The sequence below is a fragment of the Coregonus lavaretus genome (genome assembly GCF_964263955.1).
Source record: "Coregonus lavaretus genome assembly, chromosome: 2".
Taxonomy (NCBI): Eukaryota; Metazoa; Chordata; class Actinopteri; order Salmoniformes; family Salmonidae; genus Coregonus; species Coregonus lavaretus.
In genome coordinates, this window is record NC_139989.1 from 36960960 (window position 1) to 37105138 (window position 144179).

General features: G+C 44.7%; 1 protein-coding gene and 1 pseudogene across 2 annotated transcripts in view; both read right to left on the minus strand.

Annotated features, from left to right (window-relative positions):
• Positions 1 to 6674, minus strand: part of LOC311104520 (WAS/WASL-interacting protein family member 2-like) — a 12975-nt pseudogene extending 6301 nt beyond the window's left edge. Inside the window, exons 1-7 of the transcript XR_014615219.1 lie at positions 6510 to 6674; positions 5588 to 5707; positions 4544 to 4676; positions 4170 to 4292; positions 2541 to 3227; positions 1916 to 2105; positions 126 to 227 (exon numbers count right to left, since the gene is read on the minus strand). The product of XR_014615219.1 is annotated as a WAS/WASL-interacting protein family member 2-like (transcript). The remainder of the gene's footprint in view (positions 1 to 125; positions 228 to 1915; positions 2106 to 2540; positions 3228 to 4169; positions 4293 to 4543; positions 4677 to 5587; positions 5708 to 6509) is intronic.
• Positions 6675 to 12620: 5946 nt separating this feature from the next.
• Positions 12621 to 114045, minus strand: LOC311103212 (junction plakoglobin-like). Its single transcript, XM_084144755.1, has 16 exons — positions 113953 to 114045; positions 59791 to 59845; positions 59266 to 59430; positions 53434 to 53687; positions 49497 to 49735; positions 47964 to 48165; positions 47241 to 47385; positions 46998 to 47101; positions 43719 to 44057; positions 22916 to 23068; positions 21029 to 21148; positions 20727 to 20877; positions 16316 to 16437; positions 15534 to 15576; positions 13569 to 13718; positions 12621 to 13326 (listed from the first exon to the last, which is right to left on the minus strand). Exons 2-15 carry the CDS (start codon positions 59804 to 59806, stop codon positions 13582 to 13584), a joined length of 2190 nt encoding a protein of 729 aa, XP_084000881.1. The 5' UTR covers positions 59807 to 59845; positions 113953 to 114045; the 3' UTR covers positions 12621 to 13326; positions 13569 to 13581.
• Positions 114046 to 144179: the final 30134 nt, after the last annotated feature.

The following is a 144179-nucleotide window of genomic DNA, read 5'->3' on the forward strand; positions in this document are numbered from 1 at the left end:
ACTCAAATATTTACAAAAATGTGGAGGGGTGTACTCACTTTTGTGATGTGTGTGTATATATATATATATATACACACACACACACACATACATATGTTTGGTCACACTGATAAGTGAGCCCTCACCTCTGTTGGCTTTGCTGGGGTAGATCTTGGTGAAGTGCCGGTACTCCTCTGGAGCAGGGAAGTCATCCAGAGAGTGGAACGAATACTTGGACTCAAAGTCATCTGTAAGGAGAGAAGGTTAGGAAGATGACAGTTCAGGCACACAGGTCAGGGGTGGTGGTCAAGGCCATTGACGGTCAAGTGGGAGGAGAGGACAGAAAGAACAGTAGGGAAGTGATTGGAGTTTTTCAATCCTCTTTTGTATTGATCCAATTGTTCCAGCCGAAGGAGCCATGGATCAAGTGCTCTGAAGCACTATAGATTCATCAGTTTTCACACACAAAACAAAAAATGTATAATAAATATATATTAGTACCGGTCAAAAGATTGGACACACCCACTCATTCAAGGGTTTTTCTTAATTTTTACTACTTTCTACATTGTAGAACAATAGTAAAGACATCAAAACTATGAAATAACATATAGAATCATGTAGTAACCAAAGAAAGTGTTAAATCAAAATATAATTTTAGATTCTTCAAAGTAGCCACCCTTTGCCTTGATGACAGCTTTGCACACGCTTGGCATTCTCTCAACCAGCTTCAAGAGGTAGTCACCTGGAATGCTTTTCCAACAGTCTTGAAGGAGTTCCCACATATGCTGAGCACTTGTTGGCTGCTTTTTCTTCAGGCCACAGTCCAACTCATCCCAAACCATCTCAATTGGGTTGAGATCGGGTGATTGTGGAGGCCAGGTCATCTGATGCAGCACTCCATCGCTCTCCTTCTTGGTCAAACCTGGAGGTGTGTTGGGTCATTGTCTTGTTGAAAAACAAATGATAGTCCCACTAAGCGCAAACCAGATGGGATGGCATATCGGTGCAGAATGCTGTGGTAGCCATGCTGGTTAAGTGTGCCTTGAATTCTAATTAAAATCAGGGTCACCAGCAAAGCACCCCCACACCATCACACCTCCTCCTCCATGCTTCATGGTGGGAACCACACGTGGAGATCCGTTCATCTACTCTACGTCTCACAAAGACACGCCGGTTGGAACCAAAAATCTCAAATTTGGACTCATCAGACCAAAGGACAGATTTCCACGGTCTAATGTCCATTGCTCGTGTTTCTTGGCCCAAGCAAGCCTCTTCTTATTGGAGTCCTTTAGTAGTGGTTTCTTTGCAGCAATTCAACCATGAAGGCCTGATTCACGCAGTCTCCTCTGAACAGTTGATATTGAGGTGTGTCTGTTACTTGAACTCTGAAGCATTTATTTGGGCTGCAATCTGAGGTGCAGTTACTAATGAACTTATCCTCTGCAGCAGAGGTAACTCTGGGTCTTCCTTTCCTGTAGCGGTCCTCATGAGAGCCAGTTTCATCATAGTGCTTGATGGTTTTTGTGACTGCAATTGAAGAAACTTGAAAAGTTCTTATTTTTATTTATTTTTTTACACTTTTTTGGTTACTACATGATTCCATGTGTTATTTCATAGTTTTGACGTCTTCACCATTATTCTACAATGTAGAAAATAAAGAAAAACCCTTGTGTCCAAACGTTTGACTGGTACTATATATAACAAATTAAATAAAAATACGGTCAGTTTACCGTTTACCCAACTCAAATCGATTTGACCAACTCAGATGTACAGTTTTCCCTTCTCTTTTACAGATTCAATACTTACTTGGACTGCAACATTTTATAGAATCCAAAAGACTCCCAAGTAGATTGACTAACAAAATGAGAGTTGGTTGTTAATGTAGAGGGAAACTGAATTTGAGGTCAGGTGATACAGTTTGGGGAAGAAGACTCACCTATGAAGGAGCGGGAAATGGAGGTGTGTCCATTGCGGATAGGTGGGGGAGGGGGCGGGGGTCCGGCAGGGGTACGGGAGGGAGGAGGAGGGGGCTTGCCACGGCTCTGAGGGGCTACCTCTGTAGGGGGGTGGTGGAGGGGGGGCATCCCGACCACTGTTTCGTTGAGTCGACCCAGGCGGGGGTGGAGCTGTACAGACAAACGGTCATTAAGGAATAATAAAGAGAGCTGCAACACTGGCTAACACTCACAATACAGACAAACAGGAACACACTGTAGGCCTGTCATGACACGTCACCTTCCTGACTGTAGCGCCACGCCTTGCCACAGGACTTTTTCTACACTGATTACATTTCTACACTTATAAATAATCATCTCTCCTCGCTTGCCTCACATTATGACATGTGATTGACAAGAGGAGATGATAAAAAAAATTAAGGGGGTGTGACAGACACAGCAAGAATGTGACCGAATTGTGTGACTGAACAATGCATAACACAAACAGCAGAAAGCATTTTAGTTTAGTTTTTTCTTCTTCAGAACTTAATGGACTTGAAATGGAACTGACCCTAACCCAGCTCCATTACAGGTAGAGGAACAAGGAGAGCACTAGTAGGAACATACCTGCTCCTCTGCCGGGGGGCTCGCGGACTGGAGGGGGTGGGCGTCCGCCCGGCGGGGAGGGGGAGGGCGGCGGGGGTGGAGCTTGCCCACGGGTTGGAGTGTGTCCAGGTCCGGGCGACGGGTTCTTGCTGAGGGAGTTGTGTCTCTGAGGTAGCTCCGGGGCGGCTTCGTTAACCGGGCTGGAGGGGCCGTTGGTCATGGGCTGGCGGTACGGGGGAGGAGGTGGACCCAGAGAGGAGGAAGAGGAGGATGCCGAGGAGCCCCCTGACGTCGGGGGCCGGCGGTTGTTGTTGGGAGAAGGGGGCGGAGGAGGGGCGCTGTTGCGGACCGGCACCGGGGAAAGCCCCCTCTGTCCTGGCGTGGGAGGGAGGGGCTTCTCCCGGTTGTAGGAGGGGGCAGGTGGTGCCACCTTCTGAGTTGGGGCAGGGGGTGCGTTGCCCCTGCGAGAGAAAGGGGGAGGTGGTGGAGGGGCGGAGGAGCTGTGCTTCATGCCACTGTTAGGGCTGCCTCCGCTGAGGGGGCGGGACAGGTCGGGGAGGGAGGGCCTCTGGGAGCGGGAGTGCTCCGGGGGAGAGGCCTGCTGGGCTGAGCAGTCTGTGTTGTCCTGGCGAACAGGGGGTCCGGGGGGACGAGGAGCAGCGGGGCGCGTGCCAGGAGGCGTCAAGGCTGACCTGCCAACCGAACCATCTGCACAAAAAAATTACAATCACGTCATCAGCAATTTATATGAAGATTCATTTATACATGGACAGAGAAACATGAGGACATTTCTCAGCACAGAAATGTATCATTAGGTTGTTTTATTAATCATAATTCATGTTTGAATATTTTCTCCCTGACAGATGGTAAGACTAACGCAGACGTGCAGGTTAGGGAACACATTATTGTGAATCAGCAAATCTCCTTCAGCCGTGCCTGTGTCAGATCTATTACAGCCCTGCCCAATGACAACACTGAAACCTGACGGGCTGCCCTACCTACGCAGTCAAAGACCAGTGCTAATTTTTCACCTATTGCAATAGCGCCTTGACGAAGAAGCTTACTCCCAAACTTGTCAGCAATAAATATAATTGAAGGGAATTAAATTCCAGTTTTAAACCTGCTTTTTCAATATCAGTGTTACGAACCCCGTGGCTTTAAAAGTCTAGGCTGGATGGAGAAGAGGCCCGTAAGAAAACCTTGTCTAAACACCCCTTTTCCCAAGCACAAACAAAAAACATAGGTCCAATATGGACTAGACAGCAAACATGTGAGTACACCAAAAATAACACACCACAGTATCCATACTCAGAGAAAAATAGTATCTGTCAGAAAACACAACTGACTGTCTTTAAAACCAGGGGATGTGTGATGTGATATGGTAATGAAAACCAGAAACAGGTGGTGCAATACGGAGGAGTGTAATCAGCAGACGAACGGATGTCGGACAGGTGGGACACCCCAACGACCACCAATCAGGAAAACAAGGGACACCTGTGATTAGGGCTGAAGGAGAGGAAAAACAAATACAGGATACCTATATCCGTAACAATCAGTTTGACAGACCACTCCTTCAGCAGCCCAGATTTCTGGGTGGAATCTTTGTTAGTGACACCATTACTATTAACAGTTAAGATATTAAATACTTGCCTCCGACTGGTCGTAATTTAGGCACACCTGCCTGGAAAAGACCTCCCATTGGCTGAATGGACCCTGATGAGCCTCCTCCACCTCCATTACTACTACCACCACCACCACCACCTCCTTTAGGCTCTGGACAGGCAAGAAAACAAGGTTAAATGACATACATTACAATAGTAACCTATTATATGTATAATTACCCTTATGATCTCCCATTTCACTCCTGTGAAATAAACCTTGACCCCCAGTGAGTGTGCTCCATGCACTACCCTAGCCTCATCGGTTCTGTCCTTACTTCCATCCAATCAGATCAGTTAGTAAAACACTACCAGAATAGTAGATCTGAGACACAAGGGTGAACCTTAGTGGGGCTGTGGCCTTACTTTCTAAGATGGGTGCGCTCCTGTCATTGACCACGCCGACCTTCTTCAGCTTGGCCCCTTTGTGGATGTCACCGAGCAGGGCTCCTCTGCCTTTGGCCTCATCTCGGTTCAGCTTGGGTGGGGTGGTGTTGGCCTGCGAGGGGAAGAGAGAGCGCTTGTCCTCTAGTTAGCTCAACACAGCACACTTAACGGTACAGTAGATCTGGTTTGATACAACAGGATGCGTGAGATTACAAGCAGCATTAGTTCAGGTGCTTTGGACAAATCACGATTTCACAGGCGTCTTTCCAATTTGGGATGGGGAGGGGACATTTGGGCCATAGACATGCCAGTAACTAACCGAGATTATACATAACCTGACAGGTAACAGCTTGCAGAAAGCCTTGTCACAGTTGGTGCAAGGGAATTAGCCAGGTAGAAGGTGTTCTTGATAGGGGCTATAGCACAATTAATTTGAATAAGATTTATATTTTGTGAGTCCTTTACATCAAGTAATTAATTAGTTGTCCATTGCATAAATCCATAGCATTATGCAGCCCTGTCTGCAGAGGCCTGGTCGGTCCACTGCTCATTATGTGAATTACTTCATGTGTAAAAAATTTGAGGATGATTACTTGAGCGAGCAGCGTTAATCACTTGAATAAACCAGAAGCGCTCTGGTCACGTCCCGAATGGCACCCTATTCCTTATATAGTGCACTACTTTTGACCAGAGTGCACTATAAGGGAATAGGGTGCCATTTGAGACACAGCCTCTGGTTGGGCTTGGCAGGGAGAGGATAGCACATACTATCACAGGCCACGAGGAGAGCTTATTTCAGTAGTGTGCTCTCTGCACAAGGTGAAACAAATTCAGCTTCACAATACCAGTGCATATAAATCCCTTTGAAAAAGGGACCTACGAGCTGTCAAGCTGGTTGAACAACTAATTCATATGAGCTAACCTGGAGCTAGGCCTACTGATATGGTTCTCAGATCCACACAATTGCACAGGGAACACATTTTGTATCCAGGTGACACCTTGCATGCTAGAATAAGTTCTTACTTGGCTGAAGGTAGGGGGTGGAGGGGGGGCACAGGGGGGTGGGGGGATCGGCATCCTGACCCACTCAACAAGTCTTGTGGATGGCCTGGGGTCTCAGATACACAAAAACTCAGTCACCACCTGTAACAACGCAGAAAAACATGTTTCAGAGTCATCTAGAGATAATGTTATCTAGCATGAATTTGTCAACTAGCACAGTTAGCTAGGTAGAAGTGGTTCCCTTCGATTTGATTGCTTCCCTTGCAATAAAATAGATATGTTTTTAAAACCACGTAGCTAGTTAGCGTGCCATCTAATACATTTAAACATGCTTGGCTCATGTGACATTGTTATTGATGACGTCTTCACTTCGTTAGCAAGTGTGCCTATCTAACTAGCTAGCAGAGAGCTAACGTTGGGTCAGTGTTGCTGTGGAATGTAAACTAGCTGACTGTAGATCGCTGTAAATCATCCAATAGGGTGAAATCTCAAAATAAATCTGGTCATCGGTAGCTAGGTCAGATAAACCAATAGTTAGCATAACAATTAACTTAGTTGACTAACGTTATGCAGCAAACTGACAAACTAACGTTAGCTTGTTAAGCAATTAGCATACAAACTTAAAGCCATTGTGGCGGCCCTGCAAAATAATAACTAGTTAGCTCCATACACAACAGCTCAACTAGCTAGCTATCTTGAAATAAAGCATGGTTATGATACATCCTTACCAAACGTAAAGTTAACTATGAATCTCAGCTATAGCATACATGGCTCGAGTTCATCATGGCTATCATGTTTGGCTAATGTTAATGGATGTCATGTTAGCTAACTACAGGATCTGAAGCGAGCTAGCAAGCTGGGTTAGCCTGCCAGTGTAGGCATCATTTGCAAGTTAGCTTAATTAGGCTAACTGCTAGCTAGATTGCTTCAGAATGCAACTTACTTGAGTTTCTTAGCAGCCCATTCGTTTGATATTTGACGTTTTAACTCATATTTGTTTCTTCGTTCTCGGTAGTTCATCTCAAGTGTATTATAAGTTTCAAGCTATCCATTGATATTTCACTCCTGAATTCACGTCCCTTCACTTGCAGCAGAGATTTCCTGAAGCAGTGAAGATGGAAGTGTGCAGACAGAAAATGTACACTGCCACTGCAGTGTCCCAGAGATGGAATATTAGAGGCCTCTAGTGGCCAAAAGGCAATTTTAGCATGGGCAGCGCCATTGAGGGCTTCCACCATTTTAAAGTAGTCAAATTAGTCAACTGGGTGGGGATTCCTATGAATGTTGTTGTCAGATATAAAGCTGAGTCCTCTACCTATCTCTATGTTCCATAGCCACAACCAAGAAAACAGTCTGAGCCCTGTACCACAGTTTGAGTCATAATACCCATAAAACCTAGCGGTCAAACAGGGAAATGGATCCAATTGTTTTTTCTCCATTCATTTTTCCCCATAGGTTTTTTTTAGAAACACTTAAAATAAGGGATGAAGTTTTGTGTAGGCTTTCCCTGGCGTGACGTTTTGATAACCGTGTAAATCTCTCTAGGACAAGGTGACTTATCAATATATTCGCATGTATTTACACCCCAAAAAGGAAATGCTAATTAGCTGCTAATGTGGCTATCATAAAAAACGACAAATGCCATGATGATCTGGACGAGACTGCCGAATCGAGGAAAAGGTCAGATTCTCTGGATTAACTATCTAATGGTAGATAAATGTCGTAATTAATAAATTGGCAACATTTCTATAATTGGACAATTCTGTGAACTGTCTTGTGCAAGTTTTAAATTGACACAATACATGTTAGCAAAGGTGTCAGCTAGAGATGCAGGGATTTGTAGTCTACTTTGATACTAATTAGCATTATCGAATCTGAGAGTACATAGAGCCGAAAATATTGATAAAAGTCACCTTGTTTGAGAGAGATTTATATGGTTATCAAAATGTCAGGCCATGGTAAGCCTACATGAAACACAGCCCTTATTTTAAGTGTTTCTAAAATCCCCTATGGGAAAAATTTATGGTGGATAAATGATTGGAATAATTTCCCTGTTTGACCGCTAGGTTGATGGGTATTATGACACCTCCACTGGTAAACTGCCTGAGTAGGACATCTTCATTTATCCACGATCTTTGAGTGTACATCAAAATGGAGGAAGGCTAGAAGAACTTCTCTGTAATGGTATCACATGATGCTATTATACATTCTTATGACTGCAACAATCATTCTGTGAAAATCTTGTTCCTCAATGCAAGGTCACAGGAGGATTGGAAGAAACTACACCATACATCATCTAAGCATCTGCATTATGTGTAACTACAACACTATCTTTAATTAGCAAGAGGGCAACTTCTAGTTGTAGCTAGCTTCATATTCTGGGGTGCACTGCAGACTTTTTCCTTCAATTTCATGCTTTCCAAATAGTAAACGAGTCAGGTGTGAGATGGAAACGTCAGACACCCTGCCCAGCTGTGAATTAACACAACAACCACTTGGTGGCAGTAGGCCTATACTGTATGAAGTCGGGACACACGCGCACACACACTGACTGCCTCCTTTCTCTTATGTTGTCCCAGAAACCCTATCCCTATAATCAATGCTGAATCTCTACAGTGGCGATTTCAGCATCTAAATCTTGGTAATAAAACAAGTGGGATGCATGCCAGCAAAGCCACTACACTACATAACACAACACTAAACAATACATTAATTGCACTATAACGGTGACAAACGGTACCCACAAACTGGTAGGGCCTACATAAAGCTGTCCCAACAGCAGTCCCAACAGCTTACCAATGCTACACCTGGCTATCAGCGGAGCCTTGTCTGGCAGCGAAATAGTTAATTCAGCCTCATTTACTGCCTTTAAAAAAACATAGCTGACATGCCTGACTTGCTTAAACAAATGTGGATTCTAATGACAATTTAGATGTACAAACTATGGCATAAGGGGATGACAAGCGGATAAGAGGCAATCCGTAATTTCGATTAAGACATTAACGAGCGAGCTAGGACGGATGTAGTCAATATAACTATTTGTTTAGCACTTTTGAAATGTACAGCGACAGAATTCCGAGCATGGGCTGTTCTTACAGTGTTCTCCCTGTACACCAAGTCAGAACTGTAGGATAAAAAATAAAGGGGGCATATAAGCAGACAATGAAAGCTCTTACAATATTTGATTACATTTCTCTAAAACAGGTTACAGGCTACATGTGCACCACCAAGTCAGAACAGTAGGCAACATTTAAGAGGGGTAAATAGACCAAATTATTAGGGTGAGGCACATGGGCTACTAAACATCTTACTACACAACATACACTTAGTATTACTTTCTTAGCTACAGAATACATATCTCCCTGGCATATTACATCATTTATGCAGCAGCATACAATAGATGTTTTGACTCACCTTGTTGTGCTGTGCTCATTTGAACATGAAGGTGGCACTGCGGTCCTTCGTGGGCAAATTTTGTCATCAAAGAAAGAGAAAGAGGCCGGATTTACAATTCTGAGTTGGATGACCGTTCAAAACGTATTTTCCCAGTCGGAGCTCGTTTATTCCCGACTTCCCAGTTGTCTTGAACTCACTGGAAGTCACGTTTTTAGCAGTTCCGAGTTAACAGTTGTTTTGAGCACGGCACAAATCATGCTTCATTGACAGCATGGCCAATGTTGAATGTTTATCATTTTAAACTTGGAAAAGAGCCCCTTAATCCCAGATTTGGTACCACACAGTCACTCCACTGAATATCAGGCTAGTGATTGCTTTGCAATGCTTGCAGTTCGCCACCGATTCCTTCCAAACCACTTGAATTTGCGATTTCCAACATGTAGTGTAATGTTTATGTCCAATGGCCGATGAGCACCAATACGTTTTATCTATATTTTCTCTTCATAATTTCTCTTCATATGACAAGGATTAAAAAGGATTTATCAGTAGATTGTCGACTTGATTCATGATGATGACTGCTAGCTAAGAATTTGAATGTATGATGTTGACATGATCAGTCCAATCAAAGCTACTGATTTTATCTGTGGCCAATGACCTTGAGCCTTCTTGGAAGGGCACTTCTAATGTAACTATGGCAGCACCCAAGGGGCTTGAATTTTCTAGGTCTACCCTTAGACTTCACGGTGACCTAGTGTCCCCATGTGTGACAGAACACTGAGCCAATCATGGCGCAACGCTCTGTATTTTCTGCTGGCTTGCCCCACCACCACAGAAAGCACTGAGCTAGGCTGAAACACCTGCATTTTGGAGATGCCTTACTCAAGAAAACAAAAAGAGACCATGTTTGTATGCGGCTTTATTAACTCGATGTATGTTTTTTTTTACATTCTTTGCAAACTGATATGTGACACGTAATTATGCCAAAAAAACAGGCAAGCCCAAATTATTTATCAATTTTTGCTAGAAATGTGCGGCTCAAAACAGTCTGCCCCACCTGCCCTGAATGACGGGCCGCCACTGAATCTCTACCTTCTCTTTATACACTTTACTTCACACTTCTCTCTTTGTTATGATTCTCACTTTTGTAGCATGTGTGACACACAGTAATGCCAGTTACAGTGGAGCCCTAACCCGGATCCGATTCAATGTCGCCATTTCAAGCTATGGGTGAGTTTATCTGGTATGATCTCCCTCCGTTACATGCACCGATGAATAGGGGTTAGTTATCAGTATATTTATCATAAGCTTTCGGTTGTTATTACTCTTTGAAACCCGAATGTGGTACTGAGAGGGCAGATGTCCTGCCTCTTGGGTGCGCTGTGAGACAGAGTTTACTTTGGATTCTTCACCACCAGCATGCCGTGGTTTTTATAGGCTGGAGTTTCGGCCTGGCTTGACTGACAATGAGTGAACGCAATAATGATCTCGGGGCTAAATAAGATCCAATTAGACATAAAAATACACAGGAGACAGGCTAGTTAATATAGTTTGTTTTATTCGAAAAAAAGTTTCAAACTAAAAATGTTCTGTAAAAATGCATATTCATAGTGTTAATTTCCCCTCCATTCATATGGTACACTCATCTCTTATCAACATCATCCTTTAATCATCCCTCGTTTCTCTTTGCCTTTTCTATCGTTTGGAAGGTAGGAATGTGCAGCGGGGTCGGTATAGCACACACACTACAAACAACAGGATCCCCATGACTGCTTCCCCCCACACAACCCCCACCCAATCAAAATAGAAAACAAACAGAAAGCTATATGATTATCATCGTCACAAAATAAATCTCTTTGGCATACAACCCCTGCCTATACCTCAGAAAAACCTCCCCCCCCCCCCCCCCCAACCCCCCAAACATCAAGACATAAAAAAACACCTCTTCCATAACAACGCACATACTTTGTGGAAACGTCAGTTGTAGTAGCTGTTAAAGGGTGTGGGCCTGCCCGACATTACGTTTTGGATCATACACACGTTTTATGTTGAAGCACAATGTATTAGTCCATGATGCATATGTACAGTGGGGAAAAAAAGTATTTGGTCAGCCACCAATTGTGCAAGTTCTCCCACTTAAAAAGATGAGAGAGGCCTGTAATTTTCATCATAGGTACACGTCAACTATGACAGACAAAATGAGAAAAAAAAATCCAGAAAATCACATTGTAGGATTTTTTATGAATTTATTTGCAAATTATGGTGGAAAATAAGTATTTGGTCAATAACAAAAGTTTCTCAATACTTTGTTATATACCCTTTGTTGGCAATGACACAGGTCAAACATTTTCTGTAAGTCTTCACAAGGTTTTCACACACTGTTGCTGGTATTTTGGCCCATTCCTCCATGCAGATCTCCTCTAGAGCAGTGACGTTTTGGGGCTGTCGCTGGGCAACACAGACTTTCAACTCCCTCCAAAGATTTTCTATGGGGTTGAGATCAGGAGACTGGCTAGGCCACTCCAGGACCTTGAAATGCTTCTTACGAAGCCACTCCTTCATTGCCCGGGCGGTGTGTTTGGGATCATTGTCATGCTGAAAGACCCAGCCACGTTTCATCTTCAATGCCCTTGCTGATGGAAGGAGGTTTTCACTCAAAATCTCACGATACATGGCCCCATTCATTCGTTCCTTTACACGGATCAGTCGTCCTGGTCCCTTTGCAGAAAAACAGCCCCAAAGCATGATGTTTCCACCCCCATACTTCACAGTAGGTATGGTGTTCTTTGGATGCAACTCAGCATTCTTTGTCCTCCAAACACGACGAGTTGAGTTTTTACCAAAAAGTTCTATTTTGGTTTCATCTGACCATATGACATTCTCCCAATCCTCTTCTGGATCATCCAAATGCACTCTAGCAAACTTCTGACAGCCCTGGACATGTACTGGCTTAAGCAGGCGGACACGTCTTGCACTGCAGGATTTGAGTCCCTGGCGGCGTAGTGTGTTACTGATGGTAGGCTTTGTTACTTTGGTCCCAGCTCTCTGCAGGTCATTCACTAGGTCCCCCCGTGTGGTTCTGGGATTTTTGCTCACCGTTCTTGTGATCATTTTGACCCCACAGGGTGAGATCTTGCGTGGAGCCCCAGATCGAGGGAGATTATCAGTGGTCTTGTATGTCTTCCATTTCCTAATAATTGCTCCCACAGTTGATTTCTTCAAACCAAGCTGCTTACCTATTGCAGATTCAGTCTTCCCAGCCTGGTGCAGGTCTACAATTTTGTTTCTGGTGTCCTTTGTCAGCTCTTTGGTCTTGGCCATAGTGGAGTTTGGAGTGTGACTGTTTGAGGTTGTGGACAGGTGTCTTTTATACTGATAACAAGTTCAAACAGATGCCATTAATACAGGTAACGAGTGGAGGACAGAGGAGCCTCTTAAAAAAGAAGTTACAAGTCTGTGAGAGCCAGAAATCTTGCTTGTTTGTAGATGACCAAATACTTATTTTCCCCTATAATTTGCAAATAAATTCATAAAAAATCCTACAATGTGATTTTCTGGAATTTTTTTTCTCAATTTGTCTTTCATAGTTGACGTGTACCTATGATGAAAATTACAGGCCTCTCTCATCTTTTTAAGTGGGAGAACTTGCACAAATAGTGGCTGACTAAATACTTTTTTTCCCCACTGTATACTGTGTCGGTTGAGTGTCTGTAACTGTATGTGATCAAGACCGGTCCACAGGAACAGAGGAGAACCAACCGCACCAGCTGAAGTTGTAGTTTAGTGTGCTTGGGAGACCACTCGACTGGGAGAGAGTGATTGTGGACACACCTTCAGGGAAGAGGGTGCTTGTCTTGGACCCTCAAACCCAGCAGTAGTCTGGATCATGGACTGGACTGGGGTTATAGACAGTTATAGGCAGCACATGGACCGCTGCTGTTCCAAATAGCCACCGGTCTCATAACGTGACGAACAGGACTTCTTGTTGTCTGAACTCAATGTTACTGGTTATGGTTGAGGATTACTGTATGTGGCTCTGCATACCACCATGCAAATTATACACATGAAAAAATATAAAAAATAAAATGTGCACTGTAAATATGCAAGGAAACGTCTAAAACCAACACAGCATCTAAAAGTTAAAGTTCAATTTCCCTCCACAATAACTGTAACAAAGCAACTTTTCACTTTGAGGAACACAAAATTGTTGTTATTGTTTTTTTCTTTTCGTTTTCTTGTGTTTTCTGACAACAGCCCCTGATTGCCCAATGTCTCCCCATGAAATAGGAGTTTCCCTTTGTGGTGGAATCCTCGTTCAGCTGTCCCTCCTTGGTGTTCATGCCAATTTCACTCCTTCCATTTTGTGCCTTCAATGGAAGAGGCAGTTATTTAGACATAATCCATGTTTCATGTGGTCTTAAAATGTTGCAATTATGGTATGTTGTTGTTCATGTAATTTACTATGTAACTACAGAGCTGAGCTGTCTGTGTTTTACAGCCATTCTGGGCGTCTGTGTGTATGTGTGTGCTGGGGAAAGTATGTTCTGAGTCTGTGCATTAGAGGCGCTCTGTGTAGCTAGGTGTGTGTGTATGCGTCTACATCACTGACCTGGCCCTGTGTGTTAGAGGGGCTCTGGGTAGGCCTGTCGGGGATCGTAGGCCATCTCAGGCATGTACTGCTCATGCATCTCTGCTTCCAGTGGCATCCCGTCCATGGCCAGGTCAGAGTAGCCGTAGGGGGGGTAGGCTCCATCCAGCTCTGACGGAAGGAGAGAGAGAGAGAGATGAGAGGAAGGGATAGCGAGAGGGGGAGAGAGAGAGAACGAGAGAGCGAGACAAATATAGAATACCCAGGCAAACAGAGAGGCAAGCTCATTTGGTGTATTGACACTGACAGACAGACAGTGTGCAAGCATCCACATTATTAGTCAGGCAGTCAGAAATGAGCTTTACTCCCATCAGCAGACCTTTTCCTGTGACTGATGGAAAGAAGAACAGGAATAATAATCTCTTCACCTTCACCTCTATTCTATTCCATTAATGCTATTTCATACCCTGTTTAATAATGTGAGCACTGCAATATGGATTAAGCGTCAGCAGTGAAAGGACACACAGTGCTCTGGAAGGATGGTGACTAATGTACCACACACACACACATTAGGGGATATATGAGGAATAGAGTTCAGAATTATAATTAAAGATATTGAGATGAGGATTCACTGTTGTAAGTATGCAGAGAGAGGGATGGATGAGATGAGAGGAAGACCGAGTGGAGATTCACAACTAGGACATATGACAGAGACCTAAGATTAGCTAGAGAAAGATGCTGTATGAGTGCAAAGAGATAAAGTAGTGACCGATAGAGCTAGGGAAAAAACCTGAAAGATAAATTCACCAGATCGAGAGAGTGCCAGTGTTTTCGATTGAGGAGAAGTGTTACGCAATCACAGGAAGGAGGGAGGGAGCATTAGCCGAGCAGTGGAAAAGAGAGAGTGGGTGTCAACTCAGCAGTGTGTGTGTGAGAGACGGAGCAAGAGAGAGAGCGGGATAGAGTGCAGGAGATCGCTTGACGATGATAGATGGCCAGTTAATGAAAATGTAAATGACATGGAAATGTGACCAGAGTGGAAATGGATAGATACCTCTGTGAATCTAATGCCATCCCCGCTGACAGCCTATAGTGCACCCCTCCTCCCCCCCCTTATCACCCGCCCCCTCTCCAGGGCATGGCGGGAGCAGACACATCAGAGAGAAACACACACAGACATGAACGCACATGAATGCACGCGCGCACACACACTCTCTGCAGTGCGGCCAGGGGGCCGAGGGCATTATATAAACTGCTGGGGTCCCCCACACTCCCTGGGGTCTGATGGACTGCTGAGGGGAAAATGACAATACCTCCTGCTTTCTATAGATAGGTCTCTTGTTGTCCTCCTCTTCTCTGATGCCCACTACTGTGTGTGTGTGTGTCTGTGTGTATATGAAACGCAATTATTATTATTATTTTTTCTTCAATCATGTTTGAGTATGTGTTTCCATGTAATTTGTGTGAAACCAATCAAGTGGCACTTAACCTCAATGGGGTCCGACTCCGGTGTGTGTGTGTGTGTGTCAATCCATCTCTGCCTCTCTCTCTTCTGGTCTGTCGATCTATCTCTCTCTTGCCTTTTTTTGTGAAATGCAGTAGTGTAATGTAAGATGTTCATTACAGTAGTATAATTAAGCATTAAGGCTCAAGGAGGTGTGGTATATGGCTGGTATACCATGGTGAAGGGCTGTTCTTACACACGACGCAACGCGGAGTGCCTGGATACAGCCCTTAGCCGTGGTATATTGGCCATATACCACAAACCCATGAGGTGCCTTATTGCTATTATAAACTGGTTACCAACGTAATTAGACCAGTAAATAGTATTATTTTGTTATACCCGTGGTATACGTTCTGATATACCACGGCTTTCATCCAATCAGCATTCAGGGCTCGAACCACATGGTTTATAATCTAGCATATTATACAACAGTGGTGTACATTGGTGTATTTTACTGTAGGATAGGACTGGTCCACACTCACCATCCGCCAAGTATGCAGCTTGCATGGGTACAGCATTGTGGGCCTGGAGAGAAAGAGACAGATTGAGAAATATTCATGTAAATATATACCATTCTTACTTCAAACTTTTACCGATCCCCTACTAAAAAACAACAGAGGAAGACGTTGCCTTTACACCTGGTGCCAAGAACGCTCAGTCAGGAAATCTATCCCTTTGGAGTTCGATACTTCCTCATGGCGGATGTAGTGTAAACAGTAGACCTGTCTGCTTTGGGCCTCCATGTCTCCGCTCCCCTTGACAACCTGATGAGTCAGCAGGTTCCCGGCTCGATGTGATTGATTAACACCTGGGCCAGATCTGCCACTAATCCAATCGGTGAGTCTGGATGGCTGTAATTATCCAATGAGCTTTGGGAGCCTGTGGCGATGTGTGGTATCAGAGATACTTAGCGCATTAGGCATGCAGGTTTTGAAATCATGTACAAACACTAGATAGAGTTAGTTGTTGGGGATTCATTCTTATGGTAATGCAAGCGTGGAAGGTAAACATACAGATTGATTACTGAGTGGTATCGATTGTCTAGTGGTGTGGTGTGTATTTGGATTTTGCTACAGTTCTTCCCTGAAGCAATGACTGATCGGAGAAATATTGGATTGGTTTAAAGCAATCCAAGGGCGGAAGCCAGTCAAGCCCCTATAGACAGCTGAGATGAACCGTAAAGGTGTTCAAACAGGGCCAGCCACTACTGATCCTTGTACTGATCGCTCCCAGGCTATAGGCGGCATCAGAGACAGAGGCTTACCATCTCCCAGGCCGCAGGGTCGTGTTTGAACAGTGAGTGGGTGAGCTCCACGGACACACGCTTCCTGTAGTCAGAACTCTTGTCCTCCGAGATACGGAAGAGAACGGCTGCCGCATAGGTGGCTGTGAGGGAGAGGTGGGGGGAGAGGGAGTGGGGGAAAGAGGGAGAGGTGGGGGGAGAGACATGGAAAGAGGGAGTGGGGGAAAGAGAGGGTGGGCGGGGGTGAGAGAGGGAGGGAGAGAAGAAGGAAGAGCTATCAAGAGGTTGTTTGTCATTGCCTCTACGCTATGACAGTTATGATGAGTACCCAAAATGCTAATCGGGTACATAGGACAACATTGAGAACACGCGATGGTCAGAGAGAGGTGGGAGGCAGAGATATAGAGAGATTTAAAGAGACAGAGTCATGTTTGATTAGTCAGCACACATTATTAAAAGGAGATGGAGAGAGCCCAGGGAGAGATAAAGAGGTCATATTTGTTTGTAAGCGGTCTGTGTGCATATGCTTGTGAGAGAGAGAGAGAGAGAGAGAGAGAGAGAGAGAGAGAGAGAAAATAAAGTGTGGTTGATGGTGTTTGTTTGTGAAGACTTGTGTGTACACAAATCCAAAAGGATTCTTCAGCTGTCCCCATAGGAGAACCCTTTTTGGTTCTAGGTAGAACCCTTTTTGGTTCCAGGTAGAACCTAGTACCAAAAAGGGTTCTACAAAGGTTTCTCCTATGGGGACAGCCGAAGAACCCTTTTAGGTTCTAGATAGCAAAAAAAAAATCTAAGCGCGTAGGAGAGTCACGTGTGTGTCTATTTGTATTTATATGGGACTGTTTTGAAAGCCCAAGTGTTTGTTTAAAGAAGAGACATATGATTGTTTGTTGAAAGCCAAAGTGTTTGTTTAAAGAAGAGAGCTACAGTGGGGGGAAAAAGTATTTAGTCAGCCACTAATTGTGCAAGTTCTCCCACTTAAAAAGATGAGAGAGGCCTGTAATATTCATCATAGGTACACGTCAACTATGACAGACAAACTGTGGGAAAAAAATCCAGAAAATCACATTGTAGGATTTTTAATGAATTTATTTGCAAATTATGGTGGAAAATAAGTATTTGGTCAATAACAAAAGTTTCTCAATACTTTGTTATATACCCTTTGTTGGCAATGACACAGGTCAAACGTTTTCTGTAAGTCTTCACAAGGTTTTCATACACTGTTGCTGGTATTTTGGCCCATTCCTCCATGCAGATCTCCTCTAGAGCAGTGAAGTTTTGGGGCTGTCGCTGGGCAACACAGACTTTCAACTCCCTCCAAAGATTTTCTATGGGGTTGAGATCTGGAGACTGGCTAGGCCACTCCAGGACCTTGAAATGCTTCTTACGAAGCCACTCCTTCGTTGCCCGGGCGGTGTGTTTGGGATCATTGTCATGCTGAAAGACCCAGCCACGTTTCATCTTCAATGCCCTTGCTGATGGAAGGAGGTTTTCACTCAAAATCTCACGATACATGGCCCCATTCATTCTTTCCTTTACACGGATCAGTCGTCCTGGTCCCTTTGCAGAAAAACTGCCCCAAAGCATGATGTTTCCACCCCCATGCTTCACAGTAGGTATGGTGTTCTTTGGATGCAACTCAGCATTCTTTGTCCTCCAAACACGACGAGTTGAGTTTTTACCAAAAAGTTATATTTTGGTTTCATCTGACCATATGACATTCTCCCAATCCTCTTCTGGATCATCCAAATGCACTCTAGCAAACTTCAGACAGGCCTGGGCATGTACTGGCTTAAGCAGGGGGACACGTCTGGCACTGCAGGATTTGAGTCCCTGGCGGCGTAGTGTGTTACTGATGGTAGGCTTTGTTACTTTGGTCCCAGCTCTCTGCAGGTCATTCACTAGGTCCCCCCGTGTGGTTCTGGGATTTTTGCTCACCGTTCTTGTGATCATTTTGACCCCACGGGGTGAGATCTTGCGTGGAGCCCCAGATCGAGGGAGATTATCAGTGGTCTTGTATGTCTTCCATTTCCTAATAATTGCTCCCACAGTTGATTTCTTCAAACCACGCTGCTTACCTATTGCAGATTCAGTCTTCCCAGCCTGGTGCAGGTCTACAATTTTGTTTCTGGTGTCCTTTGACAGCTCTTTGGTCTTGGCCATAGTGGAGTTTGGAGTGTGACTGTTTGAGGTTGTGGACAGGTGTCTTTTATACTGATAACAAGTTCAAACAGGTGTCATTAATACAGGTAACGAGTGGAGGACAGAGGAGCCTCTTAAAGAAGAAGTTACAGGTCTGTGAGAGCCAGAAATCTTGCTTGTTTGTAGGTGATCAAATACTTATTTTCCACCATAATTTGCAAATAAATGTCACGCCCTGGCTCTGGGGACTATGTTATGTTGAGCCAGGGTGTGTAATTCTATGTTTGATTTTCTATGTTGGGCTGAGTGACTCCCAATCAGAGGCAACGAGTGTCAGCTGGGTGTCTCTGATTGGGAGCCATATTTAACTGTCTGTCTTTCACTTTGTGTTTGTAGTTTCTTGTTCATTTCGGTTTGTGTTAAACTGTAGACGTCACGTTATCGTTTATTGTTTTGATCGTGTGATCAGTAAATAAAGGATATGTTCACCTTCAACGCTGCGCCTTGGTCCTCATCTCTAACCAACGATCGTGACAGAAGAAACCACCATAACAGGACCAAGCAGCATGAAGAAGAGAGAGGATGGACTTGGGAGCAGTTGAGTAGGAGTCTCGACTGGGCCAAGCCAAGAGAAGAGGAGAGAGGTCGGAGTTTGGAGCAGTGGGGTGAGAGTCTGGCGAGAATGATGGAGGCCTGGCCCACGGGGAGGAGAGACCCCCAGAAATTTTTTAGGGGGGGGCTCACGACGTCGGGGCAGCAGGAGGCCGCTATGGAGCGGTCCAGCGGGGTTGCAGAGGAGGCCGCCAGGTTACGGGGGCCACTGGTAGAAGAGGGGATGGAGGGTGTAGAGGCACGGCGAGAGGTACTGGCGTGTGTTGCCAGTCCGGTCCGGCCCGTTCCAGATCCCGGTGTAGAGCCAGTGGTGTGTGTCCCCAGTACGGTCCGGTCTATTCCTGCTCCCCGCACCAAACCTACGGTGCGCGTCGCCAGCCCAGTCCGGCCCATCCAAGCTTCCCGCACCAAGCCAGTGGTGTGCGTCGTCAGTCCGGCACGGCCCGTGCCTGCTCTCCGCACCAAGTCTATGGTGCGTTTCGTCAGCCCTGTCCGGCCCGTTCCTGCTCTCCGCACCAAGTCTGTGGTGCGCGTCGCAAGCCCAGTCCGGCTCATCCAAGCTTCCCGCACCAAGCCAGTGGTGTGCGTCGTCAGTCCGGCACGGCCCGTGCCTGCTCTCCGCACCAAGTCTATGGTGCGTTTCGTCAGCCCTGTCCGGCCCGTTCCTGCTCTCCGCACCAAGTCTGTGGTGCGCGTCGCCAGCCCAGTCTGGCCCATCCAAGCTTCCCGCACCAAGCCAGTGGTGTGCGTCGTCAGTCCGGCACGGCCCGTGCCTGCTCTCCGCACCAAGTCTATGGTGCGTTTCGTCAGCCCTGTCCGGCCCGTTCCTGCTCTCCGCGCCAAGTCTGTGGTGCGCGTCGCCAGCCCGGTCCGGCCCGTCCAAGCTCCCCGCACCGGGTCAGTGGTGCGCGTCGTCAGCCCGGTCCGGCTCATTCCTGCTCCCCGCACCAAGTCAGGGGTGCGCTTCGTCAGCCCGGTCCGGCCCGTTCCTCCTCCACGCATCAAGCCAGGGGTGTGCGTCGTCAGTCCAGCACAACCCGTGCCTGGGTCATGTCTGGAGCCGGATCCGCCGCCGAGGCGGAGTGCCCACCCGGTCCCTCCCCTGTTGTGGTTGTTTGGCGCGGCCGGAGTCCGCGCCTTTGGGGGGGGGTACTGTCACGCCCTGGCTCTGGGGACTATGTTATGTTGAGCCAGGGTGTGTAATTCTATGTTTGATTTTCTATGTTGGGCTGAGTGACTCCCAATCAGAGGCAACGAGTGTCAGCTGGGTGTCTCTGATTGGGAGCCATATTTAACTGTCTGTCTTTCACTTTGTGTTTGTGGTTTCTTGTTCATTTCGGTTTGTGTTAAACTGTAGACGTCACGTTATCGTTTATTGTTTTGATCGTGTGATCAGTAAATAAAGGATATGTTCACCTTCAACGCTGCGCCTTGGTCCTCATCTCTAACCAACGATCGTGACAATAAATTCATTAAAAATCCTACAATGTGATTTTCTGGAAAAAAAATTCTCAATTTGTCTGTCATAGTTGATGTGTACCTATGATGAAAATTACAGGCCTCTCTCATCTTTTTAAGTGGGAGAACTTGCACAATTGGTGGCTGACTAAATACTTTTTTCCCCCCACTGTATATAAAATCCACTAAAGCATAAACTGCTGTCTATGAAGAGACTGACCGATGCCCTCGTTGCTGGAGTGCAGCAGCTCCATGAGTGGGGCAGAGGCTCCCTCTGCGTCGATCATCTCCGCAGACTGCTTGTCCAGGGCCAGCTCACACAGCACCCCCGCAGACACACGCTTCACGTTCTCCACGTACGAGTACAACAACTACAGACAGACGGAGAGAGGGATGGAGAGCTCAGAGTTACACACACATCTGCTCAAATACACCAAAACTCACAAGTACACACACTCACTTTATCTCTCTCACACAAGTGCATACAGCACCAACTGAGAGTTTGGTGTATTAGACATGAACCTGTACAAAGAGTGGGATGGTCTGCATGCTGGCGATCTCTCCCCTGTTGACGGGGTCTCTGGCCAGGATGTGCAGGGCTCCTGTACAGCCCTCCACTATCTCCTCCATACGAACACCATCCTGGGAGGAGTGGGGAAGAGTTAGGAAGTGTGTGTGTGGAGTACGTGTGACTTTGTGAAATCCTCTGTGGGATGATACATTGATGTATGGGTTTGTTTTGATCATTTGGTAACATTCTGTGTGTGTGTATATTTGATTTACTTCATGTAAGCTGGTCTGACAAGCTTAGCTATACAACAGCTGGGCGCCATTCACTTTGACACTCAGAGAGCACTGTATCCCAAATCACGTTTGGGCAAGTTCCCAATGGCTTCAAAACCCCATAAAATGAGTAATAGACTTGAGAGAGTGTCGTGTGTGTGTGTGTGTGTGTGTGTGTGTGTGTGTGTGCGTATGCGTGTGCGTGTGTGTGTATGGATCCCGCCTCATGTTTAAGCAAACCATTTACAGACAACGAGCAAGAGGAATGGGCCTGGTGTGCTTGGTAATCATTTTTGGCTTGCCGGAAAAAGCTGACAGGTGAAAACAGAAACAGGTGGAAGTATATGTCTGCAACCTTCTGCTGAGACTCAGTGGAAAAATTCCCTGGTCGTCTCTCACAAACTTAGCATACATTTCTTATTTTCCCTCAAACCACTGCTTTCTGTCTGTACTTGTGAGTATTGTTGTGCAGCTCAGAGTTCAAAGTGGGCCAGTGGACTGAAATGGATCTCTGTCACTGGGTCTCCCTATAGGCCAACTGGCCTACATTGGGTTGGAGAGGTCTGGGATGGGGCGTGTGCTGGAGCTGGGGCATGGTGGTGACAACTGGACTATCCTGCTGGGACCCTGAGTGGCACATTGCACCCCTTTACTGAGTCTGAAATACAACCTACTCATTTTACAGTGTGAGGAACTGTTTCAAACACAGAGAATGCAGTCTTGGAATCTTTGTGATTTGATGTGCAAAGAGTGTTGAAAGAATGTTGCTTTGAGTGCTTCAGTGTATTTGAATTCTGTACAATTTGGCTGAGGTGATAGTGTGGTATGGCTAGCATGTAATGGAGTGGATTCATCTGTGGTATGTGTGTTGCAAAGGAGGTGACTCACTCTGTATAAGTGTTGTGACTTGCATATTTGTGATGAAGGTCAGTGGTGGAAAAAGTACAAAATGTTCATACTTGAGTAAAAGTAAAGATACCTTAATAGAAAATGACTCAAGTAAAAGTGAAAGTCACCCAGTAAAATACTACTTGAGTAAAAGTCAAAAAGTATTTGGTTTTAAATATACTTAAGTATCAAAACTAAATGTAATTGCTCAATTATACTTAAGTATCAAAAGTAAAAGTATAAGTAATTTCAAATTCCTTATATTAAGCAAACCAGATCGCACGATTTTCTTGTTTTTATTTATATATGGATAGCCAGCGGCACACTCCAACACTCAGACATAATTTACAAACAAAGCATTTGTGTTTAGTGAGTCCGCCAGATCAGAGGCAGTAGGGATGACCAGGGATGTTCTCTTGATAAGTGCGTGAATTGGACCATTTTCCTGTCCTGCTAAGCATTCAAAATGTAACGAGTACTTTTGAGTGTCAGGGAAAATGTATGGAGTAAAAAGTACATTATATTTTTTAGGAATGCAGTGAAGTAAAAGTTGTCAAAAATATAAATAGTAAAGTAAACTACAGATACCCCACAAAACAATTTAAATAGTACTTTAAAGTATTTTTACTTAAGTACTTTACACCACTGATGAAGGTGTCATACTTCTATAATTATGGATGATGACAGTGTCATTCCTGTGATAGTGAGTCTTTTGTGTTGAATGGTGTCGTGACTGACCTGGTACGTCTGCTGAGAACTGGAGGCGTGTCTCTGGGTGTCCTGGTGAGCCTTCAGCAGCAGGTTGACCAATCGGGGGATGGCTCCAGCATCCCTCAGTGGGGCCTGATTGACTGGACACAGCGCCAGGTTACGGATCAGACCAACCGTGGCCTATGGGAAAGAGAGGGGCGGGTTGAACGTAGCTGTATGGAAAAAGCACCAATATAATCTCCGTTACTGCTACAATACCCAGCGCACAAATATATGATATACTGCATGATTATGAGAGTGCATGTATGAAAGCATACAGTACACCTCTATTAAGGACTTGGCACTGCAGTGTGGCGCTCATGTGAAAGAACGCATACGTACCCTAAGGTATACACCTATATGTGCAACTGTGCAAGTGATGCAAGCTGCAGCAATGTAACTGCAATCACATTTAACAGAACGTGAGCTGCCACCTCCTGAAATGATGGTCTGGCTCACCATAACCCTGCCCTGTCCTCTGATGTTTCCTCTCATTTCCCATACCCCGACCCCTAGCCCCAACATGGGCCAATAACATTTTATATACAGTTGAAGTCGGAGGTTTACATACGATTAGGTTGGAGTAATTTAAAACTCGTTTTCAACCACTCCACAAATTTCTTGTTAACAAACTATAGTTTTGGCAAGTCGGTTAGGACATCTACTTTGTGCATGACACAAGTAATTTTTCCAACAATTGTTTACGGACAGATTATTTCACTTATAATTCACTGTATCACAATTCCAGTGGGTCAGACGTTTACATACACTAAGTTGACTGTGCCTTTAAACAGCTTGGGAAATTCCAGAAAATGATGTCATGGCTTTAGAAGCTTCTGATAGGCTAATTGAGTGAATTGGAGGTGTACCTGTGGATGTATTTCAAGGCCTACCTTCAAACTCAGTGCCTCTTTGCTTGACATCATGGGAAAATCAAAAGAAATCAGCCAAGACCTCAGAATAAAAATTGTAGACCTCCACAAGTCTGGTTCATCCTTGGGAGCAATTTCCAAAAGCCTGAAGGTACCACATTCATCTGTACAAACAATAGTACGCAAGTATAAACACCATGGGACCACGCAGACGTCATACTGCTCAGGAAGGAGACACGTTCTGTCTCCTAGAGATGAACGTACTTTGGTGCGAAAAGTGCAATTTAAATTCCAGAACAACAGCAAAGGACCTTGTGAAGATGCTGGAGGAAATAGGTACAAAAATATCTATATCCACAGTAAAACAAGTCCTATATCGACATAACCTTAAAGGCCGCTCAGCAAGGAAGAAGCCACTGCTCCAAAACCGCCATAAAAAAGCCAGACTACGGTTTGCAACTGCACATACAGTGGGGAAAAAAAGTATTTAGTCAGCCACCAATTGTGCAAGTTCTCCCACTTAAAAAGATGAGAGAGGCCTGTAATTTTCATCATAGGTATACGTCAACTATGACAGACAAAATGAGAAAAAGAAATCCAGAAAATCACATTGTAGGATTTTTTATGAATTTATTAGCAAATTATGGTGGAAAAAAAGTATTTGGTCAATAACAAAAGTTTCTCAATACTTTGTTATATACCCTTTGTTGGCAATGACACAGGTCAAACGTTTTCTGTAAGTCTTCACAAGGTTTTCACACACTGTTGCTGGTATTTTGGCCCATTCCTCCATGCGGATCTCCTCTAGAGCAGTGATGTTTTGGGGCTGTCGCTGGGCAACACGGACTTTCAACTCCCTCCAAAGAATTCTATGGGGTTGAGATCTGGAGACTGGCTAGGCCACTCCAGGACCTTGAAATGCTTCTTACGAAGCCACTCCTTCGTTGCCCGGGCGGTGTGTTTGGGATCATTGTCATGCTGAAAGACCCAGCCACGTTTCATCTTCAATGCCCTTGATGATGGAAGGAGGTTTTCACTCAAAATCTCATGATGCATGGCCCCATTCATTCTTTCCTTTACACGGATCAGTCGTCCTGGTCCCTTTGCAGAAAAACAGCCCCAAAGCATGATGTTTCCTCCCCCATGCTTCACAGTAGGTATGATGTTCTTTGGATGCAACTCAGCATTCTTTGTCCTCCAAACACGCGAGTTGAGTTTTTACCAAAAAGTTCTATTTTGGTTTCATCTGACCATATGACATTCTCCCAATCCTCTTCTGGATCATCCAAATGCACTCTAGCAAACTTCAGACGGGCCTGGACATGTACTGGCTTAAGCAGGGGGACACGTCTGGCACTGCAGGATTTGAGTCCCTGGCGGCGTAGTGTGTTACTGATGGTAGGCTTTGTTACTTTGGTCCCAGCTCTCTGCAGGTCATTCACTAGGTCCCCCCGTGTGGTTCTGGGATTTTTGCTCACCGTTCTTGTGATCATTTTGACCCCACGGGGTGAGATCTTGCGTGGAGCCCCAGATCGAGGAAGATTATCAGTGGTCTTGTATGTCTTCCATTTCCTAATAATTGCTCCCACAGTTGATTTCTTCAAACCAAGCTGCTTACCTATTGCAGATTCAGTCTTCCCAGCCTGGTGCAGGTCTACAATTTTGTTTCTGGTGTCCTTTGACAGCTCTTTGGTCTTGGCCATAGTGGAGTTTGGAGTGTGACTGTTTGAGGTTGTGGACAGGTGTCTTTTATACTGATAACAAGTTCAAACAGGTGCCATTAATACAGGTAACGAGTGGAGGACAGAGTTGCCTCTTAAAGAAGTTGTTACAGGTCTGTCAGAGCCAGAAATCTTGCTTGTTTGTAGGTGACCAAATACTTATTTTCCACCATAATTTGCAAATAAATTCATTACAAATCCTACAATGTGATTTTCTGGATTTTTTTTCCTCAATTTGTCTGTCATAGTTGACGTGTACCTATGATGAAAATTACAGGCCTCTCTCATCTTTTTAAGTGGGAGAACTTGCACAATTGGTGGCTGACTAAATACTTTTTTTCCCCACTGTACTTTTTGGAGAAATGTCCTCTGGTCTGATTAAACAAAAATAGAACTGTTTGGCCATAATGACCATCATTATGTTTGGAGGAAAAAGGGGGTCGCTTGTAAGCCAAAGAACACCATCCCAACCGTGAAGCATGGGGGTGGCAGCATCATGCTGTGGGGGTGCTTTGCTGCAGGAGGGACTGGTGCACTTCACAAAATAGATGGCATCATGAGGGAGGAAAATTATGTGGATATATTGAAGCAACATCTCAAGACATCAGTCAGGAAGTTAAAGCTTGGTCGCAAATGGGTCTTCCAAATGGACAATGACCCCAAGCATACTTCCAAAGTTGTGGCAAAATGGCTTAAGGACAACAAAGTCAAGGTATTGGAGTGGCCATCACAAAACCCTGACCTCAATCCTATAGAACATTTGTGGGCAGAACTGAAAAAGCGTGTGCGAGCAAGGAGGCCTACAAACCTGACTCAGTTACACCAGCTCTGTCAGGAGGAATGGGCCAACATTCACCCAACTTATTGTGGGAAGCTTGTGGAAGGCTACCCAAAACGTTTGACCCAAGTTAAACAATTTAAAGGCAATGCTACCAAATACTAATTGAGTGTATGTAAACTTCTGACCCACTGGGAATGTGATGAAAGAAATAAAAGCTTAAATAAATAATTCTCTACTATTATTCTGACATTTCACATTCTAAAAATAAAGTGGTGATCCTAACTGACCTAAGACAGGGAATTCTTACTAGGATTAAATGTCAGGAATTGTGAAAAACTGAGTTTAAATGTATTTGGCTAAAGTGTATGTAACCTTCCGACTTCAACTGTAAAGTCCCCTTTAAAAACCTCATAATTAATTTCACATCATTAAAAAACAATATCCCCTTTATTAAAAGAGCTCCGGCTGGATTGAGAATCATCCAGGCGTGTGCTGTGATGGAGATCTGGTTGCCTAATCCTCCACACACATGCGCGCGTGCGCACACACACACACACACACACACACATACGTGTTTATAGACAATATCAGGACTTATGACAAAAATGTGACATATTGGGACATGCCTTTCCCAAGGTCCAAGAGACCTGGGAATCAGAATAGTTTGGTCCCATGATTCTAGGAATACATCCATCTGTTGAGATTTTGTCTAGGGCTATATTTTGTTCAGACCTGATTTTAATAGTATATATGAGGACTTTTTCGGGTTCATGTGACATATAAGGCCCATAGCAACAGCAGCCCATAGATACACACTGATTTTCAGGTTTATGTGACTTATGAAGAACCTGTAAATAGGGTCTGTATTTGAACGTGGTTCCGGTTACATGTTGAAATGTCTGCATAAGAATCATAGGTGTACAATACTTAACTAAAGCTTTTAAAAAAATATTATAATAATCATGCTCACCAGATAGGTAACCTTCAACAGAAATGCCTATCCATGTTCACATAGCTCATAAATATAATATATTCTCAGTCTACTGTTTAAGTCGTATTATTGTTATTTATAACAATACATTTGCAGTCAATATTCATGTAAAAAAAGAGGGAACACTTTATGCCTTACCTTTATTGAGTGCCAGCGAAAATATGCAAATTAACAAATCAATTGAACACCCAGAATAGACCACCTACACTTTGCCTCCTTCCCTGCTATGCACAAGGCAGTAGAAATGGCATGTTTGAAATGAATGAGAAACTCTCTATTAAAGCATCCAGCTTCTATGAAACATGACAGTGTACATTCAGCTAACCTGTCTAAATAACATAGGGATTTACATCATAGTTACATAGTGCAAGTTACCATACACAAGGCCTGTTACAAGCACCCATTGAAATGGTAATAGTTTAACAGTAATTTAAACACCTTGCCACATTCAACATCTTGTGGTTAAGAACAAAGTGCTTCTGAAAACTTAGGAACAATAACAATCCCTTTAAGTACTGTTTATCTCTTTTCCCTGTCAATGAGAGCAGAGTATTAACATATATCATCAACTGTTATCCCAAAAAAATGTGACCATAAGTAGCAAACATATGCTCATTAATAGCCCTCAATTATACATAAACATACAAACATGTGGGATCTACAGTCGAGCCTATGTGGCATGTTTGTACAAGAACCAACAATATAAATCATTTAAGGAAAATAAAATAATATGAACATGAAACCCACAGATATTAACACTATCTGAGGAGAAGCTGATTGAAATTGGAATTGAATGGTACCTGAGCTACAGTTGGCATGCTCTAGTTCTATCTATTCATCTTCCTTTTTAATGCTACATTTCTGTTGTGGATGTAGTATTTGATAGCAACCCAGTCTCTGTCTTTCAGAGCTACTGGCTCTGCTTGGAGGCAGGAGTCACAGTCCTTTTTACCTGGTATTCTGCAGCTTGTTATGAAATTAAGCAAATGCCGCTCAACAGCTTTCACTTCATCACCTGTCCACTTGCTTCTCACCTTCACAGCTTTCATAAATGGAAACAAAATACAACTGATTAACAATGAGCTCTGCTAAAGTGACAAATGGAGGATATGATACAAAGGATTCTAGTTAGTAGTTATATGATGTTATCAATACATGTGAATACAAAATGCTTACTAACCTTGCTTTCCTTTGGAGCACTTTGAGGATGCTTGGGATGTGACTATTTTACCATGTCTTGGTTGTGTGTTGCTCATGTGTACGTTATTCAAGGTGGTTGACTCAGGAGTGCCCTTCATGTTGTCCAGGGTGGTTGACTCAGAAGTGCCCTCCATGTTGTCCAGGGTGGTTGACTCAGAAGTGCCCTCCATGTTGTCCAGGGTGGTTGACTCAGAAGTGCCCTCCATGTTGTCCAGGGTGGTTGACTCTGGTGTTTGCCTCAGAAGTGTCTGGTCCCTAGAAGTCTCTGTTGTTGAGCCTTTGCAAAGTAATAATGAATGTGATTATGTTCTATGAGCTTCATGACAATACGTTTGCTTGCTTGTATTATTCACTGTAAACAACCTCAATGTCAGGCAATATGCAATTCTACATTAGATATTAACTGATATTTGAGATATAAACATAAACTGATTGCAAATCCATAAATGTGGAATTACTTATCACCACCAATGTGATTGTTAAAAAACAGATAAAGGATCATTTCGATAATCCCCACAGAAATGTGCATTTATGTGACATAATTTAAAGATATTACCACATATATACAAGTCAGGATACCTTTGCATTGATGTAGGTCAGCAATGGTTTCTTCACTGGAATCATCATCACTCATTTCTACTTCATATGGTTGGGTAAAAAACATTTACGGCCAATTATTTAAATTAAGGACTAACAACACTTATAATAGTTATATTTGAAGTGGCTAAAAACTATATTTCAAACAAAATTTTACCTTCAGGATTGACCTCAATGTCATCCAGCCCTTTCCCCTGCAGGTAAGGCAGTCTTCCTTTTTCGATTGCTATCAACAGTTTGCTGACTTTTGCGAGCTGCAGGGTACTCTCTGGAAGCCGATAGAATTCTCTATGGACACGGATGTCATGTCCTAGAAAGGTGGCAAGTTGATCCATTTCATTTTCTTTGAGGTTTAGTAGTGTGGACAAAGTGGCGACTTGTTTCCGCAATCTTGTTGAGGTGAGTGCCTCTGGGTTCTTTGCACCACATTGTTTGAATACTTGCGAAAGCAGTCAGAGCCTCTGTAATGGGAAAGGACACCTGGCCGTGTAAACATGTACACATTTTCTTTGTGGACTTGACACTCTTTTCTGCTTATCATGAGGAGGTCCATAGCAGTGATCATGTCAGGGGTTAGAAGCACTGGAACCTTTCTTGACCTTTTACCTCGAATCTCAACTCTCTCAAAGTGCTCTGCAAGCTTCCTCTCGAAGTCAGTAAGGCCCCTCACAATGTCTGGATTCAGCTCCGTAAGATCCCTGGATGTGAAAGACTGAAGCTCCATTTTTGAAACTTCCCCTTCCCTCCTTCTGTTAAATAGTACTACCTGCATCAAAGTCACTTTAGGAAGATTTCCAAAGCTTTTGCTGTTGGGTTCTTCCTCAAGGTCCTTCATACACTTAGCACGCTCAGTAGCAAGAAACGTGTGCAGCACCGACACATCCTCTGTAAAGGGTCAAACCTGTGGTTTATTCCATTTGGCTTGTTGAAGCGTACCCAATGCGGCAGCTGAAATGGACTCTGTCCACTTTTTCTGATGTAAAGTGGCAAATTGCTTTGCAGACTCTGCAACAGCAGGGCGATGTGCAGTGATGGCATTGCATTGAATAATGCCTGCAACTTTGGCTAAACTGTGTCCCAATTTCAAAGCCAATGATGGGATTTTATACGAGTTGCTTTCAACATCATAACCAGCAACATATCTTACTGCCTGTATCACATGGGGAAAGTTACAGGGCATAACAAGGACTTCGGTGCTCTTCAAAGGTGTTATAGCCCTTGCCGTTATCAATAGTCTTGCCATCGCTCTAATTTTTTGGCGTATGTAGTCATTCCTTCTCTCATATGGTTTCCTGGAATTCAACAGTGACTCGCCGATACAAAGGAATTCAGTTTCACTCCTTACAACCGAGGAAACGTCATCCTGGTTCATTTCACAAGCAATCTTCCAAACAGTTTCCTTAACTGAGTCAGGTCTTGGTAAGTGCAGTTGAATCCGTTTTCGCCCAACTTGAGGCTCTCCCTCAACAGACTTCTTCTGGCAGTTTCTCACATGTCTCCATAGGGAATTTCTTGCATACAGTCCTTCGCAAAATTTGCAGTGACGGTAGTCATCAGATGGTTTTGCATTACTAGGTCTTTTACAGGCAACCATCTCTCCAGTGCCACAGCTTGCCACTTCAGTATTATGGTCAAAGTTTCATCTCTTCTTAAGAGAGCGTAACAACTCTCTTCTTTTGCGGGATCCTATATTAAAACTGAAAGCCATTGCAACATCAGGCTTTTCACTGTGGATGGATTCGAGGTGTCTTGCCAATTTATAAATGGCCTTTTTACAATAAAGACAAAATTGCTTCTTGTTGTACTTGCTTCCTTTTGCTGTTATTGACAAAGGTGTGACATTTATGGAGCTTTTCTGGTGTGATGTGTTCTCTGATGAATTGGCACTGCAGCTTATTACTTAAGTACAAGGATTGCTGCGCATCTTTGAATAACTTAATGTTCTTGGCTTCTCTGAACTGGTGGTACTATCCCCACTGTGTGCTGTAACATTCCCTAATGGTTTGTTCTCTGACAATTTGTGGTGGAGATTCTTTTCTGTGGTTTTATATTCCTTACTACAAGAACTTGTAGTACTTATAATAGAAGCATCCGAGGAATTGCCACATGAGTCTGGAAGATAGTCTGCAGCATCCGAAGATTCATCAAGGTCTGAAAAAAAAGAAAAAAAAGCATCTAATTCTGTCAATAACTTTATACATGTATTAATACCTAGGGTATCATACTCCCTACAGTACCATCACATTGTGCATAACACCTACATACTCACAGAAAAATGTATTCTAGTAAACTGATTGAAAGACCTCTGTCTCTCAGCTATCTCTTCTCATAACGATCCTCACAACGATCATGACGGCGCCTCAGATTTTGCAGATGGCGGCTTTTTCTAAGCTGTACAAATTTCTACAATGTTTCCTCACATCAAAAATACCACAATGTGTTAACAAAGAACATGAACTATTTTATCTAATGACAAGAATGCAGCTTTCTTACCTGCTTTGCAGTAGGACACTGGAAGGGTACAATTCCACTGGACTTGCTTGCCTTGAATGAAATTATGAAGAATAAATATTTGTTTTTAATAACACAGTACCGTAACAGTAAATTAGGATATTATACATTATACTGTATGTGAAAATAATTTGGGTTAAGAAATTGACAATACTGTTTTATAGATGACCTATAAATGAAAAAATGAATATGTGGATCTGGGGTTTTCAAGCAAGACTCTATAGAAATGGTTAAAACTGTACAATATCTGCTAACCAACAATATGAGGACTGTGTAACACACACACTCTACTCTGGTTGGGTCATACCATATCGGGACGTCATCTGAAACACATTTACGCCTTGAACAGACTAAGTACAAAATGAGGAGATGACGACTGAACACATCTAGAGTCAAGGTTCCTGACTTTGAGTTATCCTTTTGATGTCAAAGAAAGCTCACAACCTTAAAAGTAATGTAAATGGGTCAACTGCAATATAAATTAAATCACGCAAATTGATAAGAAATATGTTAAATGGGCAAAAACATTGCCCCAAAAATACAAAAACATAGGCATTAGAGAGAATAAAGATTAATTTTATGTTTTGAGGGGTGGTTAGTTCTGACAAATGGTCGGGCTAATTTTGTTTATGCTATGATATCGAAACAAGTGATGGGAATTTTGATATTGTGAACATTTTACACAAAAGGTTGGTTGTAATACAGTAAAAAGCCATGTAGTTTATATATTGGAATGAACTGAGACAACAATTTAATTTAAATAGAAAAGATCTACAATAAATGTGTAATAACCTGTTGGAAGGATGAAGTGGATCTCTGTCTCACTTCTGGGTCTGCTGAAGGTTGAGCTGGGATCTTGTCACTTGGTGTCTGCAACGAAATACAACAATAACATGTCAGAAATATAGTGTTTTATAATATAGATCATATCTATTTAGTAAACTAATGATCATACTCAGTTCAGTCACAATATATTCCTACCACCTGTCAATCATAATCGCCTTTGGGGTGAAACTCATTGCTGAGGTCAAGGGCTGCATTGACCACAAATGTTAGGAAAGATAATTCATATGTGGATCTGGGCTTTTTATGCAAGACACTATAGAAATGGTTAAAACTGTACAATATCTGCTAACCAACAATATGAGGACCGTGTAACACACACACTCTACTCTGGTTGGGTCATACCATATCGGGACGTCATCTGAAACACATTTACGTCTAGAACAGCCTTAGTACCAAATGAGGACTTGACGACTGAACACATCTATAGTCAAGGTTCCTGACTTTGAGTTATCCTTTTGTTGTCAAAGAAAGCTCACAACCTTAAAAGTAATGTAAATGGATCAACTGCCATATAAATTAAATCACGCAAATTGATAAGAAATATGTTAAATGGGCAAAAACATTGCCTCAAAAATACAAAAACATAGGCATTAGAGAGAATAAAGATTAATTTTATGTTTTGAGGGGCGGTTAGTTCTGTCAAATGGTTGGGCTAATTTTGTTTACGCTATGATATCGTAACAAGTTATTGGAATGTTGATTTTGTGAACATTTTACACAAAAGGTTGGTTGTAATATAGTAAAAAGCCATTTAATTCATATTTTGGAATGAACTGAGACAACAATTTAATTTAAATAGAAAAGATCTACAATAAATGTGTAATAACCTGTTGGAAGGATGAAGTGGATCTCTGTCTCACTTCTGGGTCTGCTGAAGGTTGAGCTGGGATCTTGTCACTTGGTGTCTGCAACAAAATACAACAATAACATGTCAGAAATATTGTGTTTTATAATATAGATCATATCTATTTAGTAAACTAATGATCATATTCAGTTCAGTCACAATATATTCCTACCACCTGTCTATCATAATCGCCTTTGGGGTGAGACTCATTGCTGAGGTCAAGGGCTGCATTGACCACAGATGTTAGGAAAGATAATTCATATATGGATCTGGGCTTTTTATGCAAGACTCTATAAAAATGGTTAAAACTGTACAATATCTGCTAACCAACAATATGAGGACCGTGTAACACACACACTCTACTCTGGTTGGGTCATACCATATCGGGACGTAATCTGAAACACATTTACGTCTTGAACAGCCTAATTACCAAATGAGGACTTGACGACTGAACACATCTGGAATCAAGGATCCTGACTTTGAGTTATCCTTTTGTTGTCAAAGAAAGCTCACCACCTTAAAAGCAATGTAAATGGATCAACTGCCATATAAATTAAATCACGCACATTGATAAGAAATATGTTAAATGGGCAAAAACATTGCCCCAAAAATACAAAAACATAGGCATTAGAGAGAATAAAGATTAATTTAATGTTTTGAGGGGCGGTTAGTTCTGTCAAATGGTTGGGCTAATTTTGTTTACGCTATGATATCGAAACAAGTTATTGGAATGTTGATTTTGTGAACATTTTACACAAAAGGTTGGTTGTAATATAGTAAAAAGCCATTTAATTCATATTTTGGAATGAACTGAGACAACAATTTAATTTAAATAGAAAAGATCTACAATAAATGTGTAATAACCTGTTGGAAGGATGAAGTGGATCTCTGTCTCACTTCTGGGTCTGCTGAAGGTTGAGCTGGGATCTTGTCACTTGGTGTCTGCAACAAAATACAACAATAACATGTCAGAAATATTGTGTTTTATAATATAGATCATATCTATTTAGTAAACTAATGATCATATTCAGTTCAGTCACAATATATTCCTACCACCTGTCTATCATAATCGCCTTTGGGGTGAGACTCATTGCTGAGGTCAAGGGCTGCATTGACCACAGATGTTAGGAAAGATAATTCATATATGGATCTGGGCTTTTTATGCAAGACTCTATAAAAATGGTTAAAACTGTACAATATCTGCTAACCAACAATATGAGGACCGTGTAACACACACACTCTACTCTGGTTGGGTCATACCATATCGGGACGTAATCTGAAACACATTTACGTCTTGAACAGCCTAATTACCAAATGAGGACTTGACGACTGAACACATCTGGAATCAAGGTTCCTGACTTTGAGTTATCCTTTTGTTGTCAAAGAAAGCTCACCACCTTAAAAGCAATGTAAATGGATCAACTGCCATATAAATTAAATCACGCAAATTGATAAGAAATATGTTAAATGGGCAAAAACATTGCCCCAAAAATACAAAAACATAGGCATTAGAGAGAATAAAGATTAATTTTATGTTTTGAGGGGCGGTTAGTTCTGTCAAATGGTCGGGCTAATTTTGTTTATGCTATGATATCGAAAGAAGTTATGGGAATTTTGATATTGTGAACATTTTACACAAAAGGTTGGTTGTAATACAGTAAAAAGCCATTTAATTCATATTTTGGAATGAACTGAGACAACAATTTAATTTAAATAGAAAAGATCTACAATAAATGTGTAATAACCTGTTGGAAGGATGAAGTGGATCTCTGTCTCACTTCTGGGTCTGCTGAAGGTTGAGCTGGGATCTTGTCACTTGGTGTCTGCAACGAAATACAACAATAACATGTCAGAAATATTGTGTTTTCTAATATAGATCATATCTATTTAGTAAACTAATGATCATACTCAGTTCAGTCACAATATATTCCTACCACCTGTCTATCATAATCGCCTTTGGGGTGAGACTCATTGCTGAGGTCAAGGGCTGCATTGACCACAGATGTTAGGAAAGATAATTCATATATGGATCTGGGCTTTTTATGCAAGACTCTATAAAAATGGTTAAAACTGTACAATATCTGCTAACCAACAATATGAGGACCGTGTAACACACACACTCTACTCTGGTTGGGTCATACCATATCGGGACGTCATCTGAAACACATTTACGTCTTGAACAGCCTTAGTACCAAATGAGGACTTGACGACTGAACACATCTAGAGTCAAGGTTCCTGACTTTGAGTTATCCTTTTGTTGTCAAAGAAAGCTCACAACCTTAAAAGTAATGTAAATGGATCAACTGCCATATAAATTAAATCACGCAAATTGATAAGAAATATGTTAAATGGGCAAAAACATTGCCCCAAAAATACAAAAACATAGGCATTAGAGAGAATAAAGATTAATTTTATGTTTTGAGGGGCGGTTAGTTCTGTCAAATGTTTGGGCTAATTTTGTTTACGCTATGATATCGAAACAAGTTATGGGAATGTTGATTTTGTGAACATTTTACACAAAAGGTTGGTTGTAATACAGTAAAAAGCCATTTAATTCATATTTTGGAATGAACTGAAACAACAATTTAATTTAAATAGAAAAGATCTACAATAAATATGTAATAACCTGTTGGAAGGATGAAGTGGATCTCTGTCTCACTTCTGGGTCTGCTGAAGCTTGAGCTGGGATCTTGTCACTTGGTGTCTGCAACGAAACACAACAATAAATATTCTGTATTATACTCTATTTAATCAGTGTATACAGTTGAAGTCGGAAGTTTACATACACTTAGGTTGGAATCATTAAAACTCGTTTTTCAACCACTCCACAAATTTCTTGTTAACAAACTATAGTTTTGGCAAGTTGGTTAGGACATCTACTTTGTGCATGATACAAGTAATTTTTCCAACAATTGTTTACAGACAGATTTTTTCACTTATAATTCACTGTATCACAATTCCAGTGGGTCAGAAGTTTACATACACTAAGTTGACTGTGCCTTTAAACAGCTTGGAAAATTCCAGAAAATGATGTCATGGCTTTAGAAGCTTCTGATAGGTTAATTGACATCATTTGAGTCAATTGGAGGTGTACCTGTGGATTTATTTCAAGGCCTACCTTCAAACTCAGTGCCTCTTTGCTTGACATCATGGGAAAATCAAAAGAAATCAGCCAAGTCCTCAGAAAAAAATTTGTAGACCTCCACAAGTCTGGTTCATCCTTGGGAGCAATTTCCAAACGCCTGAAGGTACCACGTTCATCTGTACAAACAATAGTACGCAAGTATAAACACCATGGGACCACGAAGCCGTCATACCGCTCAGGAAGGAGACGCGTTCTGTCTCCTAGAGATGCATGTACTTTGGTGCGAAAGGTGCAAATCAATCCCAGAACAACAGCAAAGGACCTTGTGATGATGCTGGAGGAAACAGGTACAAAAGTATCTATATCCACAGTAAAACAAGTCCTATATCGACATAACCTGAAAGGCCGCTCAGCAAGGAAGAAGCCACTGCTTCAAAACCGCCATAAAAAAGCCAGACTGTGGTTTGCAACTGCACATGGGGACAAAGATCGTACTTTTTGGAGAAATGTCCTCTGGTCTGATGAAACAAAAATAGAACTGTTTGGCCTTAATGACCATCAATATGTTTGGAGGAAAAAGGTGGTAGGCTTGCAAGCCGAAGGACACCATCCCAACCATGAAGCACGGGGGTGGCAGCATCATGCTGTGGGGGTGTTTTGCTGCAGGAGGGACTGGTGCGCTTAAAAAAATAGATGGCATCATGAGGAAGGAAAATTATGTGGATATATTGAAGCAACATCTCAAGACATCAGTCAGGAAGTTAAAGCTTGGTCGCAAATGGGTCTTCCAAATGGACAATGACCCCAAGCATACTTCCAAAGTTGTGGCAAAATGGCTTAAGGACAACAAAGTTAAGGTTTTGGAGTGGCCATCAAAAAGCCCTGACCTCAATCCTATAGAAAATGTGTGGGCAGAACTGAAAAAGCGTGTGCGAGCAAGGAGGCCTACAAACCTGACTCAGTTACACCAGCTCTGTCAGGAGGAATCGGCCAAAATTCACCCAACTTATTGTGGGAAGCTTGTGGAAGGCTACCCGAAACGTTTGACCCAAGTTAAACAATTTAAAGGCAATGCTACCAAATACTAATTGAGTGTATGTAAACTTCTGACCCACTGGGAATGTGATGAAAGAAATAAAAGCTGAAATAAATAATTCTCTCTACTATTATTCTGACATTTCACATTCTAAAAATAAAGTGGTTATCCTAACTGACCTAAAACAGGGAATTTTTACTTGGATTAAATGTCAGGAATTGTGAAAAACTGAGTTTAAATGTATTTGGCTAAGGTGAATGTAAACTTCCGACTTCAACTGTATATATATATATAAAGCGGTGACAACATACATGTAAGAAGGGACATGTATTTATATATTTTATAATTCTTTGACAGATCTTATACATTATAATATATCAAAGCAGATTTACTTACCAGAGCACGCCATGGCCACTGAGATTATCCATAATCATAGGTTATTTCACTCTCTGCTTGGATGTTTTCAATAGCAAACAAGCAAAGATGAGGTTTACATTGGACTATCATCTTTTTCATTTTGCAATTTGGGGACCTGTGGGAATCATTTACCAGCCTCCCCAGTGAACCATCTTCGCAGGATGCATCTATGCTAAAATTGAAGAGGGAAACAGATTTACGTTTTCTCCACAAAACATATAAACATATAGAGATGAACTGATGTCTTATAGGGTTTTACTTACCACCATGAGCCATTGTTCCATTCAAAATCAAACAAGAAAGCATTTTGCTTTTCCGTATACTTCCCCTGCCTCTTGTCCCATTCATATTGCGATATAAACTCCCCACGGTACTCGAGGACAAAGGATCCCTTTTCAATTGGTGCTGAGGCAAATACACCACGTCCTGATGTAACAAAGTTAAGAACTTAGTATCAAGTAATACAGTTCAAATTAGGTTAATGAATTGCAGTTGATCAGACCCATTTAGCCTGCTTATCAATGTGTATGATTTAATATTTAGGGGAAAGATCCATTGCAGGGGTGCAAACTGGTAAGGACCCAAAAAGGTGACATCATTCAAAATAAATTTGGTCTGAAAACTATGAAATCACGAGGAGACGTATTTTATGTTGGATTTAATGACAGATCTACAGCTAAAAACGGAAACGCCGAAACAATGGCGTTAAAGCGGGGCAAAAAGAGATGTGATCCCCGGTCAGGTTCCAGCAGTTATCACCACTAGACCTGCAGTGACTTGCACCGCTGAGTCTGCCTTTGACTCCTCGCTTTAGACCGCTTTATTGCAGACTTTATATTTAAGGACATCAGCGTACACAAAAAATTTACGCACACACCCACTCATGTTGTGAACACTCTGTCGGTAGGCCTACTCGGCGGTGCATTTTCGCTGTTCTGTTAACTTGAATGGTGCCATATTTGTTCTACGCGCTGATACGCATCATTCACATATATTGTAAATTTTTATCACCCAAATGCTTCTACATTCCGTTTATCGTTGGGGTTGTTATGATCAAATGTTAAAAACATTTTTGAATTTAAATCACATTACCGGCTTTCACACATAGCGCGAACGGTCTGCCGACTGGCCAAGGAAATGACCACCAATATCATACATTCTAATAGAAGTTGGGAGGTGTAGTTCATAAATCTTGAATATTTTTCCCCATCCCCCAACTGCTTGCAAAAGAATCACAACATAACTTCTGAAATTGGATGTTAAAGCCGTATGTGTCTAATGCAGCGGTACGCAGTGATTTTTTCACTTGTGTAAGACTTGAATGTGTTTCAAATGACATCCCAATATGGTATGACCCAATAAGTGTAGCTTGTGTGTATAACATACCTTTATAGTCATTGATCCATTTGACTTTATACAAGGCTTGTCACTTCCAGAAATAATAAAATGAATAGCCTCAGCCTCAGGACTAAGTCTGGCTCTTCGTTTTGACATGCTCTTCAATTGCCCATGTGCTCCTCAACTAGAAAACATCTACATTGGATGACAAAAAGTCAGCGAGACAAATACAGAAAAGACTAATACTTGATTTGAATCGAATAAGGATATATCAAATGGTATTAGTCTGCCTTTAGTCATATCGTGCTCATGTTCTTACTAATGCAGTATCCGGTTAGCTTATTAGGCTAACCGATCAGTGCAAACCTTATGCAACTGCAATCACAATAGCAATCTTTTCACAGTAAGCACAGTAAGCAATCTTAACACCTTCAAAGATAAATACTGTTATAAAAGTATAGTACTGTAAACTCTACAAATAACATTATCTGAACTGAACAACCAATATCATCACTTTGGCTTTAAATGGAAAAACATGATAGTGCTAAGTAACATTTGTGGTCAAGAACACTTAAATGTAAGAACAGCTTAGATAATAACTATCTCTTTAGTTGTAAATGAAGAAAAATAAATGTATTACCTTCATTTCTCTTGCACTTCTTCCAGTTCTGAATTTTCCATGTGGCAAAAGTCCTTTTCATTCCTTTCAGCTAATTTGCTAACATTAGCTTATCTGGCTAATTGATGCTAAATTACGTTTTTATTTGAGGGATTTAGGAGGATTTTATGATAATAAATAAATAATATGCCATTTAGCAGACGCTTTTATCCAAAGCTTAGTTATAGTTGACTATGATGACATGTATTATGTGTATTCAAGTAAATCTATCTTGAATAGTTGGAAAGTGTGCTCAAACAAAATCAGGAAATGTCATGTAACTAAAGTGTGTCATGTGACTAAAGTGTGTCACGTGACTAAAGTGTGTTTAAAGTGTGTTAATGTTCCAGAACTGACCACTAGGTGGCGTATTCACAGGTGAGCAAAAAGCGTAAACACACACACACACTTCAAATCATGAGATTGTGACATTTAAAGACTTTTCAGATTTTTGGTTTAGGGGCATTCTATGGTCGTCTAGAACACTGTAGTGAGCTCGGAAAAATGAGGACTCCAAAAATGTCCTCATATTTCCGAGCGTCCTGACATTGAAGGTGAGTTGTCATAAAATTGTCTTCATATGTCACCAAAACGAGTACACACACACACACACACACACACACACACACACACACACACACACACACACATCCCCTGCTGTCTGTCAGAGAGGAATGCAGATCAGGAGGAAAATTCAGGCATGGCCTGTAGCGTCTGTCTCCGTACCGCACCGAGAGAGAGGGTGGAACGCTTGGCTAATTCAGCCTGTAAATTAATGATTAAATCCCACTTGTGCACAGACATGTATGTGTACGCAGTCACAGATGAACATACACACGTGTGCATTCCTGCATTCCCAGGTAAATATTTATATGGCTCTCGTTGCTTATCCATATGAGTTTGGATAGACAAACACACACACTCTGCCACAGTAGGAGATTTAAATTCAGAAGGCGTAAATGAGTGATTAGACACAGCTTGGTGCAGAGAGACCTTCTGGCTGACATAGAGCAGAAGGAGACAGAGAGAGAGCAGAGCGTGTGTGAGGGAGAGAGCAGAGTGTGTGTTATGGAGAGAGCAGAGTGTGTATGAGAGAGAGAACAATGTGTGTGTTATGGAGAGAGCAGAGTGTGTGTGAGGCAGAGAGCAATGTGTGTGTTATGGAGAGAGCAGTGTGTGAGGGAGAGAGCAGAACGTGTGTTATGGAGAGAGCAGTGTGTGTGTTAGGGAGAGAGCAGTGTGTGTTATGGAGAGAGCAGTGTGTGTGTTATGGAGAGAGCAGTGTGTGTGTGAGGGAGAGAGCAGTGTGTGTGAGGGAGAGAGCAATGTGTGTGTTATGGAGAGAGCAGTGTGTGTGAGGGAGAGAGCAGTGTGTGTGTTATGGAGAGAGCAGTGTGTGTGTTATGGAGAGATCAGTGTGTGTGAGGGAGAGAGCAGTGTGTGTGTTAGGGATAGAGCAGTGTGTGTGTGAGGGAGAGAGCAGTGTGTGTGTGTGTGTGAGGGAGAGAGCAGTGTGTGTGTGAGGGAGAGAGCAGTGTGTGTGTGAGGGAGATAGCAGTGTGTGTGTGAGTGAGAGAGAAATGTTTGTGTGTGTTTCATTCATGTTCTTTGTGTGTGACTAGTATTTAGTTCCATCAGAGCTAATAAGAAAGCCTAATATCCCCCAAATGGGAAGTGTTGTATACATGGTCAAGTAATCAGCAACAAGATGCCAATACATGGATAGCTGGCTGCCAATAGTCCTTAGAACACCACAACACCTTTCTGTCAGTTGTAGTAGAGGATGAGAGATGTCAATGTTTACCTGCTGCTACAGTCACTGGAGTCATGAAGACACACATGGCCACTTGCCAAGTGCACATGCATAGTCCTACATGCACACACAGAGTGGGTACAAATACTCTTAAATGGATTACTGTCTGTCGTTTTAGACCAATGACAGGTGAAAAGAATAGATAGGTGCCTACCATACTGCTTTCACTCACTCATCAAATACTTTCAGATCAGAATAGAAGGAAATGACACAAGGAAAGAACACCGATGGACTATTGGGACACAAACACGACACACAGAGAGGCTAGTGCACATTGGGGTAAAAATAAAGGGCCATTCTTGTGGACCAGTGCCCATGGGGACGACAGAGCACACATACCCTCGACCATTGAAGTGTTCTGTTCCGATTGGCATGAACTCAAGCGTGCTTCACGGATGCTGCTTGCTGGGAGCGAATCAGAGGAGCATCTCAAAACCGATCAGAGACTGAAGCACGGGGTTGGAGGGGGAGGGGAACCTATTCTTCCTTATCATACTAGTTGACTGTCTAGATCATAAGAGAGGAAAACTACCACTCATAAAGCAAAGATTACATTTATTGTTAGGTGGTACCTTTTGATATTACTATTACTAGTATCCAACTATTGCTATTCTGTATTACTATTGATATTACTATGATGTCTACTATCATCTTACTAAATCTACTGTATATCAATAGCATAGGTAATAATGTTAGACATTGGTTTACCCCCATACTAGGCTGACATTTTAGCATTATTTATTTCGTCGTGAGAGTGGTTATTCTGGAAAGTTGAGCATTTAACTCTCTTAATCCTTAAATCCATCTGCTGTCAAAGATGGGTGTGCACTATTCCCTGATGAAACAGACAACAATAACACATTGATATAAATTCATAAGGTAGCCACTGGATTCAGAGAAAAATCCAACCAATCTTGTTTTCATTGCTAAAGAATGACAGCGAAGGCCTTGCAAATCCCAGACGATGTTATCATTGTTCCACAGTGACGCTGTTGTGTGAAGCATGCTACACTTACTGCCTGTGAGCAGCCCTTTCTCTCTCTCTCTCCCAAATTAGCCATTTCTATCTTACTCAATCTTTGTGTATTTTCTCTCTCCCTCCCTTTGTCGTTTTCTCCAAAACAAAAACAAGGGGACAGTGGACAGTGGGAGCCAGCGGGTGTTGTCCGAGGCAGCCGAATGGTCTCCAGAGCAACCCAGCAGGATTATGGGAGGCACGTCCTGTGCCCTGCCTCGGGGTACAGCCTAGTACCCTGCCTGCACTACATCTTGCATATTGAACAACTTCTATGCAGGCCTCACTCTCCCCAAAACATCCCCTCTGACCTGCTTTCATTTAAAAGTAATCCTTCATTAAAGTACTACCATTTCAAACAACAGTCTAACTAAATGAAGGGCTCTATTCAATCTGAAATGCTGAAGCTTTACAGATTCCTTAAAATAGAAATGTTAAGGTAATTTCCGATTGAGCCGACATATGCAGTGTTTACTATGAATCAAGTCTCCACTAAAGCATGAACATTGCCTTTAAATTTAAATCACAGTGTAAAGCTGAACTTCTGCAATGCGGATTGAATAGAGCCCTAAATAGTATAGCCATTTTGTTTCCAATTAAAGCCTCAAAGAAAATGTATTAATATGTACAGTGCATCATACATCGCAAAGAAGAGGACAATGAGTGGTGGCTGTATGTAATGATTTTAACCTCACTCAAGCACCCGTTAAACGAGGAATCATTAAAGACTGACTGCAGCTGCTGTATATATAGACACATAGATAAACGGATGTACCACAACCAGTAATTTAGGTAAACAAAACAATCACACAGACAAAGCAGCCAGCCAAACAAAACAACCAAACACTCAAGCCAGACAAAACACTAAACAAAAGATCAACTGGTCAGTCAAAACAACCACAACCAGCCTGCAAATTTCACTCGTTGATCCTTCACCCATCACCTTTAACTTAACCACAGTTCAGTAATGGAGCTACCAGCCAGACAAAACAACGAGCCAGACAAAACAAGCACAGTATACCTTCCCCACTCCCATCCCCTCCCCATCCAACTATCTCCCCCTCACCTTCACCACAGGCCAGTAGTGGGGCTGCCCCAGCAGTTTGACGATGGCAGGAATACCATAATGCAGCCGCACAGCATTCTGGGCCAGCTCGGCATCCTGGTGGCGTGACGTCAGGTGGCGCAGGGCACAGACGGCGGGCTCGGCCACGTCCTCCTTTTCTCCGGCCCGCAGCACGGCGTGGATGAGCGCCTCGACCCCGCCGCACTGCGTGACCAGGGCCTTGTTGCGGGAGTTGTTGCAGGTGAGGTTGGACAGTATCCCCGTGGCGCACGTCAGCATGTTGACGTCGTCCGAACCCAGCTGTCCCACTAACACCTGCAGCAGGCCGTCCAGACCCTCCTACAGACAGAGAGAAGGGGAGGTAGGAAGAGAGGCGGGGATTGAGAATTCTTTGTCTGTCCTTTGTTTGTTCATTATATGTTTTACTGTAGAACTCCAACTATGTTAGTGTCTCTGTAGAACTCGATGGTACTATCTTTATCAGGGGAGAAGGACTGCCTCTTTGAAGCCACAGAAGTTCAAGGCCGACTGCGGCATTGTTAGCAGAAAACAGGATCTCCCATTATAGTGATTGGAAAAATGTAAATCTTCGTGGTCAATCTTCATATAAATAAATATATGTTTTGAAGACAATCATGGTACCAATAACTGCTTTTCTAACACACCAGATGTATGTCCTTGAACCGATTATCGTAAAATCGCACACAGAGAAGGTAATTTAGTTACGAATGGCAGCCTGCAGTACCCTTCTCAGCCTTCAACTTGAGTTACTCAATGAAAGAGGGCAGCACTGAGCTAGCCTGCAACGTCACTTCCTGGAGTAGCTCAAACTGCGCATGTTACGTCTCCATGAGGCGCCATCTTAACCGACTTAATTTGGCTTCAATACGCTATAGAGCAGGAGTGTCAAACTCATTTTAGCTCAGGGGCCACATGGAGGAAAATCTATTCCCAAGTGGGCCGGACCGGAAAAATCATGGTATATATAACTTAAAAACATTATTTGTTTTAATACTATCAACATACAACATAAAGCTGGAGCCTGAGGACAGTGTGTCCAAAATAGTACAAGCACAACATCACTATTAATCATAAAACACGTCAAGTTTATTTGAAAATTCTAAAGAAAAAGAACACACAAACACACAATGCCTCAGTGATTAACAGAACTGTTTCACAGATCACAGAACTATATCAGGGTGTCATTTCTCAGGCAGAAATGTAGATAAAAATAATGAAATCCTGTTCCCCAAACAAGTGCAAGAACCACAGAGTCAAGAATAGGTTAAATATACAAATAAAATAAAATCAATTAAAAACAATAGCACATCAACATAAAAACATATAAACATAAATCTGAAAGCGTTGCTCAAACTCCCGTAACAGTCCCGTTATTTTATCTTTGAACCGCTTCATGTCTGCCACATGTTGGGTGGCGCACACATTTTTCAGACAGGGGAAGTGAGCTGCATCACCACCGGCAAGTTGCGTCTCCCACAATGACAGCTTCAACTTGAAAGAACGTATGCTGTCATAATACTGCGTGACAACTTTGTTGCGCCCTTGCAGCTGTTTGTTCAAGTTATTCAGGTGCTCTGTAACATCCACCATAAATGCAAGGTCCTGCATCCATTCTGCGGAATGAAATTCTAACACTGGTTTGCCCTTTTCTTCCATGAACTGTTCAATTTCTTCTCGTAAATCAAAGAAACGCCTCAGCACAGCACCTCAGCTTAACCATCTTACCTCAGTGTGGTATGGCAGGCCATAGATGTGGTCTTTCTCTCTGAGAAGGCTGTCAAACTGACGGTGATTCAGGCTTCTGGATCGGATGAAATTAACAGTTTGGATGACCACCTTCATGACGTTATCCATCTTTAATGACTTGCAACACAAAGCCTCCTGGTGCAAAATACAGTGAAAAGTCAAAAAATCACGTCCTCCATTTGCAGATTGCACTTTCTCTCTGAACTTTGTTACAACGCCTGCTTTTTTCTCGATCATTGAGGGCGCACCATCTGTAGCCAGGCTGACAGCGCGGGACCAGTCCACTCCGACCCTGTCCAGCGCGCCGACGAGTGCGGTAAAAATATCAGCTGCTGTCGTTGTATCTGTCATCGGCACCAACTCCACGAACTCCTCGGTGACGGTCAATGTGTAATCAACTCCGCGGATGAAAATGGCCAGTTGTGAAACATCTGTAATGTCCGTGCTTTCATGAATTGCAACCGAAAACGCAATACATGACTTTACTTTTTGCTTCAACTGGCTGTCCAAATCCACTGAAAGATCGGAAATCCTGTCTGCAACTGTGTTTCTTGTCAGGCTGATATTTGCAAAAGCCTGCCGCTTTTCAGGGCACACAATCTCAGCTGCCTTCATCATGCATGTTTTTACAAATTGACCTTCACTAAATGGTTTTGAAGCCACTGCGATTTCATTAGCAATGAGGTAGCTAGCTTTCACTGCAGCGTCACTGATGTCTCGGCTGTGAGTAAACACAGACTGCTGTTTCTTCAGACCCGCCAACAGTTCATTCACCTTCTCTCATCTCCGCTGTCCTTGAAAGTTGTCATATTTGTCGGCATGAAGACTCACATAGTGGCGACGAAGGTTATATTCTTTCAGCACTGCAACATGCTCTGAACACACCAAACATACAGCTTTCCCATTCAATTCCGTAAATAAATAGGATGACCATTTTTCTTGGAACACTCTGCACTCTGCGTCCACTTTTCTCTTTTTTGACAGAGACATATTGGGGCAATGAGGGTGCCAAAGCACATAATGTTAAAAGTAGAAGCCGTAATAAATATCGCGGGCAAAACAAAGTAGCTCATTGGCTGCACGTGCTTGACCTACTTGCTCTGCCCCGGTATAAACAGTTTGCTTGCTTAACACAATTGCTATTGCGCCATCCAGTGGACGCAATTGGAACAGCAGTTTATTTTATTGAAAAATTGCAGCGCATTTTTATACTTTACAAAAAAAAAACAAAAAAAAAAAGTTTTTTTTTGTTTTTTTTGTTGTTGTTGAAATCATCTCGCGGGCCGGATTAAACCCGTTTGCGGGCCTGATCCGGCCCGCGGGCCGTACGTTTGACACCCCTGCTATAGAGTCTTCACATGGGAATAAATAGTGTCACGTGATCGATGGCTTTGTTCATTCATATACTGCATATAGTCATTGGTCTTTATAGACTCTGTACTATCTCTGTATTACTCTATGGTACGGTCTCTGCTGATTCAAAATGGACTCTATGGTTACCTGACCTCTTACCTGTTTAGTGGCAGCATCAGACAGGTTCCTCAGGGTCCAGAGGCAGTTCTGTGTGAGGCGCTGGCTGGAGCCAGTCAGGTGCTGTCCCATGGCCTGCATGCCCCCTGGAAGGATGAGAGAGGGAATGTTAAATGGCTCTTTTATGGAAAGGATCAGACAACACACACGCACAGACACACACATACGTACGGACACACACATAACACACATCCTCCCCCAAAACACACACACACACACACTCACCAGCTTCCACTATGGCCGGCTTGTTGCTAGGGCACACTGAGAGAACTTTGAGCACACGGCTGGTGGTCCACAGCAGTTTCTCATAATTATAGTTCCTCATGATGAAGACCAGCCCCTCAGGGCCACCGTTGGCTAGGATGATAAGCTGAGATGAATAACAATGAAAACACACTGTCATAATCAATGAAATATCGTTACAGAGTTTGGACATTACATTGCATTATGAAATATCTCAAATATGATTGTTAGAATAATAATAGCAGTATGTGTATTTGATTTAATTATATTCACTTTATATTCAGTATATTTCTGATGTAATGCAGGGTACATTACTGACACCATACAGGGATTTACATTTGCTGTAGCAATGCAGCTGCATGCAGCCAGTGGTAAGGACATGTACTGTGTGTGTGTGTGTGTGTGTGTGTGTGTTGTGTGTGTGTGTGTGTGTGTGTGTGTGTGTGTGTGTGTGTGTGTGTGTGTGTGTGTGTGTGTGTGTGTGTGTGTGTGTGTGTGTGTGTGTGTGTGTGTGTGTGTGCATGTAGCTGCAGGTGGCACTAAAAGGGATCACGCATAATCCAGACCTGCAAGTACACTCACACTCTTCCGTGGCTGCAGTAAAGATGCAAGTAGTCTGTGCCAATACCACTATGCCAAATATGATGGATCAAGCATTATCCGCACGCATACACACCAAAGACCCCCCTCCCCCCCACCACACACCTTGCTCTCCTGGTTTCCGTAGGAGAGCAGCTGCAGGCAGTCAGTGGTGATGGCCAGGAACTTGGGGTTGCTCTTCTTCAGCAGAGGCACAATCCTCTGCAGGCCGTCGGCCAGGCGCACCGCCATCTTGGCTCCCTCCTGGTGCAGTAGCAGGTTGTGGAGGGTGGTGATGGCATAGAACAGCACTGACTCCATGGGAGAACTGAGGGAGGGGGAGGGAAGAGGGGAGGGGAGGGAGGGAAGAGGGGAGGGGAGGGAGGGGAGAGGGAGGGAAATAGGGAGAGTAGGTAGAGAAAAAGAGAGAGGAAGAGAGGGAGGTATGAGAGAAATTAGCATGACCTTTCTTTTCCCAATTAGTTCCCTCTGAATTTCATTTGCTTTAATTTGTTTTTAGATTTTGCCCTTGCTGCTCTTTGTATCATTAAAAAGCACATATTCCTCTATCATGAATCTGCATCTAAGTCCCTATTTGACAGTCTTGTACAGGGAGGTTTTTCCATTTGTATTTATCTGAATTCTGTTTCTGAATTAATTAAATGTCTTAATTTAGTTTCTGTCTGATGCCTCCTAGACTGTTATACAGGGTTTATACTGTGTGAACAGAGATAAAGAGACTCTGCCTCTATGAGAAATGACTATGAAAAATGGCTGCCACTTATCGTGAGGTTAAAATGAGCCTGGTGGTCAGGTTGAAATGATGTGCAGACCAGTTTGGCCAAGTTAATGAGCACAGCATGACACCTAATTTCTGATGGGTAATAATGTGATATGCTAATATCTTAGCCTGCAGGCAGTAGTGGACATGGTGGTGGAGATACCAACACATTAGCATGTACGCACACACACACACTTGCACACACACACACACACACACACACACACACACACAAATGAGCACACACAGCACGTACACAACTGCAGATGCAGAGACAGGCCAGAACAGTGCGTGCCTAAATCACTTCATTTCTAACACTGAATTCCACCTTATAAGTATCTATTTTGCTCTCTTTCTGTCACGTTCGTTTAAGGACGGGTCAGACCAAGGTGCAGCGTGAAATGCGTACATGTTTATTTAAATGATAAACACACGACAAAACAACAAACCAACGAAACGTGAAGTCCTAAGGCTGAACACTAAACAAGCCTCCACACGGAACAAGCTCCCACAACTAATGCACGCCAACAGGCTGCCTAAGTATGATCCCCAATCAGAGACAACGAGCGACAGCTGCCTCTGATTGGGAACCACACCCAGCCGAACACAGAACTACAACACCTAGACTGAAACATAGAAAACACAACATAGAACACCACACCCTGACTCAACATATAAGAGTCCCCTGAGTCAGGGTGTGACACTTTCACCCCCTTGCTTTTTCTCTCTCTTTGTTTCACTAATACTTCACATCAAACCATTTACCAACAATCTATCCAAACATCTGTCGATACTTCCCTCCCTCCCTCCATCTATCCACTCCCATCTACCCCTCAACATCCATCCATCCACCCACTAATCCCTCCCTCCTCTCCTACCTGAGCATGCGGACCAGGGCGGGGATGCCCCCAGACTTGAAGATGGCAAGCAGGCCCTCTCTCTGGTGGGACAGGCTGTGGAGGACGCTGGCAGCACAACGGGCTGTCTCCATGTCTCCTGTGTTCTGCATGGCCCGCACCACCGCCGCCACCATCTGGGGGGACTGCATCAGCACCCGGCGAGACGCCTCTTTCCGCGTCAGCTGGTTCACGATCATGGCCGCCTTGTTGACCACCACCTGTGGGGAATGAGACATTGCACAATTGAGAATTTCTGTCCATGCAAAATGTTGGCATTGGGTTGGGACCCATTGTTAGGTCTGAACATTTCTTTAGGGTCATGGCTTTAAGGTATTTTAAACGTTGCACTTCAGCAATTCATTGGTACTTTGAACATGGTAATTGATAACAAGATTTAGGAACAGACCACGTCTTGAGTTTGAATTGTGAGTAGAAGACAGAGCAGGACTGGGTCCATCATGACTTTCAATCATAATCAGAACTGACCACATAGGCCTCAACTCAAGCAATGTTGTACACTGAATCCTTTAAGGACAACTGAAATTATGTTAAATGACAATATAGACCTATAGAGGATTTGTTTCTGGGGCAGTCCTAATCTGTGTCCAATCTAACTGGCTTAGTCACGACCTGGACAAGCACAGCCACAGCCACAGAGAGCTAGCCAAGCATGGAACTGGATCAATGCTAGTCAGCAGGACGGTGCTCAAATGTGAGGAGGGACAGCACACAACAGTGACAGAGGCAATGTCCCTATTAAGGACATAATGGTACTATAATACAAGAGATACAGTGGCTTCAGAAAGTGACTTATTCCACATTTTGTTGTGTTATGGCCTGCATTAGTGTAGTCCCCTGTAGCTCAGTTGGTAGAGCATGGCGATTGCAACGCCAGGGTTGTGGGTTCGTTTCCAACGGGGGGCCAGTATGAAAATGTATGCACTAAATGTAAGTCGCTCTGGATAAGAGCGTCTGCTAAAATGTAAAAAAATTACAGTTTGATTAAATAGAAAAAAAAATTCTCACCCATCTACACACAATACCCCTTAATGACAAAGTGAAAACATGTTTTTAGAAATGTTTCCACATTTATTAAAAAGGAAATACAGAAATATCAAATGTATATAAGTATTCACAAGTATTCAGTCAATACTTCCTAGAAGCACCTTTGGCAGCGATTACAGCTGTAAGTCTTTCTGGGTAAGTCTCTAAGAGCTTTCCACACCTGGAATGTGCAACATTTGCCCATTATTCTTTTCAAAATTATTCAAGCTCAGTCAAATTAGTTGTTGATCATTGCTAGACAACCATTTTCAGATCTTGCCATAGCTTTTCAAGTAGATTTAAGTCAAAACTGTAACTCGGCCACTCAGGAACATTCACTGTCTTCTTGGTAAGCAACTCCAGTGTAGATTTGGCCTTGAGTTTTAGGTTATTGTCCTGCTGAACTGTGAATTCATCTCCCAGTGTCTGGTGGAAGGCAGGTTTTCCTCTAGGATTTTGCCTGTGCTTAGCTCCATTCCATTTAGTTTTTATTCTGAAAAACTCCCCAATCCTTAACGATTACAAGCATACCCATAACATGATGCAGCCACCAATATGCTTGAAAATATAGAGATTTGTACTCAGTAATATGTTGTATTGGATTTGCACCAAACATAAAACTTTGTATTGAGGACAAAAAGTGAATTGCTTTGACACATTTTAGTGCCTTGTTGCAAAAAGGATGCATGTTTTGGAATCTTTTTATTCTGTACAGGCTTCCTTCTTTTCACTTTGCCAATTATGTTAGTATCATGGAGTAACTACAATGTTGTTGATCCATCCTCAGTTTTCTCTTATCACAGCCATTAAACTCTGGAACTGTTTTAAAGTCACCGTTGGCCTCATCGTGAAATCCCTGAGCGGTTTCCTTCCTCTCTGGCAACTGAGTTAGGAAGGACTAGGGCTGTTGCAGTGACCATATTACCACCACACAGGCAGTCATGAGTCATGACGGCAGTAAAATTCCACGTGACCTTTGAGTAATCTCCTTTTATGCACTCTGGACATGCTTTGGTAGTACCCAACTTGCTAACTACCATCAGGTCCTAATGGCCTGGTAGTCAGGGCTCTGTTGTCCCTCTAACCACTCTGACATCAATGTAAATGCTTCGAGAATTACATCAAACACTTATCAACAGTAGGCCTATCATACTTTTAAAACTCACCTCACTGTGATGGTCAATTTGAAGAAGTTCAACAGCATGTTGAAACAGTGTAAAACATGGTTGCTAGCTCAGCTGGTAGAGCACGGCGCTTGTAATGCCAAGGTAGTGGGTTCGATCCCCGGGACCACCCATACACAAAAATGTATGCACGCATGACTGTAAGTCGCTTAAAAGCGTCTGCTAAATGGCATATTATTATGTTGAAATGGACAGCCTTTCTAAGGGGATGATTAATTCAAAACACTCATATGCATATTAGAGCTTATGCATATGCTAAGGCTTATGAGCCCCCCAAAAAACATGAACTAAAATTATCATTGTGCCGTTATACAATACATAGTCTACTGCATATTACGCATGGAAGAAAAACATAAAACTAAACTGATTTAAGATGTCTTTGGTACATAATTGGTCTAGCCTTTACTCCAAAATGTTACAAATTCGAGTAATCGCCTTTGAGTGTGGACTGTATTATTATGCATATGGAGGCACTTGTTACCTTGTGCCACGCTCCAAAATGTCTATCCATGAGTTTTGGAGAGAATGCATTGCCAGCCCTAGGCGATGCTGTTGGTTTATTGATTGTGCAGGACGGCTTACAGTTAGTCTACAATTAGTGAATTTGTATTTGATTTTGAATTGCCTAGTAATAGGGAATCTTTTATATTTTCATAATTCGTTGAGTGACACATTACCTTCAGCTATACAGAATATCCCATCACCATGCATTTCCATCTCCTCCTCTCGCTCCTTTATTCCTTTCTTGAGCGCGCAGACAGGCTCTCAACAGTTTAGTGAAATATGTTTTGTTGCGAAAATATGTTACTATTGATGTTCCCTAACAGATTTCATCTGGTTTCTCAAATGAAGCACTGGGTAGCTGCAGGAACAAGGTTTGAGAGCCCATGGTATACAGACTTTGGGCGGAATATCACCTGTCGGGCAGCGAGAGCATACTCCACAAACAGTGTTTGATGCGTGGAGTGAAATAAGTGTTCTTATATTTATTTCTCAGCTGCTCATATTAAGCACATGCTCCGCTATAAAACCGAAGTAGCCTACAGAACGTTCCGGCGGGAAAACACATGGCCTCCATTCGCTATTTGAGTGCAAACAGATGACATCAACTTATTTAGGCTTGCCATAACAAAGGGGTTGAATACTTATTGACTCAAGACATTTCAGCTTTAATTTCTTTCATTAGTTTGTAAACATTTCTAAAAACATAATTCCACTTTGACATTATGGGGTAGTGTGTGAAGGCCAGTGACAAAAAAATCGGTATTTAATAAATTTTAAGTGAAGGGGTGTGAATAATTTCTGAAGGCACTGTACATTAGATACACACAGTACACACTTTTATCTTACAACAGTTACTGGCTGAATAATTTCCAAATCAGCCTATTTGTTTAAACAGTGTAATTGAGTTTGATCAAAGATGGCTCCCAGCAGGCAGCATGAGGCTGTTGAAGGGGGAGGAAGAACAAGGTCATCCATTGGAAGGTTTTTAATCTAGAAATGAAAGGCCATCTTTTCTATTTGATTAGCTGCATCACTAATCTATGAATATTGATTGAAGGTTCAGATTGTTTTTAATAGCACATTGGAAATAGTGTTGTTTAATTCATTAATGTGTTAACATCTGGGCTTTGTGAAGATGGGATTTATAACTAAGTTAATGTTTTTAACTCTTAGAGGTTAGTTACCGCATCATCGTCGGCCAGCAGCTTGGTGAGCTCGGGCACGGCGCGAGTGGCCAGCTCGGCGTCATCCTGGTAGTTAATGAGGTGGACGATGGCGGTCTTGAGGAGCTGCGAGGGCTCAGCTAGCCGCTGGACGTTGGTCTGCTGACCGGCATCAGTCTGAATGGACAGCACCGCCTCGCCCTCCACCAGGGTCTCTGGGAACATGGCCGCTCTCACCCGCTGGGCCCGCGTCAGGGTGTACTGGGCCTCCACCTCTGGTGGGACAGAGGGATGAGAGAGGGATGAGAGAGGGATGAGAGAGGGACAAGATAGGGGGGAGATCAATGGATACTTGGATACAGTGGGGGAAAAAAGTATTTAGTCAGCCACAAATTGTGCAAGTTCTCCCACTTAAAAAGATGAGAGGCCTGTAATTTTCATCATAGGTACACGTCAACTATGACAGACAAAATGAGGAAAAAAAATCCAGAAAATCACATTGTAGGATTTTTAATGAATTTATTATGGTGGAAAATAAGTATTTGGTCACCTACAAACAAGCAAGATTTCTGGCTCTCACAGACCTGTAACTTCTTCTTTAAGAGGCTCCTCTGTCCTCCTCTCGTTACCTGTATTAATGGCACCTGTTTGAACTTGTTATCAGTATAAAATATACCTGTCCATAACCTCAAACAGTCACACTCCAAACTCCACTATGGCCAAGACCAAAGAGCTGTCAAAGGACACCAGAAACAAAATTGTAGACCTGAACCAGGTTGGGAAGACTGAATCTGCAATAGGTAAGCAGCTTGGTTTGAAGAAATCAACTGTGGGAGTAATTATTAGGAAATGGAAGACATACAAGACCACTGATAATCTCCCTCGATCTGGGGCTCCACGCAAGATCTCACCCCGTGGGGTCAAATTGATCACAAGAACGGTGAGCAAAAATCCCAGAACCACACGGGGGGACCTGGTGAATGACCTGCAGAGAGCTGGGACCAAAGTAACAAAGCCTACCATCAGTAACAGACTACGCCGCCTGGGACTCAAATCCTGCAGTGCCAGACTTGTCCCCCTGCTTAAGCCAGTACATGTCCAGGCCCGTCTGAAGTTTGCTAGAGTGCATTTGGATGATCCAGAAGAGGATTGGGAGAATGTCATATGGTCAGATGAAACCAAAATATAACTTTTTGGTAAAAACTCAACTCGTCGTGTTTGCAGGACAAAGAATGCTGAGTTGCATCCAAAGAACACCATACCTACTGTGAAGCATGGGGGTGGAAACATCATGCTTTGGGGCTGTTTTTCTGCAAAGGGACCAGGACGACTGATCCGTGTAAAGGAAAGAATGAATGGGGCCATGTATCGTGAGATTTTGAGTGAAAACCTCCTTCCATCAGCAAGGGCATTGAAGATGAAACGTGGCTGGGTCTTTCAGCATGACAATGATTCCAAACACACCGCCCGGGCAACGAAGGAGTGGCTTCGTAAGAAGCATTTCAAGGTCCTGGAGTGGCCTAGCCAGTCTCCAGATCTCAACCCCATAGAAAATCTTTGGAGGGAGTTGAAAGTCCGTGTTGCCCAGCGACAGCCCCAAAACATCACTGCTCTAGAGGAGATCTGCATGGAGGAATGGGCCAAAATACCAGCAACAGTGTGTGAAAACCTTGTGAAGACTTACAGAAAACGTTTGACATTGCCAACAAAGGGTATATAACAAAGTATTGAGAAACTTCTGTTATTGACCAAATACTTATTTTCCACCATAATTTGCAAATAAATTCATAAAAAATCCTACAATGTGATTTTCTGGATTTTATTCCTCATAGTTGACGTGTACCTATGATGAAAATTACAGGCCTCTCTCATCTTTTTAAGTGGGAGAACTTGCACAATTGGTGGCTGACCAAATACTTTTTTTTCCCCACTGTAGATATATTCATAGATAGTGTTTCAAACTAGTGATAGATTGAAAGTTGTTCTAGCCCCTAGTCAGTGAGTCCCTCGTCAGTGAGTTTTTCAGAAGAAGAATCATGCCTATTTTGAGACATGAAGCCAGTCCAAACTGGCCTGTGTACGTATGTGATGGTGTAGCTTATGAGAGAGTGAGTGAATCTGAATGAATATGCTGAATAAGTTGACGACGGACTCGTTCAAGCTGTCGGGACTAACCCACAACGTTAGACACGGACACGAACGATCTGCTTGCGTGTTGATACACTGGTGGTTTGTTGTGGCCGAGTATTGGCGCTAAACCGTGTTGTTGGAGTCCGGCATGCTAGCTGGCTGTGGCGTCTTATGACGAGGTGCCCGGACGATTTTCACGGAATAATACCGCACCTAGTTAGCTAGCTGAATAAACTAAGTTAGTCTATTCCTAGAAAACATTGAACCGCTGTAGTTTACAACAATTATAGTTTCTGAGGTGGAAGTTGGGAGAGTTATATTTGGGAGTTGTGGTGAGGGAGGCCCCGCTCTCTCCTTTCCCAGATGTTTAGTTCATTTCATTCTGATCTCCTCTGCATTATTGTAGCCATCTGCTGCAGCCTGTCAACTATGCCTCTGCCTATCCATGTTCTCTCCTCTCCGCACAGGCTACACAAACGCCTCACACCGCGTGGCTGCTGCCTCTCTAACCTGGTGGTCCCTGCACGCACCACCCACGTGGAGTTCCAGGTCTCAGGTAGCCTCTGGAACTGCCGTTCTGCTGCCAACAAGGCAGAGTTCATCTCAGCCTATGCTACCCTCCAGTCCCTCGACTTCTTGGCGCTGACGGAAACATGGATTACCACTGAAAACACTGCTACTCCTGCTGCTCTCTCCTCGTCTGACCATGTGTTCTCGCATACCCCGAGAGCATCTGGTCAGAGGGGTGGTGGCACAGGAATCCTCATCTCTCCCAAGTGGACATTCTCAATTTTTCCCCTGACCCCATCTGTCTATCTCCTCATTTGAATTCCATGCTCACAGTCACTAGCCCATTTAAGCTTAATATCCTTGTCATCTATTGCCCTCCAGGTTCCCTTGGAGAGTTCATCAATGAGCTTGACGCCTTGATAAGTTCCTTTCCTGAGGATGGCTCACCCCTCACAGTTCTGGGGGATTTCAACCTCCCTACGTCTACATTTGACTCATTTCTCTCTGCCTCCTTCTTTCCACTCCTCTCCTCTTTTGACCTCACCCTCTCACCGTCCCCCCCTACTCACAAGGCAGGCAATACGCTTGACCTCATCTTTACTAGATGCTGTTGTTCTACTAATCTCACTGCAACTCCCCTCCATGTCTCCGACCACTACTTTGTATCCTTTTCTCTCTCCCTCTCCTCCAACACTACTCACTCTGCCCCTACACAGATGGTAATGCGCCGTCGCAACCCTCTCTCTCTCTCTCCCGCTACTCTCTCCTCTTCCATCCTATCATCTCTTCCCTCTGCTCAAGCCTTCTCCCTCCAATCTCCTGATTCTGCCTCCTCAACCCTCCTCTCCTCCCTTTCTGCATCCTTTGACTCTCTATGTCCCCTATCCTCCCGGCCGGCTCGGTCCTCCCCTCCAGCTCCGTGGCTTGATGACTCATTGCGAGCTCACAGAACAGAGCTCCGGGCAGCTGAGCGGAAATGGAAGAAAACTAGACTCCCTGCGGACCTGGCATCTTTTCACTCCCTCCTCTCTACATTTTCTTCATCTGTTTCTGCTGCTAAGGCCACTTTCTACCACTCTAAATTCCAAGCATCTGCCTCTAACCCTAGGAAGCTCTTTGCCACATTCTCCTCCCTGCTGAATCCCCCCCCCCCCCTCCGTCTCTGTGGATGACTTCGTCAACCATTTTGAAAAGAAGGTTGACGACATTCGATCCTCGTTTGTTAAGTCAAATGACACTGCTGGTCCTGCTCACACTGCCCTACCCCATGCTTTGACTTCTTTCTCCCCTCTCTCTCCAGATAAAATCTTGCGACTTGTGACGGCAGGCCGCCCAACAACCTGCCCGCTTGACCCTATCCCTTCCTCTCTTCTCCAGACCATCTCCGGTGACCTTCTCCCTTACCTCACCTCGCTGATCAACTCATCCTTGACCGCTGGCTATATCCCTTCCGTCTTCAAGAGAGCGAGAGTTGCACCCCTTCTCAAAAAACCAACACTCGATCCCTCTGATGTCAACAACTACAGACCAGTATCCTTTCTTTCTTTTCTCTCCAAAACTATTGAGCGTGCCGTCTTTAGCCAACTCTCTTGCTATCTCTCTCAGAATGACCTTCTTGATCCAAACCAGTCAGGTTTCAAGACTGGTCATTCAACTGAGACTGCTCTTCTCTGTGTCACGGAGGCTCTCCGCACTGCTAAAGCTAACTCTCTCTCCTCTGCTCTTGTCCTTCTAGACCTATCTGCTGCCTTTGATACTGTGAACCATCAGATCCTCCTCTCCACCCTCTCCGAGCTGGGCATCTCCGGCGCGGCTTACTCTTGGATTGCGTCCTACCTGACCGGTCGCTCCTACCAAGTGGCGTGGCGAGAAGCTGTCTCCGCACCACGTGCTCTCACCACTGGTGTCCCCCAGGGCTCAGTTCTAGGCCCTCTCCTATTCTCGCTATACACCAAGTCACTTGGCTCTGTCATATCCTCACATGGCCTCTCCTATCATTGCTACGCTGACGACACACAACTAATCTTCTCCTTTCCCCCTTCTGATAACCAGGTGGCGAATCGCATCTCTGCATGTCTGGCAGACATATCAGTATGGATGACGGATCACCACCTCAAGCTGAACCTTGGCAAGACGGAGCTGCTCTTCCTCCCGGGGAAGGACTGCCTGTTCCATGATCTCGCCATCACGGTTGACAACTCCGTTGTGTCCTCCTCCCAGAGTGCGAAGAGCCTTGGCGTGACCCTGGACAACACCCTGTCGTTCTCCGCTAACATCAAGGCGGTGACCCGATCCTGTAGGTTCATGCTCTACAACATTCGGAGATTACGACCCTGCCTTACACAGGAAGCGGCACAGGTCCTAATCCAGGCACTTGTCATCTCCCGTCTGGATTACTGCAACTCGCTGTTGGCTGGGCTCCCTGCCTGTGCCATTAAACCCCTACAACTCATCCAGAATACCGCAGCCCGTCTGGTGTTCAACCTTCCCAAGTTCTCTCACGTCACCCCGCTCCTCCGCACACTCCACTGGCTTCCAGTTGAAGCTCGCATCTGCTACAAGACCATGGTGCTTGCCTACAGAGCTGTGAGGGGAACGGCACCTCCGTACCTTCAGGCTCTGATCAGTCCCTACACCCAAACGAGGGCATTGCGTTCATCCACCTCTGGCCTGCTGGCTCCACTACCTCTGCGGAAGCATAGTTCCCGCTCAGCCCAGTCAAAACTGTTCGCTGCTCTGGCACCCCAATGGTGGAACAAGCTCCCTCACGACGCCAGGACAATGGAGTCACTCACCACCTTCCGGAGACATTTGAAACCCCACCTCTTTAAGGAATACCTGGGATAGGATAAAGTAATCATTCTACCCCCCCTTACACCAACCCACCCCCCCACAAACAAAAAAAAAAAAAAAAAAACATTGTAAAGTGGTTATCCCACTGGCTATAAGGTGAATGCACCTATTTGTAAGTCGCTCTGGATAAGAGTGTCTCCTAAATGACGTAAATGTAAATGTAAATGAATCACAGCATAATTATGACATTGAATGACTACGTGTACAGAAAGAGAGCGAGATGTAGAGAGACTGAAAGAGAAGTAGAGCGAGAGGGAAAAATGGAATGAGAGAGAAAGGGAGGGATGGGAAGAGAGTGGGAAGTGGGAATATGAGAGAAAGGGAGAGAGGGCGAGAGAGAGAGAGAGAGAGAACCTATACCTGTAGTGTTTTCCACCAACGTGGTGGTGACGGCGTACTTCTTGGCGCTGTACTCTGTGCCCTCGTCATCTCGCACGGTGGTGGCACCTGATTGGATGCCGGAGTCGTGGGCGTAGTACGTCTGCTGCCACTCAGCCACCTTCACCGAGCCCTCTGCCTCGTTCACTGGGAGGAGAAGCAGAGAGAGGGGAGAGAGAGAGGGAGAGAGACAGAGAGACAGGTGGGAAGAGTGACATAGGGTCTAATTATCACTTTTCACCATCCTAGACCCTAGATTAAACTTGTGACTGAGTGGATATGTAAAACGGGCTATAAAAATAGTGTGATTGATTGACTGAGAGCCAGTGGTCAGTTGTTTCCCTCTGCAGACACTATATTGATGCTCAGCCACTCTGAAGGGACACTGAGTGGACGGTTGCTAGTGTGTTTCTAGGGTACAGCAACACCGTGCTCCAAACTTTGGTTAATCAAGGATGATTCTTTGCAGATTAAATGAAGCCAGTGAGTCTTTAACAAAATACTTACTTTGCATGGACATCATCACTGTCCAGTCTCAAAACTGGCCTTTGGAGAAAACGTTCTGGAAGAGAGGAAAAAAGAGAAGTCGAGAACATTAGACCATGAATCATGGTCCTGTGTGGCTCAGTTGGTAGACCATGGCGCTTGCAACGCCAGGGTTGTGGGTTGGTATGTTGGTATTCGTTAGGATCCCCATTAGCCGCTGCAAAAGCATCAGCTACTCTTCCTGGGGGGGGCCAGTAAGAATAAAAAACGAAACTATATGCACTTACTACTGTAAGACGCTCTGGATAAGAATGTCGACTAAATGACATAAATGGAAAACGACTATCAGAGAGCTAATAAATATGAAGTAAAACGTAAACAAATGCATCCAGAGCAACTATACATTACAATGCCCATATTCCTGCGGGATAACTCAAGTAAAAACAATGGAACATCTACTGTAATAACTCATTGTATACACAACTAGAATATGATCTGCTTGGTAACAACTGAAAAGTTATTAAAACACCTTTGGCTGTCTATTTGTTTCATTGAGTCCAGTGCTTCCATGTAAGTGAGACACAACTAAACTAGACACTCCAAACCATGTAAAATGTCACATTAATGTCGATATAATATTAAGTGTCCCCATAAAATCAAACAAAGTTTGTGAGGCAAGGCAGTAAGGACTGAGAGTGGTGTAAATGGGACAGACTCCATCTCCCGTCCCTACGGTACAGCCCGACCCAACTACTGCAGGGGGGGTGGACGAGAGACGGTGACATTTAAGAAGTGGTGAGCGTCTCTCCCTGAAAAGGTTTCTCCTTTCCGTTCGCCAAACAATGCTTAATTCATGACTATAATTAGGCCAATAGCAGAGATGAGTGACAGAGGGAGGAGGGTGGCGGTGGTGTTGCAGAGAAATAATCCAAATGCATTATGGGAAAGAGTATTGTCCCCTGCTGTTTGTGACAAAAATTCCCCAGGAGACAACAGAGAGCTTTTCTGCGTGTTTGTCGCTGACGTAAATAGCTGCAAAGTACTCGCTGGAAGGAGCTAAATCAATTATTGGCCCTAATTTTGTGAGGGACATCTATTTTTTTCCCCCTCCTCTGGGCTAATCAATGTCTGAATTGGCCATTCTGCCAAATAGCTCAGATCTACTTGCTAACCACTTACTGAACAGCACATAAAACAAAGTGATAATTGCATGAGTGATTGATCTACAGTCGTGTTCAAAAGTTTTGAGAATGACACGAGTATTGGTCTTCACAAAGTTCGCTGCTTTAGTGTTATGAGATATTTTTGTCAGATGTTACTATGGTATACTGAAGTATAATTACAAGCATTCTATAAGTGTCAAAGGCTTTTATTGACAATTACATTAAGTTTATGCAAAGAGTCAATATTTGCAGTGTTGACCCTTCTTTTTCAAGACCTCTGCAATCCGCTCTGGCATGCTGTCAATTAACTTCTGGGCCACAATGTTTGTCCACCCGCCTCTTGAGGATCGACCACAAGTTCTCAATGGGACTAAGGTCTGGGGAGTTTCCTGGCCATGGACCCACAATGTCGATGTTTTGTTCCCCGAGCCACTTAGTTATCACTTTTGCCTTATGGCAAGGTGCTCCATCATTTACATTTTAGTCATTTAGCAGACGCTCTTATCCAGAGCGACTTCCAGGAGCAATTAGGGTTAAGTGCCTTGCTCAAGGGCACATGGACAGATTTTTCACCTAGTCGGCTCAGGAATTAGAACCAGCGACCTTTCGGTTACTGGCACAACGCTCTTAACCACTAATCTACCTGCCGCCCCCGCTGGAAAATGCATTGGTCGTCACCAAACTGTTCTTGGATGGTTGGGAGAAGTTGCTCTCAGAGGATGTGTTGGTACCATTCTTTATTCATGGCTGTGTTCTTCGGCAAAATTGTGAGTGAGCCCACTCCCTTGGCTGAGAAGCAACCCCACACATGAATGGTCTCAGAATGCTTTACTGTTGGCATGACACAGGACTAATGGTAACGCTCACCTTGTCTTCTCCGGACAAGGTGTTTTCCGGATGCCCCAAACAATCGGAAAGGGGATTCATCAGAGAAAATGACTTTACCCCAGTCCTCAGCAGTCCAATCCCTGTACCTTTTGCAGAACATCAGTCTGTCCAAAATGTTTTTCCTGGAGAGAAGTGGCTTCTTTTCTGCCCTTCTTGACACCAGGCCATCCTCCAAAAGTCTTCGCCTCACTGTGCGTGCAGATGCACTCACACCTGCCTGCTGCCATTCCTGAGCAAGCTCTGCACTGGTGGTGCCCCGATCCCGCAGCTGAATCAACTTTTGGAGACGGTCCTGGCGCTTGCTGGAGTTTCTTGGGTGCCCTGACGCCTTCTTCACAACAATTGAACCTCTCTCCTTGAAGTTCTAGATGATCCGATAAGTGGTTGATTTAGGTACAATCTTACTAGCAGCAATATATTTGCCTGTGAAGCCCTTTTTGTGCAAAGCAATGATGACGGCACATGTTTCCTTGCAGGTTACCATGGTTAACAGAGGAAGAACAATGATTTCAAGCACCACCCTCCTTTTAAAACTTCCAGTCTGTTATTCTAACTCAATCAGCATGACAGAGTGATCTCCAGCCTTGTCCTCATCAACACTCTCACCTGTGTTAATGAGAGAATCACTGACATGATGACAGCTGGTTCTTTTGTGGCAGGGCTGAAATGCAGTGGAAATGTTTTTTCATGGCAAAGAGGGACCTTGCAATTAATTGCAATTCATCTGATCACTCTTCATGACATTCTGGAGTATATGCAAATTGCCATCATCAAAACTGAGGCAGCAGACTTTGTGAAAATTAGTATTTGTTTGTGTCATTCTCAAAACTTTTGACCACGACTGTAGGCTACTTGTAATGTGTGGTTGTGTGGAGCGCAATATGAGTGTGTGTGTTTGTTTGTTTGTTTGTTTGTGTGTGTGTGTGTGTGTGTGTGTGTGTGTGTGTGTGTGTGTGTGTGTGTGTGTGTGTGCGCGTGTGTGTGTGCGTGTGTGTGTGCGTGTGTGTGTGTGTGTGTGTGTGTGTGTGTGTGTGTGGTGTATGTCCACTGTTAGAAGCGAGATATCTAAAACTCAATATGCTAGCCGATATAAAACCACATTTTCTCCATACCGAATGGGAAATAGGTAACAAATTATGACAAATACGCTCTCTTTAACTGAGCTTAAACTGACTGGAAGGCAGACGGAGAACAAAACAAATGAGCAATGCGTAACTGCTTTTCTCCAGGCGTGGAAAACGGCTCATACATTTCATCATCCCCCCTTCACAATTTAATGAAGTGTTTCACGTGACTGACAGGTAGATGAAAGACCTCCAGTTTTCACACTAACCACACAATCTCCCATAGAGCCAATGCTACTGAGAGAGGGCCTCGATCCGCACCCCCACTTAGAGACAATGCAGCCTGTCTGTCTGACACAAAATGGCAGGGTGATATGAAAACAGAAGCACAACACATAAAAAGCAGATTTGGGCTTTTGGACTGTCATAACAGGCTTTCAGAGAGCCATTTTCTTTTGTTTACCGTTCAATGTTTACCTCAGCTGCACCTTGAGAGGAAAAACCTGAATGTGAGTTCTAGATATGAAACATTTAGAAACCTCCACTGTCTAAGACAAGCTGGCAATTCTCTTTAATCAAGGGTGTTTCTGACAGAAGACGTTTTTCCTGTCATTCTTAAATTTGTCATCTCTACAGACACGCCTTTTTCTCGTAGCCTCTTTTTACTATCTCTCGTTCTATCCATCCCTCACGTTCTCTCTCCAAGGACACCTAATCTCTTTGCTCGTTTTCAGCCACACCATTAAACTCTCTATGTTATATTTTCTCAATCGTTCCTTCAACCCTCTATTAAAAAAGAACTTTTCCTCCTAATGCTTTTTCAATTTTTCCTCTTTCCAAACCTCTGTTCCTCTCTCTCTCTCTCTCTCTCTCTCTCTCCCTCCCCCCCCCCCCCCCCGCCCCCCCCCCCCCCCCCCCCTCGCTCCGTTTATTCTGGAGAAGATAAAAAACAACTGCACCACTCTCTCACTGTCGCTGGGGGACACACAAGGCTTCTGGGAAATTGCTTTTTTAATTGTTGTTGTTATGATGCCACACAGCCTGTTTTCCTTAAATCATTCATCAAAATGGCCATGGTGGGTCTCATGTCGTCGCACACACACACACACACACACACACACACACACACACAAGCCCCAAGAGCTAGTTGGTCTAGCCAACAGTGGCCAGGGATGATATTTAGTTAATTAAAAAGCACTTAAAAACATTGTGGTGTAATTCAAAATGGCTTTTTACAGAACTGCCTTGACATAATGAAGTAATACACTGTTAGCATGTTACCCTTAGATGAACCTTCTTCATTAATGAATACAGTCTGTCTGTTCATTCAGTTTATCTGAAGGCTTTGGTTTGGTTCAAAGGGCAAAACCTCCTCTGTTGCCCCTGCTATATGATTCAGAAAGATTTTTTTAAAATGTTCCTTTTACGTTAGAATACAACCGTGATACTACTTAAAGTAGGCTATATACATGTACTGCTGGGTTTCATCTTGGTCAGTTGTTCTGAAGAGTATTAAGTGTGTGTGTGTGTGTGTGTGTGTGTGTGTGTGTGTGTGTGTTTGTATATACGTGTGTATCCCCATAGGTCAAGGACAGAAATAACCAGGGCAGGAAAGAGCAGAAGATGGGAAATTCCTGTTTTCTGTCCATTGTCCCAGTGAAGGTCATGATTATAATTTATTAATGTAATCTCTTTTTCTCTTTCCTTTTCTCTCCATCCCGTTCTTTCTTTCACCTTTATAAGTCCCCTGCTTGCTTTCTCAATAATTATTGGCTTCTCTCCTTGTATGTTTCTATTCCTCTCATCTCACAATTTCTCTCTTTCTCTCTTTCACTCACACACAGTACATCAAGGCTGCTGTTGCCAGGGCTCTAAGGCGCAGGGAGGATGTTTTTGGACGGCTCACAGCTGAACAATGCTACACCAGCAGATCTGCCTTCTTCTATTTGACCTTAAGGGTCTCTGCAAGTTTGGCAGTGTGCGTTTGTGTGTGCGCTTGTAGGTCGTAGGTCAACAGATTGTGTGTGATGTGTTTGTATGTGTGTAAGACGTATTGATGTTGATGACACACAAATGTATTGATGACTGACTCACAGGTACTTATACTTCAATGTGGATCAAAATGTGTGTGTGTCTGACAGTGTGTGTGTGTGTGTTCAGACAAGGTCAACAGTCATCCCGTCTCTCCATGGCTGACTCATCTCCGGGATCTGATAAAGAGATGACAGTCTCTCTCTCTCTCTCTCTCTCTCTCTCCTCTCTCTCTCTCTCTCTCTCTCTCTCTCTCTCTCTCTCAGCGGATCTGATGACACCGTCACCCCCCCACCCCCCCCCCCCACCCCCCCGGTCGACCTCCAATTACAAACCCAGCCAGTATTCCCAACTTTCCTTCCCCCCATGCTGGGCTACGGATCTCAGACCTGTGAAAAGCTACTGCTGTTGCTGTTGTTAATTCCATTTCTATGTTGTTGTTCCCCCAGGGCCGGCCTTAGCCTTTTGAGGGCCCTATGTGAACATTTGTTCCCCAGCAGCTCAAACGTCACTTAAAGGGATAGTTCAGGTCAAATCTATATTTGGGTCGAATTACCCTTACCTGAGTTGTCTGAAGGCCATGGTGACAGAATCCACAATAATCCATTATTTACTTCTGCCATGGTGACGAGTTAGCATATAAGCATCATTGAAATTAATGAATGTAAACAGCTGAAACGATGTTAGCAATGCTGCACTACTTCCTCAAAAACACTTCAAACTAAGTTTGGTAGCGTCGATACTCGAATAATGAAAATGTATGCACTAACTGTAAGTCGCTCTGGATAAGAGCGTCTGCTAAATGACTAAAATGTAAAATGTAAGAACCTGTCCATGTTTTCTTCCTGTGAGAATGTCGATATTTTTGCAATGCTCTGATAGTTCCATTAAGCCACTGCTGAGTATGTTCACAGCTCTGGTAATCAATCAGCGAGTGCCCAATGGAATACAATACAACTTTATTGTCCATTATACAGCAAAGAACAGAAACAGATGCGGCTGTGAGACTACATGGGGAAAAAGTTCCAGTTTGAGTGACAAAATTCCAGCGATTATTTCAGCATTATGCACGTAAAAAAATATACTGAACAAAAATATAAACGCAACATGTAAAATGTTGGTCCCATGTTTCATGAGCTGAAATAAAAGATCCCAGAAATTGTCCATACACACAAAAAGCTTATTTCTCTCACATTTTGTGCACAAATTTGTTTACATCCCTGTTAGTGAGCATTTCTCCATTGCCAAGATAATCCATCCACCTGACAGGTGTGGCATATCAAGAAGCTGATAAAACAGCATGATCATTACACAGGTGCACCTTGTGCTGGGGACAATAAAAGGCCACTCTAAAATGTGCAGTTTTGTCACAAAACACAAGACCACAGATGTCTCAAGTTTTGAGAGAGCGTGCAATTGGCATGCTGACTGCAGGAATGTCCACCAGAGCTGTTGCCAGAGAATTTAATGTTCATTTCTCTACGTCGTTTTAGAGAATTTGGAAGTACATCCAACCGACCTCCCAACCGCAGACCACGTGTAACCATGCCAGCCCAGGACCTCCACATCTGGCTTCTTCACCTGCGGGATCGTCTGAGACCAGCCACCCGAACAGCTGACGAAACTGTGGGTTTGCACAACCGAAGGATTTCTGCACAAACTGTCAGAAACCGTCTCAGGTAAGCTCATCTGCATGCTCGTCGTCCTCACCAAGGTTTTGACCTGACTGCAGTTCGGCATCGTAACCTGCTTCAGTGGGCAAATGCTCACCTTCGATGACCACTGACACTCTGGAGAAGTGTGCTCCTCACGGATGGCAGACGAGTATGGCGTTGAATGGGTGAGCGGTTTGCTGTTGTCAAAGTTGTGAACAGAGTGCCCCATGGTGGTGGTGGTGTTATGGTATGGGCAGGCATAAGCAACGGACAACGAACACAATTGCATTTTATCGATGTCAATTTGAATGCACAGATATTGTGACGAGATCCTGAGGCCCATTGTCGTGCCATTCATCCGCTGCCATCACCTCATGTTTCAGCATGATAATGCATGGCCCCATGTCACAAGGATCTGTGTCTAGACCTGTCTTTTCAATGCAATCTTCGTATTCTGATAGCAGAAGTTGCATGTAAGTGTCAAGTGTAGACACAGCCCTATACTTATCATGCAATAAAATGCAAATTAATTACTTAAAAATCATACAATGTGATTTTCTGGATTTTTGTTTTAGATTCCGTCTCTCACAGTTGAAGTGTACCTATGATAAAAATTACAGACCTCTACATGCTTTGTAAGTAGGAAAACCTGCAAAATCGGCAGTGTATCAAATATTTGTTCTCCCCACTGTACATGCAACAATTTCAAGATTTTACTGAGTTACATACAGTTCATACAAGGAAATCAGTTAATTGAAATAAATTCATTAGGCCCTAATATTTGGATTTCACATGACTGAGAATACAGATATGCATCTGTTGGTCACAGATACCTTTAAAAAAAAGTATGAGCGTGGATCAGAAAACCAGTCAGTATCTGGTGTGACCACCATTTGTCTCATGCAGCGTGACATATCTACTTCACATAGAGTTGATCAGGGTGTTGATTGTGCCCTGTTGAATGTTGTCCCACTCCTCTTCAATGGCTGTGCGAAGTTGCTGGATATTGGCAGGAACTGGAACATGTTGTCGTACACGTCGATCCAGAGCATCCCAAACGTGCTCAATGGGTGACATGTCTGGTGAGTATGCAGGTCATGGAAGAACTGGGACATTTTCAGCTTCCAGGAATTGTGTACAGATCCTTGCGACATGGGGCTGTGCATTATCATGTTGAAACATGAATGGCACGACAATGGGCCTCAGGATCTCGTAATGGTATCTCTGTGCATTCAAATTGCCATCGATAAAGTCAAATTCTGTTTGTTGTCCGTAGCTGATGCCTGCCCATACCATAACCCCACCGCCACCATGGGACACTCTGTTCACAACGTTGACATCAGCAAACCACTCGCCCACTCGACACCATACACGCTGCCTGCCATCTGCCCGGTACAGTTGAAACCTGGATTAATCCGTGAAGAGTACACTTCTCCAGCGTGCCAGTGGCCATCGAATGTGAGCATTTGCCCATTGAAGTCGGTTACGACGCCGAACTGCAGTCAGGTCAAGACCCTGGTAAGGACGACAAGCATGCAGATGAGCTTCCCTGAGACCGTTTCTGACAGTTTGTGCAGAAATTCTTCGGTTGTGCAAACCCACAGTTTCATCAGCTGTTTGGGTGGCTGGTCTCAGATGATCTCGCAGGTGAAGAAGCCGGAGGTGTAGGTCCTGGGCTGGCATGGTTACACAGGGTCTGTGGTTGTGATGCCGGTCAGACCTACTGCAAAATTCTCTAAAACAACATTGGAGGCGGCTTATGGTAGAGAAATGAACATTCACTAACAGGGATGTGCTCACTAACAGGGATGTAAACACATTTTTGCACAACATTTGAGAGAAATAAGTATTTGATCCCCTGCTGATTTTGTACATTTGCCCACTGACAAAGACATGATCAGTCTATAATTTGAATGGTAGGTTTATTTGAACAGTGAGGAACAGAATAACAACAAAAAAATCAAGAAAAACGCATGTCAAAAATGTTAGAAATGTATTTGCATTTTAATGAGGGAAATAAGTATTTGACCCCTCTGCAAAACATGACTTAGTACTTGGTGGCAAAACCCTTGTTGGCAATCACAGAGGTCAGACGTTTCTTGTAGTTGGCCACCAGGTTTGCACACATCTCAGGAGGGATTTTGTCCCACTCCTCTTTGCAGATCTTCTCCAAGTCATTAAGGTTTCGAGGCTGACGTTTGGCAACTCGAACCTTCAGCTCCCTCCACAGATTTTCTATGGGATTAAGGTCTGGAGACTGACTAGGCCACTCCAGGACCTTAATGTGCTTCACCTTGAGCCACTCCTTTGTTGCCTTGGCCGTGTGTTTTGGGTCATTGTCATGCTGGAATACCCATCCACGACCCATTTTCAATGCCCTGGCTGAGGGAAGGAGGTTCTCACCCAAGATTTGACGGTACATGGCCCTGTCCATCGTTCCTTTGATGCGGTGAAGTTGTCCTGTCCCCTTAGCAGAAAAACTCCACCAAAGCATAATGTTTCCACCTCCATGTTTGACGGTGGGGATGGTGTTCTTGAGGTCATAGGCAGCATTCCTCCTCCTCCAAACACGGCGAGTTGAGTTGATGCCAAAGAGCTCGATTTTGGTCTCATCTGACCACAACGTTTTCACCCAGTTCTCCTCTGAGTCGTTCAGATGTTCATTGGCAAACTTCAGACGGGCATGTATATGTGCTTTCTTGAGCAGGGGGACCTTGCGGGCGTTGCAGGATTTCAGTCCTTCACGGCGTAGTGTGTTACCAATTGTTTTCTTGGTGACTATGGTCCCAGCTGCCTTGAGATCATTGACAAGATCCTCCCGTGTAGTTCTGGGCTGATTCCTCACCGTTCTCATGATCATTGCAACTACACAAGGTGAGAACTTGCATGGAGCCCCAGGCCGAGGGAGATTGACAGTTCTTTTGTGTTTCTTCCATTTGCGAATAATCGCACCAACTGTTGTCACCTTCTCACCAAGCTGCTTGGCGATGGTCTTGTAGCCCATTCCAGCCTTGTGTAGGTCTACAATCTTGTCCCTGACATCCTTGGAGAGCTCTTTGGTCTTGGCCATGGTGGAGAGTTTGGAATCTGATTGATTGATTGCTTCTGTGGACAGGTGTCTATTATACAGGTAACAAACTGAGATTAGGAGCACTCCCTTTAAGAGTGTGCTCCTAATCTCAGCTCGTTACCTGTATAAAAGACACCTTGGAGCCAGAAATCTTTTTGATTGAGAGGGGGTCAAATACTTATTTCCCTCATTAAAATGCGAATCAATTTATAACATTTCTGACGTGCGTTTTTCTGGATTTTTTGGTTGTTATTCTGTCTCTCACTGTTCAAATAAACCTACCATTAAAATTATAGACAGATCATTTCTTTGTCAGTGGGCAAACGTACAAAATCAGCAGGGGATCAAATACTTTTTTCCCTCACTGTATACTAGACGTATTTTATATGTAAAGCCTTTACACATTCTTTCCCCAAATTATACAGAGGCAACTGTATGTTTTCCTTTTCTGACTTTACAGAGCATTACCCACCTCTTTCTTTCTTTGCCCCAACCACCCTTTCTCTGTTCCCTCTCTCTCCCCATCCAACCCCATTTCTCTCTGAGAACAGTATCTGCTGAGTCAAACTGCAAAACCTCTGCAGTATACACTGTATCTCCCTCTCCCACAACTCCTTAAAGCCCTCTGCTCCCCTCCTCTCCGACGCGTACCTCTATAGACTCTATAACCAAGCAGCAGTCCCTTATCTTTCTATAAGGTATTTGCTGAGTCAGAGGGTATAGTATGGACGGGAGCTCAGGGATCTAAAGAGTATTTAGTAAATCTGAGGTTACTTACTGCGATCAGCAGGAAGTGCCCTTTAGGTCCTATGGGAAATGACAGTTCACTGGCAGACACTGAGCCATGACAGGCGCAGTTGCACAGGATGTAGGCCTAGACAGGTAGGGTAGTGGAAAACTATACATATGTGGGTCAAACTTCTGTTGAGTGGGGTGTCTCGCTAAAAACATTCGGGCCTCTGCTTATTAAAAATCATAAATTACTTGGAATGATAATTTAGAGATATTCATAGAGATCTAGCCTACCTATTCAAGTGCACACAACATGTGTCTAGCTGAATCACCTCATCCTCTCCAAGTGGCTACACTCCAGCAGTTAACGAACTCCATAGGGTAGATTATCTAATATTAATCATCATCACCCTCCCGAGTGGCGCAGTGGTCTAAGGCACTGCATCTCAATTGGTAGAGCATGGTGTTTGCAAAGCCAGGGTTGTGGGTTCGATTCCCACGGGGGGACATTATGAAATTCACTCACTAACTGTAAGTCGCTCTGGATAAGAGCGTCTGCTAAATGACTAAAATGTAAATCAAACAAAACAAATTGATCACTGTAGGATGGCAAGTGATCATTAACTGAAATGATGTCACTAATGTACTTATGGAGATCGATGAGGTGATTAAACATGATGCACTCACAGAATAGGATAGGAGGATATTGGGAATTAGTAGATGTCAATGTAGCATCATGCGCTCATGTTTCCATGTGAACGAGAGCAGCATGGACTAGCGTTCAAACTCAGAGGTAACAGCAGGGTTTAGGCTAATTTGTGCCGTAGCTCAGCCCTATGCAGTATCTTCTTAAAGCTCAGCCAAGGGCCAGATGTCATAAGAACGTTTCCAAATGAGTCACAGAGGGTGACAAATTATTTGAGCACGACAAAAAACTTCCCTCAGCTAGTGGTGAACTTTCTATTGATTTCAATGGAATGATGCGACAGACCAGATAGAAAGGAATTATGGTCTATTGTATTGGACCAACTAACCAAGACATTATAACCAGTACTTTTTGCTCTCACTTTTATTCAGTTTGTTCAAAAGAACTCCCCTCCACACAAGCACGATAAAAGTGATGAGTTTGGTTGTTCAAAGGAGCTTTAGGAATACATTTCTGTAATAATGAGGTGGCATAGGAACTTAGTGTGCTACAAACTACAAAGTTAGCCAAATGTGAGAATGAAAATAAATAGAGCGGACCAAAAGTACAGCTAATTATTTCTTCCCAGTCATTTACAGAGACTTTGTTCCAGTAAAAATGGTAGGCCTCACATGGCTGGCTAATTATCTCATCTTCGCCACGTAAGTGGGCACAGCTCACAAGGAACCGAGCACAAGTGAGAGGAGGATACAGGTCGAAGCAGAGACCTGAAAACTGCTTTTTCGGGTTCACAAAAGGATATGCCTAACCTCACATAACCCCAATGAGGAACAACTTGTTTTCTCTCCCTCTCTCCTAATCCTAAATTGTGCTGGCAAGCGCTGTGCCCCGCAGAGACACCAACGGGCCAAACGTTTCAAGGCCAGGTAACAAATGGATCCTGTCACAATGGTGTCATGAATTCATTAGTTGGCCATTCTTCAGAATGCACCCAGTTCAGTTCCCAGCCAGACTCAGCCACTAGACTAAGGGAACATCAAGAGGAGACCTCCATACTTTTCAATAAAGTCTGAAAAACTATTTCCAACTTTTTGTCAAGAATCCTAATGTTCCCCCTATGGGCTACTTAACATAGGCAAAAAACAACAACAACTGTGCAACTTTCTGTTCTAAAGACTTCAGAAAGTCCTGGAGCTGGTGGCTCAATTCAAAGACACCAGGCAGACAGACAGACAGTGTGGCTTTAAGCAGTCGAGCAAGGCATCCCGGAACTTCAAACGGCCACCAAAGATTTGAGAAAAACAGAGCTACAGGGTGATCATCGAAAGTGAAAAATCCTATTATCATCCACTTCTGAAAACAGTCATGAAATGATGGCTGGCGTCAATTCGGCGGCGGTTTTAGAAGCTAAATTTAGACGATAAAAATCCTTGGAAATTGGGATGCATTTTTTGTGTGTGATGGCTGCGCCTTTGATGTCCCCTGGAAGCCTTTTTTGCTAATGAGGTGTGGGAAGGGGATGCTGAAAGAAAATACCTCTTATTATCTCCTGCCTGTATCCCAGCACAGCAGTTTCAGTACAACAGGATAACCAAGTCTGCCATGCATACAGACACACACACACACACACACACACACGTCTCTGTGGGAATGAAAGCCTTTTCATCTCCAGTCTTCAGTAATCCTCTGCTATTAGCAGTGCTGAGCGGAGGGAGGGAGTCGCGTAGCGGCCCTGGGATGACGGATATGTGCCAGCATGGCTGTGACTGGTGATCCTGAGAGGCAAGCTGAGGCGGCGAATAGAACAATCCCTCTCATCTCGACAAGCTCAGTACATGGGACACGGAGAGGGAATTAATCCCTAGGAAACTCGCTAATTAACGAATGCAAAACTTATTTGAGCCTAACAAGACTTCCGTCATCATTGCCTTATCAACGCCTCCCTCACTCGTTAGGAGTCTGTAAGCTAAGCTATTCATAGTTTCAAGAAATACTGTATATGAGGGTGCTGAGAATCAGAGTACGGAAGAATGGATACTGAACGATATAGTCTGTGTGTGTGGTTTGGTTTGGTAAACTGTCGTTAGACATGCAGTTATGGAAACGAAATGAGGTACACTCAACAGTAACAAATTAAAGCGGGATAAACCTGCGCAACAGCATGAAACATCAAATGCAAATTAAAGAGCATGAAAACTCGAAGGAGTTGACGCCCGGTTTGTGGAATATATTCAGCCAACCATGCTTTTCAAAACACTAGCCTCAGACTGTAATGTCTGTTCAGCCAAGGCCAAAGCTATGGTCCACTGAAACAAGTTTATTGTGAAAAACGGAACCTTGAAAGTCTGATACAGGAATAAAATAAACACATTCGTCAATAACTTCATCCGAGTAGAATGCTGAGTGGGAGAGTGTTGTTGGAGAGGAAATGGATTATGCTGAATGTTTAATGTTCAGCAGCGATTTTAGCATGCAAATCTTGGTGGGACAAAATCCCCCCCAAAATGTGGGCTGCATGCCAGCAAAGCCACTACACAACACAACACTAAACAATACATGAATTGCACTATAACGGTGACAAACGGTGCCCACAAACTGCTAGGCCCTACATAAAGCTGTCCCAACAGCAGTCCCAACAACTTACCACTGTTACACCTGGCTACTAGCGGAGCCTTGTCTGGCAGCGAAACAGTTAATTCAGCCTCATTTACTGCCTTTAAAAAAAACATAGCTGATATGGCTGACTTGCTTAAACAAATGTGGTTTCTAATGACAATTGAGATGTACAAACTATGGCATAAGGGGACGACGAGCGGATAAGAGGCAATCCATAATTTTGATTAAGACATTAATGAGCGAGCTAGGACGGACGTAGTCATTAACTATTTGTTCAGCGCTTTTGAAATGTACAGCGACAGAATTCAGAACATGGGCCATTCTTACATTATTCTCCCTGTACACCAAGTCAGAAACGTAGGATAAATAAAGGGGTCATATAAGCAGACAATGAAAGCTCTTACAATATTCGATGATGGCATTTCTCTAAAACAAACTATAGGCTACATGAGGGATGTAGCTCAGTTGGTAGAGCATGGCGTTTGCAACGCCATTGTTGTGGGTTCGTTTCCCACGGGGGGTCAGTATGAAAAAATAAAAAAAATAAAATAATGTAAGTCGCTCTGGATAAGAGCGTCTGCTAAATGTAAATGTAATGTGCACCACCAAGTCAGAATAGTAGGCTAAGTTATGAGGGGGAAAAGTACCAAATTATTAGGGTGAGGCACATGGCCTACTAACATACACTTAGTATTACTTTCTTAGCTACAGTATACATATCTCCCTGGCATATTACATCACCTTACTCACCTTGTTGTGCTGTGCTCACTTGAACAGGAAGGTGGCGCGGAGGTCCTTTGTGGGCAAACTTTGTCAACAAAGTCTGTCATTCTCTGGATTTATGGTGCTTTCAAGACAACAGGGAACAAGGCTGAATCATGACGTTAGTGATCTTCAGGTCGGAGCTCTAAAAAGAGGCTTGAGTTCCTGACTTGGAATTCCGAGTTGGATGACTGTTCAAAACGTATTTTCCTGAGCTAATTTTTTCAGAGTTCCCCAGTTTTCTTGAACTCACTGAAGTCTCAGGTTTCCCTGTTCCGAGTTTGCAGTTGTTTTGAACGCGGCAGAAGTCATGCTGAATTGACAGCATGGCCATTGTTGAATGTTTATCCTTTTAAGCTGGACCACACACCCACTCCACTGAATAGCAGGCTAGTGATTGCTTTGCAATGCTTGCAGTTAGGCACTGATTCCATCCAAACACTGAGCCAATCACGGCGCAACTAGAGAACTAGAGAATTACCAACCCCTAGGCTCGTATTTTCCGCTGGCTGCCCCACCACCACAGAAAGCACTGAGCTAGGCTGAAACACCTGCATTTTGGAGCTGCCTTACTCAAGAAAGCAAAAAAGAGACCATGTTTGTATGCGGTTTTATTAACTCAAAGATGTATATATTTTTTTTTTTACATTGTTTGCAAACCTATATGTCTAATAAAAAGCATGAGCTGGCGCACACCCAGAGAACATCACTTAGTGTGGAGGTGCTGACCAAGAGAGAATAAACTGTAAGCTATAAAAACAAATAAAGAGAGTCGCACTCTCTATGTATAAACTCCCAGTAATTTATTGGGTAAAAATAAAAATATTACTGGGAGTTTATACATAGAGAGTGCGACTCTCATTACTTGCAAACTGATATGTGACACGTATTAATGCCAAAATAACATGCAAAACAGGCAAACATTTTATTTATTATTATTATTATTTTTACTAAACAGGTGGAGCTCTGAATGACGCGTCACCACTGTTCATGTTCATCAAACTAGGGATGAGTAATTGAGTACTCGAGCACTCAAATGGACGTCAAAACTCGATTTTTAACCAGAGATCTTTTTTCTCTCAAATACTGTACAACTATTTGGTGGAATGTGCTTTGTGGCTGCCCGAACAGGCAAGTGAAATGTTGTCCCCCCCAAAAAAGACTGTGATAAGGGCTCGGGAAATAATAGCGTCTTGTCTTCTAAATTAACAATACAAGGCTATGCCATTGCACAGCCATAGGCTTCTACAAGCAAGTGCCACTGCTGAGGTTACTGCCTTTTTGAAGATTGTGTTCCACAATATAATATAACCAGTTGATATTACGGTTTCAATACATTTATCTTAAATGGCACTTGTTTTTTTATTGACTGAATAGTATACTGTATATGGGGCAATTTAGCAATTAGGGTTTGTTATCTGTAATGGTTATGATAAATGAGGCATTGTTTCACACTGTTGGCATATAGATAAATGCGCACATATTTCTTTCCAGTGCGGGCCTTGTGTTCTAAAATTATAAATTTTTTCATTTGAGTACCCGAGTACTCAAAAAATAATTATGCGAGTCCTCGAACAGTCAAAACATTTCAAATGCCCATCGCTACATCAGACATCATTATGAATGTAAATACATTCATTTCAGAGTAAAACAATTCTAATAAACTTCACAGTGAGCAGTCAAAATGTTTTTGTTCGTTGTAGGTGGTCTTTATTACAGGCCGAATGGCATCCTACTGAATCCATAAGACCCTGAAAGTGCTGCCTGCAGAAAGATCTATAGGAACGCGCAAGGCATGGATCGATAATGCTTCTGCTTTCTCTCTGGTGGATGGAGGCTGTCAGCCCACATAACATCAGGACATCTGACGGTAGGAATCGGGATCCCGGGGAAGAGAGAACGAGAAAACATAAACACGGGAGAGATCGAACCCCCTGCTAATATCCATGATGGATTCTCTGAGTGTCACGGTGGGGCGCTGTGGTGTGTGTGTGCGAGTGTAAGTGTGTGTGCTAGTGTAAGTGTGAGTGTGTGTGAGTGAGTGAGTGAGTGTGTATGTGTACAGTGCACAGTGGTATGTCAACATGCATGTAATTGATGCCCTGTGGGGGAGCAACACTTCCTGCATTTAAAGTAAACAAGGGAGGTTGAAGGTCACGGAGGATGAGTCTAGCTGTCATTTCTACTGGATCAGATCAGGCAGGGGATTACATTTACTGCACCATCCATATCCAATCCAATGTCTGACTGTCTGTTCATTCGGAAAAACACTTTAAATGGTTGAGGCACGATCGTGTTTTTTGACCAAGCTGTGATTAATTTGATTTACATAGCAGCTTATGACAAACCTTGAATTATTTCTGTCCCGACTGCTTAGTGACCATGTGGAAGTATCAGAGCCTCATGAAATATGAAATTGCTGCATAAACACGGAGCGAGAGTGAGGAGAGTCATGTATTATTGAATTATACAGTGGAGATAGTCAGGAACATGTCTACAACTGGTCACGAATCAACACTGTAAAGGTGTCAGTCTACATAGTGGAAATGGAATTTACACATGGCACACATCCAATCTCAGATGTACAATCACAGGCTAACTAAAGCCAAATGATTTAGCCTACATATCCAGCCAAAGATTCAAGAAGATGGGAAATATTCTAGTGCTTCCCTCAGCTTTTGTGGCATATGTACAGTACTTTGTCACCGTGGTTACAATTCCTTCCTAGTTCCAAAGAGCTGTGGGAGCTGTTTTTGACTGCAATGTCAGCTCCCACGCCCCCCTGCTCCGCCCTGCTCCCCCATGCGCTTGGTAATTATCTAGTATGAAAGCAACGTTTCACCTTTTCGCCAAAGCGATCAACACGGCAAAGCAGAGCCACTGTGCAACCAACTGTGATTAAATAAATAGAGAGGTAGAGGTAAATTAAATCCTGCTCCTGTGTGTGCACTGCAGCACTGTGCTGAAATGAAAACAGTGTTTGGGTTGGTAAAGCGTGCGCACACACACACACAAAAAACATTACATACCACCTCTGTTCGACCTTCTTTCAGAGGTCAGTTCAAAGAGAAAACTAGTGAGTGAGGAAGACCATGACGAAGCGCAATCAGACTATTACATTTAACACTATTCTAGGTTCTCTGAAGCGGTTATTGCGTCTAAGTCTGTAAATGTTGACAAAGGGGCTCTCTTATCCAATTATTTTGTCGACATTGTAATGGATCAGCTGGACCTTGTTTCTGGATGTGATTTGCCAGTTCAATAGCTCATATCAAGTGCTCTTGGGAAGGCTGAGTGATGGTTTCTTTATTGAGACTGAAAGAGAGTGAATAGAAATACACCTTTATAGTGGCTAAGCTCTCCCTTTCAAAAGCTTCTCATTCAGAGGACTGTAAGCTGCACTATATGATATGTCAGGGAGCCTTAAAATATCAAATAAAAACAACAACATCCAGTTTAACTGCAAACACAACACATCTGGAAAACCGACTACAACGCTCATCCTACCATTTCATCACAGGTCTCTTCCTTTCTACCAAATGGGCAGTCATCTCAAAGACACACCAAACCATAACACACATAATGATCACATGTACTCCATCTTGGACTGTAGCTTATTCTGTAATAGTCTCCTGAACAAAACAAATATGTAGTATAACTTATACCATACTATTCACATTATCTTCTCATGCCTTCCTTCCCAAATGGCTGACACTGCAGCTGTGGTATGGTGTGTTGTTGTGTTAAAAGTAGAGAGGAAGGAAGTTCCCTCTGTTCCTAACCTCCTCCTCCCACTCACCCCTTCTTCTCTGTCCCCTCTGTAGGATTTTAATTAAGTGTGTGGGAGGGGTGCTAACCTAAGTGAGTGGGAGGGGTGCTAACCTAACCACCATCATAAGTTCTCTCTCTCTCTCTCTCTCTCTCTCTCTCTCTCTCTCTCTCTCTCTCTCTCTCTTCTCTCTCTCTCTCTCACTCTCTCTCTCTCTCTCTCATCTCTCTCCTCTCTTCTCTCTCTTCTCTCTCTCTCTCTCTCTCTTCTCTCTCTCTCTCTCTCTCTCTCTCGCTCTCTCTCTCTCTGTCGGTGCTATCGAGCCTTATAGGATCTCTCACATCGATATGGACAGAATGAATCATTAGCCACTAGCAGCAAGTTCGCTGACATGTGTGTGTCTGTGTGTACGTGACGTGTGTGTGTCTGCATCTACTATATGTGTGTGTGTGTGTGTGTGTTGTGCCACGTGTATATCAGTTAATGTTCGGGCGGCGTTTACAAGCCAGTTAATGAGGACGAGGGAGAAGCGTGGTTTAAAGGCCCAGAAAGTTGGGCTCAAAGCTGATGGAGGGGAACAATCAAAGCATCAGGTCTTCAGAAAGAGGATGGCTTGAGCTATCTTCACTCATCAGATCCCTTATCCGTTTTGGCACGCCTTCCTGTGCTACGAGTAAATGGGAAGAGATCCCCGAGCCAACGGAGGATGACTTTAAACAGGGGGAGGGTTGTGTGTGGCTAGCTCACTGTATGTTGATTTAAAGCTGAGGAAAGGAAAGTGAAAAGCAGGGAGGGATGGACACAGACTGGAATTCAGGCCATTGTGGTACAGTGTAGCCAATGCTAGATAGATACTGTGGATGGAACCACTAGGGCCGACCCTCACAGGCCAAGGTCAGCAGAGCAAAAGCCTTGACATGGCAGAAAGTGCCTCAAGGGGGTCAAAGGTCACTGGTAGGAGAAACAGCAGACTCAGCAGAACATGAAGGAAAAAAAGGGCAAATGGACGAGTTCGGGGCGAGAAAGCCAGGCTTTACAAGAATAAATCAAAGAATCAAAATTCTCTGTTGCATTTCCTCACTACAGTGCAGTGCCTGGAGGAATGGGGGGTGTTAGGGTGGGGGACAAGTTATGCCCTGGCCATAACTACTATAGCAGCTCGATTGACTAGTTTTATCAGCAAATTGGTGCCAATTTTTTATAACAGGTTTTCCCCATATCCTTCTCTCCTCACAGGTTTTAAAAAAACCTTTTATGGATAACTAGGATGTGAGAGTCCATTATGCAACAAGAAATATGGCTTACAAATATCATTTTGTTGGCAAAATTGCACAAACCCCTGCTTGCATGCTCCAAATAGCATGCCAAAATCAACTCAGTCATTTTAAACTGAGTTGAAAAGAATTTCAGTTCTGTGAACTCTTGTGGCTTGTTGACTTTCAATAGAAAAGTAGAAAGGGGAAAGAACATTGTGAACATTGTGAGGAATGCTGTGTGGTGTGAGTTTCACATCAACGTTCCAACCAGGTCTTTCAAGTTCCATCTCAAGCTCCATCCCCAGCTTTGTTTTGCTACGTCCCCCTGGTACCAACCTCAGCTAGCCTCTTCTTTGATTGTGCGATATGGGGAGACAAGCGTTTTACCCAGCCGATAACATCCTTTTTGTAACAGAACCCTTTATCCACGCTCCACACTCTGATAAGACATCTATCCAGTCCTCCTTCATACCAGCAAAACGCTCCAGGGACCGAGGCAGGGCAGCCGAATGTTTGTTTTCTCCCTCTACAGGTTTCCCTTGATGTGTTGTTTTTAGTTCCCCTATTCCCTCCATTTTACCCTCACCCCCCTACCACAGCCCTGAGGAACAGATAAACGGATAAGACCCACCAATCACTGCCAGGCTCAGCAACGGCTAAGAGGGGGACGGACTCTGAAATGAGTACAGGAGGAGAGAGAGAGAGAAATGAAGAGATTGGGAGAAGGATTGAGAAGTCCAAAAAAGAGAAAAAATTGTGCTGCCTCTTGGTGAGCGGGGCGAATGTGGCGATTACACACTATCAGCAGAGCGCCTAAACGGCTCGGTTTGGAACTGTGCCCATGGAAGGGAGAGCAGAGCCTGACCACAGAGACCTCAGAGAGTGAGAGAGAAAGATGGGGGGAGAGAGAGAAGGGGTGCATGAAATTGACAAAGAAGCAGAAAAAGATCTATAGATGGAATAGAAAGAATGAACTAGAGAGGAAAAGAAAGAGCGAGGGAGGGAGGGGTGAATGAGAGATGGAACGGGAAAATTGGAGAGATGAGGAAAGAGTGACAGAAAGAGAGTGAGAGTGACTGAGGAAGACAGAAACAGTGAAGGGAGAGGGAGGCGGAGGGTTAGAGCCTATGTTTACAGGCAACATTTATCCAATTTTCTATATCGGATGGATATAGAATTTACTTTCCCTCTGTTTGAAGGGAGCAGAGGAAATCCAACATATTCCCTATAGAGCTTGTCTGGAAAATAATATAACATGCACAGGAGAAAACATTTGTAGATACTAGCCTGCCTTGCCAGAAGAAAATGGATCTCAAAGATCAGAGAGAGAGAGAGAGAGAGAGAGAGAGAGGGAGAGAGACCTCCAAAAATGTGTGTCTCAGCTGCCTAACATAATTCATCAAGCAACTTATTATTGCCAAAACTCACAGTTCTATAAAATATTTAGGTTTGTTTTCTAAATGAACACGCTTTTGTTTGCTAACAGGGACTACTTAGCCCCTCATCTGCTGGTGTGTGATGCCAGGAGGACATTATGCTGTCACTGCACTGTGTGAAAACACAGCCAGCTTCTCAGCTTTGCATACTGAAGCATGATGTCGTAGCAATGCAGCCAAATCCAACTCTGCCGCTGACAGACTAGGCAAAAGACAAGGATACAGAGGGAGTATGAAAGTGGAAGCGGTTCAAAGAAGGTGAGGACTGAGGCAAGCGAGGCGAGAGAGAGGAGAACTGGACAAATAAGAAGGAGAGGGAGAAGAGTATGAGTAGAATAATAAATAGTAGGAAAAGAAGGAGGATATTGCGCAGTAGAGGAATGGAAAAGTAAGAAGAAAGAGTGTTAGGCACAAAAGAAAAATGGTAGAGAAAATCAAAGGAGATAAGGAACAAGGAATGAAGAGCGGAGAGGAGGAGATTGTGAAGGAGGTGGGGAGGGAGGAGAGAGGGGGAGACAGTGAAGGAGGTGGGGAGGGAGGAGAGAGGGGGAGACAGTGATGGTCATTGGAGAAGACAGGGCTTTCAATTGTTCGAGCGAGGCGTCAATTGAAAGGAGTCGACTGGCTCACTGGAGGGGCCTGGCTCCGTATACATCCTCTCACTGGAGACACGGGTTATAGACTACTGGGGCCTGCCGGAACACACACACACACCACACACACACGTGTGTATGCAAACATACATCAAAAGTTTTGAGAATGCCACAAATATTAATTTTCACAGTCTGCTGCCTCAGTTTTTATGATGGCAATTTGCATATCCTCCAGAATGTCATGGAGAGTGATCAGATGAATTGCAATTCATTGCAAAGTCCCTCTTTGCCATGAAAATGAACTTAATCCCCAAAAAACATTTCCACTGCATTTCAGCCCTGCCACAAAAGGACCAGCTGACATCATGTCAGTGATTCTCTCGTTAACACAGGTGAGAGTGTTGACGAGGACAAAGGTGGAGATCACTCTGTCATGCTGATTGAGTTAGAATAACAGACTGGAAGTTCTAAAAGGAGGGTGGTGCTTGAAATCATTGTTCTTCCTCTGTTAACCATGGTTACCTGCAAGGAAACACGTGCCGTCATCATTGCTTTGCACAAAAAAGGCTTCACAGGCAAGGATATTGCTGCTAGTAAGATTGCACCTAAATCAACCATTTATCGGATCATCAAGAACTTCAAGGAGAGAGGTTCAATTATTGTGAAGAAGGCTTCAGGGCGCCCAAGAAAGTCCAGCAAGCGCCAGGACCGTCTCCAAAAGTTGATTCAGCTGCGGGATCGGGGCACCACCAGTGCAGAGCTTGCTCAGGAATGGCAGCAGGCAGGTGTGAGTGCATCTGCACGCACAGTGAGGCGAATACTTTTGGAGGATGGCCTTGTGTCAAGAAGGGCAGCGAGGAAGCCACTTCTCTCCAGGAAAAACATCAGGGACAGACTGATATTCTGCAAAAGGTACAGGGATTGGACTGCTGAGGACTGGGGTAAAGTCATTTTCCCTGATTAATCCCCTTTCCTATTGTTTGGGGCATCCGGAAAAAAGCTTGTCCAGAGAAGACAAGGTGAGCGCTACCATCAGTCCTGTGTCATGCCAACAGTAAAGCATCCTGAGACCATTCATGTGTGGGGTTGTTTTTCAGCCAAGGGAGTGGGGTCACTCACAACTTTGCCTAAAAACACAGCCATGATAATAAAGAATGGTACCAACACATCCTCCGAGAGCAACTTCTCCCAACCATCCAAGAACTGTTTGGTGACGAACAATGCCTTTTCCAGCATGATGGAGCACCTTGCCATAAGGCAAAAGTGATAACTAAGTGGCTCTAGGAACAAAACATAGAAATGTTGGGTCCATGGCCAGGAAACTCCCCAGACCTTAATCCCATTGAGAACTTGTGGTCAATCCTCAAGAGGCGGGTGGACAAACAAAAACCCACATATTCTGACAAACTCCAAGCATTGATTATGCTAGAATGGGCTGCCATCAGTCAGGATGTGGCCCAGAAGTTAATTGACAGCATGCCAGGGCGGATTGCAGAGGTCTTGAAAAAGAAGGGTCAACACTGCAAATATTGACTCTTTGCATAAACTTAATGCAATTGTCAATAAAAGCCTTTGACACTTATGGAATGATTGTAATTATACTTTTGTATACCATAGTAACATCTGACAAAAATATCTAAAAACACTGAAGCAGCAAACTTTGTGAAGACCAATACTTGTGTCATTCTCAAATCTTTTGACCACGACTGTACACACAATCATGCACACGCAACTTTTCTTTCACAGCCACAAAGCAGTGATTCAAATGGTGCTCATCTAACTGCAATGCTCCCTACTGACATTACATATCACATTTTTGCACAAAACATTGTTGAAAAAAAACAACATTTCTGAACAAAACAGGTTTTCCTCCTTTGTTCCTCTCCTCCTTAGCAACCACCTCATTTCTCTCTTTCAACGAGTCTAAGTGCTCTCATCATCTCCATCTCTCCGCCCTCTGTCTCCACCCTCCCGCTCTCTGTCTGTCTAGATCTGTCTCTATCTCTTCCTGTCTTCCTCTCTCCTCTACTCATCTCTCCCTCCAGCCCTCCTTTCTTCTTAGATCATGTGGGAGCTGTTCCACGACCGACCCGGAAAGCATGAGCAGAGAGAAATTGGCTGTGTGTATCTACTGTATGTTTGTGTGTGTGCGTGTGAGACAGTCTCAGGGGATGGCATTGTGGCCTGCAATACGTCACCTTTCCTTTCAAAAACCCCTGATAAGCACACAAAACACAGCACCGGATAAACTGAGGTCATGTCTCTTAACCACTATCGCCACTGCTCTGTTCTCACGCACACACATGCACACGTACAAAATACTAACAAATACACACATCAACATACATCCATTGGACCATAATATACACACAATATCGAGAACACACAGATATCACATGTGACTTGTTTCAGGAAACTAGGCGTATGTCGCACGTCACTACTTCACAGGAGAGGCATTTGAACGTAAACATTATTTTTTAAATCAAAATTCATTTTTTTTGGGCAGAAATACCTTCTGGAACATGTGAACTTTCATGTGCCTTAATAACTAACTTGTATGTTATATAAGAGTCTGTAAATAAGAATAAAATAGTTCAATTACGAGCCTAGTTGGTTTAGCCACAGAAAAAGACAGGAACCTTCCCGCTAGCCATGATTGGCTGAGATAATGGATAGGCTGGACATGCCGGGAGATGAGTTCGGATTGGTATGCCATGTAGCATCCTTCTGTCTATAACATGAGCTGCTCAGCATGTGTAGGTAATCCTTTCTAGTGTCTTTTTTGAAAGATGTCATGAACTGCAAAAGTGCTGCCCTGAATTTAACAGGCACTATCAACAAAGATCAGTGGGAAAAAGTTGTGATGGAATACTTTCTGGAGGACGATCGTGCCATGCTGACTGAAAATGAATCAGACGATGACAAAATCCCTGATTTAGGTAAAAACATTTTAATTGAAGCAGACATTGCAGAGTCTTCTGATGACAGTGATGGGGAAGAAACGGCAATCAACAGTGTTGTTGTCACGGAGGAAGTTGACCAAGTTTTGAAATCATTGGAATGCCTGGTGGGAGAAGAGTATGATAGCTAAGGAGATGGAGAACATTCTGGCGTTTGATTGCAAATAGGCGGAGGGAGTCAAAAAGATAACACAGAAGGCTGTTGTATAAAACACCTGTCTCTGGGTTACATCTACAAACTAAGGGCAACCATGGCATCCGTGACAGAGAGGGAGAAGCGTTCATCCATGTATATGAGTAAGAGTCTAGTTAGCTACATTTTCAGATATTACAAGTTTCTAATTTTGTCAGAAAGTCATTTTCATTGCAAGTTAAAACATACTGTTAGCTAGCTAACATTAGCTGGCTGGCTTGCTAGCGAACGTTATGTGTATGATCTGTGTAGTAATGTTATTTGTATCTCAGAAAGCCATTTGCATAGCTAGTCATAGCCTAACGTTAGCTAGCTAGCTAACATTGAACCTAGTTGGTTAGCTTTAGCTACCTGCAGATACATGCATGGTGGCTAGCTATGACAATCCGTTTGTATTGCTAGTAGTATGAGTTGGGATTATTGCCGCATTCAAAACAACTGGGAACTGGGAACTCGGAAATCTCCGACTTCCAACTTCAGTGCGTTCAAGACAACTGGGAACTCAGAAAAAACGTACTCCGACTGGAAAAAATCGTTTTGAATGGTCATCCAACTTGGAACTCTGACCTCTTTCTAGTGCCCCAATTTTACGACCTGAAGATCACTGACGTCATGATTTGACCTCATATTCTTCCAAGTTCCCAGTTGTCTTGAAAGCACCATTAGGTTAATTGTTTAGCTAGCTAGCTAGCTAGCTGCATGTCTAAACAAAAGACTCCACTTCGCCAGATGATTACATGACCCATCAAGTTAGCCAGGTGTGTCTGGAGGTAATTACGGTCATCTATTGTATTTCATGAACATTTGTACATGTCTAGACAATAGTGACCCATCCATGTAGATAGATGTGGCTGGGGGGTGGTTATAGCATTTATTTCACATGATCCATCAATTTAGACAAGTGTGTCTGGGTAAGAATCATCTAATAACTGTAAAATATTGATACAATATTTATCTGGACAGTTTCTATTTTTTGATATTGCTACTATGCAAACATGCAAGTAACCATTTCACTGTACCGTTTACACCTTCTATATCCTGTGCATGTGAGTACCCCCAATAGTACACATTTGTATTGTAACCCTGAACAAGCACACCCGATTCAACTTGTCAACTAATCATCTAGCCCTCAATGAGTTGAATGAGGTGTGTTTGTCCAGGGCTACAACTAAATGTGTACTGTTGGGGGTACTTGAGGACCAGGGTTGGGAAACACTGGATTTGGATATAGGCCAAGGACTAGATCAAGTGTATTTTTGCTACTACTTTCACCACTTTTAGTCTTGAAATCTTTGGTTGTTTACTACAGTACCTTACTCACTCTGTTTAGCACATGGCCTCAAATCCTTAAAGAGATGGGTGGGGCTAAGGCTTAATGATGCTGAATGGGTGTTAACAAAGAAGAGCTCTCCGGTAGGTGTACCAAAACATTCAAGGGCCATTTTATCAAAGATGGGGTTACAAGTTTATCAACTTTCAAAGCAGAATTACTTTCCCATTGTTCCTCAGCTGCAGTGTATGATATACCATTTTCTAGCTTCGAGTCTCTACTTTTATCCATTGAATATTTTTTTGCTATATAGGACCGAATCGAGCCAGTCACATATGGCCAAAGCCAGTAGGACAAGAGGCCGTTCCCAGTGTAAGGGTCAGTACAGATAAAGAGAGATAAGTGGACCTCTGAGAGACACATGTTAAGAGTGAGGGAGAGGCTAAGAAAAAGACAGAGGGAGAGAGATGCACAGGAAGACAAAAGGGAAGAGACAGGGAGAGTCCATCAGTGGGGGGACGGGGATCAGAGATGGTAAGATAAGGAAGAAGGAGTAAGAGAGAGGTAAGGAGAGAGAGTGAGAGTGAGAGAGCGAGAGAGAGAGAGAGAGAGAGAGAGAAGAAGCTTCTAGGCCAAAACCTGGGCTCTCCTACGCCCTCTTGTCTTCCAGTCATCCTGACTTTGTGCACAGGAGACAGCTGTGTGCTGTATGGCTCAACAGGGCTACACACACACAGACACGCACAGACACACAGACACACACACACACACACACACACACACACAGATCAAGAACAGAAGTGGGTGCGGTGGACTACAAGACCAACAGGCGCTGGCCGTTGTGGAGATGTAGCCGGTCTGGTCTGGTCACCCGGCTCCACTCTCCCTCCCACCCTCCGACCCAAAGGGTTGGCACGGTAACCGCGAGGCAGCGTGGGCAGATCTGACAGACTGGGCTCTCCTCACCCTCTCGGCCTCATGGGAGAAATAATCTGCACACTGAGTGAACTCTTCCTCCACACACACAGACAGAGAGAAACAGAGGACAGTTAAGCCCTGTGAAACTTGACAGATCAAACTGCCCAGAGCTGAGGAGGAAGAAACCAAGTGGGGGTGCAACAAGCGGGGGAGACCTACCCATTGACATAGCATGTGTAAAAACGGATATGGTCGTTCAAAGCTGAAGTGAAGTTCATGAGCCATTTTGGATGACTCAGTCAGTTATTATTTTCTCATGTTCCAATCGATGCTCGTTGACGAGAGCATCTCATTGTTCTGTTCCTTGAGCTACCGTCATTATACCACAATGTGCCAATTCAATTAGGCTGGCATCCCCTACAATCCAAATAAATGAAGGCTTATATCTAAACAATCAATATGTAGACACAACAGAGAAAAGGTGGAGGGGAAGTCAAGAAATACATTGAAAAGTATTCTTATAAACAGGGGGAGGAAATTGGCTAAGTAAATTGTGTCCTAAATATAGAGGCTGAAATAATCAACCACTTCTCTCCTTTAAATATTAATTGAAGATTACTCTTGTTAAGGTGCTATTCGACGGTGTGTGAGTCCAGAATATGTTTTAACTAATGTGGGAAAAGCAGCATTTTCACTACTGCATGTGTTTCTTTATAAATAATTTTGTGTTGTTTTGACTAGTGCGAGTAGTAGCAGTGTTTTGACTGCTATAAGACCTCCCGAGTGGCGCAGTGGTCTAAGGCACTGCATCGCAGTGCTAGCTGTGCCACTAGAGATCCTGGTTCGAATCCAGGCTCTGTCGTAGCGGGCCGCGACTGGGAGACCCATGGGGCGGCGCACAATTGGCCCAGCGTCGTCCAGGGTAGGGGAGGGAATTATCGCCAGGGTTGTGGGTTCGATTCCCACGGGGGGCCAGTATGAAAAATAAATTAAAAATATATGCACTCACTTACTGTAAGTTGCTCTGGATAAGAGTGTCTGCTAAATGACTAAAATAGTTACAAATATAAATATAGATGTCAAGAGTGTCATGTCTTCAGTATGATGCTGTGTGAAGTCTTTGCACTAGAACTACCTTGTGGTGTTCAATATAAAGGGTACAGTTAACTCTTAAGACTAGTATGTAGTATTTGTATTTATTATGGATCCCCATTAGCTGCTACCCCTACCATACAAAATCCATATGTACGTGTGTGTATAGTGCGTATGTTATCATGTGTTTGTATGCATGTGTCTCTGTCTATGTTTGTGTTGCTTCACAGTCCCCGCTGTTCCATAAGGTGTATTTCAATCTGTTTTTTAAATCTAATTTTACAGCTTGCATCAGTTACTTGATGTGGAATAGAGTTCCATGTAGTCGTTGCTCTATGTAGTACTGTGCGCCTCCCATAGTCTGTTCTGGACTTGGGGACAGTGAAGAGACCTCTTGTGGCATGTCTTGTGGGGTATGCATGGGTGTCCGAGCTGTGCGCCAGTAGTTCAAAAAGACAGTTCAGTGCATTCAACATGTCAATACCTCTCATAAATACAAGTAGTGATGAAGTCAATCTCTCCTCCACTTTGACCCATGAGAGATTGACATGCATATTATTAATATTAGCTCTCTGTGTACATCCAAGGCCCAGCCGGGCTGCCCTGTTCTGAGCCAATTGCAATTTTCCTAAGTCCCTTTTTGTGGCACCTGACCACAAGACTGAACAGTAGTCCAGGTGCGACAAAACTACGGCCTGTAGGACCTACCTTGTTGATAGTGCTGTTAAGAAGGTAGAGTAGCGCTTTATTATGGACAGACTTCTCCCCATCTTAGCTACTGTTGTATCATGAGAGCACCAGCTGTTCCGGATGACTATGTGATCACGCTCTCCGTAGCCGATGTGAGTAAGACTTTAAAGCAGGTCAACATTCACAAGGCCGCAGGGCCAGACATATTACCAGGACGTGTACTCCGAGCATGTGCTGACCAACTGGCAAGTGTCTTCACTGACATTTTCAACATGTCCCTGACTGAGTCTGTAATACCAACATGTTTCAAGCAGACCACCATAGTCCCCGTGCCCAAGGACACTAAGATAACCTGCCTAAATGACTACCAACCCGTAGCACTGACGTCTGTAGCCATGAAGTGCTTTGAAAGGCTGGTCATGGCTCACATCAACACCATTATCCCAGAAACCCTAGACCCACTTCAATTTGCATACCACCCCAACAGATCCACAGATGATGCAATCTTTATTGCACTCCACACTGCCCTTTCCCACCTGGACAAGAGGAACACCTACGTGAGAATGCTATTCATTGACTACAGCTCAGCGTTCAACACCATAGTGCCCTCAAAGCTCATCACTAAGCTAAGGATCCTGGGACTAAATACCTCCCTCTGCAACTGGATCCTGGACTTCCTGACGGGCCGCCCCCAGGTCGTAAGGGTAGGTAACAACACATCTGCCACGCTGATCCTCAAAACGGGGGACCCTCAGGGGTGCGTGCTCAGTCCCCTCCTGTACTCCCTGTTCACCCATGACTGCATGTCCAGGCACGACTCCAACACCATCATTAAGTTTGCCGACGACACAACAGTGGTAGGCCTGATCACCGACAACGATGAGACAGCCTATAGGGAGGAGGTCAGAGACCTGGCCGTGTGGTGCCAGGATAACAACCTCTCCCTCAACGTGACCAAGACAAAGGAGATGATTGTGGACTACAGGAAAAAATCATCGATGGGGCTGTAGTGGAACAGGTTGAGAGCTTCAAGTTCCTTGGTGTCCACATCACCAACGAACTATCATGGTCCAAACACACCAAGACAGTTGTGAAGAGGGCAAGACAAAGCCTATTCCCCCTCAGGAGACTGAAAAGATTTGGCATGGGTCCTCAGATCCTCAAAAACGTATACAGCTGCACCATCGAGAGCATCCTGACTGGTTGCATCACCACCTGGTATGACAACTGCTCGGCCTCCGACCGCAAGGCACTACAGAGGGTAGTGCGTACGGCCCAGCACATCACTGGGGCCAAGCTTCCTGCCATCCAGGACCTCTATACCAGGCGGTGTCAGAGGAAGGCCCTCAAAATTGTCAAAGACTCCAGCCACCCTAGTCATAGACTGTTCTCTCTGCTACCATACGGCAAGCGGTACCGGAGCGCCAAGTCAAGGTCCAAAAGGCTTCTCAACAGCTTCTATCCCCAAGCCATAAGACACCTGAACAGCTAATTATGGCTACCCGGACTACTTGCACTGCCCCCCCACCCCCACCCCATCTTTTTACGCTGCTGCTACTCTGTTAATTATTTATGCATAGTCACTTTAACTCTACCCACATGTACATATTCCCTCAACTACCTCAACTAGCTGGTGCCCCCGCACATTGACTCTGCACCGGTACCCCCCTGTATATAGCCTCCCTACTGTTATTTTTTTCTGAACACTTTTTTGATGTTGTTGTTTTATTTGACTTTTATATAAATAAATGCATTGTTGGTTAAGAGCTGTAAGTAAGCATTTCACTGTAATGTCTACACCTGTTGTATTCGGCGCATGTGCCAAATAACATTTCAATTTGATTTGATTTGATCAATATGTTTTGACCATGACAGTTAACAATCCAGGGTATTACAATATTTAGTTGAGGTTTAGGGTTTAGTGAATAATCTGTCCCAAATACAATGCTTTTAGTTTTAGAAATATTTATGACTAACTTATTCCTTGCCACCCACTCTGAAACTAACTGCAGCTCTTGGTTAAGTGTTGCAGTAATTTCAGTCGCTGTAGTAGCTGACATGTATAGTGTTTAGTCATCCGCATACATAGACACACTGGCTTTACTCAATGCAAGGGCATATCATTAGTAAAAATTGAAAAAAATAAAGGGGCCTAGACAGCTGCCCTGGGGAATTCCTGAATCTAGCTGGATTATGTTGGAGAGGCTTCCATTAAAGAACACCCTCTGTGTTCTGTTAGACAGGTAACTCTTTATCTACAATATACAGTTTAAGTTGGAAGTTTACATACACTTAGGTTGGAGTCATTAAAACTTGTTTTTCAACCACTCCAAGAATGTATTGTTAACAAACTATAGTTTTGGCAAGTCGGTTAGGACATCTACTTTGTGCATGACACAAGTACTTTTTCCAACAATTGTTTACAGACAGATTATTTCACTTATAATTCACTGTATCACAATTCCAGTGGGTCAGAAGTTTACATACACTAAGTTGACTGTGCCTTTAAACAGCTTGGACAATTCCAGAAAATTATGTCAGGGCTTTAGAAGCTTCTGATAGGCTAATTGATATAATTTGAGACAATTGGAGGTGTACCTGTGGATGTATTTCAAGGCATTCCTTCAAACTCAGTGCCTCTTCGCTTGACATCATGGGAAAATCATAAGAAATCAGCCAAGACCTCAGAAAAAAAATGGGAGACGAGTCTGGTTCATCCTTGGGAGCAATTTCCAAATGCCTGAAGGTACCACGTTCATCTGTACAAACAATAGTACGCAAGTATAAACACCATGGGACCATGCAGCCGTCATACCGCTCAGGAAGGAGACGTGTTCTGTCTCCTAGAGATGAACGTACTTTGTTGCGAAAAGTGCAAATCAATCCCAGAACAACAGCAAAGGACCTTGTGAAGATGCTGGAGGAAACAGGTACAAAAGTATCTATATCCACAGTAAAACGAGTCCTATATCGACATAACCTGAAAGGCCGCTCAGTAAGGAAGAAGACACTGCTCCAAAACCGCCATAAAAAAGCCAGCCTACGGTTTGCAACTGCTCATGGGGACAAAGATCGTACTTTTTGGAGAAATGTCCTCTGGTCTGATTAAACAAAAATATAACTGTTTGGCCATAATGACCATCATTATGTTTGGAGGAAAAAGGGGGACTTGCAAGCCGAAGAACACCATCCCAACCATGATGCACGGGGGTGGCAGCATCATGCTGTTGGGGTGCTTTGCAGCAGGAGGGTCTGGTGCACTTCACAAAATAGATGGCATCATGAGGAAGGAAAATTATGTTGATATATTGAAGCAACATCTCAAGACATCAGTCAGGAAGTTAAAGCTTGGTCGCAAATGGGTCTTCCAAATGGACAACGACCCCAAGCATACTTCCAAAGTTGTGGCAAAATGGCTTAAGGACAACAAAGTCAAGGTATTGGAGTGGCCATCATAAAGCCCTGACCTCAATCCTATAGAAGATTTATGGCCAGAACTGAAAAAGCATGTGCGAGCAAGGAGGCCTACAAACCTAAATCAGTTACACCAGCTCTGTCAGGAGGAATGGGCCAAAATTCTATTGTGGGAAGCTTGTGGAAGGCTACACGAAACATTTGACCCAAGTTAAACAATTTAAAGGCAATGCTACCAAATACTAATTGAGTGTATGTAAACTTCTGACCCACTGGGAATGTGATGAAATAAATAAAAGCTGAAATAAATCATTCTCTTTACTATTATTCTGACATTTCACATTCTTAAAATAAAGTGCTGATCCTAACTGACCTAAGACAGGGAATTTTTACTAGGATTAAATGTCAGGAATTGTGAAAAACTGAGTTTAAATGTTTTTGGCTAAGGTGTATGTAAACTTCCGACATCAACTGTAGCAGGGGGTGTAAAGCCATAACACATCCGTTTTTTAAGCAGCAGACTATGATCGATAATGTCAAAAGCTGCGCTGAAGTCTAACAAAACAGCGGCCACAATCTTTTTATCATCAATTTCTCTCAGCCAATCATCAGTCATTTGTTGAATGTCCTTCCCTATGAGCATGCTGAAAGTTTGTTGTCAATTTGTTTACTGTAAAATTGCAGTAAACAGTAGTGCACTCTTTAAAGCAGAACTGAACTCAAGAACAAACGTCTCTAGTTGAAAACGGCATATGTGACATCGATATTAGTCAGAAACATTTATTCCAGTGCCAAAATTGACAAAAAAGTTGAAGTAGGTAAAGTTTTGTCATAAAGTCAGTATCATCCAAAAGAGAGTTTTGTGATATTTGTGTACAAGAGTTCGTCATTACTTACTTGAGGGTTGGGTTTTGATTTCGACAATACCCACTTGCTGACTACCATGGGATAAACAGTTGCGGTGATTGCAGTCTATCCAATCGTACAGCAGAACACACAGACAGTGAGACAGACCTGCCCAGCAGCACAGCGGATTGAACTTTGTTTACGTGAGACAACACGTCGCACATCTTTTGACTTGAGAAATACTGCACCAAACACCTTAGTTAGTAAAATTGCTAACTAAAAGCTCCTCGGCAAAAACATCAACATGAATTACTGATTTCTTGAGTTAACTTAGATTCATTCTGACTATTTTGAGGAAGTGATACTGGCTTTGTTTCTATGGTGTCTAAATGGGGGCAAACATAAGTAACTGTTACATCGAACCACACCCCCAAGACTGAAATCTCGTTTTTCTTAATGAGCAACAGAAATACATTCAGAATCGGTGTGTTCAGTCGCTCTTTATTAAATCACTGTTAGTATAGTGTTTTAACTACAATATGCAGAACAATGTTTCAAATATCGTGAGTGTTCAGACTATTGCAAAAAGGCCTAGCTTTAGTGTATAAAGTGCATAGTTAAGTGGTTATGCACAGTGCTAGAATGTTCTGCAAGGTATTTGAACAACAGTGTCACTTTGAATATATAGAGTATTTGGGTCAGACTATCGAGGGCAGTGTAGTGTAGTGTAGTGTAGTGTTCAGACAACAGTAGATGTGGGACAATACTGCTCAGAGCACGGGGGGAGAAATCCTGGTCGGAGAGAAGTAGAGGAATACACCAAACTGACAGGTTGTATAATAATTAGGCCTTACATAACCATAGGGAGAATATACCTGCTTTTGACAGCAAAGGTCATATCCAATATCCACTGCCAGTTTTGTCACTGATCAGCACACACACGAACATGGAAATCTTACAAATGCATCATAAAATGCATGCAAACATAATAACAGGCATGCAGAACACATATACACACACACACACACACACACACACACACACACACACACACACACACACACTGCGTGCGAGGAAGAGGACCAGAGCAGACCCCACTCTCTCATTTGGAGACTATAGGACTAGCTGTTCCAGGTGTAACCTGCCATCTCTCTCACAGGTCGGTGACAGATAGAGTACAAGCAGCAAGGTTGGAGGGGGGAGAGATGGAGAGAGTGTGTGAGGGAGAAAAATAAAGAAAAAGAGAGTAGGCACTTCCAACATGGTGAGGGATGGGTTGGAGGGGAGACATGGAAAGAGAGTGAAAGAGAGACAAATAAAAGAGAGAGTCTGGACTTCCACTATGGTGGGAGAATGAGATTAGCAAAGCTGACTGCCTCAAACCAGTCTCCTCTGAAAGGATCAGACACTGCTTTGATGGCAGCCTGAGCCCTGCGGAACGTCAAACCTTCGCCAAACACCCCTGACGGTTAGCCCAGCATATTTAACAGACCCTGTCTATACTTTAAACCTCCTCTTCCAGGCAAAGCAAAGCACTGTCCACTCATGTATACACAACCCAGTTTCATTTTCACCACCACTTACACCAACCATAACTCCTATCATCCTCTCACTGTCATGGTCTAAACCTGACGGCGAGAGGGCGCCTATTAAACCAACGCTGTGGTGAATCTGCCGCTCACGATTATGCCCGCTTCGCTCATGGAGAGATTTGACACACTCCATGGATGAATCATAGAGAGTTGGGGGGCTTGTTGAGGGAGGTGAGGGGTTGTGGGGGTGGGGGAGCGTTGGCAGGCAGTAGTGGGGCTGCAATATCCCTGAAGCTTCGCTGAGGGGAGTGTGAGGGATGGGGGGGACGTGGGGACGTGAGCAGGTGGTAGGGGATAAGCAGAAAGGCTCCACAGGGGAAGCGCCTTTAGCGTGTCAGGCTCCGTCTGCAGGTTTCTCTGATGATATGGGCGAAATGAACAGAAAGATTGGTTGAAATGTGTGTAGGTAGGGTAGAGAGTGAAAGGGGGAGGAGAGAAGGGGGGCTGTGTGTGTAAATTTGTTTGAAGGGTCTCACTTCTAAGCAATTCTGAGTGGTCCAATTTCAATCACATTCACTCACACCTGCGGCTGGAATGTGCTGAAATTCTCCATGGCAACCACTGACATAGTCCCTTTAAATCTGGGCTCATGATTTCAGAGGTACTACAAGAAGAAGGTGCTTTTTTATCTTGAATGGCAGCTTACCTTAAACTTTTCTACAATGTATTTTTTCCTTGAATAAGTATAGTCTTTCAGTACTGGCACTGAGGCGTATGCCGGACTCGTCTCAAACTGTGCTTTTGCTTCCCATTTGAGGCAATTAGCATGCTCCTGACATTCAGCCGCTTTAAAGGCAGAGTAATCCTTATATTGGACAATACCCCAATGACAATTACAGAGCAGCACTTACAGGGCTAAAGCTGTGCTCATATGGACTTTATTGTCGCTTTGTTGAGTTGACAGTCTGTGACTCGTTTTTTAATTGGAGGCCTTGGCGTTGTTTCTAGTTGAGTTGAACTTTGAACCTGACCTAGTGAATCTTCCTTGACCTTTGAGGGATGTTGTTGACAATAGCCATCTGGTTTACATTATCTGAAGCCCCCCGCCCATTGTTCTGATGCTATTCCACCATCAGATGACCCCAACAGCTATTGGAGAAATGAAAGAAGAGTCCATTGATTGAGGCCTAAGATCATTATTCCACAAAGCGTCGCCTTGAAGATAAAGCCCATGTTGAGGCGGCATAACACTTGGTCATGCCAAGTGTATGTTGCAGGGAGAGATGAAGTGAAGGGGAGAGGAGCATGCTATTCCCACCATCCAACCACATACCACAGGTCTCTAGTAATGAAGAAGCCTTGTATCAAACAATACCTTTGCATAACCCACAGATTTACCCCTTGTACACACTCAGGCCAGAGCTCACACCCACACAAATACTCAGTCACACCAAATCCACAGATGTAGCTAGTACACAATTGACGCCACTCAAGGCATCTGCGACTCACCCACTCTTGAGCACGTACGCACGACAGACACACACACCAGCCAAACCTGCAGATACCACACACACACGGATGTGACAACATACTGTTGTTACTCGTATAATTAGTGTACTAATTAACAAACTAAACCCCAAACACGAGACAACTACCAACATGCCAGACGGACGGACGAACACACACACATTTTTCTTCTATCCTCGTGGGGACCTAAAATGTATTTCCATCCTATTTTCCCAAACCATAAACCTAAACCTAACTCCTAACCCTAACCTAACCACTAACCCCTTATCCTTACCCTATTTCTAACCCTAATTGTAACTCTAACCCTTGGGCCAAGCTTTCTGCCATCCAGGATCTCTATACCAGGCGGTGTCAGAGGAAGGCCCTAAAAATTGTCAAAGACTCCAGCCACCCTAGTCATAGACTGTTCTCTCTGCTACCGCAAACGGAACCGGAGTGCCAAGTCTAGGTCCAAGAGGCTTCTAAGCAGCTTCTACCCCCAAGCCATAAGACTCCTGAACATCTAATCAAATGGCTACCCAGACTATTTGCATTTGCATTTTTTTTGGTATTCTCATTTTTTTTGGTATTCGGCGCATTTGATTTAAAAGCTTAAAATAGCCTTTATCCTCATGGGTACGTGGAAAATGGGGAGAATTTTCCTTGTTTTATAATCCTTGTGGGGACTTTGAGGGATTTTAGGTCCCCACAAGGATTGAAGAACCAAAACACCCCCCCCCCCACACAACACACACACTCCTTCCCACTCAAATACCTTATTATAACTTTGTCCCCTGACAGTCCCTGTGGACTTGTGTGAACCCGGGGCCCTGGCAGTACTCCCTCCTAGTCTCTGGCACATGGGCAAGACGCCACACCCCACTGAAGAGAAGTGATTTTGATGGCCATTTTCAACAACAGTGTCAACAAACACTGCAAGGCAACTGTAAAAGTGCTGTAAGCATTTTGGAAAACACTGATCTAGGCTATACACAGACACTGGCTGTATTTCATTCTGCAAATTTCCTCATACATCAGATAAGAAAGCAATATGGCAGAAGGCAATATGAAACTCCACTTAACAGAGGGCAAGATGGGGCTATAGGCATGTTTCTGATAGTTTCCCAGTAAACGAAGCCTTGATCAGCAAAGTGGAGAGAAATAGGAGGATGGAAGGAATAGCTTACGGAACAAGATAGAGCCACAGCTTTAAAAGCTTTACCTTTGAACTTCCAGTTGGTTCCCTTTCCACCTGACAAACACATTATGTCAGCCACCTGGAAAAAACCTGTCACCAGGCTTCAGTCGGCTCAGGTTGTCCCTAGATAACTAGGCTATAATCCATCTTGTGATGTGGTAGGCTATATTTGACACTTCACAAAAGCATTCAGCCATCTAGGTATTGAAATACGGATGATTGGATTCACCTGATAACCTGAAAACTATCATGGGTGTTGGTAGAGCATGGCGCTTGCAACACCAGTGTTGTGGGTTCAATTCCTACGGGGGACCAATATGAAAATGTATGCACTCACTAACTGTAAGTCGCTCTGGATAAGAGCATCTGCGAAATGACTAAAATGTAAAAATGTGTTGAGATCTGCCCAAGTTTGACGTCAGTTGCCAACCAACCAGTTAGAAATTAGATTTCATTAGCATCCATAGCAACCTGGCTTAATGTTATGGTAGGCTACTGCAGACCAAGATGCACTTGAAGATGTAATAAGGGGGGAAAGGAGGAAAACCATTACGATAGTGATTCAAAGGAAAGGGATAGTTTGCCACATGGAAATGTCTATGGAGAGATGAAAAAAGGTATTTGGAGCGGGAAAAAGGCTGTAGCCTATATCTCACAGGCATAATATGAGGGGGGGAACGAGAGCTACTGAATGAGCAACTGAATGATGCCAATTTTACAGCATTTGGACAAGAAAATGACCATACCCTATTTTCACAAGGGCATAATTATTAACAACTAAAGTGGCCGTAGTAGGTCTGCGCGAGATTGAGTGAGTGGTGACAGTTGATAGGCGCGTGATGGGGGCTTGTAGACAGCAAAGCAGAGCATCCACTGTCACAAGCTCTTTTAGCAACTTGTTTCCCAGCCTGGTCTCATAGAGGAGATGTAACATAGCAAATGTAAATCCGGGACACTCAAATTAGTATGATATGTTAAGTTTGATATGGTTACATAAGACAGATGGAAAAGGGTGGTTGGTCAGGGTGGATGGGTAGGTGTATAATGCGAACGTCTAGCAACCCAAAGGTTGCAAGTTCGAATCTCACCACGGACAACTTTAGCATTTTAGTTAATTAACAACTTTTCAACTACTTACTACTTTTGAGCTACTTTGCAACTACTTAGCATGTTAGCTAACCCTAACCCTAACCCTAACCTTAACCCTTTTAGCCAACCCTTCCCCAACCTAGGGTTGGGTGGTATCCAGATTTTCATATCGCCATACCGTCCTTCTCTTACACCGGGATATATGGTATTACCAGTTTATATCAAGGGGGCACCCAAAAAAACACAAAAAAAGCCCATTGTGCTAACAAAATTAGCACAAGTAATAGCGAATTTCCATGGAGGCTGCTAGCTGAATATGCAAACGAGTGCAAACGAAAATAAACAAATTGCAAAGACAGGCAATCCAGCTCATAAAGTTATACATATACAGGTAGGAGCTACCGAATGTAATTTTTGGTGAGTTTGGACATTTACAAGCGAATGTGAACGAGAGACATTGTGCAAATTAACAAAGTTATGACGCATGCTTGTCTGAAGGAAGAACAGAGCAGCATGTGTACACGCTGTGTCTTTGGGGAGTCTGGAGTCGCTAGGGCAACGGGCCTCCCTGCTCTGCTCGGAGAAGAGGGGGAGGAGAAGATTGGCCGAGAACGGAGAGGAGAAAGAACGTAAGGAAATCAAGATAGTGGCAACTGTACAAATAACCCATCCAAAGAGCTATGACTTCTCAAACACTGCAGAAAGCTAGCACAATATGATGCCCTGTCACCTTATTATTTCAGCGACTTACTTAGATTAACTAGCAAGTTAAATATAGGGTTCGGGTTAATGCAAATTCTGCATTTTTCACCTTTTTTCTTTGCATAAGAAATATCTTGCTGTGTTTTGTAAATGCAGGTGTAAAATGCTTCTTATTGTAATTTCTGCTCGGCATCAGACTAATTTTCTGCTTCATTTGCACTTCTCCACTCGGATGAGAATTCTCGAACAGGCATTCTATCAGCAGACAGAGATCTGACTGATGTGCAGTTACTTTTCTCCTGTACTTTTCTCGGTGTAGCCAGCCACCTTTTCCCGGTTAAATGCAAGATTAACTTTAAGCAAAACATTAGGAAATGTAGCTGGCTACATTCTTTCTATGATAGACATTAGAAATATGATGGCTATGCACCGCTTTTGCAAAAAAGACCTTGCTTTTTCATTGTAAGCTCATTTACTTGTGTGGCTGCCAGCCAAATAGCGTTGCACTTCTGTTGCCATGTGATGAAAATTAAGCTATTTTCTGCCACCAAATGTGTTGCACTAATGTATTTTCTGTGAAGGAAAACTATAGTTACACGTCCCTGATCACTCTACTGAAGACAAAAAAAACACTTGACATTCATTATAAAACGCAACCCGTCAATACACAGCTGGACTCACCTGCTCACGCTCTCTCCCGTTGTGCTATTTACAAACGAACATGTGACTGGCTTAACTGTTCTGGGGAACTACGGTTATCTTCATAATGTAAAATAACGTGACAGGTGAAATGAAGCACGCAATCTGCTTTATCTCCTAATGTATTGCACAAGTTGACTGCGGGTATTTACTTAAAAAGTCTCTACAAATATTAAAAGGTATTGAAAAACTTAAAATAGTGTCACGGAAGCCGTCCCCGGAGTACTAGCTACTACCGCTTGATGTTTTCGATGTTTGTTTTGTCATGTCTAGTTGGTGCACCTGTTTCGTATTCTGTATTGATTATGTCACCTATAAGTTCCCCTGTGTTATGTTTGCATGTTGTGTGTTATTGTCCGCTTGTCTTGAATGTATTGGTTCGGTACCTTGGCTATTCGTGTTGTTTTACGCACCCCGCGTATTTGTTCGCCTCTAGTGTTTCGAGGCCGTTTATTTTGTGTGCATATAGAGTTCGTTAGTAAAGTCGTCTTGACTTATCCTCTGTGTCCTGCGCTTGACTCCACCACCGCATCCACATCAGCACTCTTGACAGAATAACACACCACCTATGGAGTCAGCAGGAGCAGCGGCGGTGACCGAGTCACTGGAGGATCGGGTCAGCAGCCAGGACGCCATGATCCAGCGACTCAGCACCGCCATGCAAGACGTCATAGACACCCTGCACCGATGGGAAAGAGGAGGCTTTCCCACACCTCCTCCTACCTTACCACCACCATCGGCCAGCCCCATCATACCAGCTCCGGAGTCCAGTGGGATTCGGCTCTCGCTCCCGAGGGCATATGATGGCACCGCAGCCGGGTGTCAGGGGTCCCTCCTTCAGGTGGAACACTACCTGGCAACCATACACCCGGCGCCCTCGGGATACGAGAGCGTTCCCTCATCTCCTGTCTCTCCGGCAAGGCTTTGGAGTGGGCCAATGCCGAATGGAGGGGAATAGACGCCGCCACCATCAGCTACGTGGAGTTCTCCCGCCGCTTCAGGGCTGTTTTCGATCATCCCCCAGAGGGTAAAGCGGCGGGGGAGCGTCTGTTCCACCTCCGACAGGGGAAGAGGAGCGCACAGGAGTTCGCCCTGGATTTACGGACTCTAGCGGCGGATGCGGGGTGGAATGAGAGGGCCCTCATCGACCACTATCGGTGCAGCCTGCGAGAGGACGTTCGACGAGAGTTGGCCTGCAGGGACACCAACCTAACCTTCGACAAGTTGGTGGACATGTAAATCCGTCTGGATACCCTGCTGGCTACCCGCGGACGTCCGGAGTTGGGGCCGTCCATTCCATCCCCCAGCACCTCCGAGCCGAGCCCTATGGAGCTCGGGGGTGCTGGCGCTAGAGAGAGGAGGAGAGAGATCCGGAGGGAGGCCGTCCCCTGCACCAACTGTGGCCGTAGAGGACACACTGCGGTTCGGTGCTGGGGAGGGCCTCCAGGGGATCGAGGCAACAGGTCACGCACTGGGGAGTCATTCCAGGTGAGTAGGCGCCCAACTCACCCAGAGCTCTCTGTTGTTCACCTGTGTATACCTGTAGTATTCCCCCAGGTTGCATCTCATTCCCAGCATAAGGCGCTAGTCGATTCAGGCGCAGCTGGGAATTTTATTGATCGTAATTTTTGTGTTAAGTTAGGGATTCCACTCCTACCAGTAGATGTGCCTTTCCCTATTCATGCCCTAGATATCCATCCGTTGGGATCTGGGTTGATTAGGGAAGTCACAGCGCCACTAAAGATGAAGGCGCAGGGGGGTCATGAGGAGATCATTCAGTTATATCTGATCGACTCTCCTGCGTATCCCGTGGTGCTGGGGCTTCCTTGGTTAATCGCCCATGACCCCACCATTTCGTGGCAACAGAGGGCTCTCAAGGAGTGGTCTGACCAGTGTGTTGGGCGATGTCTAGGTGTTTCCATAGGGGCGACCACGGTGAAAAGTCCGAACCAATTGCCCGCACTGCACATTCCTCCTGAGTATGATGATTTGGCACTCGTGTTCAGCAAGACTAGGGCGACGCGATTGCCACCTCATAGACAGGGGGATTGTGCGATAGACCTCCAGGCAGGTGCTGCACTTCCACGTAGTCATGTGTATCCTCTGTCTCAAGAGGAGAAGGTGGCTATGGAGACATACATAGCCGAGTCTCTGAGACAGGGATACATACGGCCCTCCACTTCCCCTGCGTCCTCGAGTTTCTTTTTTGTGAAGAAGGATGGAGGGTTGCGCCCGTGTATTGATTACCGTAGTCTCAATCAGATCACTGTGAAATACAGTTATCCACTCCCTCTGATTGCGAGTATGACGGAATCATTACACGGAGCGCGTTTCTTCACAAAACTGGATCTCAGGAGCGCCTACAACTTGGTGCGCATTAGGGAGGGAGATGAATGAAAGACAGCATTTAGTACCACCTCGGGTCACTATGAGTATCTCGTCATGCCATGCGGGTTAATGAATGCTCCTTCAGTCTTCCAATTCTTTGTGGACGAGATCTTCCGGGATATGCATGGGCAGGGTGTAGTAGTGTATATTGACGACATACTAGTTTACTCTTCTACACGAGCCGAGCATGTAGCCCTGGTGCGTCGAGTGTTGGGTAGGCTGTTGGAGCATGACTTGTATGTCAAGGCAGAGAAATGTCTGTTTTTCCAGGAGTCCATCTCCTTCTTGGGCCATCGATTGTCCGCGTCAGGGGTGGAGATGGAGATAGACCGCGTTTCAGCCGTGTGTAATTGGCAGACTCCAACCACGGTTAAGGAAGTGCAGCGGTTTTTGGGTTTTGCCAATTACTACCGGAGGTTTATCCGGGGTTTTGGAGAGGTGGCAGCTCCCATCACCTCCCTGCTGAAGGGGGGCCCGGTGCGTTTGCAGTGGTCAGCTGAGGCGGACAGGGCGTTTGGTAAACTGAAGGACCTGTTCACCTCTGCTCCGGTGCTGGTGCATCCGGATCCCGCTTTAGCATTCCAGGTGGGGGTGGACGCGTCAGAGGCCGGTATTGGGGCTGTACTGTCTCAACGCTCAGGCACGCCCCCTAAACTCCGGCCCTGCGCTTTTTACTCTAAGAAGCTCAGCCCGGCGGAACGTAATTATGACGTGGGGGACAGGGAGCTGCTAGCCGTGGTTCAAGCCCTAAAGGTGTGGAGGCATTGGCTTGAGGGGGCTCAACACCCTTTTCTCATTCTGACTGACCATCGTAACCTGGAGTCATCCGGGCAGCTAGGAGACTGAACCCTCGTCAGGCTAGGTGGACCATGTTTCTGGCCCGGTTTGTGTTTAAGCTCACTTACATCCCAGGGTCCCAGAACGGTAAGGCAGACGCCCTGTCCCGGCGATATGACACAGAGGAGAGGTCCATTGAGCCCACTCCCATACTGCCGGAGTCTTGTCTGGTGGCACCGGTGGTGTGGGAGGTCGATGCGGAAATCGAGCGGGCGTTACGCACCGACCCTACTCCTCCAGAGTGTCCGGTGGGGTGGACGTACGTTCCGCTCGAGGTTCGTGATCGTCTCATATATTGGGCTCATACGTCACCCTCCTCTGGACACCCTGGTATTGGCCGGACAGTGCACTGCCTTAGTGAAAAGTACTGGTGGCCAACATTGGCTAAGGACGTGAGGGTTTATGTCTCCTCCTGCTCGGTGTGCGCTCAGTGTAAGGCACCTAGACACCTGCCCAGGGGGAGGTTACAACCCCGACCCGTTCCACAACGGCCGTGGTCTCACCTCTCGGTAGACTTTGTCACGGACCTTCCCCCCTCCCAGGGGAATACCACCATTCTGGTCGTTGTGGATCGGTTCTCTAAAGCCTGTCGTCTCATCCCAATGCCGGGTCTCCCTACTGCCCTACAGACTGCTGAGGCTTTGTTTACCCACGTCTTCCGGCACTACGGGGTACCCGAGGATATAGTGTCTGATCGGGGTCCCTAATTCACCTCTAGAGTCTGGAGGGCGTTCATGGAATGCTTGGGGGTCTCGGTTAGCCTTACCTCGGGTTTCCACCCTGAGAGTAATGGGCAGGTGGAGAGAGTGAACCAGGATGTGGGTAGGTTTCTGAGATCATATTGCCAGGACCGGCAGGAGGAGTGGTCGGGGTATGTCCCCTGGGCGGAGATTGCCCAGAACTCTCTTCACCATTCCTCTACTAATCTGACCCCTTTCCAGTGTGTGTTGGGGTATCAGCCGGTTCTGGCACCATGGCATCAGAGCCAGATCGAGGCTCCTGCGGTGGATGAGTGTTTTCGGCGCTCGGAGGAGACATGGAACGCTGCGCATGTACATCTGCAGCGTGCTATCCGTAGGCAGAAGGCGAGCGCCGATCTCCACCGCAGTGAGGGTCCAGTGTACGCACCTGGAGATCGAGTCTGGATCTCGACTCGAAACCTGCCCCTTCGCCTGCCCTGCCGGAAGCTGGGTCGGCGGTTTGTGGAGCCATTTAAAGTCCTGAGGAGATTGAACGAGGTATGTTACAGGTTACAAATGCCTAATGATTATCACATTAACCCCTCGTTCCACGTGTCTCTCCTCAGGCCGGTGGTAGCTGGTCCACTCCAGGACAGTGAGATACGGGAGACTCCTCCGCCCCCACTGGACATCGAGGGGGCTCCGGCGTACTCAGTCCGGTCCATCGTGGATTCGAGACGTCGGATGGGGGGTCTGCAGTATCTCGTGGAGTGGGAGGGGTACGGTCCGGAGGAACGTGCTGGGTGCCTAGGAGGGACATTTTAGATCCCTCCCTCCTGACGGAGTTCCACCGGAGTCATCCTACGCGCCCTGCTCCGTGTCCTTCTGGCCGTCCCCGAGGCCACGCGTCAAGGGGGGGGGGTACTGTCACGGATGCCGCCGAGGCTGCTCCTCCTCCTTGCTCGGGCAGGCTTTGGCGTTCGTCGTCCCCGGAGTACTAGCTGCTACCGCTTGATGTTTTCGATGTTTGTTTTGTCATGTCTAGTTGGTGCACCTGTTTCGTATTCTGTATTGATTATGTCACCTATAAGTTCCCCTGTGTTATGTTTGCATGTTGTGTGTTATTGTCCGCTTGTCTTGAATGTATTGGTTCGGTACCTTGGCTATTCGTGTTGTTTTACGCACCCCGCGTATTTGTTCGCCTCTAGTGTTTCGAGGCCGTTTATTTTGTGTGCATATAGAGTTCGTTAGTAAAGTCGTCTTGACTTATCCTCTGTGTCCTGCGCTTGACTCCACCACCGCATCCACATCAGCACTCTTGACAGAATAACACACCACCTATGGAGTCAGCAGGAGCAGCGGCGGTGACCGAGTCACTGGAGGATCGGGTCAGCAGCCAGGACGCCATGATCCAGCGACTCAGCGCCGCCATGCAAGACGTCATAGACACCCTGCACCGATGGGAAAGAGGAGGCTTTCCCACACCTCCTCCTACCTTACCACCACCATCGGCCAGCCCCATCATACCAGCTCCGGAGTCCAGTGGGATTCGGCTCTCGCTCCCGAGGGCATATGATGGCACCGCAGCCGGGTGTCAGGGGTCCCTCCTTCAGGTGGAACACTACCTGGCAACCATACACCCGGCGCCCTCGGGATACGAGAGCGTTCCCTCATCTCCTGTCTCTCCGGCAAGGCTTTGGAGTGGGCCAATGCCGAATGGAGGGGAATAGACGCCGCCACCATCAGCTACGTGGAGTTCTCCCGCCGCTTCAGGGCTGTTTTCGATCATCCCCCAGAGGGTAAAGCGGCGGGGGAGCGTCTGTTCCACCTCCGACAGGGGAAGAGGAGCGCACAGGAGTTCGCCCTGGATTTACGGACTCTAGCGGCGGATGCGGGGTGGAATGAGAGGGCCCTCATCGACCACTATCGGTGCAGCCTGCGAGAGGACGTTCGACGAGAGTTGGCCTGCAGGGACACCAACCTAACCTTCGACAAGTTGGTGGACATGTAAATCCGTCTGGATACCCTGCTGGCTACCCGCGGACGTCCGGAGTTGGGGCCGTCCATTCCATCCCCCAGCACCTCCGAGCCGAGCCCTATGGAGCTCGGGGGTGCTGGCGCTAGAGAGAGGAGGAGAGAGATCCGGAGGGAGGCCGTCCCCTGCACCAACTGTGGCCGTAGAGGACACACTGCGGTTCGGTGCTGGGGAGGGCCTCCAGGGGATCGAGGCAACAGGTCACGCACTGGGGAGTCATTCCAGGTGAGTAGGCGCCCAACTCACCCAGAGCTCTCTGTTGTTCACCTGTGTATACCTGTAGTATTCCCCCAGGTTGCATCTCATTCCCAGCATAAGGCGCTAGTCGATTCAGGCGCAGCTGGGAATTTTATTGATCGTAATTTTTGTGTTAAGTTAGGGATTCCACTCCTACCAGTAGATGTGCCTTTCCCTATTCATGCCCTAGATATCCATCCGTTGGGATCTGGGTTGATTAGGGAAGTCACAGCGCCACTAAAGATGAAGGCGCAGGGGGGTCATGAGGAGATCATTCAGTTATATCTGATCGACTCTCCTGCGTATCCCGTGGTGCTGGGGCTTCCTTGGTTAATCGCCCATGACCCCACCATTTCGTGGCAACAGAGGGCTCTCAAGGAGTGGTCTGACCAGTGTGTTGGGCGATGTCTAGGTGTTTCCATAGGGGCGACCACGGTGAAAAGTCCGAACCAATTGCCCGCACTGCACATTCCTCCTGAGTATGATGATTTGGCACTCGTGTTCAGCAAGACTAGGGCGACGCGATTGCCACCTCATAGACAGGGGGATTGTGCGATAGACCTCCAGGCAGGTGCTGCACTTCCACGTAGTCATGTGTATCCTCTGTCTCAAGAGGAGAAGGTGGCTATGGAGACATACATAGCCGAGTCTCTGAGACAGGGATACATACGGCCCTCCACTTCCCCTGCGTCCTCAAGTTTCTTTTTTGTGAAGAAGGATGGAGGGTTGCGCCCGTGTATTGATTACCGTAGTCTCAATCAGATCACTGTGAAATACAGTTATCCACTCCCTCTGATTGCGAGTATGACGGAATCATTACACGGAGCGCGTTTCTTCACAAAACTGGATCTCAGGAGCGCCTACAACTTGGTGCGCATTAGGGAGGGAGATGAATGAAAGACAGCATTTAGTACCACCTCGGGTCACTATGAGTATCTCGTCATGCCATGCGGGTTAATGAATGCTCCTTCAGTCTTCCAATTCTTTGTGGACGAGATCTTCCGGGATTTGCATGGGCAGGGTGTAGTAGTGTATATTGACGACATACTAGTTTACTCTTCTACACGAGCCGAGCATGTAGCCCTGGTGCGTCGAGTGTTGGGTAGGCTGTTGGAGCATGACTTGTATGTCAAGGCAGAGAAATGTCTGTTTTTCCAGGAGTCCATCTCCTTCCTGGGCCATCGATTGTCCGCGTCAGGGGTGGAGATGGAGATAGACCGCGTTTCAGCCGTGTGTAATTGGCAGACTCCAACCACGGTTAAGGAAGTGCAGCGGTTTTTGGGTTTTGCCAATTACTACCGGAGGTTTATCCGGGGTTTTGGAGAGGTGGCAGCTCCCATCACCTCCCTGCTGAAGGGGGGCCCGGTGCGTTTGCAGTGGTCAGCTGAGGCGGACAGGGCGTTTGGTAAACTGAAGGACCTGTTCACCTCTGCTCCGGTGCTGGTGCATCCGGATCCCGCTTTAGCATTCCAGGTGGGGGTGGACGCGTCAGAGGCCGGTATTGGGGCTGTACTGTCTCAACGCTCAGGCACGCCCCCTAAACTCCGGCCCTGCGCTTTTTACTCTAAGAAGCTCAGCCCGGCGGAACGTAATTATGACGTGGGGGACAGGGAGCTGCTAGCCGTGGTTCAAGCCCTAAAGGTGTGGAGGCATTGGCTTGAGGGGGCTCAACACCCTTTTCTCATTCTGACTGACCATCGTAACCTGGAGTCATCCGGGCAGCTAGGAGACTGAACCCTCGTCAGGCTAGGTGGACCATGTTTCTGGCCCGGTTTGTGTTTAAGCTCACTTACATCCCAGGGTCCCAGAACGGTAAGGCAGACGCCCTGTCCCGGCGATATGACACAGAGGAGAGGTCCATTGAGCCCACTCCCATACTGCCGGAGTCTTGTCTGGTGGCACCGGTGGTGTGGGAGGTCGATGCGGAAATCGAGCGGGCGTTACGCACCGACCCTACTCCTCCAGAGTGTCCGGTGGGGTGGACGTACGTTCCGCTCGAGGTTCGTGATCGTCTCATATATTGGGCTCATACGTCACCCTCCTCTGGACACCCTGGTATTGGCCGGACAGTGCACTGCCTTAGTGAAAAGTACTGGTGGCCAACATTGGCTAAGGACGTGAGGGTTTATGTCTCCTCCTGCTCGGTGTGCGCTCAGTGTAAGGCACCTAGACACCTGCCCAGGGGGAGGTTACAACCCCGACCCGTTCCACAACGGCCGTGGTCTCACCTCTCGGTAGACTTTGTCACGGACCTTCCCCCCTCCCAGGGGAATACCACCATTCTGGTCGTTGTGGATCGGTTCTCTAAAGCCTGTCGTCTCATCCCAATGCCGGGTCTCCCTACTGCCCTACAGACTGCTGAGGCTTTGTTTACCCACGTCTTCCGGCACTACGGGGTACCCGAGGATATAGTGTCTGATCGGGGTCCCTAATTCACCTCTAGAGTCTGGAGGGCGTTCATGGAATGCTTGGGGGTCTCGGTTAGCCTTACCTCGGGTTTCCACCCTGAGAGTAATGGGCAGGTGGAGAGAGTGAACCAGGATGTGGGTAGGTTTCTGAGATCATATTGCCAGGACCGGCAGGAGGAGTGGTCGGGGTATGTCCCCTGGGCGGAGATTGCCCAGAACTCTCTTCACCATTCCTCTACTAATCTGACCCCTTTCCAGTGTGTGTTGGGGTATCAGCCGGTTCTGGCACCATGGCATCAGAGCCAGATCGAGGCTCCTGCGGTGGATGAGTGTTTTCGGCGCTCGGAGGAGACATGGAACGCTGCGCATGTACATCTGCAGCGTGCTATCCGTAGGCAGAAGGCGAGCGCCGATCTCCACCGCAGTGAGGGTCCAGTGTACGCACCTGGAGATCGAGTCTGGCTCTCGACTCGAAACCTGCCCCTTCGCCTGCCCTGCCGGAAGCTGGGTCGGCGGTTTGTGGGGCCATTTAAAGTCCTGAGGAGATTGAACGAGGTATGTTACAGGTTACAAATGCCTAATGATTATCACATTAACCCCTCGTTCCACGTGTCTCTCCTCAGGCCGGTGGTAGCTGGTCCACTCCAGGACAGTGAGATACGGGAGACTCCTCCGCCCCCACTGGACATCGAGGGGGCTCCGGCGTACTCAGTCCGGTCCATCGTGGATTCGAGACGTCGGATGGGGGGTCTGCAGTATCTCGTGGAGTGGGAGGGGTACGGTCCGGAGGAACGTGCTGGGTGCCTAGGAGGGACATTTTAGATCCCTCCCTCCTGACGGAGTTCCACCGGAGTCATCCTATGCGCCCTGCTCCGTGTCCTTCTGGCCGTCCCCGAGGCCGCGCGTCAAGGGGGGGGGGTACTGTCACGGATGCCGCCGAGGCTGCTCCTCCTCCTTGCTCGGGCAGGCTTTGGCGTTCGTCGTCCCCGGAGTACTAGCTGCTTCCGCTTGATGTTTTCGATGTTTGTTTTGTCATGTCTAGTTGGTGCACCTGTTTCGTATTCTGTATTGATTATGTCACCTATAAGTTCCCCTGTGTTATGTTTGCATGTTGTGTGTTATTGTCCGCTTGTCTTGAATGTATTGGTTCGGTACCTTGGCTATTCGTGCTGTTTTACGCACCCCGCGTATTTGTTCGCCTCTAGTGTTTCGAGGCCGTTTATTTTGTGTGCATATAGAGTTCGTTAGTAAAGTCGTCTTGACTTATCCTCTGTGTCCTGCGCTTGACTTCACCACCGCATCAGCACTCTTGACAAATAGATAGTTTCAACAGTATTGAAAAACCATCCCGTGGCTTTCCCCTAACCCTAACCTTAACCCTTTAACCTAACTCCTAAACTTAACCCTAACCTTAACCGCTAACCCTAACCCCTAGCCTAGTTAACGTTAGCCAGATAGCTAAAGTGAGCCACCTAGCCAGAATTCGTAACATATAATACGTTTAGCAAATTCTTAACATATTGTACATTTAGCAAATTCGTAACATATCATACGAATTGCAATTCGTTACATTCGTAACATATCATACGAAATGGGTGATGGACTTCCACAAATTAATACATACCATACGAAACGGAACATATCGTACTAAATGAAGTGTCTCAGATTTACAAACAGAATAATATGAAATGCTCTGAGACCAGGTTGTATTTTCAGAACACACCAAAAATCCAATCCAATTCCATTCAACCAAAGTGCTCCGAGCAGAGTTGCAATGTCCGTAGTTTTCAGTATTGGTCATAGGTCGCGGGTTTTTGGGCAACTTCTACTTGCACTGCGGCCGCCATTACATTTCTCTTTTAAAAAATACAAATCTATTTCATTGTGACCTGCTCCTGCTGACTATCAGGCAATGAGGCAGGGGTGTGTGTGTGTGTGTGTGTGTTGAGAGAGCACTGCAGCATGCAGCTTGTCCACTATTGGCTGAGTCACGTGAGTGAGAGTTGGCAGAGCAGCACACGCGCATATTGTGACAACTTTTTACCAGTTGTAGGTAGGCTATTTAACTTGTCATTATACGCAAGTGGAAATTTGAAATGAAAATTATGGAACTCCATGGTGTGCTTCTGTTATTGGGAAAAGTCCTCAATGAAACTGACATTAAATGTGGAGAATGATACATTTGCATCTGTTGGCCATCAAGTAGCCTATTAATGTATATGCTATTGTAGGCTACCATTTGATACAATAAATATGTTGAAATTACTATATTACTGGAATCATTGAAAATCAATTAGTGCCACTTGTGTAACCTACCTGGAGCTGCCAAACAAATGTAGAAAATAGCCTATAACTTCAGTGTATTGTTGTTGTAGCCTTGTGTTATTATGCAATTATTAATGGCCATGTTTAGTTAATTAAATTGGAAGTTATCAAAGCTCCATCGCAATTACCAATCAGTTGTTCGAACGCATTAAATTGACTGTAACTTTCAGTCAGATTAGGCTACAGGTAAAAAAATACAAATAAACAAACACTGGCTGTTGTTGACAAGCATATTCAGTTCATATACATATTATTAGTACAGTGGGGGAAAAAAGTATTTAGTCAGCCACCAATTGTGCAAGTTCTCCCACTTAAAAAGATGAGAGAGGCCTGTAATTTTCATCATAGGTACACGTCAACTATGACAGACAAATTGAGAAAAAAATTCCAGAAAATCACATTGTAGGATTTTTAATGAATTTATTTGCAAATTATGGTGGAAAATAAGTATTTGGTCACCTACAAACAAGCAAGATTTCTGGCTCTCACAGACCTGTAACTTCTTCTTTAAGAGGCTCCTCTGTCCTCCACTCGTTACCTGTATTAATGGCACCGGTTTGAACTTGTTATCAGTATAAAAGACACCTGTCCACAACCTCAAACAGTCACACTCCAAACTCCACTATGGCCAAGACCAAAGAGCTGTCAAAGGACACCAGAAACAAAATTGTAGACCTGCACCAGGCTGGGAAGACTGAATCTGCAATAGGTAAGCAGCTTGGTTTAAAGAAATCAACTGTGGGAGCAATTATTAGGAAATGGAAGACATACAAGACCACTGATAATCTCCCTCGATCTGGGGCTCCACGCAAGATCTCACCCCGTGGGGTCAAAATGAACCAGAACCACACAGGGGGACCTAGTGAATGACCTGCAGAGAGCTGGGACCAAAGTAACAAAGCCTACCATCAGTAACACACTACGCCGCCTGGGACTCAAATCCTGCAGTGCCAGACGTGTCCCCCTGCTTAAGCCAGTACATGTCCAGGCCCATCTGAAGTTTGCTAGAGTGCATTTGGATGATCCAGAAGAGGATTGGGAGAATGTCATATGGTCAGATGAAACCAAAATATAACTTTTTGGTAAAAACTCAACTCGTCGTGTTTGGAGGACAAAGAATGCTGAGTTGCATCCAAAGAACACCATACCTATTGTGAAGCATGGGGGTGGAAACATCATGCTTTGGGGCTGTTTTTCTGCAAAGGGACCAGGACGACTGATCCGTGTAAAGGAAAGAATGAATGGGGCCATGTATCGTGAGATTTTGAGGGAAAACCTCCTTCCATCAGCAAGGGCATTGAAGATGAAACGTGGCTGGGTCTTTCAGCATGATCTGCATGGAGGAATGGGCCAAAATACCAGCAACAGTGTGTGAAAACGTTGTGAAGACTTACAGAAAACGTTTGACCTGTGTCATTGCCAACAAAGTGTATATAACAAAGTATTGAGAAACTTTTGCTATTGACCAAATACTTATTTTCCACCATAATTTGCAAATAAATTCATAAAAAATCCTACAATGTGATTTTCTGGAGAAAAAAAATCTAATTTTGTCTGTCATAGTTGACGTGTACCTATGATGAAAATTACAGACCTCGCTCATCTTTTTAAGTGGGAGAATTTGCACAATTGGTGGCTGACTAAATACTTTTCCCCCCACTGTATTTAATTCAGTGATTGAAATTATGACCCCATCCTCAGTAGTCTATTCCAGCAGGCTATTGGGAAACAAGCACTTCTTACCTCGAAATCGCCTCACTATTCATGTTGAATAAATTAGTCTGTTAATTTGAACTAAGCAAGCTGCTAAACAGTTCAGTTAACATCTTGCCTACATCTTGCCTAGGTTACTGTAGACTATCTGAAATAAGATGTAGGCCAGCTGCATCTATCTAAGCAAACCATTGGCAAAGTTGAATTAAAATCATAAACCCAGATTTTAGTCTGTAGCCTATGCCTATTGAAATGACAAGTCAATCTCGTAAATGGGCCATTTAGAACTGTTTGTAGTCTTAACATCTGGTTTGTGGTATATGGCCAATATACCAAGTCTAACGGCTGTATCCAGGCACTGCGCTGCATCATGCTTAAGAACAGCCCTTAGCCGTGGTATATTGGCCATATACCATACCCCCTTGAGCCTTATTGCTTAATCATAGCAGTCAAACAAGTTAAATCGACATCCATTGATGGAAAATGATCTGGCGAGTTTACGGGCCATTTATAATTTATCTTGCTACATATTCAAATTTGTTTATTACATTTGCAAGAATTATTATTTTGATGAGAATCGAATTTTGCTTCTAATGTCGTTACAAATTACGTCGATATTCCTCTTAATTGGCTCAATAACGTTATGGTAAAAGGGTTTATAAATGGGCTAGTTTACAGGCTTTTTGGGTGGGTTTTGAGTGGTCATTGGGCTAGAAATTTTTGCAAGACCTGACAACCCTGGCTCCGAAACAGAAAGTTAAACATTGATTTTCACTGACTGCAAGAACTAAAATCAATTTTACACGTAGCCTAGGCTACAATTAGGAAACATGACTGACGCTCACCATGAGTCCTCGTGTGAGAGAATTTGATATAGGTGTGGCACTTATGGGACTCACTCACGTATCTATTTTCACAACGAACCCCACTACAAAACAACTTCTACTGTAATTGTAATTACCGTGACTGCATCCTCCGGGTAGCCACGGTAACACTGTAGCATATGGTAACACTGAGCATATTGCAATAACCACACAAATATTTGGTGACTTGACAACAGGGTGAGTTTCATGTTTTAGAATGACCTAAAACAATAGTCTAGGCTACTTATACCAAACTAGTCATGCCTAGGCTATTCTACTCGCATGCATCCCTATTTTGAGATAGAGGTGCATGCACCGTTATTCCTGAGTTCCTATCAATAAACAGTCAAGTTTCTCCTAGCCCAGTCACTCGCACCGACACCGATGGGTTGCTGCCTACACCCATGTCACAGCCAAAGAATGTCGATTCAAAAGCAACAGCAACATTGCAGAAGTGTGAGACAATTCTGGTAAAAACTATTTAGCTCAGTGCGTAGCCTATTTGACCGAAACAAAATGTCCCACATCTGGCAAGACTGAAACGCTCATCTGCTACATAGGAATGAATGTCAGGTAGGTTGGCTGGCTACATTCACGGACACAATAAAAAATGCCAGACAAACACGACACAGAGGGAGCATATCAGTCTCAGTAGCTGGTAAGGAATGTCACTTGGTATTGATAATGCTATAAACTACATCTGATCAATAGGCTACCATACCTATTCACAACGCATCACAGCATCTTGTTGGAGAAAACACTGTTGCTCGAATATCTTTGATCGGAACAGAGAACATTCGCTTTCCGAACACTACAAAACATGACATTATCTCAAATAAACTCCACTAGGTTACAGCAAGCGACTGAAGCGACGCCCCCGAGCGCCAATGTGTGACAGGTTGGTTACCTTGCGCAATTAAATCGCCGGTTCGAGGACCTCCTTGCGCGCAGCACTCCGAGTACAAACTTTTCTTAAATCCCGTGTTTGCCTGCTCGTTCTGGAGCCCTCAGTTCCAAGCAAGTCCGGAATGTGTTGAGCAACGGTTCAGTGACAACGTCAATTTCGTGGAGTCTCCACCCATCGCACCAAGAGAGACCCAATAGGCGGGTCGTTGAAACGGTCATTGGCTAAATCAACAAATAGAGTGTTATTACAAAGTAATTGAAAAGGATGTGCAATATCGGTAACAATTTGCAATGAATTCTGTCGTGAGGAATAGCCAAAATATGTCCTCTCCTTTATGTTTCTCCCTACGCAATTATGAAATAGATTGTGGTACATCATGAGGAACAACTATCATCAAGAAACATTCAAGAACAATTTAAAAACAGAATATCTAATATGAAATTCACCAAATTGAATAATTCCTGCTTGTTTTCAATCTAAGCAGAAAAGCCTACATTGACATTTCTGCTTTCCTATCACCCATACATATCCAGAAACTGCCACCATAATTACAACCAAATGAAATATGTGGGCAATATCATTTAACTCTTCCACTCTTATGTAAATCGAATCTAATTAAACTTTCAGTGTCCTCATTAGAGAGTTATGACCAAAATAATCCCTCTTAACTCCTATACTCAGCCAGCCTCTCCACTTGAAGATTGGGATGTGTGATTGTCACTAAGGAAACAGAGAAGCATTGTGAAAGTAATTAATCAATGTCTGCCTTATACAGAATGTGCCTTGTAAGTGTGTGTGGTGGCCTCCCGAGTGGCACAGCGGTCTAAGGCACTGAATCGCAGTGCTTGAGGCATTACTACAGACCCGGGTTCGTTCCCAGGCTGTGTCACAACCGTCCGTGACCTGTAGTCCCACAGGGCAGCGCACAATTGTCTGGGTTAGGGGAGGGTTTGGCCCGGGGGGCTTTACTTGAATCATTGCGCTCTAGCGTCTCCTTGTGGCGGGCCAGGCGCCTGCAGGCTGACTTTGTTCGTCAGTTGAATGGTGTTTCCTACGACACATGGGTGCTTCCGGGTTAAGCTGGCGGGTGTTAAGGAGCGCGGTTTGGCGGGTCATGTTTCAGAAGACGCATGACTCGACCTTCGCCTCTCCCGAGCTCGTTGGGGAGTTGCAGTGATGAGACAAGATTGTAATTGGATCGCAATTGGATATCATGAAATTGGGGAGAAAAAGGGGCTAAAAAATATATATACAGTTGAAGTTGGAAGTTTACATACACTTAGGTTGGAGTCATTAAAACTCGCTTTTCAACCACTCCAAAATTTCTTGTTAACAAACTATAGTTTTGGCAAGTCGGTTAGGACATCTACTTTGTGCATGACACAAGTAATCTTTCCAACAATTGTTTACAGACAGATTATTTCACTTATAATTCACTGTATCACAATTCCAGTGGGTCAGAAGGTTACATACACTAAGTCGACTGTGCCTTTAAACAGCTTGGAAAATTCCAGAAAATGATGTCATGGCTTTAGAAGCTTAATTTGAGTCAATTGGAGGTGTACCTGTGGATGTATTTCAAGGCCTACCTTCAAACTCAGTGCCTCTTTGCTTGACATCATGGGAAAATCTAAAGAAATCAGCCAAGACCTCAGAAAATGTTTTGTAGGCCTCCACAAGTCTGGTTCATCCTTGGAAGCAATTTCCAAACGTCTGAAGGTACCACGTTCATCTGTACAAACAATAGTACGCAAGTATAAACACCATTGGACCACGCAGCAGTCATACCGCTCAGGAAGGAGATGCGTTCTGTCTCCTAGAGACGTACTTTGGTGCGAAAAGTGCAAATCAATCCCAGAACAACAGCAAAGGACCTTGTGAAGATGCTGGAGGAAACAGGTACAAAATTATCTATATCCACAGTAAAACGAGTTCTATATCGACATAACATGAAAGGCCGCTCAGCAAGGAAGAAGCCACTGCTCCAAAACCGCCATAAATAAGCCAGCCTACGGTTTGCAACTGCACATGGGGACAAAGATCGTACTTTTTGGAGAAATGTCCTTTGGTCTGATTAAACAAAAATATAACTGTTTGGCCATAATGACCATCATTATGTTTGGAGGAAAAAGGGGGTCGCTTGCAAGCCAAAGAACACCATCCCAACCGTGAAGCACGGGGTGGCAGCATCAGGCTGTGGGGGTGCTTTGCTGCAGGAGGGACTGGTGCACTTCACAAAATAGATGGCGTCATGAGGAAGGAAAATCATGTGGATAAATTGAAGCAACATCTCAAGACATCAGTCAGGAAGTTAAAGCTTGTTCGCAAATGGGTCTTCCAAATGGACAACGACCCCAAGCATACTTCAAAGTTGTGGCAAAATGGCTTAAGGACAACAAAGTCAAGGTATTGGAGTGGCCATCACAAAGCCCTGACCTCAATCCTATAGAACATTTGTGGGCAGAACTGAAAAAGTGTTTGTGAGCAAGGTGCCCTACAAACCTGACTCAGTTAAACCAGCTCTGTCAGGAGGAATGGGCCAAAATTCATCCAACTTATTGTGGGAAGCTTGTGGAAGGCTACCCGAAACGTTTGACCCAAGTTAAACAATTTAAAGGCAATGCTACCAAATACTAATAGAGTGTATGTAAACTTCTGACCCACTGGGAATGTGATGAAAGAAATAAAAGCTGAAATAAATCATTCTCTCTACTATTATTCTGACATTTCACATTCTTAAAATAAAGTGGTGATCCTAACTGACCTAAGACAGGGAATTTTTACTAGTATTAAATGTCAGGAATTGTGAAAAACTGAGTTTAAATGTATTTGGCTAAGGTGTATGTAAACTTCCGACTTCAACTGTATATCTGTGTATGTGTGCATGTGTATGCGTAGGTTAAGAGAGCTCAGAGGGGTCGGTCTAGGCCAGGGACACCCAATGTCAGTCTAACCTGTCTTTCTGCAATCGCCGTCATACTCCATGTATGTGTTCCTGTCCTGTGTTCCACATCATTGACCAGAGCATTTACTGTACACTGAAAAACGCTTAGGGCCTAACCAACTGGACCACAAACCACCAGCTCACCAAACAAGGCAGAATGTGTAAAAGAAAAACAACACTGTCTCTGTTCTCTATGACGGCTATATCTAAGAGGTTGGATTCAGTCCTCTCCTGACCTGACACTTCTTCACATGGCGTACGAGTAACCATTCAGTTTGCCTATCAGGCATCTGGTATGACATCTGGACATATTTCTGAAAACATGACAACACATGTATGAGATCTAGTCACAAAATGACCATGAATCAATCGTTATTTCCGACAAGAGTCTTTTGTGTGGCTAATATGAAGAAGAATAGTTGAATTAGAAGAATAAGAGGTTTGCAGGCTACTGTACTGGAAGGGAAATCCACAATCTGTGAGAACATATACTACACGACCAATGTATGTGGACACCTGCTCGTCGAACATCTCGTTCCAAAATCATGGGCATTAATATGGAGTTGGTCCCCCCTTTGCTGCTGTAATAGCCTCCACTCTTCTGGGAAGGCTTTCCACTAGATCAGGGCTGCCCAACCCTCTACCTGGAGATCTACCGTCCTGTGGGTTTTCCATCCAACCCTAATTTAACACACCTGATTCTACTTATTAGCTGCTCAACAAGACCTTAACTAGCTGAATCAGATATGCTAAATTAGGGTTGGACTGAAAACCTACAGGACAGTAGATCTCCATGAAGAGGGTTGGGCAGCCCTGCACTAGATGTTGGAACATTGCTGTGGGGACTTGCTTCCATTCAGCCACAAGAGCATTAGTGAGGTCGGGCACTGATGTTGGGCGATTTGGCCTTACTTGCAGTCGGCGTTCCAATTCGATGGGGTTGAGGTCTGGGTTCTGTGCAGACCAATCAAGTTCCTCCACACCGATCTCGACAAACCATATCTGTATGGACCTCGCTTTTTGCATGTTGAAACAGGAAAGGGCCTTCCCCAAACGGTTGCCACAAAGTTGGAAGCACAGAATCATCTAGAATGTCATTGTATGCTGTACCGTTAAGATTTCCATTTACTGGAGCTAAAGGGCCTAGTCCGAACCATGAAAAACCGCCCCAGACCATTATTCCTCCTCCACCAAACTTTACAGTTGGCACTATGCATTAGGGCAGGTAGCTTTCTCATGTCATCCGCCAAACCCAGATTCATCCGTCGGACTGCCATCACTCCAGAGAACGCGTTTCCACTTGTAGTGTCTAAACAGTTTATGACTTTGCTGATGTTTGCAAATGGTGTGTTAGAGGAAGTCTGTTATGTGGCGTCCTGGGATTGGTTTATGGGAAAACACCCATATTATGTTATATAGGGCATAGGATATAAATACCATGGTTGAAACAAAGGACGAGGAGTAACAACATATTTGTCAGGGTTGAGTGTAGAGGGAACGTGGAATCACACGCAGGACACAGAGATTCAAAAAACAGATGTCTTTAGTGAAGTCCGACAGTACAAGCCAACACGGCAACAGGCCACAGGCGAAACATACGCACACTGGAATGTCCAAAGTAAATGCGCACAACGTGCAGGACTCTCTTAAACAAAACGAAATACAGAGAGCACAGAACAGCGGACCAACAACAACACGTGACATCGAACAATACACACAACACCTGACCAAACACAAGAGAACTAAATAGGGTGCCTAATGAACACTTAACAATGAACAGGTGTAACAAACAGACAAAACCAATCTAACATGAAACATCGAACGGTGGCAGCTAGTACTCCGGAGACGACGACCGCCGAAGCCTGCCCGAACAAGGAGAAGGAGCCGCCTCGGCCGAAACCGTGACAATATTAGAGATTGGGTCAGTTGTTCTCCAGATGTCTGCAGGAGTCTGTAAATTGGCGCTGAAATCTTTGGTATAATAAACTATTATAATCAAGGACAGTGTCAGCGGAGTTCTTGTCCTCACAGCATAATTAGCATCGTTATTTAGATACCACACACTGCTCCAGAGTCCAATGGTGGTGAGCTTTACACCACTGCAGCCGACGCTTGGCATTGCACATGGGGAACTTAGGCTTGTGTGCGGCTGCTCAGCCATGGAACCCACTTCATGAAGCTCCCGACGAACAATTATTGTACTGATGTTGCTTCCAGAGGTAGTTTGGAACTCGGTAGTGAGTGTTGCAACCGAGGACAGACGATTTTTACGTGCTACACGCTTCAGCACTTGGCGGTCCCGTTCTGTGAGTTTATGTGGCCTACCATTTTGTGGCTGAGCCGTTGTTGCTCCTAGACGTTTCCACTTCACAATAACAGCACTTACAGTTGACCAGGGCAGCTCTAGCAGGGCAGAAATTTGATGAACTGACTTGTTGGAAAGGTGGCATCCAATGACTGTGCCACGTTGAAATTCACTGAGCTCTTCAGTAAGGCCATTCTACTGCCAATGTTTGTCTATGGAGATTGCATGGTGATGTGCTCAATTTTATATACCTGTCTGCAACTGGTGTGGCTGAAATAGCCGAATCCACTCGTTTGAAGGGGTGTCCACATACTTTTGTATATATAGTGTATTTGTGTGTGTTGGCCCATGACAGCGACTTGAATTGAGGAAATTAACTCAAACAATTTCACACTGGGGTGCCCATCTAAGAACTGTGCTCGACTGGAAGGCATGCATCTGCCTCCTACCTTGTGACTTTCTTCCCATTTAATTGCCAGTTATCTGCTGAGACATTGATTGTTTTGCTACTTGACATGTTTCTCTGAATAAATGAGAAAGTGATTTAAAGGGTGAATAGATGTCGAAAGGTGAGAAAAAAACACTTCATAATGGGTTCAAATGAACAACACCAACAATACGATAACGGAGTGTCTCAGAAGAAAACAAATTATGCCATTTATATTGTCTCTGTCCAACTTCATTATTTAGTGAATGTTCAAATCCATCTTCAGTTCGTTTTAAGGGGTTTTAATGCCAAATGTGACAGTGTGGGTGAAGTTATGAGGATTTCTCTTGAGCTATCTGCTTAGGCATGTACATTCCTCTTACCTTGGCTTCTAATTGTGGTCATAGTTCAAGGCTTTTCATTGTCAGGGAAGTGATGGAAGGGCCGTGTGCGATATGAATGAAGAAGAAAATTACTTTTTAAATTGTCACAGAGACACTGAGATTTGTCTCTTTCCTTTATCCTAACCCCCGTGAGACACACATACACACATACACACACACACACAGAGAGGATGGAGGACACTGTCAGCAGCAGTGCAGTGCCCCTGCAAGGCTACTACTCTGGTAGCCTGGTAATTAAAAAAAGTTATGGAGAAAGAAGCCAAATCCAATCAAATCAAAGTTTATTCATCATATATGCACAGGATACTGTGTGAACTGTGCAATGAAATGCTTACTTGCAAGCTTCCTCAACATTGCAGTAAATACATCCTGAGTGGTAGTCCTTATAGAAAGTCATAGACGATAAAGACGATACATCAACATTTTGGCTTGTGTTAGCTGTTAAACACTGTGTTTATGGTACCAACCATTTGGCCTAAACCTCTGGGGTTGGGGTATGGACAGGGATTCTTTCTACTTCTAGACCAGACTTCACAACAATACCCAGATGCGGACTGGCCATCTGGCATTTCGGATATGCCAGATATGCTGGCCCGTTTTTAGCCTAGTGGGCCTGTCTAACAATTTTTTGTTGTTGTTGTGCAAACGATAATTATCTGGCTAATAATGGGGGCCTCAAGGAAAGAAATGGGCCAGTGTGGGGGCCTTCAGGAAAAAAATTGGCCGGTGTGTTAGAAATGCCAGGGCCGATTTCTGGTCCCAGTCCGCCCATGACAATACCCAACAGTTGTGTGGATCTTGGTGCGCTCCCAGTACCATTAGATTTACTGCCCTGTTTTTGGAACTGATTGAGCAATTTCTTTCTGTCAGCAGCAGGGGCTTTACTTTAAAACCCAGTCGTGAATGAGGCTATTCCCAAACTCATAATGCACCAGATAGTAGGAGACTAGCTGCCTCATTCAGCCTACACATGCAGGACTCGACACAATCATCTCCTTTGCCTGTACAAGTCATATGACGGCACAAAATGCCACAAAAAGCGTAATTTCCCTATGATTATTGAAGGTGCGGCGGAAGTTTTCCCTGATTACCATGGCAGGTTAAGCATGACGAAAGGCCTCCATTTTGTTGCCATGGTGAGGAATATTACTCCCTGCCTGTGAGGAGATAGCAGCTAGCGCCGTATGAAGACCTCTCTCTCTATTTCTTTATGCTTTCAAAAGTAGCTTCATTTCCGGAGTGGGGCTACTCTATTCGCTGTGCCTGCGGACCATTACTGTCTTAATTGTGTCCGGATTGGTTGGGCAGATGAGGCCTTTATACGTATCTATCACAGACACATTAGTCCTGGCAGGAGCACTCACCATTGTTGGGGACTGGCATTAGTTCATTAAATGTACCAGTGTGATATCAGTGTGCTTGGTTGAATATGAGAGTGGAAGGATAGTGGATTGTGGGAGTTTTGAGGGGTGTTCAAAAAGACTGTTTTCACAGAGAGAGGCTGAAGGAAGAGGCGACTTGGAACAGATTTTCTGAATGTGTGGTTGATACAGTGCTGTAGTTGTACCACTATTAGTCCACTGGCCAACTGTTGCTTCTCCTCCTACTACAAACACAATAACTTATGTTGAAGACCAAAGAATCTCCATTTGACAGTATTGGGTGTGTTACCACTAGTGATTTGTCTAGCTATTCCAGCCAGGTGGTGGATGGGGTGAGTTCCCCCATGTGATGTAAAGTGCTTTGGAGACCCAGTGGAAAGTGCTTGGCTATAAATGCTATTCATCCATTATTATCACGCCCCCAGTCTAGACAGCCAGCAAAGACCTCTGCTGCAATCACTGACTGAACTGGAGGCACACTCTGAAAGAAACTTCCCCTCTGCATTAGAGAACAACAGGCAAAGCATCCACTATCACCATAACGGCATGCCTATGGGCTCCTGCCATCACAGCACTGGCTTGCTATAGAGGGGGCTGGGAGTGGCTGTCATTGCTGTTGCTAGTATGTGAAAGCAGTATATTTTTTGAGGTGGCTGCAATTTGCATGATTAATAAAAGTATTTTAATTAGGACTCATTCTTATCAATGCAACGGTTGTTCACAGCGGAAAATAACAACAACAGCCGTTATCAGGCTGTCCTCCCATGCCTGCTTCGCGAAATGAAAAACTGAAATAAAAAACAGGCTGTGGTTTGGTAGCTGGCAGATAGGAGCCATTATCATTGTAATTAACATCCAGCCACAGTGTAGCACAGTGGAGGGAGACTCACACTCACTGTTGTTTTCTGCCCAAAAACCAATGGAAGGAGCAGGAGGCAGGAGCACGTACTACCGCCATTATCCACGTCTGAAAACACTGTGCATTAACACTGTTCCCGGTGCCCATACCCATGGGCTATTTTGTATGTATTGAAATTACTGTGCACTGCAACAGCTGTGTTGAGAACACATTTATTGTTTTATGGTCAATTGCTCAAAATACTAGGTTCCATGTAAATATTTTTTTCTTTTTTCTTTGGTTTGCTACTCATGAATATAAAATAGCAGTGTGTTCTGTTCTGACCATGCTTGTTCCACAGGGATGAGGTGACTGACATAAATGGTACCAGGACAAGACGTGAAGAGTTAATTTTGCACATCTGGAAACACGCCCAGAAACTATTCAAGATATGTGTGTCTCAATGACACAGCAGTCTTTTTGAAACGATGAAACTTGGTGCATTGTTGCTACTGTAATTACAGCGTTACTACACAGGTATAGAGCAAGTTAGTGTAAAGTGTTACCGTCTTTGTTTTTGGATGCCTTCCTAATTTCTAGTCCTTTATAACCACACTAGAAGGCTTTCTAGTACCTCCTTATGCCCATAGTTACATCTTGTCTGTGACTCAACTGGGTGATAATGTATGCTATGGAGGTTAAACTCCCAGCTAACAAGCACTGCTTCATGTCTGTATCGGTCATGACCTTCCAGTTCGTTGTCCTATCCCCAAACATTTGACCTCTGACCTTCTCCGTGGCCGATGGCTGATTTAAAAAACGTTCTTGTGACGAGTTACGTGTAGCACGTGTATGAGGAAAAACCTAATTTGAGCCTGGTTCTGGTAGTAGGCTGTAGAAAATCAAACCTAGCTCATTCTTCTTCCTCCCTTGGTTGGCTTGTGATGGTCTAACCCAGAGGGTATTGGGAGAGATGTGCATTGTTGCTAAATTTATCGGCCAGAGGAATGTGCTCCTGTTAAATCTCCTGAGACCCATGCAAGCGTGCCCATACGTGTGTTTGTTTGTTCAAGCATGTGTTTATATTTGTGTGTTTGTTTGTGCGTGCGTGCATGTGTGCCTGTTTGCGTGTGTATATAAGCAAGCGTGTGTTTACACACTTACAAGAGAGATCTCATTCTCAATGTGACGTCCTGATAAAAAATATCTGTATGTGTGTGTGTGTACGTGTGTGTGTACGTGTGTGCAAATTATGCTATTGCGCATGTGTGTGTGTGTGTGTGTGTGTGCGTGCGTGCGTAGCACCACGGTTGAAGCCTAATCTCCCTGATACCACCATACATATAAGATAATGCTGGTGAGCTTTAAATGCCTCAGGGCTTATCATCTTCACGCTGCTTTCACTCTCACTGGCCTTTTGTTGAGTCACTCCCTCCCTCACATTCACACACACAAACACACATGTACACACATATGCACACACACATGCACACACACACTCACGCGTATATACACACACACACACACACACACACACACACACACACACAGACACACAGACACACAGACACACACAGTCCTTCACTGTAGCTGTTACTAGCTGTCATATGTGTTGAGGCTCTGTAACAACAACAACAACAACCATGTATTCAGAATGACTAATGTATTCAGCAGTGCCTCAACAATATTACTCATATGTCACTACCTGCAGGGCAGGCGATGTGCTGCTGTGCTGCTCTGTTCTAGTATTCGGTGTGTCTCACCTGTGAAGTAGAGGCAGAAGATGAGGATTACAGCTGCTGATGTGCTAAGTGATAATTACAACATATGTTGATCCTGTTTGATTATTTACTTATTTGCTTAGTGGGGAAAAAATTATAACATGGTGGAGGATGGGAGGAGAGGGAGTAGACAAACAAAATCTCTTACTCACTTTGCACATTCTGACTTACTAAATAACACACACACGCTCGTCCATGTACGCACGCACACACACGCACGCACACACACAGACCGCTGTTATTTTGCCTCGGACACAAACTGACAAACAAGGCTGTATCCCTCCAGGCTTCCTGCTCTTCCTCTCCTCACCTTCTCACTGACTGATACACCATGTGACCATAGAGTGGGAGCCAGGAAGAAGGATCCTGTCAATGTCTGTCAGGTAGACATCCTCCTGTGACTAAAAGGTCACGCTCAGGTGCTTTCACGCATACATTCCCTCAATCACTGAAACAGACTCGCACACATGCATGCCCAGGCACACGCAAACTACACACACATACACACCTACGAACACATGCAACTCCACATACACACGCGCAGGTCTGCAGAAATGCACGCACGCATTCATTTCTGAAATTTGCAAGCTGCTTTTCCTCCCCAATAAGCACTTCTCTTATTCCATCTTTAAATAGGAGGCAGATACTAGTCACTCTTCATGTTTCATTTGGCTTCCTATGCACTGCAGCACAGGTAGAAATGCCTTAAAGGGGAAGGATACCCTCCGCACAGACACAGTACTGTAGCTACACTGCATGCACATTTTAAACATAATCATTTACATAATATCATAATATACTCTGCTTATTTTTTTTTTTTTACAGTGCTCCTCATTAAAGGGATAAGTGGACCTGAATCCAGACACTTTAGTGGCCGCTGGTATTTTGAAGAGCCATCAGGAGCACATGGGTACTCCGGACAAGTCTCTGATTCATCTTGATTGGGTATTTAAAAGTTTAGTGAGGCCGAAATCCTTGAGTTTTAAGAGCCACTCAGGACCTAGAGATGCGAACTGTGGTTTCTTTAAATGGCCTTTAGTGCAGCTTGATAATGAGATCATACAGAATGACCTTTAGTAAAATTGATTGGAGGTAAACCACAGATAATCTGACAACAGTTGGGGTGATATTCACTCTATTAGAGCAACCTCAGACACTGTACTGTATTTGTTCTGTATTCCTGTTACTGTAGATCAAACATACAATATCTGGGTCATATCTTAGTCATAGTATTATTTTTTTATTTTTTTGAGGGGGTAGATCAGCTTTAATATTGCAGATAGATTGTAGCTTCCATCAATGTAATTGTCTGCATCATTTCCAAATGATGCCGACAATTATATATTATATATACAGTGGGGAGAACAAGTATTTGATACACTGCAGATTTTGCAGGTTTTCCTACTTACAAAGCATGTAGAGGTCTGTAATTTTTATCATAGGTACACTTTAACTGTGAGAGACGGAATCTAAAACAAAAATCCAGAAAATCACATTGTATGATTTTTAAGTAATTAATTAGCATTTTATTGCATGACATAAGTATTTGATACATCAGAAAAGCAGAACTTAATATTTGGTACAGAAACCTTTGTTTGCAATTACAGAGATCATACGTTTCCTGTAGGTCTTGACCAGGTTTGCACACACTACAGCAGGGATTTTGGCCCACTCCTCCATACCTTCTCCAGATCCTTCAGGTTTCGGGGCTGTCGCTGGGCAATACGGACTTTCAGCTCCCTCCAAAGATTTTCTATTGGGTTCAGGTCTGGCGACTGGCTAGGCCACTCCAGGACCTTGAGATGCTTCTTACGGAGCCACTCCTTAGTTGCCCTGGCTGTGTGTTTCGGGTCGTTGTCATGCTGGAAGACCCAGCCACGACCCATCTTCAATGCTCTTACTGAGGGAAGGAGGTTGTTGGCCAAGATTTCGCGATACATGACCCCATCCATCCTCCCCTCAATACGGTGCAGTCGTCCTGTCCCCTTTGCAGAAAAGCATCCCCAAAGAATGATGTTTCCACCTCCATGCTTCACGGTTGGGATAATGTTCTTGCGGTTGTACTCATCCTTCTTCTTCCTCCAAACACGACGAGTGGAGTTTAGACCAAAAAGCTATATTTTTGTCTCATCAGACCACATGACCTTCTCCCATTCCTCCTCTGGATCATCCAGATGGTCATTGGCAAACTTCAGACGGGCCTGGACATGCGCTGGCTTGAGCAGGGGGACCTTGCATGCGCTGCAGGATTTTAATCCATGATGGCGTAGTGTGTTACTAACGGTTTTCTTTGAGACTGTGGTCCCAGCTCTCTTCAGGTCATTGACCAGGTCCTGCCGTGTAGTTCTGGGCTGATCCCTCACCTTCCTCATGATCATTGATGCCCCACGAGGTGAGATCTTGCATGGAGCCCCAGACCGAGGGTGATTGACCGTCATCTTGAACTTCTTCCATTTTCTAATAATTGCGCCAACAGTTGTTGCCTTCTCACCAAGCTGCTTGCCTATTGTCCTGTAGCCCATCCCAGCCTTGTGCAGGTCTACAATTGTATCCCTGATGTCCTTACACAGCTCTCTGTTCTTGGCCATTGTGGAGAGGTTGGAGTCTGTTTGATTGAGTGTGTGGACATGTGTCTTTTATACAGGTAACGAGTTCAAACAGGTGCAGTTAATACAGGTAATGAGTGGAGAACAGGAGGGCTTCTTAAATAAAAACTAACAGGTCTGTGAGAGCCGGAATTCTTACTGGTTGGTAGGTGATCAAATACTTATGTCATGCAATAAAATGCAAATTAATTACTTAAAAATCATACAATGTGATTTTCTGGATTACAGACCTCTACATGCTTTGTAAGTAGGAAAACCTGCAAAATCGGCAGTGTATCAAATACTTGTTTTCCCCACTGTATATATAGTCATAGTATTGATACATCGCAAAACCTCCCTTAGAATGGGGGTAATATACAGCATCAGACTATAGCCTATATTATTATATTATACTATTCCTGTTCTACTGTAGACTTCTTTAACTTCACCTCTTCCATCTCCCACAGTGTCTGGAAGGAGTGTAGCTGTCAAATCCTCCTCAGAATGAAGGGAGAGCTGACACAGTGGAACATGCACTGTTCACTGTAAAGTGTCAGACCTCTGATGGGTGACTGCTGCGTCTTATGGCGGGGAGCCAATACCTGATTGATGTCGGATTCAGAGAGTGCTCAACACTGCGGTGACTTCCACTTTAAAACCCCATGCGTTTACTTACTCTAATTCAATGCAAGTAAATAAACTAAACTGTGGTGTTATATCATATTAGAAATCATTGGAAAAGAACAGGGAGTTCTTGCCATTCAAAAGCAGGTGCTTGCTTATGCACGAAGTAAGGAAATACTGTTCGATTTCACTCCAGTCTAGCTTATCTGCACATTCTCATTATCATCAGCTGGTTGTTAGAGGTCGCATATGGTGTCTTCTTTTTTACGGGCAATAGGTTCAGTACACATCATTGCATTTTGTATCAGAAGGTAAGCTGGCCCTCTATGAAGTTTCGTAGAGCAACGCATTGCACTCTTTTTGTCTATAAAGCCCTCTTGTGTAAACTACCGCCATACCTTACCTCATTGTTAACCTTCAGATGTATAAGTTACCAGACCCAGACTCGGGGATGGCTAACCCTGGAGATCCCTTTCTCCACCTGCTTTATGTTTTGTTGCGCCTATCATGTGGAATGATCTCTAAAACTCCTTAAAGTTGGTGGAGTTGGCGTCTATAGGGCAATTCAGGTGGATGTTGCATAGCCTTATACTGAAGAACGTGTTTGTTTCATATGATGGTGTTTTTCTTTTCATGTTTTGTGAAAGAGACCGTGGTCTCAGCATGTCTCCCTGCTTAAATAAAGGCTAAATAAATAAAAATATGGTGTCAAGCATAGAAATCAACCCAAACACAACTTGTCAGTTCAAGGTTAGGAGGACCTTCTATGAGACTTGGTGCAGGTATTAAAGAGGATAAACTAATCTCAAACAGAATCCCCAGAAGAATCATTGTTTTACTACAAGTGAGTTTGGGACAGGTAATGAGTGCCTTTGGGCGGATCATGAATAAAATATCTGTTTTCCTGACATTCCTGTCAATCTCCACTACAAATGATCTGTTGTTTCTAATGATTTGTGTGTTTGTGTGTGTGCGTGTGACAACGTGACACTGATGTCTTCATTAAAGGCTACATATTAACTTGTGACAGGACTCACAGATTATAGTATACCACGCCTGACAGGAGAAGGGTGCAACTGCAGCCCGCAATTCAGGGCGTTCCTGCATGTGGGCATTCCTGCATCTGCAGGAACCCCTCTTTATACTTCTATTGGTCAATATTTAAGTTAGGACAGGCGAGGGGCGATCCAGTACAGTAGGTGGCGTTAATGCACAATAACTTTGGATGCCAGCCACCGATAAACCCCACAGAAGAAGGGGTGGGGGCAACAAAGGTAGCTAGGTAGCTGTACACCGGTAGACAGTGTCCTTCACCCCGACTGTCGGGCACTGTTTTCCAGCAATTCTGTTAACGACGGTGAGGGCAGGTTTTCGGCAGGTTGGAGCGAATGACACTGTGTGCTAGCTTAGCCAGCTAGTCCTAAGGAGGACTCTGGTACACAGGAGGCAGGAGGCGGGGGTGACACCGTGAGCTACAACAGCGAGGGCAGGTGTTCGGCATGCGGGAGCAAAAGACTCCGGTAGGCAGGGGTGATAAAACTAAGATAATACTTTTAGGGGGGTGTTCATGAAGGAACCAATGGGATGTTCGATGGGAGGCGTTCCAGCAGATGCATGAATGCCCACATGCAGGAACGCCCAGAGTTGCGGGCTGCAGTTGCACACTATTGCCTGACAGGGGTGACATGATGTTCTTTCCAAGCCATTAGCCAATTACCAAATCGACTGATAAACCACAGATAATTGTCATTGCTTTAGAATGAAAACCAGAGGGGTATGCTACAAAGTAAGCTAGATCTACTCAGGGTTTTCTGAAGCTAGCCAGCTTCAGTTAGCTTCACATTCTAGCTCAGACTTCATCCGTACTACGACGGTGGATATTGCCGCTCTAGCAGGCTTATAACTACTACGAGTGTATGTCGCACGTGGCTAGTCGAACCTTGAACTCTTCATTGAGACAATGAGGAAACATCAATCCATGGGCGAGTCAGTGCCACGTTTTCATTTGTGCCGAAATCAAAATGAAACAAAAGTTATCTTACAAATTCAGCAGGCTATGGTCCGAAATGGGCTTTTAGAAGTGCCGTCTTTATTTTATTACTTATCGTTAATGCCGTCTTTGTTGCGCTTACCAATGCACAAGGACATTTTTTCCCACTGCTGTCGATAAAATAATTGTATTAAGTCATATAATACACAAGTTTTACTGTGCTTAAAGTTTCAATGTGTTCTGTCAATATTAAATATGTAATGCGATATGTATTTTAACATGATCTTTTAACACACATTTTTTTATTTGACTAATAAAATATTTAGTCAGTCGTCTTCCTGAATTGAAGAGGATGATGACGCAATCTTTGCAAGAGGGAGGGAATCTGCCCTGAGTTGGCCTGCCCGGGAGCAGGTTAGTTCTGAAGGATTCGTTGCCATATACATTTCCCTGGCTAAAAGGTGAGGCACTTTCGTGGTACCGGTTATCCCGAGTTGAACTCAGAGTTGACCAAAGTTACCTCGGTAACTCCTCAAACCTGATTCCTAGTATTAGAGCTCTGGTGTGTAATAGATTGCCCTTGAGTTCCCATAGTCCGTATTGTTTTGAGTTGAGCATACAGTAGTGCATGAAACGAAACACTGTATAATGCTGATTTTGTGGAAGAAATCATGGTCGGTTTGGGGCTTTTTGAGACAAAGTTGTCGTATTTCTGCATTTTTACCAGATAAGTTGACAGAGAACACATTAATGAGATGCATAATGCATCCTTTAGGGTTCTGACTGACAAGTAACAGGAACATGATGGCCGAAGATATCACCCTGCACTTGGCCTACCGACACAGGATACATGGTGGATCCATTACCCATGGTCCTTCATTGATTAGGCTCAAGGGAACCAGGTTCCCAGGGGCCGAGTCTTAGGACCAGGATGTTGTCGACACTTATCTGGCTAAACAGGAAGTGGATTTGTATCAGGATTGAATGACTCTCGGGTTAAGAGGCATGGTAATCGTGGAGGGGCTTTCGACATCCTAGGGGAGATATTATACATAGGTTTATTGTTAAATGGGAGTAGATTATCACCCCTATGCCTGTTCAAAATCTTTCTGTGCTGTCTCCTGGTGCTTGTTGTGATATACCTTCTATGATGCTATTATTGACTATGCTCTCTTTCTCTCCCTGCTGTACGATTCACACAGCTGTGCAGTAGGAGGCATGTGCACTCACAGACACACACACCAATTTTTGCCAGATGTTTATGGAAAACTTCTCTCACGGCACCTGTCGTTTCTGGCTGGAGATACCACAACCTGTTCAGCAGCTGTTCTGATGGACTGATGATGTGGTTGCTCCCCACTACCGCTGCCATCTGAACTGTCCAACCCAGGCTCTACCCCCTTCTCCTCCACCACCCAATCCCCATCTGGGCCCCCATCCACACCCAGGCACTCTGTCCCAGCCCTCGGCACGGGGCCGGACGCACAAGCAGCTGCCTGGGGTCCGGCCATGGAGGGCTGCCAATTGTCCAGCTCAGAGAGGCTACACTGAGAACAGGCTTTGTGTTCCCAGGCAGATGTATAGCTGGCTGGCTGTTGACTATGAGCCCTCCACTGTCTACCAACCAGCAACTCCCTGACCTCCCTCCACTACTCTACACAACAGGGCCTGTTTAACCCCAGTACAGCGGCTGGTTTTTGTCTGGCTCTCCATAAAGTCTGTGCTGGTGTGATGGATGGAGGTGAGGGACAATTGGCGCAGAGGGGGGTTGATTACACACACTGCTCACTCACAGCACCAGACCCAGTCTTTTAGAATATCTATTTTCACCTTTATTTAACCAGGTAAGCCAGTTGAGAACAAGTTCTCATTTACAACTGAGACCTGGCCAAGATAAAAACAACAGCACAGAGTTACATATGGGGTAAACAAATCATAAAGTCAAAAATACAACAGAAAATATATATACAGTGTGTGCGAATGTAGTAAGTTATGGAGGTAAGGCAATAAATAGGCCATAGTGCAAAATAGTTACAATTTCGTATTAACACTGGAATGATAGATGTGCAAAAGATGATGTGCAAATAGAGATACTGGGGTGCAAATTAGCAAAATAAATAACAATATGGGGATGAGGTAGTTGGGTGGGCTAATTTCAGAATGGCTGTGTACAGGTGCAGTGATCGGTAAACTGCTCTGACAACTGACGCTTAAAGTTAGTGAGGGAGATAAGAGTCTCCAGCTTCAGAGATTTGTTCGTTCCAGTCATTGGCAGCAGAGAACTGGAAGGAATGGCGGCCAAAGGAGGTGTTGGCTTTGGTGATGACCAGTGAGATATACCTGCTGGAGCGCAGACTACGGGTGGGTGTTGCTATGGTGACCAGTGAGCTAAGATAAGACAGGGATTTGCCTAGCAGTGATTTATAGATGACCTGGAGCCAGTGGGTTTGGCGACGAATATATAGTGAGGGCCAGCCAACAAGAGCGTACAGGTCACAATGGTGGGTAGTATATGGGGCTTTGGTGACAAAACGGATGGCACTGTGATAGACTACACCAATTTGCTGAGTAGAGTGTTGGAGGCTATTTTGTAAATGACATCGCCGAAGTCAAGGATCAGTAGGATAGTCAGTTTTACGAGGGCATGTTTGGCAGCATGAGTGAAGGAGGCTTTGTTGCGAAATAGGAAGCCGATTCTAGATCTAACTTTGAATTGGAGATGCTTAATGTGAGTCTGGAAGGAGAGTTTACAGTCTAACCAGACACCTAGGTATTTGTAGTTGTCCACATACTCTAGGTCAGACCTGCCGAGAGTAGTGATTCTAGTCGGGTGTGCGGGTGCAAGCAGCGTTCGGTTGAAGAGCATGCATTTAGTTTTACTAGTGTTTAAGAGCAGTTGGAGGCTACGGAAGGAGTGTTGTATGGCGTTGAAGCTCGTTTGGAGGTTTGTTATCACAGTGTCCAATGAAGGGCCAGATGTATACAAAATGGTGTCGTCCGCATAGAGGGTGATCCGAGCGTCACCACCAGCAAGAGCGACATCATTGATATACACAGAGAATAGAGTCGGCCCGAGAATTGAACCCTGTGGCACCACCATAGAGACTGCCAGAGGTCCAGACAACAGGCCCTCCGATTTGACACATTGAACTCTATCTGAGAAGTAGTTGGTGAACCAGGCGAGGCAGTAATTTGAGAAACCAAGGCTATTTAGTCTGCCAATAAGAATGCGGTGGTTGACAGTCGAAAGCCTTGGCCAGGTCGATAAAGACGGCTGCGCAGTACTGTCTTTTATCGATCGCGGTTATAATATCGTTTAGGACCTTGAGCGTGGCTGAGGTGCACCCATGACCAGCTCGGAAACCGGATTGCATAGCGGAGAAGGTACGGTGGGATTCGAAATGGTCGGTGATCTGTTTGTTAACTTGGCTTTCAAATACTTTTGAAAGGCAGGGCAGGATGGATATTGGTCTGTAACAGTTTGGATCTAGAGTGTCACCCCCTTTGAAGAGGGGGATGACCACGGCAGCTTTCCAATCTCTGGGGATCTCAGACGTTACGAAAGAGAGGTTGAACAGGCTAGTAGTAGGGGTTGCGACAATTTCGGCGGCTAATTTTAGAAAGAAAGGGTCCAGATTGTCTAGCCCAGCTGATTTGTAGGGGTCCCGATTTTTCAGCTCTTTCAGAACATCAGCTGTCTGAATTTGTGTGAAGGAGAAGCAGGGGGGGGGGGGGGGGGGGGGGCATGGGCAAGTTGCAGCAGAGGGTGCAGGGGGTAGGGGTAGCCAGGTGGAAAGCATGGCCAGCCATAGCAAAATGCTTATTGAAATTCTTGATTATCGTAGATTTATCGGTGGTGACAGTGTTTCCTAGCCTCAGTGCAGTGGGCAGCTGGGAGGAGGTGCTCTTATTCTTCATGGACTTTACAGTGTCCCAAAACTTTTTGGAGTTAGTGCTACAGGATGCAAATTTCTGTTTGAAAAAGCTAGCCTTTGCTTTCCTGACTGATTGTGTATATTGGTTCCTAACTTCCCTGAAAAGTTGCATATCGCGGGGGCTGTTCGATGCTAATGCAGTACGCCACAGGATGTTTTTGTGCTGGTCAAGGGCAGTCAAGTCTGAGGAGAACCAGGGGCTATATCTGTTCTTAGTTCTGAATTTTTTGAATGGGGCATGCTTATTTAAGATTGAGAGGAAAGCACTTTTAAAGAAGAACCAGGCATCCTCTACTGACGGAATGAGGTCAATATCCATCCAGGATACCCGGGCCTGGTCAATTAGAAAGGCCTGCTCGCTAAAGTGTTTTAGGGAGCGTTTGACAGTAATGAGGGGTGGTCATTTGACCGCGGACCCATTACGGACGCAGGCAATAAGGCAGTGATCGCTGAGATCCTGGTTGAAGACAGCGGAGGTGTATTTAGAGGGTAAATTTGTCAGGCTGATATCTATGAGGGTGCCCATGTTTACAGATTTAGGGTTGTACCTGGTAGGCTCATTGATCATTTGTGTGAGATTGAGGGCATCTAGTTTAGATTGTAGGTTGGCCAGGGTGTTAAGCATATCCCAGTTTAGGTCACCAAGCAGTACGAACTCTGAGGATAGATGGGGGGCAATCAGTTCACATATGGTGTGCAGGGCACAGCACAGCTCGGGGCTAAGGGGGGGTCTGTAGCAAGCAGCAACAGTGAGAGACTTATTTCTGGAAAGGTGGATTTTTAGAAGTAGAAGCTCAAACTGTTTGGGCACAGAACTGGATAGTATGATAGAGCTCTGCATGCTATCTCTACAGTAGATTGCAACCCCACCCCCTTTGGCAGTTCTATCGAGACGGAAAAAGTTGTAGTTGGGGATGGACATTTCTGAATTTTTGGTGGCCTTCCTAAGCCAGGATTCAGACACTGCTAGAACATCAGGGTTGGCGGAGTGTGCTAATGCAGTGAATAACTCAAACTTAGGGAGGAGGCTTCGGATGTTAACGTGCAAGAAACCAAGGCTTTTACGGTTACAGATGTCAACAAATGATAACGCCTGGGGAGTAGGAGTGATACTGGGGGCTACAGGGCCTGGGTTAACCTCTACTTCACCAGAGGAACAGAGGAGGAGTAGAATAAGGATACGGCTAAAGGCTTTAAGAACTGGTCTTCTAGTGCGTTGGGTACAGAGAAAAAAAGGGGCAGATTTCCGGGCGTTGTAGAATAGATTCAGGGCATCATGTACAGACAAGGATATGGAAGGATATGAATACAGTGGAGGTAAACCTAAGCGTTGGGTAACGATGAAAGAGATAGCATCACTGGAGGCACCGATTGAGTCGGTCTCCGCGTGTATGGGGGGGTGGGACAAAGGAGCTATCTAAGGCAGGTTGAGCTGGGCTGGGGGATCTACAGTGAAATAGTACAATAAGAAATAACCTGAACAGCAATAAGCAAGGCATATTGACATGGGAGAGAGGCATAAAGCAATCACAGGTGTTATTCGAGAGAGCTAAGACAACAGCTGGTAATGGCGACAAAGTTTGGGCTGAGGCTAAACATAAACAGGATGCGGTACCGTATAAAGGAACAGTCCAGCAGGCATCAGCTGTATAGCTGAGTTATCATAAGGTCCGGTGAACAGCAATAGGAGAGTTCGGAGGTAGTTCGGGGGCTGCTACAGCACTGGCGAGCAAGAGGCCACAGCTTGTGTATGCTAGCGGGCCGGGGCTAGCAGATGGATCTTCGTGGTCGACGTCGTAACGGGAAGCCTGTTGAAACCACATCAGATGATTTCGTCGGCAGACCAGTCGTGTTGGATCGGCGGAGGTCCCGTCCGGTTGACAGAGAGGTAGATAGCCGGGAGATGGGCCTGGCTCGAGGCTAGCTCAAGGCTAACTGGTGCTTGCTAAGGGGCAATGGTAATTAGCCAACGACAGCAGCCATTCGGTTGCAGCTAGCTAGTTGCGATGATCTGGCGTTAGGGTCCAGTGATTCCGGCAGAAAATCCGATATGCTCTGGGTCGATAGCACGCTGTGCAGTCTGGCCGACAAATTGTCCAGGCTAGAGCTAGTGCTGGCTGGTGGGTAGTGCAGGCCACGGACAATGGTGAAGATGCTAACAGTGGCTAATAGCAACCATTCCACAACCACAGCCATTCGGTTGCAGCTAGACTAGTTTCAGCTTAAGGTTCTTGATAAAAGTTATAAAGAAATAATAGAATCCTTTCCACGTTGGGTGAGGCGGGTTGCAGGAAAGTATATTTAGTTAAAGAATAAAAAGTAAAATTGAGAAATATATACAAAATAGACAAAAAACTAAAAAACAGGCTATTTACACAAGGACACTACAGAAAACACGACCGCACTGCTACGCCATCTTGGAATGCAGCTCATACACACACACACACACACACACAAACGTGCACACGCACGCACACACAGACACACACACACACAGACAGAACACACACACAAACAAACACACACAGACAAAGACACACTCAAAACAGAGCATATCCCAAGTGTTTTGTCAGGCTGGAAACATTTCATTTCAAGCAGAAAATGATACACAGGGGAATAAAGGCTTTGTACAATATGGACCATATGGACACGATACTGCTGCCTCATGCCATGATGAACTTCTTCTTTTCTTGTTGTTGTAGTGAACACAGGCCTCAAGATTAAATGCAAAATAAATTAGTTTCACATTTCGATTGAAGATGATTGTTTTGATACCCCCCTTAAACACATGCTGACAATTTGATTCATCACCATGGTTACACACAAAGACTTAAGCTTTTATTTGAATTTCTTAAATTATACACTATAAGGAAGGGGGGGTATAATGGATTTCTTTGGTGCTGCATTACAGTAAGAGCGTTTGCCCACTCTCAGTGGCTGTTTGAGAGGGCGTGTGCATGAAAATGTTGCATTAGGGTTGAAAAGATGTGCCGCATCCATCCAAACCCATTTCACAGAGTGTAATGTCAGAGTGCTCCCAGCGAAGCCCACAGCGTCCATCAGAGAGAAGCATGATTATCACAGGAAATGTGTCATAGCGTGCTGTGCCGTGCCATCAGTGCACTCTGATAAAAGCCATCAGAAACAGAGAGACTGAGTGGATGTGCTTGGAGCCACAGCCTCTATTCCGACACACACATAAGCACACACACACATGCACACGTACTCGCACATAATGCTTGAACATACATCAACGCTCACACATACAACACATGTAGACACACTCACATATTCATGCTTTCAAACATAAGCCATCAACTGTCACATTCCAGCCAGGTTGCTCAAGATTCACTTCGAAATTGGACGTCCATGCATGTCCCGAGGACGTTGGGAGATGCCTTCAAAACCCACCACTAGCGGCAACGTTGAGCGCTATTACCTTGGGTTTTGCTATGGCGTTGTGGAAGGAGATGGCGGATGGCGTAAACCGCGAGCTTGGGCTCCGAGTGTCGCGTATTCAATCCCAGTGGTAGACACTCCTTTTTTTAAATTACTTTTTTTACCCTACCCAAACCTTAACCCTTAACTTAACCATTCAGAATTAATGAAGGAGAAGCCGCAGCAGGAGGAGCAACAACGGGTGTCAAAATTACCTGGAAATGTGATGTTCAGAGAAACATGGAAAAATGTCAGAATCTGAAGTCAAATTGGTCAAACCGTGATATCTTGTTGCACACTCATGCACATTGTCACACTCTGGCTCCGGGACTGTGTGTTAGAGCCAGGGTGTATTTCATTTGGTGGTGTTGGGGATGGGTGAGTTTCATTTTGTTTGTGTTTAGTGGTGATTGGTCAATGACTCCCAATCGGAGGTAACGAGTGTCAGCTGTCGGCTCGTTATCTCTGATTGGGAGCCATATATATTCTGTGTGTTTTTCACCTTGTGTTTGTGGGTTTTTGTTCCATTGTTCCTGTGTTTCAGTGTTCCGTGTTCCGTGTTTTTGTCACTGAGGACGTTACGATCGTGTTTTGTTTCATTTTCGTGTGTGCGCTTTATTAAAATAAAGTATGTACGCTTATCACGCTGCGCCTTGGTCCGCTCAATTTGAAGACGATCGTGACAGAAAAACCCACCATCAAAGGACCAAGCGGCGTGTCAAGCGGCAACAGTATCCACCTGTCAAGGATTCATGGACATGGGAGGAGATATTGGATGGAAAGGGTCCTTGGGCACAACCGGGAGAATATCGCCTCCCTCGTGAAGAGCTGGAGGCAGCCAAAGCCGAGAGGAGGTGGTATGAGGAGGCAGCACGAAGGCGAGGCTGGAAGCCCGTGGACGAGAGGCAACCCCAAGAAATTTTTTGGGGGGGGCACATGGCTTGGGCGACTGAGCAGCAGGAGGCTGCCACAAGGCAGATGCAGAAGGCTACCAGGTTAAGGGGGCTGACGGAGGCAGAAAAGGGACGGATTCAGCAGGCTACCAGGTTAAGGGGGCTACTGGGAAAAACAGGGAAGGAAGGTGTAGAGGCTCGGCGAGAGGTACTGGGGTGTGTAACCAGTCCGGTCCGGCCCGTTCCTAATCCCGAGGTACAGCCAGTAGTGTGTGTTCCCCGTACGGTACGGCCTGTTCCGGCCCCTCGCACTAAGTGTACGGTGCGCGTCGCCAGCCCGGTTCGGCCTGTTCCTGCCACCCGCACCAAGTATACGGTGCACGTCGCCAGCCCAGCCCGGCCTGTTCCTGAGCCTCGTAGGAAGCCTACGGTGCGCGTCGCCAGCCCGGTTCGGCCTGTTCCTGCCACCCGCACCAAGTGTACGGTGCGCGTCGCCAGCCCAGCCCGGCCGGTTCCTGTGCCACGTACGAAGCCTACGGTATGCGTCGCCAGCCCGGCCTGGCCTGTTCCTGCCACTCGCACCAAACCAGGGGTGCGAGTCGCCAGCCTGGTCCAGCCCGTTCCTGCTATTCGCACCAAGCCTCCTGTGTGTCCCCAGAGTCCTGTGCGTCCTGTTGCTGCTCCCCGCACTAGCCCTGAGATGCGTGTCCTCAGCCAGGGACCACCAGTTCCGGCACCACGTACTAGGCCATATGTGCGTCCCCAGGGTCCAGCATGCCCTGTTGCTACTCCCCGCACTAGCCCTGAGATGCGTGTCCTCAGCCCGGGACCACCAGTTCCGGCACCACGCACTAGGCCGTATGTGCGTCCCCAGGGTCCAGCATGCCCTGTTGCTTCTCCCCGCACTAGCCCTGAGATGCGTGTCCTCAGCCCGGTACCTCCAGTTCCGGCACCACGCACCAGGCCTACGGTGCGCCTCAGACGGCCAGAGTCTGCCGTCTGCCCAACGGGGTCTGAACTGCCCGTCTGCCCTAAGGCGCTTAAGCCGCCCGTCTGCCATGAGCCTTCAGAGCCGTCCGCCAGACCGGAGCCGCTAGAGCCTTCTGCCAGACAGGATCAGCCAGAGCCTTCCGCCAGACAGGATCAGCCAGAGCCTTCCGCCAGACAGGATCAGCCAGAGCCTTCTGCCAGACAGGATCAGCCAGAGCCTTCTGCCAGACAGGATCAGCCAGAGCCTTCTGCCAGACAGGATCAGCCAGAGCCTTCTGCCAGACAGGATCAGCCAGAGCCTTCTGCCAGACAGGATCAGCCAGAGCCTTCTGCCAGACAGGATCAGCCAGAGCCTTCCGCCAGACAGGATCAGCCAGAGCCTTCCGCCAGCCATGAGCAGCCAGATCCGTCAGCCAGCCATGAGCAGCCAGATCCGTCAGCCAGCCATGAGCAGCCAGATCCGTCAGCCAGCCATGAGCAGCCAGATCCGTCAGCCAGCCATGAGCAGCCAGATCCGTCAGCTAGCCATGAGCAGCCAGATCCGTCAGCCAGCCATGAGCAGCCAGATCCGTCAGCCAGCCATGAGCAGCCAGATCCGTCAGCCAGCCATGAGCAGCCAGATCCGTCAGCCAGCCATGAGCAGCCAGATCCGTCAGCTAGCCATGAGCAGCCAGATCCGTCAGCTAGCCATGAGCAGCCAGATCCGTCAGCTAGCCATGAGCAGCCAGATCCGTCAGCCAGCCATGAGCCGTCCAGCCGGGATCCGCCAGAGCCGTCCAGCCGGGATCCGCCAGAGCCGTCCAGCCGGGATCCGCCAGAGCCGTCCAGCCGGGATCCGCCAGCCAGCCAGGATCCGCCAGAGCCAGCCAGCCAGGATCCGCCATTTAGTCCGGTGCTGCCCCTTAGCTCGGTGTTGCTCCTTATCCTGGTGCTGTCCCTTATCCTGGTGATGCCCCTTAGTCCGGTGCTGCACCTTAGCTCGGTGCTGCTTCTTATCCTGGTGCTGTCCCTTAGTCCGGTGCTGCCCCTTAGTCCGGTGCTGCCTCTTAGTCCGGTGCTGCCCCTTAATCCAGGTGGGTTAGGTTGTAGGGTGGTCAAATGGAGGAGGCTACTAAAGCGGGTAGTGACTATGGTGGGGTGGGGACCACGACCAGTGCCAGAGCCGCCTCCGAGGAGCAACACCCACCCAGCCCTCCCCATTTTTTGGGTTAGGCGCGGTCGGAGTCCGCGCCTTTGGGGGGGGGTACTGTCACACTCTGGCTCCGGGACTGTGTGTTAGAGCCAGGGTGTATTTCATTTGGTGGTGTTGGGGATGGGTGAGTTTCATTTTGTTTGTGTTTAGTGGTGATTGGTCAATGACTCCCAATCGGAGGTAACGAGTGTCAGCTGTCGGCTCGTTATCTCTGATTGGGAGCCATATATATTCTGTGTGTTTTTCACCTTGTGTTTGTGGGTTTTTGTTCCATTGTTCCTGTGTTTCAGTGTTCCGTGTTTTTGTCACTGAGGACGTTACGATCGTGTTTTGTTTCATTTTCGTGTGTGCGCTTTATTAAAATAAAGTATGTACGCTTATCACGCTGCGCCTTGGTCCGCTCATTTTGAAGACGATCGTGACACACATGCTGGCTGATATACCAGATATATTCAAAGCATCGACATAACCTCAAAAGCAACTCAAATACACACACACAAACACACACACACACAAACACAGCAAAACAAAATTGGTTATGTGAAAGTTCCCAGAACATTTGTTAGGTTGCGGCAAATGTTCTCATAACACTAAAACAGTCCAGTTGTGCTGATGATTATACAATGATTGTATGAAACATTCGCCTGACGTTGAAACATTCACAGAACACATTTAGTCTGTTCTTTAAAGGTTCCCAGAATGTTTCATTATGTTGTGGAAAAAGTCTGGTGGGAACATTGTGGGGACATCACAAAATATATCTTCCCGAAACACATACATGGTCCAGTTGTGTGGAGGATTATACAATGTTTTTTTTAAGGTGCAAAAAACATTCACCTGATGTCACAAGAACCACATTTTTTATATTCTTTAAAGGTTCCTCAAAAATTTCTTTAGATTGTGGGAACATTGTGGGGATATGAAAAGAGAGAGGTTCTCAAAACACAAAATCTGTCCAATTCTTACAATGTTTGTATCAGGGTGCACAAAGCATTCCCTCAATGTTCTTTGAATGTTGTTCCTATGTTCCCAGAACTATAAAATTAAGTTTTGAACAGTCCATGGAGATTTATTTCATGTGTTTTTGTTATCTTACTGTTGAGGAAGTTAGTTGTACAACAATCCATGTAGAGACACATATAACAAATATATCTGCGTGTAGCAATGAGTAGCAATGGGTTCACAGGATGACAGAAATGACACAATATCAGTTGATAGCAAAGCAAGCACTCTATCAAGTACGAACTATCTACATAAAAAAGTGAAACTGATCAGGAGTGAATCTAACGTGTGGTTCATGAGGAAAATATGTTGCAGATGATTTTGAGCATTAGCGTTACATATGCTAAGAAGGAGTTGTTAATATACTGAACAAAAATGTAAATGCAACATGCAACAGTTTCAAAGATTTGACTGAGCTACAGTTCATATAAGGAAATCAGTCAATTGAAATAAATTAATTTGGCCCTAATCTATGGATTTCACATGACTCAGCAGGGGTGCAGCCATGGGTGGACCTGGAGGGTATAGGCCCACCCACTTGGCACCCGGATGTGGAAGTCCTGGGCTAGCGTGGTTACATGTGGTCTGCAGTTGTGAGGCCAGTTGGAAGTAACTCTCTAAAACAACGTTGGAGGCAGTTTATGGTAGATAAATTAACATTCAATTTTCTGGCAACAGCTCTGGTGGACATTCCTGCAGTCAACTTGCCAATTGCACGCTCCTTCAAAACTTGAGGCATCTGTGGAATTGTGTTGGGTGACAAAACTGCACATTTTTAAGTGGTATTTTATTGTCCCCAGCACAAGGTGCATTTGTGTGATGATCATATTGTTTAATCAGCTTCTTGATATGCCACACCTGTCAGATGGCTGGATAATATTGGCAAATGAGAAATGCTAAATAACAGGGATATAATCAAATTTGTGCACAACATTTGAGATAAATAAGCTTTTTGTGCGTATGGAAAATGTCTGGGATTTTTTATTTCAGCTCATGAAACATGTGAACCAACACTTTCCATGTTGTGTTTATATTTTTGTTCAGTTTCCTTGTTCTTTGAGATATCAATACAAAATTCAGTGTGGTTCATCTTAGGGACGTCCATGACAGCGATGATACATTTCAAGTTGATACGCCACTGTGGAGTCGATTTACAGTGGTTTAAATAAAATCTATTTTTTTATTTGTAAATAACTCAGCCATCTTTTCACCAATCCCTTTGTTAGAGAAAAGCTAACTTAAGACATGTACCATGGGCCTACATTCCACATGTTGTGTCATTTAGTTTTATTGTTCATGAGAAGAAGATTTTAAAAGTATTTTTGTGTGGCCATCTTTTAATGCATCATGGTTATTTTCTCAAACTCTTTAGGGATTATTGTGATGAGTCCAAAGACCAAATTTGGAGTGAATCTGACTTTTTGTCCATGAAAAGATTGTAAAAAAGTATTAAAAAAATTAGCGTTACATATTCAAAAAAGTGAATTGTTAATAGTTTCCTTCTTTTTTAAGATGTCAATGCCAAACTTAACATAGTTCATCATGGCAATGTCTTTGATGACCCTAAATCGTTTCAAGTTGATGGGCCATTGTGAAGTGGATTTACAAAGGATTTAAATGGACAAGACAAAATCAGATTTCCTGATCAATAACTCAGCCATCTCTTAACCAATCCTTTAGCTTTTCTCAAACTAAGTTAAGAGATGTACCATGGGCCTACACACATAATTGTTATGTGGACTTATAGTTCATGAGAATAACTTTTCCAAAGGTTTTCCCAAATTTCCAAGATGGAGGAAAATCTATCCTGACAGACCTTATGGGTCGTTGAGACAAATTTGTTCAACATGAGGAAAGACAATTGACGACACGTGTTTCTTTTTTACATACATAGTTTCAAGTCTGTAGGTCAAACTGGGTGGTGGATATGAGGGTTTAAGTGAGACTGCTTATAACAGCGCCACCTATAGGCCAATTGGTGCCATTCTTTTTGACCAAGTTACTCTAGTTTATGTGTGCCAAATTGGAAGCAAATTAACTATCTATGCTTGAGTTATTTGACCTTATCAATATTTTTTTGCAATCTAATAATAACAGGTTTCACAGCTTACCCTAATTATTTGGAATCACATGACAATTTATTAGACATTTATTGTACAAACATAGTTTTACCGTATTTTGTTGATAGTCACAAGCGGGGACCAAAGCTGGCAGCTTTGGAATGTTATACCTGAAATTAATCCACTGCACCACTGGGATGAGACTAACACAAATACACTGCTCAAAAAAATAAAGGGAACACTTAAACAACACAATGTAACTCCAAGTCAATCACACTTCTGTGAAATCAAACTGTCCACTTAGGAAGCAACACTGATTGACAATAAATTTCACATGCTGTTGTGCAAATGGAATAGACAACAGGTGGAAATTATAGGCAATTAGCAAGACACCCCCAATAAAGGAGGGGTTCTGCAGGTGGTGACCACAGACCACTTCTCAGTTCCTATGCTTCCTGGCTGATGTTTTGGTCACTTTTGAATGCTGGCGGTGCTTTCACTCTAGTGGTAGCATGAGACTGAGTCTACAACCCACACAAGTGGCTCAGGTAGTGCAGCTCATCCAGGATGGCACATCAATGCGAGCTGTGGCAAGAAGGTTTGCTGTGTCTGTCAGCGTAGTGTCCAGAGCATGGAGGCGCTACCAAGAGACAGGCCAGTACATCAGGAGACGTGGAGGAGGCCGTAGGAGGGCAACAACCCAGCAGCAGGACCGCTACATCCGCCTTTGTGCAAGGAGGAGCAGGAGGAGCACTGCCAGAGCCCTGCAAAATGACCTCCAGCAGGCCACAAATGTGCATGTGTCTGCTCAAACGGTCAGAAACAGACTCCATGAGGGTGGTATGAGGGCCCGACGTCCACAGGTGGGGGTTGTGCTTACAGCCCAACACCGTGCAGGACGTTTGGCATTTGCCAGAGAACACCAAGATTGGCAAATTCGCCACTGGCGCCCTGTGCTCTTCACAGATGAAAGCAGGTTCACACTGAGCACATGTGACGGACGTGACAGAGTCTGGAGACGCCGTGGAAAACGTTCTGATGCCTGCAACATCCTCCAGCATGACCGGTTTGGCGGTGGGTCAGTCATGGTGTGGGGTGGTATTTCTTTGGGGGGCCGCACAGCCCTCCATGTGCTCGCCAGAGGTAGCCTGACTGCCATTAGGTACCGATATGAGATCCTCAGACCCCTTGTGAGACCATATGCTGGTGCGGTTGGCCCTGGGTTCCTCCTAATGCAAGACAATGCTAGACCTCATGTGGCTGGAGTGTGTCAGCAGTTCCTGCAAGAGGAAGGCATTGATGCTATGGACTGGCCTGCCCGTTCCCCAGACCTGAATCCAATTGAGCACATCTGGGACATCATGTCTCGCTCCATCCACCAACGCCACCTTGCACCACAGACTGTCCAGGAGTTGGCGGATGCTTTAGTCCAGGTCT

Coding starts and splice junctions, on each gene's coding strand:
- LOC311103212 (XM_084144755.1), bottom strand. Junction 47,102..47,240: donor GCCGGCCATAGTGGAAGCTG/GTGAGTGTGTGT, acceptor TCATCCTTCCAG/GGGGCATGCAGGCCATGGGA. Junction 21,149..22,915: donor GTTCTCAGCAGACGTACCAG/GTCAGTCACGAC, acceptor CACTCCTCCCAG/GATGGTGTTCGTATGGAGGA.